The sequence below is a fragment of the Prosopis cineraria genome, unplaced genomic scaffold, assembly GCF_029017545.1.
Source record: "Prosopis cineraria cultivar Desert tree isolate PC_DT_omini unplaced genomic scaffold, ASM2901754v1 PC7, whole genome shotgun sequence".
NCBI lineage: Eukaryota > Viridiplantae > Streptophyta > Magnoliopsida > Fabales > Fabaceae > Prosopis > Prosopis cineraria.
Window position 1 is genome coordinate 23537229 of NW_026555338.1, and position 144179 is coordinate 23681407.

Consider the following 144179-nt stretch of genomic DNA (forward strand, 5'->3'; position numbering starts at 1 on the left):
CAAACCACGGCTTCTCCCATTCTTAAATCTCTGAGGTGTCTCATACCTTAGACTATTCTCCTTATTGAACTGGTAGAGAAAGCTAGGTTCTAGTCCCTCGACAAACTATAGGACAATCCCTCGATAAATTGTGGGACAAGGCTATACCCCCGTGCACCGGAGGGCATCCTAAATACCATATGAATTTTTCTCTACTCCTAATCCCTAGGCAAACTCCTACTCACTGATCATGTCATAAACATACTCACTTATCTCCACATTTTCATTTACATAAAATCAATCAATACGTTAGGCTCACGATCGTATGCTACCCAAGTGAGCAAAAATTCTCATTTTCCATTATAACATATCGTCTTTAACATATTCATCATCAATCACTCATTCACAATACATTGGAAAGATAAATGCTTTTCGAACACCACATTTATCCCTTCAAAACTCATTTAGAAACCACTTTCACATGTTTAATACATATCACACAATTACCAGAATACCAAATTTCAATGCATGTAACTCAATTTCACAAATCATAATTTTCATAATAAACACACAATTCACATTACAATTAACATATAATTACCCAAAATAAGGTTCCCCTGGTTACTTTAAACCTTTGAGAGGTCAAAAGTTTACCCCTTAATATAAGAGCTTCCAAACTTGAATTCCAAGCCAAATAGGTGACCAAAAGCCAAAAACTACAATCAACCAAGTTGAATTTCATCAACATTACCATCTCAAGCATTAAACCCTCAATCCTCTACTTTTAAATTGCCTAATGTTCGCTCTACATGAGTTTGAGCCTATCCATTGGGTTTATTATCCTTCTTTAGTCCCTAATAATATTAATGAACTACTAAATTCTCATTAATGGTATCACACTCTTCCAACCACCTATATAAATGCAATTTCAAATATTAATGGAGCTCATCTTTCAACCACTACCAAAATCATTAATACTAGATTTATATACTCTAAACAACTCCCATTTACTCCATTTAAGTCAATAGGTTTGAACCTATACCCCATATGGACCAAAAATCTACTTCTACTATCAAACCCTAACTTAAATCCTTGAGAAAATTGAAGAGAAAAGGAGAAGAATAGTTTAAGGATCTTACCTTAGATGATTTGGAGCTTCAAACCTTTTCAAATCCTCTCCTCAGTCGTGTCCTAGCAAGAAAATGTGCGTTTCCTTCATTTTCCTTTTCTTCCCTTTTGTTTTTCACATCAGATCATGCATTATTTTTGCAGAATTCACATTGTACGCTGCGGCACCTGCCCCCAAGTGCCGCGGCATGTGTTATAGAGAAGGCGATTCTTATTTCATGGCCCTGTGTACCGCGGTGCACCTCGCACGTGTCGTGGCATGTGATGTAGAGGTTTTTTAGCTTGTTTTTCTCCATTTTTTGGTCTTTTGGTGACCCAATTTCACTTTGAACCTATATTATATCTAAAATTTCAACTAAAAATACTTATTTTGACCATACACTACATCAACTTACTTAATTATCCTTAATTAAGCTTAGAAATCAAGAAATTAAAAACCAGGATGTTACAACTGGTTGACTCAATGGTAGCAAATTAGCCTCAACTTTCTTAAGGTGGTAAAGGTTGGGGGTTTGAGTTCGGAAAGGTTCTAAAAGACTTTTTTGGTGGGATGAGGAATAACCCAAGTACCATTTTAGGGAAAGTTGGCCTTCGCTGCAGTGATGTGAGTAGGCTCAGTCCAAGAGACCCCTAGTGGGGTAAGGTGAGGACTATTACATATTGACTAAGTAAACAATCTTCTCTTGTTCATTATTACATATACAGTAGTCTCACATTAAGGGTCTTTGGTTACTGTTTTTAAAAATAGTTTTTGGTTTTTAAAAAAGAAAAAATTTAAAAACTCAATTGAATAAATGTTTTGGATTTAATTATTTTTAAAACTACTTTCATTTTTGGTTTTTGAAAAAAAAATGAAAACATCTTAAAGTTATTTTCATTTTATTTTTCTTATTTTTCAAAACACACTACATCTTATTATTGAAAAATATAATTAGCTTAACCAATTTCTATCATAAACCGCACCATTATTTTCCTACAACTATCACTGTTATCTTATTTTTTTAATTTTAAAGCTATTTTTAAAATTAATATAATCAAATGAATTTTTATTTTAGTTTGTTTTGAAAAACAACTATAAAAACTGTATTACGAAACAATTTTTAAGAATCAAAAATAAAAATAGAAACCTAACAGGCCTTAAGTGATTAGTGAATTGATCACAATTATACAAGTGTATGGTGAGTCCTTCCAAAAAAAAAAACAACTTGAGCTTCAGTGTAGTGACAAGTTTTAGTTTGTGATTAATGTAAAAAAATTCCAATATTCATGTTCATTTAGCATTTACCTCATTGGTTTCTCGAGTGATGATTATATGGTTTTTGTGTTTTTGTTTTTTTTTTAGATTAGAGTCAGAAGTGATTGACAAAATTGTTGACGAAACAATGAGCAAATTGGGGCATAGATTCTCAAGTTTTGATGGTGATCTTATTGGGATGCAATCCCAAGTGGAAGCTTTAGAAAAACTTCTAAATTTAGAATCTAATGAAGTTCGAGTAGTAGGCATTTGGGGAATGCCAGGAATAGGGAAGACTACTCTAGCTGCAGTTTTGTACAAGATCTCTCATCAATTTGATGCTTCTAGTTTCCTCCTTGATGTAGGAGGAGTTGCAAAACGCTTCGGTATGTTCCACCTACATCGACAAGTCATTTATCAAATAATGTCGGAAAAGAATTGAGAGGTACTAGACAGTTATGAGGGTATGAATATCCTAAGATAGTGGCTTTCTTGCCATAAAGCTCTTGTTGTTGATAATGTTGAGCATGGACATCAATTGGAGTACTTGTGTAGAGATTTTCTCCCGTTTGCCGAAGGAAATAGAATCATCATAACATCTAAAGATGAGCATATACTACTAGAATCCTGTGATGTAGGTGAAATCTACAAGGTTGAACTCTTGAAGGATCATGAAGCTCTACTACTTTTTTGTAGAAAAGCCTTCAACCATGATGCCCTTGGTTGAACACCCCTGTCTCTACCGCCTTTCCCCAAAAACAAGTACTAATGATATTAATTGATTGCATTTTGTTTGATTAGAAATTAGTACTACAAGTGCATGAGTCGAGTAAATAATATAGTGACAATAAATAAGGGATATTGTCCCATGAGGAATCCTATAAATTGATAAAAGAATGATTGAAACTTCATAAATGATGATTTAAATTAACAAGCATAAACATGAATGTGAAGATTAGTAGTAATTCAATGTAAAAATGGCTTTGATCTCATACATCAAAGAAGTATAAACCATAGTGGAAGTACACGAAAAGGAAAGAGACAGATGCAAAAGAAAGAGATGAAAATATACAGACAATATTCATTGCTGGGTTGTTTCAATTATTCCGAGCTCTCAAACAATGTTCAATTTTGGACAGCGAATGATATTTAAATCTTCCAGAGAGGGAAGACTAAACATGTCTTTGGGGATCTGAGCAAGATTAATGCAGTTTCTCAAATTTAAGAAGTTGAGCTTTGAAAGTTTGGCAATTGATGGATGAAGTTGCAACAATCCAATGCATCCTTCAAGGTCTAGTCTCTCCAGATTTGGAACTCCTCCAAAATCTGGTGTCCCAATCAAAGCTTTGGAGCCATGGAAGTTCATATTTCTCAAATTTGGAAACACCTGTGAATGAGAATAAGCATGACAGTCAAGAACATGAGTTATAAATACACTCCCTCCAGTCTCCTATTATAAGGTGCTTTCAACTAAATGTTAGTTAACTCATTAAATATATCTTAAAATAATTTTTCTCAACTTTATCCTTATAAAAAATAGAAAGAGAAAAGTACAAGGTATATGAATAGCCATAAAATTAAATTTATGGTAGGGGCAAAATTGAAAATTGTAATAAATGACCAGTCATGTAGATTAAATAATTTTTCTAAAAGTAGCCTTATAGGGACCAAGGGAGTATGTAAAAAGATGGACCAAGGGGATTATGTAAAAAGATGGGATAAAGAGTACTTACAATAGTACTTCAAAAATATAGCAAGTTAAAGATATCTATATCCATTCAGGTTTTGATTGAATTACTAAACTCTGTTTTCATTTTTATTTTTTGCATTAATTACAGAAAATAGATAAAAGGAAGTTAATATACCTTTTTGCCTTCCCATATTTCTGTGACATTGCTGTAAGGCATGATCAATTCAACAAGTGAAAAAGACTCGAAATTTGATGGCAAACACGTACAAGGGTATTGATGCCATGAAACATATCTCAGCTTGTTGGAAAGGCTGGTGAGAGTTCCAGCAAAATTTACATTCTCAAGCACGAGGACTCTGAGGTTAGTCATTTGTGCTAAAGCTTCAATCTTCAAAGTAGTCCCTTCTGAATCTTCCAAGTTCAACACTATAGCTTCAACCTTCTCTGAAGCCTGGGGATAAAATCATTAACATAGCAATAATAAAAAGTTAGATTAGTTTATTTTTGTATATTCATAATGTTAAATTCTGAAAAAGAGTTCAAAAGCAATTTCACCCTCAAATCAAGTTCAAAAGCGTCTAGGTAACTCATTTTTTACGCAATATTTCCCTTTTAACTTTAAAAATGGTGCAATGCTATTCTTATTATTAACAAAAATTAATTTTAACTGTTAATTGATTAAACAATTATAGAAAAGAACTCAAAATTACAAACAATGATCCAAAAAATTATAAAAAATGATCAAGAAAATTTTCTTGGTCATTTTCTCTAATTTTTGAAGTCATTTTTTTTTATATTTTTTTAGTCAACTAATGATTAAAGTTAATATTTGTTAATTAAAGGGGCAATATTGCACCATTGTTAATAGTTGGAGGGAAGCATTGCATCACAAATAATTTTAAGATCCCAAATGCTTCTAATTCCATAGTTTAAGGGCAAACTTACCATTTCGCACCCAAAAAAAAAAAAGAATGACAAGCTAAACTCACTGTGTTTTCTTGCATAACATGATTTATATCATCAAAAAGCCACAACCGACTTCGTTCTCCTGGCTCAAGAGGAGATTCCTGTTGAACAATTTCTTTTCCCATTTCTAGCAACATATCATGCATTCTAATTCTCTCATTTGAAATGGTCATAAATGATTTCTCAATCAAAACTTCAATTCCAATATCTACTGAAAAACCACAATGCTGCAAAATTTCCTTCACATGATTAATGTCCTTTCCTGCAAAGAAACATGCAATGTCCAAGAAGATTTCCTTAGTCCTGTCATCTAAATCATCAAAACTTATCTTAAGCACGTCCATTATTATCTGCTGGTTATCAGGAATTCTCGGTAGCCGATTCAAGGCACTCCTCCATTTTGTAACACTTTTTTTATGTAAGAATGAACCCAAAATTACAACAGCCAAGGGATGGCAATTGGTATGTTCAAGTAATCTGTTGGTCAGATCTTCATAACCACTTACAGGATAATCACGTCTGAAAGCTGTTTTACAAAAGAGTTGAAGAGCTTGTTCCTTTGTCAACAATCTAACTTGGTAAATACCATCTCCTTCATATGACTTAATAACTCCTCCCATTTTTTTCTTAACATCTGTGGTGATATCATCAATAACTTTCGAGTATGATGACCCTGGGCTGGGGGGAAAAAAAAACAAATTAATCGAATTTGCGTCCTACATAACAGTGAATGTGTAACCAAGATTGAATTACTCATTTTGAAACTTGAAAGTGTATTCTGCTAACTGATCAACAATTACTCAAATACATATATGTACAATTTTGCTTGCCGAGACTTAATAGGCCAACATGACCATGGTCAAACTCGACAGTAAAATTACTCAAAATTTGTTTTCCCCCCAAAGTGAGTGAACCCTAATTAATTTACTCATTTTTAAAGTGTATTCTGCTAATTGATTCTGCGCTGAAGAAAGTACAAACAGAAATCCCAAATTAATCAAATTCGTGTCCTCCCTAGATGTAAGTAGGAAAGCTGAACCTGAGAGATACATTGATTTATCCATTTTAACAGTGTATTCTGTTAATTGATGAACAGTTACTCGAATAAAAGTAACCATTGGCGTGTTGATGAGCAAAATTACTTACTCATATGGTACATGCCAACCGCACAGATTGGCTACTTGAGTCATAGCGTTCCTCCACCTGTTTATCTGGTCTAAATCTGCTGGGAACCTTTCTTCATGTTCAGCAAAGGCTTGTTTGTAGGCATTCTTCTGTTTTCGTACCTCAGATGGATCCACATCATAGAAAATTGGTATAATAGTGTGTCGCCGATCATTGATACGAGCAGCAATCTCTGAAAGCTCCTGCAAGGACCATACAGAAGAAGCAAAGGTTTTGGAGAAGACCACAACGGAGATGCAGGATTGTTGAATTGCTCGGAGATGATGAGGCGGAATGTCAGAATTCGCTGTTTCGAGCTTCTTGTCGTCCCAGAAAGCACTCAAGCCGTCGATTTCGAGAGCACTCTTGAGAGCAGCAAAAAGGGGATAGATGAATTTACAGGCGTCGAAGTCGTCAACTCCTCTAAAACTGATATAGAGATCGATCGGCCTTGATGATGGACTGTGGTCGAAATCATCCATGGCCAATAATCTGGGATCAATGGAATCAGATTCTGCTCAGTGACCTTCGGAATCAAATTTCCAACCCAAGTCATCATAAATAATTGTGTCTATTCGTTGGGTCTTTCTCCGCAATTTCTCAACACGCTTTGCCCACGGAATCACTGGAAAGAGGAAATAACCTGACCTCTTCCTCGTTTCTCTTCTTTGATCTCATGACGAACGCGTTTTCGTGTTCCTATTTTATGCTCATCACTACACACAATGATCTTAACCTTTCATTTTATTTTAAAATGATCTTTACCGTTAAATTAACTAAATGCAGCAAATATCATTGTTTGGGGTGAGAAGCACTCGGTGTTCATCAGGGTTACAAGCACCGAACGCGGATGTGGCGTTTTCACTTTTCAGCATAATTTCTCTTGGATTGTAATTTTTTTTGAATAAACATGCAAACTTTTATTAATAACAAACAAGAAAGAACAAGGAGGACCAAGATAATTTAATTTAAAAATTAATAATTTGTTCAAAAACTAATAATTACAGTATGATTAAAATTATAATAATATAAATAGATTCATCATTATTTTTTTAAAAAACTATATTAAACATGTTAATATGATCTTATATGTAAATATATTTTTCATATCTTATCTCATTATTAAAATATTATATATTTAATAAGCTTTTGAATTTAAATATTTTTTTATTTAGTTTAAAGAGTGCAAAATATTAAAAGTATAGATGTAAAGTTGTAAAATTTACATACCTTATTTATAATTTTTCTCAAAATAAAAAAGTGCATTTATCCATCCTCAGCCAAGTGGCTCTGCCATTGAGGACAAGTAATTGAATATATCAAATCGTGTAAATCTAATCAACATTTCATCATCCACCATCTTACTACAATAATTGTCAAATGCTTAAAAAGGAAAATCTAAATCATGAGAAAAGTTAGCTAAAATATATGCATATTCATTTGCCTTCTAAATCCCACCCCTCCCCTCCAACTTGGTTGATGACATCCTGAAAAGTGTGATTTGTAATGTTGCATGCCCTCAAGAATCAGGTTAGATTCAAAGCTTCAATGTAACCGTTGTCCACTTCAACTTGCCTTAAGCGAAAATCCTAATAACATTCCAAACCTTTAGATAACCCTTTAACTAGAGCAATAGTACTTGGAAATGGGTCTAATGGACAATAGAACCCTATAATCCAATTTCCATTTTGATCTCTTACAATCCTACCACAAGCACTCTTCCTTATTCTCCAAAATAGATGCGTCAGTGTTTAACTTAACAAAACCAACCCCAGGGGGAGCCAATTTTGAAGAGTTATTCCTACCACTCAGTTTCAGTAAACAAGAATTAAGCAGTATCATATCCATGGTAGCACGAAAAATGCACATAAGAGAAGAGTTATTGTTGCAACCTCTTCATTACCAAAGATCCTATTGCATCAAAGTCTAAATGTCCCAACACATAAGCCCAAACAAAAGGTTCCGGGGGATATTCTTAGTGAGTATGTTATCTATCTCATGCTTAAGATTCCAGGATAGCTAGTCGCGTTGGTAAATTGCTCCTACTTGTCCTATTGTGTTACAGCTGAAGATTATCTGGACTATAATTTGCAACATAATTAATTAATGTTCCATCTAATTTTATTTTTAAGCCACTTTTATCATATTTTATCAGAATTAATGAGAACCTTAAACCTTATTAATTTCATCTTAAAAGTTAATATGTTAGGAATGTTGAAGCCCAATCCTCTTGAGACATACCCAGATACTTGGCAAGAATTCATCAGGATTTGCACTACTAAAAAACTTTAGTTAGTTGATTTCTAATTGATTTAAATTTTGTTTTAATTTACTTCAATTATAAAATTAAAAATTCAATTTATTAATAGAAAAAATGAGTTAAAGGGAAAGAAATTGCTTGAAAGAATCAATGTCTCCACACAATGTCTTGTGAGGGTTATGCTAGGATTGATGATATGTTAATGGTAGAGAAGTAAAAGAAGAGAGAAGAAGTTAGGTCCAATCCTTTTATAGTCCTTTCTTCACTATCTCTTATCTCTCGAGAGGACAAATGGAGATATTGACACCAATACAAAAAAGGATGTTATACAATCGAGAGGGCACATGGGATTGCTAAGAGGACTATAAGTAATATTATGTTTTCTTATCCCTTTAATTTTATACAATCGTATATATTATTAATTATTATTGTTATTTTTATATTGTAGGATACTCTTAAGGAGCAACTAGCCTAAGGAAGCTTTCACAAATTGCGACCAACCATCCACCATAAACAAATTCAAGATGATTAAGTGAAAGTGGTGGTTGAAGATCCAAAAGTGCCATATGCATTGGTCCTATTCCCTACTAACGAGATAAATATTGTGTCTGAAGTTGAAATATCCACCTTATCTAATCATCATGAAAACCATAAAGCAAGGTAATCAAGAGATTAACTCTTTAAGGAGATTACTAAGCAACTTGTTGCTCTCTATGCCATGTGCCTTGGGTCAAGCACTAATGCGTCGCGGCATGTTACACATTTTTTATAGCAGATTTTGCTATTATTTGATAGCAAAATCGGGCAACTTTCGGCCCCAAATCTTCATCTGACGTTCGAATGACATGATCTAGGTATTTATGAAAAGCTCTTTTCATAAACTAGCTAATAGCATGTGCTTCACTTCCAAAACATATCACACTAGGAAGTTAGACATCCAAACATATTTTTACCGTTTTACACAACTTTCACACATGAAAGGATGTCCAAAACCCATAACAAGTGCCAAAAGCTATTCCTAATATTTAGACTATGTTCATTGGACCTAAGACTACTAATATAACACGTCACATGAACATAAATACTAGTATAACACAAAATCACTCCTCAACCCCTTTAATACTAAAAAGAGAAGGGAGAGGAAATTTCATTGCATTGCATCAAAAATTACTCATATCGTGTCTAAAATAATATTTTTACACTTGCACTTGTATTTTGGCCCTATCACATCTACAACTTATTAGTACCAGCAACTGAGGGCCCAAAATACCAACCATACATTTTAACAATGTTATAGTGCAAGTGCAACCAAGGAAATGTATCTTAGAATTGGCAACAATAATCTATTACACAAAGTAATTAGCTTCAAATAGAGGCGTACAATAGGAATGTGCTAATATCTAAGCCTTCAAGCTTTCTCCCTCTCTGCACCAGAGCTAGAGCCTATAAAATATTAAATGAAAATGGTGAGTTTAGCCACTTAAGAACCAAAGTAAAACTTACCATATGTAGCTATATATCAATTGAAATAAACATAAGAGTATGAGAAATATATTTTCTTGAAACATGAATTATCATATTGTTTCACACATTACGCAACATATCACTTCTCAACTAATTCACTTTCTTTTTAAATCACATGATACATAACCATAAGACACTCAGACATGTAACCATGACCTGATATCAACATGACTTGCCACAAGTCAATCATGTGATATGTCATAAATCTACATAGCCAATGATCAACTCATCATTATACCCTCCTTATTTTTTATGATTGAAATTGTATAACACTGTATAGGGCTTCGTTTGTGTGACTGGACTACCTAAGCTCACCAATTGTAAGGTGTGACCTAGCCAAAGATCACAGTACTCACTCTCGGACCATAATTTTTTCGACTCTTAAATCTTTAGGGTGTCATATACCCTAAGCTAATCTCCTTGATAAACTGGTGGAGATAGCTAGTTCTAGTTCCTTGACAAACTATAGGATAAGGCTATGCCCTTATGCACCAGAGGGCAGCCAAAATACCATATGAATTTTTTTCTTCTCCTATCCCTAAGTGAAGTCCCACCCACTGATCATGCCATGTACGATCCTCACTCATTTTTTACATTTTCATTTATTCATTATCAAAGTTCACACATTGGACTCATGACCGTGCGCTACCCAAGTGAGCATCAGGTCTCATTTTCACATAAATCCATCATTTTCAATCTAAAACATAATCACTCTATGTCACATATTTATCACACTTCCCATTTCAATATAGATGTATATTCATAGTTTTGAAAATTACTTTGAATTTCAAATGCATATCTCAAGGCAACATAAATGTGCACTAAACAATAATTTATTCAATCGTCAAAGTATAAAGCATGCTTTCACAATCATGAATTTAACCATACATATAAACATGCACATTTTATATTAAAACTCAATTAATAAACAAACTACTTAAAGTAGGATTTTCTTGGTTACTTCAAACCTTTGAGAGGTCAAATGAAACATCATTCACAACTAAATGCCATTAACTAATCAAACTCTTAGTAACTAATGGAGTAACCCATTTAGGAGATTACTAAGTTTTTATTTCAAAATCAAGGGATCTCAAGTTTTCATAATAAAAATGAGACTAAATCATTCATAAACTCTTACATCAGAGTATAAATAAGTTATGGAAGTATGGTAAAGGAGTAAAAGAAGTTGAAACCAGTTAAAAAATATCAAGTTTGCTAAAAAAATAGAGCAATGCACCGTGGCTTGTGCATATCATGCCCTGATATGTTGCTCTCTGTGCCATATGCCATGGCTTAGAAGTCAATGTGCCGTCTTGTGTTGAACATTTTTATAGCAAATTTTGCTGTCATTTCTCAACAAAATTGAGCAACTTTCGGTATGTTCCAAATCTCCATCCGACGTCCAAATGACATGATCTAACTCTTTACCGAAAGCTCTTTTCATAAACTAGCTAATGGCATAAGTTTCATTTCCAAAACAAGTTACACCAAATAGTTGAACACCCAAACTCGTTTTGACCACTTTTCATAACTTTTCACAAATAAAAAGTATCCAAAACCCGTGCAGTGGAGAAGTGCAGGGGAACGTTGTGGGAGGTGGCGGAGTCGCCATGGTGGTTAGAGCTGGCAAAAAGGGCCAGACTGGCCCTGTAGGACCGGCCCTTGAAGGGCTCGGGCCTAAAAGGGCTAGCCTTTTTAAGCCTGAGTTTCATTTAGGACCCTGATATTCGAAGCCTGGCCCTTGACATAGCGGGCTTAGGGCCGGCCCTGCGGGCTTTAGGCCCTTTTAACTATTTTTATTTTTTTTAAATTTTTTAATCAAACAAAAAATTACTTCATTCTAATAAAATACTCAATCAAGAAAGGTATAAAAAAAAACTAACTAAATAACATTTAAATGAACTAAAAACACAAATAAAATAATAGCAATGCAATAAGCAATGGATCGGCTAAGCCGACAAACACCCAATCAAAATTAGAAGAGTAAATGTTGAAGTGAATGAATCATTATCATGGATCTAGATGAATTAGGGGATTTAAGGTTGTATTTTTTTTAGAAAATAGCAGCCAAGGATTTCTGTATGAAATTTATATCAATTAAGAATCAATTATTGTCAAAACCTGAATGAAAAACAAGCTATAATGAACTATTGTTAATTTAAAATGAGTTGTTATTAAAACCTAAATGAATACTTATTGATAAAGGCTAACTCAAATTCACAAGTATCTACTCTAATTTTGATAACAAGTGATCCTTGACTGATATAATTTTTGATCAGTGATTCTTCATTGCTATTTTTTCTTTTTTTTTGCCTTCCATCTTCAGTAAATATGGGCTAATATGTGATGTGGAGTAAGATTTAGTTTAATTTTTTTAAATCTAAAAAGAGTGAAAATTATGATAATTAATTAAAAAAATGCATATGCGGGCTTAAACAGGTTAGCCCTTGACCCTACAGGGCCAGCCCTTTTAAGCCCTAAATTAAACGGGCTTAAATGGGCCAGCCCGTTTAAGCCCGATTTATCATTTTAGAGTCTTATTTACAAGCCGGGCCCTACTCTTATACGAGCTTAAACGAGCTAGCCCGACAGGCTCGGCCCGTTTTCCCAACTCTAATGGTGGTGGGAGAGGAGATTGGTGAAACATCCTAATTTTTAGATAAAAAAATTTATGAAATTTAAGTTTTTTTTAAAAAATGATGATAATAATAGGAATTTATATTATTTGAGGTTATTTGAAAATAATAATATGGTTAGGCATTTAATTATGAATTAAAAACTTAAGTTTAAAATTATATAAGAAATATTTTGTTAAGATATAATTTTAAGATTTAAAAAAATTTATTATTAATGTGTGTGTGTGAGTTAAAAGAAAAAAGAAAAGAAAAGAAAGTAAAAAAAAAACAGGGGAGGGGGTTTAGTCCCACATCGGTTAGATGTGGGAATGAAAGGTACCTCCTTATGTATAAAAAAAGGAGGTACATTGTGGAGGAAGCATGAGAAAATTTTTATTATAATTTGTAAAAATTGCAACTAAGGGCCCGAGATGCAATTTGTGAAAATTACAAGTAATGGCCCAAAAGTTTGAATAATTAATTCAAACCTATAGTTTTTTTAATATAATTTTAGGACTACAATCCCATTTTTATATTATTTTTCTCTCTTTCTCTCACGTTGCTCGGCGTTTTCTCGCAATGGGGGATTATTTTCTTTTTCTTCAGGTATGTTCTAACTTTCCTGTTTAGATTAGCATTTAAAAATTTATTTAATTACAAAATTAATTTTATAGTTATTTTCTAAATAATATTAGCTTTCTAGTGATATAATTATTTTGTAGGTTAGAGTAAATATTTTGAGTAGGATTTTTCTATAGGATAGTTAATCTAATGATATGATGGATTAAAAATATAGGTTAAAACTCTTAGAGATATAATAAATATTATATAATATTTTCTTGAGGTTGAAACTCATATTTAAGAATTTTTGAGTTAAAATCTAGATCTATATGGTTAAATTTATGTGGAATCTGAGATGTAGGGATAAACCTATAATTATTAAATATTTATTTAAGTATGAATAGGTATTTTTAAGGTTATAGAAAGGTGATTTGAGGCTTCAGGATAATTCTAAAATTTTTAATTTATTTTTGGACGAATTTTTAAAATATAGAAGGATGAAATTGTGATACTAGAAGTGATTTGAGGATAAAAAAATAGTTTATTAGGGTACGAGAATTTTAGAAAAGAATTTGGAAAGTTAAATGAGGCATAAATCTTAAATTAGTGTTAATATGGATTATAGATCTAAGATTTTCTAACTCTTTAAATTAGAATTATTTATTTTAATGTAAAATTAATATATAGTATTGTGAAATAATTATGTAGATTATATTGACAAAGATAGTGGTGAAAAAGGAGTTGTGAAAGGGAATTTGTTATTCAAGACACAAGGTAACCATTATTAATGTGTTGTGATGGGTGTGTTTGTGAATGGTTATGTGTTGTTATATTGTTTGAAAAAATTATGAATTAATGAAAATAAATACTGTATATATATACTTGTTTGAAATTATTGTCAAGTGGGTCAAAAATTTATTTTTGTTTATCATGATGAGATATTATTGTTCGGATATATTCTTGTTTGGATATTTGAATGATGCATGACTTGTCAAGGTATTTTAGTATATGATGTTAATGGAAATTTCTGTTTGGTTAATTATTACCACGTGGTAAGCCCTCATTGGACCCAATGAGTGGCGTGTCGCTTGGTCCAACTCACCTTTGGCTGGGTGATTTGGCGTCCGAGCATGGCGAAAGGAGGATATAAGGTGCAGTCATGCAAATTAAATACTTGTTCGGTTTGTTTGAAAGTATTGTTCGGTTAAATGTTTTGTGTGCCCACTTAGCAATTGCATGATTAGTTACATCCGCATGCATCATTACATATTAATTTTTGGTTACTGGGACTTTTAAGTCTCATTCCCTGTGATTAATATTTTTACAGGAGCGAGTCCGGCCGAGAAAACACTAGAGGTATAACTATGGTGTATGAGACACCATCTTTTACGTTGCCTCTTGTTTTAGATTATACAATGTACCTTGTGCCAACTTAGGACATATCTTCTTTGTGAAGTATGTAAACTCTAATCCTTTTTATTAAAAATATTTATATGACCAAGAGGATTATGTCTGTCCCTCTTGATTTATGATCTGATTTGAATATCATGACATGAGGATTATGTCTGTCTCTTATGGTTTTAATTGCCTTTTTGGATATTTTAAGACTTGTGTTATGTCTTGGATGTATCATGGTAAGAAAATTTTCTACCATAATAATGGTTTTAATAATTTGCGAAAAATCAGTTTGTAAATTTAAGGGTGTTACAATTGGCAATGGCTATTCTGGCAAGTTTTTTGGGACGTTTGAGCATGAGGTTGAGGTCCATCATGAGTTTTCCTTTTGCGAAGCCTTTACGGAGCATGAAGAAGAAGACATGTATAATGCTCCACGTATGCTCTCTTGGATATTACTGTCAAATTGCTTTCCATGTCTATATATTATTGAATTGCTCTTTGATTTGCCTGTAACTTTATTTTAATTTAGAGAGAGAGAGATTGATGAGAGACACGAAGAGATGAATTGATGTATTTATAATAAACTCCTAACAATTATGACAAGCATAACATATGAATCATATCAATTAAATATTAATTTATTTAGGTTTTTATGATTGAATATTTAAGATATTTTACTTATTAGTTGTGATTTTAAGTTTAATATTTTTACTTATTAGTTAGTGAAAATTTAATCTGAGAGTATTTAATGTGATATAGTGCACTGCACGAGTTAGTCTTAATGATTTGAATGTGGTCAAATTAGTGTTGATGGCTATTGGCTTATGGTATTTGGTTTAAACACTTGATTTGGTGAAAACTGTTGTGTGTAAGTTTTGAAAAGAGTGTCCAATTTTTTTTAGAAAAAATTTGAGTTTGACACTAATGCCATTAGTTAGAGCTGGAAAAGATCTTCCTGTAGACACCTAGTTCGCATCATTCGGACGTCAAACGAAGATTTAGAGCGCGTCAAAAGTTGGCCCTAATGTTATTAAATTGATAGCAGAATTTATTGTCAAAATTTGTACAATTGCACCACGGCACATGGTACCACAAGCCACAGCGCATGCCTCAAAATTTTTTAAAAATTCTCTTGTTTCAAATTCTTAATCAAATGCTTTTACTTATGTAATAATCCCATGCTTTTGCATATTTGTGAACTCTAATTTGTTTAGTTGCAAGACTTGAAAATAATTTTAGTTTTGTAAACTTGGGGTCCCTATTTTGCTAACCATTGAAAACTTTGTATTGTGATAATTACTATAATCCCATTCCCTAATTATTTGGGGTTTGGTCTTAATTATGGAATTAGAAGGAGGAGGATATTACACTTTCTACTACATTGATTAAGCTCCCTAACCAATGTGGATGGTGTCCTGTTAATTGATTTTTTTTAAAAAAAATTTTAATATCTTTTCTACATCAGTTTTAGATCCCATGTAGATACTAGACTATCTATATTAGTTGTACAATTAATGTAAAAAGTCCTGACTTTTAAACCTCTAGAACAACATTATTTTGTGAATTGATATGAAACCATTTTTTAACCTCGTTAAAAAGTCTCTTCCATTATACTATGTGAGGATCATTTCTTTAACAATCTTCCATCTTTTCATTAGGAAAGAAGGGGAATAGGAGAGAAAAGATCACTTGTATTTCGATGTTGTGACCTTTTGGCTGTAATGAATCACTCTCCATTTCAATAATAATAATAATAACAATAACAATAATAATAATGCTGAGTTTCCCTTAGCACTCGTCCGTGAGCCTAATATCCAGACATGGCTGGGAACTGGATCCTCTCATTGTTGCTACTCTCAGCGGCTCACAGAATCTATAAATCTCGGACGTCTATGTAATTAATTGGTCCATAATGCGCCACATTCATGAGGATTTTTAAAAAGGACATTGATAGTAAAGTAAAAAAAAAAGATATTAATAATAGTTTTTTTTTGGGCAAAACTTTCTAATAAATAAATTGTATAAATTGATCCAGACAGTTACAAATAATAATCCTAATTGTAAAATAAGAATTACATTTAAAATTTTAATATCTTATTTCCAATTAAAATATCTGGATTTGCAATTTTTTTAAAAAAAATTATTGCAAACCTAACTATTATTAATTTATTATGAATGACAATAAGTCCTAAAAGAATAAATTAATAAAAGTTAGGTTTTCAGTAAATTCTTCTTTGAAAAATAAATTATAAATATTTATTTAAATAATTATAGATTCATATGTTCTAATTGGAAGTAAAATATTTAAATTTTGAATGCAATTCTCAATTTATAATTATGATTCCTGTTTGTAACTATCTAAAATCAGAACCAATTTTAGTATTCATCATAAAGATGAACATTAAGAGCTAATCACCTCTAAATTATTCAAATCTAATTTTCATGATATAGATTTACAGCTTTTCAATTAGTGTTTTTAAATGAATTTTTTTTTGAAAAATTGACAATTAAGAGTTGGCTGTCATTTTATATTTATATCTATTAAAATAATTTTTTAAAATATAAAAGTAAAATAGTTGTAAATCTATGAGCTCTCATTGGTTCCAACTAAAACCCATCTTTTAAAAAGTTTTGCCAAAAAAAAAAGAAGTTATCTTTAATTTTTTTTTTTTTTACTTTACTGTCATTTTACTATTTAAAATCCTTATGAGGTGGCTCATTACCGACCATTTGATTACTTATGCATTCAGGATTTAGAAGCGACAATAAGAGGATCCGGTTCCGGCTGTTACTGAGCCGAGCCCATTTCAGATGCGGGTCGTTTTTTAAACACGACACGTGAAAGTGATGCTGCATGACGCTCTGGTTTCTGAGCCATGCCGTATAATGACTATTGCATGACCTTTTACAGCTGGAGTAGCCCTTAAACCGTCTACAAGATTCCTTCGTACGTTGGTGCTGTAAATATATAAAAAAAAATTAATTAATTTTTAAATTTTAACTCGATAATAATTTAATTTTAAATTTTAATTTGATATAATTCAGTTTTTATAATTTCAATCACATAAAATTTTGGTTCTTATATTTTTAAAAAGTAACATTATAAATATTAAAATTATTTTATAATTTAGGGATTAATTTTCTAAATGACTACTCCCTCCGTTTAAAAATGTAAGGCATTTTTAACTGAATCTCACCTTTAATAAAGTAATTACTTACTTTTAAATTAACTATTTTTTTTATATTTATCTCTATTAAGCATCCTGCAATAAATATAAAGTCATTATCAATAGGGACACCTTTAAAAAAACAACAATGATTATATCTCGAAAGACTAAAAATACCTTATATTTTTTAACATTTAACTATTCAAAAAATGTCTTGAATGGGGAGAGTAAAACTTTTAAAGATTAAAATATAAGATTAACATTTTAACCAGTTAAAATTATAAAAACTGAGTTACACCGAGTCAAAGTTTAGAAATTAAAATTGAATTAAAATTATAAGAATTTAGTTACAACAAGTCAATATTTAAAAATGGGTTATAACTGAATCAAAATTATAGAAATTAAATGATTAGTTTTTCAAAATATAATTTTAAAGATTTATTAAATTAAGAGTTAATGAGTATCTTAGATCTTAAACTATTGTATGAATAGCATACTGGATACTGAACTCTTAAAGTGTGCAAAAATTTCTCTCAACTTTTAAATTTTGAGCGCTTGAAATCCTATCATTAAGTTGAAGAAGACATGTGTTATTTTTAAGGGTTAAAATGAGTATCACCTCAACGTGTGACCAGGCCCCACAACTATAAAAATAACGGCATTTTCTCAAACTTAATGGCCATGTTTCAAGCATTCAGAATTTAAAAGTTGAAAAAAAATTTTAAATATTTTAAGAGTTTAAAATTTAAGATTCCATTCGCACAATAGTTTAAGGTATAAGATGCTTATTAACCCTTAGCTTCATATAAAAATAAATTTTACAAACATTAATTATTAAAGAACTATTATATTTTTAAATAAAATAGAAAGCAATGTATATTTGTTTGATATTTTTTTTAAAAAATAAATGGGGTCAAATTAAACAAAATTTTTTGTCAATGGCTTATTCTAATGACAATACTACCTTTTCCTTTAAAAAAAGTTTGCCATTTAAACTTAATGTTAACATGTCTCCGTGTGTGTGTGTTCTTTTTTTAAAGGAGAAAGGGTTAAAGCAGGAGTATAATTTGAAAAAAAAAAAACGTAAAATATTTTTTTAGAGGGAACAAGTGAGGTTTTTAAGGACATCGTGTATAATTTTCTTCGCATGGATGATATTAACATTTTGTTAGTGGAAACTCCATTTTTATTTTTTATATACGTAGTCCGTCCTTGGAGCCTTTTCTTTTCGGTTTTTCCTAAGCTTCCCGTTGATAGCGAAAAGAGCAGCAAGCAAGAGACTGAGAGACTGAACCCTTCTTCTTCTTCTGTTTCTCCTTCACCCTCTTCATCTCCAACCTCTGCAATTAATGGTGCGCATCTCTCTGCTTATTTCTTATTTGTAGGTAATTTGCTTCATTCTTATATCTATCTGAGTTTCTGTTAAACCCAGTTAAAAAAAAAAAAAGCTTCATTTTCCATTATCTCTCCCAATCTGGTACCATAAGTAGAGATTTCCCCCCTTTAATGCTCAAATTCCTTGCTTTAGGTTTTCCTTTTGTCCACATTATGCTCTGACAAAACTCTTCAAGTGAGTGAGAGATCAATGTTCTTCATTCCGTCCAAAATTTAAGCAAGAGAGTCAATATGATCATTTTCTTTCTGGTGTTTTTTATGTGAATATGCCAAATCCAAATAATTGGATTAAGGGTTTATTATTAAATTGGTACACGATAAGTTCTTTCTTTTCTTTCTACATATCCTACTTCTTATAGTTTTTTCCCCCTTTGTTCTACATACCCAATTTGGTAACAAGGAACTTACATATGGGTTCGTTGCAGTGAAGATGAAGATGAAACTCTGATTAGCAAATGGCTCCATGGGCTTGTAACATTTAATCATACTTGAGCATCTTTGTTGTGAACTTAGCAAAGGAACTTCTTAATATTGTTGAAATGAATTCCACAAACATCAAAGGGAGCTCATCATCATCATCATCATCATCATCATCATCATCATCATCATCTCGAAGGTTTAAGTATGAAGTGTTTCTGAGTTTTAGAGGTGAAGATACTCGCAGTGGTTTCACTGCTCATCTTTTTTCTGCTCTTCAACGAAGAGGTATATTTCCCTTCAAGGATGACGAAAGGATCCAGAAAGGAGATTCCATTTCAGGAGAACTCATTAAAGCAATTGAGCAGTCCCGAATTTCTATGGTGGTCTTCTCCAAAAACTATGCTGATTCAACATGGTGCTTGGAAGAACTAGCAAAGATCTCTGAGGAAGTTTTAGAATCAGGGCAGATGGTTTTTCCAGTTTTCTATGATGTGGATCCATTAGAGGTACAAAATCAGAGTGGCAATTTCAAAGAAGCCTTTGATAAACATGAGCGAAACTACAGTGATAACATAGAGAAGGTACAAAGATGGAGGATAGCTTTGACTCAAGTTTCTAATCTCTCTGGTTGGGATGTATGGACTAAGTAAGCAACTTCTCTGGTTCATTACTAGATATACCATAGTCCCATATTTAGAATCTTTGATTTCTATTTTCAAAAACAATTTTTTATTTTTAAAAACAAAAAAAAAATTAAAAACTTGTTTAAATAAGTATTTTGAATTTAATTGTTTTTAAAACTATTTCATTTTTTATTTTTAAAAACAAAAAATGGAAACATCTTAAAGTTGTTTTTTTTTTTTGTTTTCAAAACATACTACATTTAATTATTAGAAAATGTAATTAGCTTAACTAATTTCTATCACAAACTGCACTATTAACCAGCTGTAACTATTACCGTCAGTTTATTTTTTAATTCTAAAATTATTTTTAAATTAACATAACTAAATGAATTTTCATTCTATTTTGTTTTGAAAAACACTCCTAATTAACATTTTTAAAAACTTGATAAATGATAAAGTATAAAGACATTGTACAATTCATGTAACCGGCCCTACGTAGTAGGATAAGGCTTCTTCTTGTTTGTTTTGAAAAACCATTCTAAAAACTGTATTACAAAACAATTTTTAAAAATAAAAAATGAGAACAGGAATCAAACACGTCCAAAGTGATTAGAGAATTGATCATAATCATACAAGTGTATATGATGAGTCCTTCCAAAAAAACTTGAACTATTTTAGTGTAGGTGATTAGCGTAAAAAAATTCTAATATTCATGTTTATTAAAAGTTTACCTCAGTGGTTTCTTAAGTGATGATTGGATGGTTATGGTTTTTGTGTTTTGTTTTTTAGATCAGAGTCAGAAGTAATTGATAAAATTGCTGATGAAGCAATAAGCAAATTGGGGCATAGATTCTCAAGTTTTGCTGATGATCTTATTGGGATGCAATCCCGAGTGGAAGCTTTAGAAAAGCTTCTAAATTTAGAATCTGACAAAGTTCGAGTTGTAGGCATTTGGGGAATGCCTGGAATAGGGAAGACTACTCTAGCTGCAGTTTTGTACGACAAGATCTCTCATCAATTTGATGCTTCTAGTTTTCTCCTTGATGTAGGAGGAGTTGCAAAACGCTTCAGTATGTTTCACCTACACCGACAAGTCATTTCTCAAATAATGTCAGAAAAAAATCAGGAGGTACCAGATGGTTATGAGGGTATGAATATCCTGAGACAGTGGCTTTCCTGCCATAAAACTCTTATTGTTGTTGATAATGTTGAGCATGGACATCAATTGGAGTACTTGTCTAGAGATTTTGTGTCGTTTGCCAAAGGAAGTAGAATCATCGTAACATCTAGAGATGAGGATATACTAGAATCCTGTGAAGTGGATGAAATCTACAAGGTTGAACTTTTGAAGGATCATGAAGCTCTTCAACTTTTTTGTAGAAAAGCCTTCAACCGAGATGATCCCTTGAGTGATTTTCAAGAGTTGACCCATAGACTACTTCAATATGCCGGAGCCCTTCCATTAGCAATCAAAGTGCTAGGTTCCCAATTGTTGAGAAAACAAAAGTCAGAGTGGAGTGCTGAGTTAGAAAGATTGAAAGAAATTCCAAACAAAGATGTTATGCAAGTTCTTGAAACAAGTTATAATCAGCTACGGACACTAGAAAAAGAAATGTTTTTAGATATTGCTTGTTTCTTTAATGGATCAGATGTGAACCATGTTCACAATATCTTAGAAAATTGTGGTTGTGGATTATATGATGTGATGGGAAATATTACAATTCTTTGTAATCAATCACTTATAAATATTGTCAACGGAACACTCTGGATGCATGATTTGTTGCTAGAACTGGGACGAAAAATTGTTCGGGAAGAATCTCCTGAACATCCTGCAAAGAGAAGTAGGCTGTGGTCGTATGAAGATCTTCAAGTTCTAAATAAAGTGAGTTGCTGTTTTTGTTATCATTACATGCTGAGGTTTTGTTTCCTAACTTTTTTATGTGTTCATTCTTAGGGAACAAAAAAAGTAAAAGCAATCGTTTTGCACCCAGAAGTTCCTCAAGAGGTCACATTAAAGGCTGAAGTTTTATCACAAATGAGCTGCCTTAGACTCCTTATACTGCCTATTGTGAAGTCTTCAGGGAACCTGGGTTATCTCTCCGATGAATTACAATTTCTTTCATGGAAGAAATATCCTTTTAGCTATTTACCATCAGGTTTTGAGCCAACATGGCTTGTTGAATTGGTCATGCCTAACAGCGACCTAACACAACTATGGGAAGGGAAAAAGGTACATAGTCTCTTTGAACTATATGTTATTGGTATCTAATTCAAGTTTTACAAAAAATGTTAGTTGAAACTTTATTTTCTTGAAAAATGTTTATATCTTTACATTTATACCCTTGAGTTTTCTTAGTAACACGTAATAAAAAAAGCAACGGTAAAAATGGTTTTAAAAAAAAAAGTAAAATTTACCCAATACCCTATATTTTGGATCAAGGGATATTTTTAGAAAGTGACTTATATTGTAGTTTGGAAGGGGTATTAATTTTTTTTCTAGGGCAAACAACTAAAAAGGGTGAATTAAACCAACAGATGAATGATCGTAATAATTTTTTTGGTGTATGGAGCTTTTCATTTGAATAAATTGATTCGGTTTGTAGTTTAGAAAGGTTAGTCGTTGGTAATGGTAGTTAGCTAATTGTCTTTACTCCTACTCTTTACAGGTTTTGCCCAGTTTGAGGAGCATAGGTCTACGTGGTTCTAAAAGTCTAGTAAGGACGCCAGACTTTAGCGGGGTAAGAAATCTTGTGGAACTAAATCTAGAAGGATGTATCGGATTATTGCAAGTTCATCCATCTATTGGGCATCTTAAGCGGCTTCTATCCTTGAATTTGAGAAATTGCACTCATTTAACCAGTATCCCTCATAAATTACTTCTTATGAGTTCTCTTGAGACTCTGAACCTCTCTCATTGTTCAAGTCCACAAAATATTTCAAGCACGAAGGATCTCAATAGGCCTGAACCCGCCTATCATTCAGAACCCCTGCATCTTCAACAAGTATGCTTATGTTAGCCTTTCCAAGTAGATCTATTGTTACTCTCAGTTTCTCACTAGTAGATTAAATCAAGTAAATTCCAAGTACTTAATTCATTTAATGACAACATGATTTGGGATGTAAATATTATGACATTATATATAACCTACCAAAAATAGTCTTTTAGGATTATATCTAACTTTTTATTAGATGCAGCTTCCCATTTTATTTAGTTTTGGGGAGTTTCTACCCAAATTTATTCAATGTTTGTGTTCGTGCTTGTATTCACTGTATGCTATAAGATGAAAGATGACTCTCACATCTATGTATAAGAATAAACCAAATTTTGAAAGAAAACTCACGTGCTCTTCTCTCACACAGACTATGATGGCATCCACGTCAAAAGAGGCTTCTTCTATTGCTGAAACTAATTCCACTAATATCCGAGGCAGCTCATCTTCAATAAGGACCTGGAAATATGAAGTGTTTTTGAGTTTCAAAGGTGATTACACTGATCGCCACAGTTTCACTTCTCATCTCTTTTGTGCTCTTCAACGAAAAGGTATATTTCCCTTTAGGGATGACAAAAGGTTCCAGAAAGGAGATTCTCTTTCCCAAGAGCTCATTAAGGCAATTGAGCAGTCTCGGATTTTCATTGTCGTCTTTTCCAGAAACTATGTTAATTCAACGCAGTGCTTGGAAGAATTGGCAAAGATCTCAGAGAGAATTTTTGATCCAAGATACACTGTTGTACCGGTTTTCTATGATGTGGATCCATATGAGATACAAACTCAGAAAGGGAATTTGAAAGAAGCCTTTGAAAAACATGAGCAAAACTTAAGTGATAATATATCCCATCAGAACTTAATTGATAATCTAAAGAAGCTACAAAGATGGAGACTAGCTTTGACTCGCGTTGCAAATCAACCTGGTTGGGATGTACGGACTGAGTAAGTAATATTCTCTCATTCATTTTTTCTTTAGTTTCTTATATATGGACTTTTATCGATCTGTTCATGCTAGTGAGTCTACCTCCCTGGTCTTTTAGTTGATTATTAGTTTTTTTTTTCCTCCAGATCAGAGTCAGAAGCCATTGATAAGATTGTTGATGAAATAGTGAGCAAATTGGGTTATAGATTTTCAAGTTTGGCTGATGATCTTGTCGGGATGCAATCTCATGTAGAAGCTTTAGAAAACCTTCTGAATTTAGACTCAGATGAAGTTCGAGTTGTAGAGATTTGGGGAATGCCCGGAATAGGGAAGACAAGTCTTGCTGCAGTTATGTATGACAAGATCTCTTACCAATTTGAAGCTTCTTGTTTCCTTCTTGATGTAGGTGGAGTTGCAGAAAGTTTTGGCATGTTCCACCTACATCGACAGGTCATTTCTCAAATAATGCCAGAGAATCAATACGTGCCAGACGGTTATGAGGGTATGAAGATCCTACGACAGTGGCTTTCCCGCCATAAAACCCTTATCGTTGTTGATAATGTTGAGCATGAACATCAAGTGGAGTACTTGTCTAGAGATTTTGTGCCGTTTGCCGAAGGAAGTAGAATAATCATTACATCTAGAGGTGAGCATAAACTAAAATCCCCTGAAGTGGATGAAAGCTACAAGGTTGAACTCTTGAAGGATCATGAAGCTCTTCAACTTTTTTGTAGAAAAGCCTTCAACCGAGATGATCCCTTGAGTGATTTTCAAGAGTTGACCTATAGTCTACTTCAAAATATCAAAGCCCTTCCATTAGAAATCAAAGTGTTAGGCTCCCATTTGCTTGGAAAACAAAGATCAGAGTGGATCAATGAGTTAGAAAGATTGAAAGTTATGGAAGTTCTTGAAACAAGTTATGATCAGCTTAATGCATTGGATAAGAAAATATTTCTAGATATTGCTTGTTTCTTTAATGGAGCAAATGTGAACCATGTTGAAAATATCCTAGACTCTTTATATCGGGAATATGATTTTTATGCCAAAAATACAGTTCTCTATGATCAGTGACTCATAAGCATTGTCAATGGAACACTTTGGATGCATGGTTTGTTGCAAGCACAAGGACAGAGAATTGTTCGAGACGAGTCTCCTGAAAATCCTGCAAAGAGGAGTAGGTTGTGGTCTTATGAAGATCTTCAAGTTCTAGACAAAGTGAGTTTTTTTTTTAATTACATTACAGACTGAGGTTTTGTTTCTTACTTTATGATGTGTTCATTCTTAGGGAACAAAAAAAGTAAAAGCAATCGTTTTGCACCCAGAAGTTCCTCAAGAGGTCACATTAAAGGCTGAAGTTTTATCACAAATGAGCTGCCTTAGACTCCTTATACTGCCTATTGTGAGGTTTTCAGGAAACCTGGGTTATCTCTCCAATTAATTACGATTTCTTTCATGGAAGAAATATCCTTTCAGCTATTTACCGTCAGGTTTTGAGCGAACATGGCTTGTTGAATTGGTCATGCCTAACAGCAACCTAACACAACTATGGGAAGGGAAAAAGGTACTATTTTGTTCTTTTTTCTAGTGAAAACAGTTGAGATAGGTGAGTTGAACCAACAAAGAAATAATTAATAATTATAAATATATATGTTGTGTATGCAGTTTTTCATTTGAATAAACTCAACCATTCTTATATAGTTCAGAAAGGTCAGTTGTTGGTAATGCTAGTTAATTTCCTTTTCTTCCGCTCTTTTTCTCTTTTACAGATTCTGCAATGCTTGAGAAGCATAGATCTACGTGGTTCTAAAAGTCTAGTCAAGGCTCCAGATCTTAGTGGGGTAGAAAATCTTGAGGAACTAAATCTTGAGGGATGTATTGAATTATTGCAAGTTCATCCATCTATTGGAGATCTCAAAGGGCTCATATTCTTAAATTTGAGGAACTGCATTCGTTTAATCAGTATCCCAAATAGCTTATTCCTTATGAGTTTTCTTGAAACCCTGAACCTTTCTCATTGTTCAAGATTGGAAAGTATTTCAACTGTGAAAGATCTCCATACAAATGAAGCCGATGATCACTCAAAATCCCTGCATCTTCATCAAGCATCTTGTTAGCCTTTCCGAGTGGATATCTTGATAATAACAAAATTTTGAAATTATTTGTTTACTAAATAGTTCTTTTCATATCTCGTTGATTATTGCATATGATTTATTGAGATATTATTATCATTTCAATTCAGACCAAGAAAGATTAATATATGGGAAGTGTAAGGTTGAAGCAATGTCTATGTAGTTGGTTTCAGAAAAGGAAATTGATCATTGCGAGTTCGGAGAACATATTAAGAGGATCTTTGTCCAACTGGCTCCTTTAAGCATCTAAACATGGGATGAAATTTCAAGGAGAAAATAAGAAATATATTAAGAAAAAGAAAGAGACAAATAGGATAAATTGAGAGCTCGAAGAAACAGAGATAATTAATTGCTGGGTGGTTTTACTTTAATAATTCTGAGTCCTCAAACAATATTCAATTTCAGACAGCGAGTGATATTTAAATCGTCTAGAGAGGGAATACTAAATATGTCATTTGGAATCCTAGCAAGATTAATGCATTTTCTCATGTTTAACAGGCTTTGAAAGTTACCCAATTGCTGGATGAAGTTGCAATAATCCAATGGGGTTCAAGGTCTAGTCTCTCAAGATTTGGATCATATTTCTCAAATTTGGAAACATCTGTGAATAAGAATAGTATGACAATTAAGACAATAAGTGATAATTGCATGTAAAAGCATGGGATAAAAGAAAATTACAGTTGTACTTAAAAAACATAACATGCAAAAGACATCTAATCATCTAATCTTGTTTTTGGTTGAATAACTAAACTCCGTTCTTTTGTGCATCAATTGCGGAAAATAGATAAACGAATGTTAACTTACCTTTTTGCCTTCACATAACTTTATGACATTGCTACAGGGCATGATCAATTCAACAGACCTATGAGATTCAAAATTTGATGGTAAACACATACTACAGATATCGATGACATGAAACATATCTTGCTGGAAAGGCTGATAAGGGTTCCACACTCTGAAATATTAGGAGTCTTAGGCTGGTCATGTGCGCTAAAGCTTCAATCTTCAAAAGACTACATTTTAAATCTTCCAAATTCAAGACTATAGCTTCAACCTTCTCAGTAGCCTAGGGATAAAAGCATTAATACAGCAATAATGAAAAGTTAGATTAGTTTACTTTTGCATATTGCACTGATCTACTGAAAATTAATTAAAGAAGAGCGAGCTAAACTTACAGTGTATTCTAGCATAACATGATACATATCATAAAAAAGTCACGGTTGACTTTGTTCTCCTGGCTTATCAGGAGATTCTTGTTGAACAACTGCTTTTCCCATTTCTAGCAACATATCAGGCATTTGTATTCTCCTATCTAAAACAGTCATAAATTATTTTTCAATCAGCAGTTCAATTGCAATATTGACAGCAAAACCACAATTGTGCAAAATTTCCTTTACACAACTAATCTCCTCTTCAAAAAAGCATATGCCGTCTAAAAATATTTCCTTATTCATGAATCCAGATCATTAAAACATATTTCGAGCACTTCCATTATTTGATGGTAGGGAATTCTTTCTGGTAGAGTCAAGGCTCTCCTCTACTCTGTAACATTCTTGACGTAAGAATGAACCCAAACTTACAGCTTGTAATGGATAGCAATTGGCATATTCGAGCACTCTGCGTTATTTCTTCACAGCCTGTTACAGGATAAACACTTTCTGATGGCTCTTTTACAAAAGATTTGAAATGATTGTTCCTTCGCCAACAATTTAACTTTGTAAATAGAATCCACTTCATATGATTGAATAGCCCTTCCATGTTTTTCTTAACATCTGTAACGATTTCGTCAATAACTTCTGAGTATGATGATCCTGGGCATAATTAAGAAGGCAAATACCAAATTAATCAATTTCGTTTGCCCCCTAACTGTGAGTGGATTTATTTACTCATTTTGACAGTGTATTTTACTAATTGATCAATTACTCAAATATAATTCTCTACAGTTTTGCCTATTGATACTTGGTGGACAAACATGACCAAGAAAAGAATCCATGGTAATTACTTACTCATACCGTACATCCCAACCTCACAAATTGGTTACGTGTGTCATAGCTTGCCTCCATAGATGAATGTCGTCTAAATCTGCTGTAAACCTTTATTCGTGTTCAGTAAATGCCATTTTGTAGGTATTCCTCTGTTTTCGGACCTCAGATGGATCCACATCGCAGAAAATTGGTATAACGACGTGTCGCGCTGATGATGGATGTGGGCAGCAATCTCCAAGAATTCTTGCAAGCACCATACAGAAGAAGCATAGGTTTCGGAGAAGACAACAATGGAGATGCAGGATTGTTGAATTGCTCAGAGAAGATGAGGCGGGGTGTGAGAATTTCCTGTTTCGAGCTTCTTGTCATATACATATGTATGGAATTATATTGTTAATTCAGTTTGTTTTCTGTCTCTCCTGTATTTTTCTTTTTGTCCCACCAAAAGATCAGAGTCAGAATTGTTGTTGTTGGTAACAACGTCAAGGAAATTAGAAGCAAATTGGGTCACATAATGGACGAGATCTATTGTCCAAGACAGCATAGCATCTCGGATGATCCTGAAATACGATGTGCTTGTGAGTTTCGAAGTACGTACGTTCGTGGACATTCGCAACGACCTCATTTCTCATCTTTTTCAAGCTTTTCAACGAAATGATTCGTTGACCTTCATGGATGATGAAGAAAGGATCCAGAGAGGACATTCAGATTCCATTTCAGAAAAGCTACTTGATTAAAGCAATCGCCGTATCCCGAATTTGTATTATTTTATGTTTTCTCCAAAAACTATGCTGATGCAGATTCCATTTAAAGAAAGCAATCAGCTGAGAGGGAATTTCAAAAAAGCCTTCGATAAACATGAGCAAAGGTTTAGTGACAATATAGAGAAGGTACAAAGATGGAGGCTAGCCACACTCACTCTGGTAACAAATATGTATCCTAGAATTATAATTTAGAGACTGACTAGAAATAAAAAAAATAAATAAACAAACACTCATTATTTTGTATTTTAAAAAATAAAGCTTGAATTAAAAAGGAACAAACATACTTGATAGTAAGTAGTACAAAGACAAAAATACAAAGTCCCTACTGAACGGTGTATGCTCCAAATGCTTTGGTTAGATAGAAAAATATAAAAAAAATATTGCAGCAAAAAAGGTGTCTAACCAATACTTTCTTTAGGCTTTAGAATATAAATAAGAAAAAGGAAAAAATTGGAAGAGTGAAGAAGAAAAGTGAGAGAAAGTTAGAAATAAAGATGACAGAATGAGAATTGTAAGAAAAAAATAAAATAATAAGTAATGGCTAAGTTTTAGAGCCAACTCACTAATTAAATATTATTTTGAAAATGTGAAATGATTTTCAATGGGAGAAAGAATTGAGGCTCTATTTTTTTTATTGTTAGAATTACAACCAACCTCTTCTCAAAAGAATTAATTACAAATAAGGTTTAACAATAAGTTTCATTCGAGAAAAAATAAATCCTGTTCTCATTTTAACAATAATCTATTTCATATTTGTACTTATCTATGATCAATTTTTTTAATAGGAGGCTGACTGTAAATCTTCCTTTTTCATTTGACATTTATTACATAACGATATAAATACATGTATTTAATTTATACATACTAGGAGTAAGGGTATTTAGAGCACTTTTTGGGGGCCCTAGGCAATTGACATATTTATGTGCGTGTGTATAATTTGATTGTATTAAAAAAAAGTCATCTTTTAAATTTTATTTATAAGGAAAAAACTTTAGTTTATTTACTTAAAGTACCCCCTTTAATAATTTGTTAGTAATGTTTTAAAAGGCAGACTGGAATTCAAACGAAAAAGATTACTGGGTCTCGATTTTCATAATCTAACCATATTATGTTTTAATAAATGACAAATTATGTATTCCATTTTATGTCTATTACATGACACCTTTAATTATATTATTAGAACCAAAGAAAATGTGTTAAGTTAGGAATTGGAAGGAGTTGACGAGGTAATCAATCACCACCCAAGTGGGACGTGGATAGTGGAATAAAATATTTGATACATTTCTCAATTGAGAAGTAACCCACAAATTTTGAATCCACCCTCTCTGCTCCCCCGGCCCCTCCTTCCCCCCTTTTCCATTCTCATTATATGGTTCCTCGTGCTCATGTTTTGAAAGTTATGTTCATTTTATTTAATTGATTTTTTTATATATAAAAAAATTTACTCTCTCTCTCTCTACTTTTTTTTTGGTTAATAAGTATTGTAAACCCTAAACTATTACGAGAATAGCATCCTAAACTTTGAACTCTTGAAATATACGAAAACTCCTCTCAATTTATAAATTTCAAGCTTTTGAAATCTCGTTATTAAATTAAAAAAAATAACTGTTATTTTAAAGGTTAAGATGAGTGTTACATTAGCGTGCGACTGGGTCCCATAACTACAACACTAATGGTCGTTTTCTCTAACTTAATGATAGGGTTTCAGGCATTTAAAATTTAAAAGTTAAGAGGAATTCTTGCATATTTTAAAAGTTTATAATTTAGGATGTTATTCGCGCAATAATTAAGGATTTAGGATACTCGTTAACCCTTTATTTTATATATATACACCCACATAGGAGACATCCACAATTACAATAAAAAAGTAAACCTTCGGTAAAATGTGGGAGTCTCCTAATTACATAACCTTTTAAGGCTAAAACAATAAATTGACTCTTAAATTGTAAGATTAAGAGTGTCTGTCACTTTAAATTCGTTTTTGGTGTAAGTTTCTTTTTAATTTTTAAAAATGGTTCAATCTGACTCCTACTGTTAACAAAAATTAACTTTTATTATTAATTGACCAAAAAATAACATCAAAAATTTTCAAGAAAGGACCAAAAAAATTCTAGTAAATGACCTAAAAATTATAGATATGAATTCAAAAATTATAAAAAATGACCGAGAAAATTTATTGGTCATTTTTTGTAATTTTGAGGTCCTTCTTTCTTTAAAAAAATTATTTTATAATTAAATAATAGTTAAAGTTAGCTTTTATTAATAATAGGAGCTAAATTGAACCATTTTTAAAAGTTAAAGGAGAACATTATACTAAAAATTAGTTATACCAAAAATTACTTTAGGGTTCAAGAAGCTCTTGAACTTAATTATAGTTTAGGAGTGAATTTATTTTTTTTACTTTACCCATCTTTAATTATCAATAACAGGAATTTTACGGTAAATTCATTAATGATTTTAAATAGACCGGCGAGTTATGCTCAGCATGCTACTTACTTTCGTAAGACCATATCATTAGTTTTTTATATGGATATCCATTAGTTTAATAGTTAATACAATATTGTTCACAAAATTTAATAATATTTGTAAATATACATATAAAAACTCATTTTTTAAGAAAAAAGTCGCCATTGTCTCTCACATTCAGCTTAAATAATGGTTTTTTTTTTTCATCACCTCTCTTCCCTCCATTGAACTGCATTAATTAATGGATAATTGTGAAAAGTTGTATACAAATTGCATTAATTTTTTAAATTGAAAAAGTTAATCATTTTATCCATTCACTTTGACTCAATTATAACTTAGTTTATAAACTTTAACTCATACAAATTACTTTGACTCAATTATAATTTAATTTTTAAATTTTAATTCAATATAATCTAGTCCTTCCCAATAGATTTTAGCCACTTAAAATAGTAGTCCCTAATGTTTAATAATAAATTTATTCTTTATAATTTTATTTTTTAAAATATGAAGACTAACATTTTAAATAAATTATTCTATAAGGATTGAATTGCAAATTGTAATAGTCAAAATTTAACTATTGGATTGTAATTGAATCAAAATTATAGGGACTGAATTATACCAAATCAAAGTTCAATGACAAAACTTTAACTTGGTCAAAAGTATAGGGAAGGAATTGTTAATTTCCCAAACATAGTGAAAATAATTAATAAAAAATTGGATGGATTACTTTTGTTAGGAATATTTTTTACCTCAAAGTTTGGAATACTTTTAAAATATTACATTTGGAGAATATAAAAACAGAGCAGATAGCGTTCAATTGTCAAATGAGGTAGATATATTTAAAATATCTCAGCTAATAAAAAATTATTATTAATTCTAGTCAAGAGTAATAAGGGTTTGCTTCCGTTTTCTTCAAAAAAATTTGTGCAATTGGTGTTTCAAATTCATTGAAGCTTCCTTATAGATTATTATATTTAGGTTGACTTGATTTTTGGATTGATAGCTGAGATTGATAAAGTAAGTAAACTTACAGAACAAGATATACAGTGCGAAGAAGTTTGGAAACTTAAGCGAAATTATTAATTTCAAAGCATATGCAAAGCCAAATTTTTCCCTATAAATTTCCAATAATGATGAGTCAGTTATAAGATCTTGCTTTTAATGATAGAAATGACAAATAATATATCATATATTCTCAATATATAATCATACTAGTGCTACAATTAAGACCGCGGCAATAATTAATTTCTAAGTGAAAAAATCAACAGGTTTACTATATAAATAATTTTTTTATGAAGTCTGAGGCAGTTGGTTGTCTTAATGGCCTAGAAGTAAACACGGCCAGGTAAGGATACACATCCACACACACATATATATGTGCGTCTATGTAATATAATGTTTTTTTTTTTGGGCCTTTCCACGTCAACATATATGATATGACGTGGACAGTGGCCGGGTTAGTATGATATATTTTAAGGGTTTGCTATTAATATTTTTAAATAAAAGCATAATACAGAAGGATTTTTATAAAGAATATTATGGTAATGTGTTATAAGAAAATAATATAATTATGGGTTAGATGGAAAATTAGCTCTTAAAATATAGGTCCAAGAACATATGAAACTCTAATCTCATTTTTTATATAATATTCTCTTTTAACTTTTAAAAATTATATAATGTTACTCCTACAATCAACAAAGGTTAACAGTTGACTGTTAACAAAAAAAAATACAAAAAAAGATAAAAACATTACAAAAAATGAATAAGAAAATTTTCTACATGTCATATTTTATAATTTTTTAGGTCATTTTTTTTGTAACTTTTTATTTGATTGATGGTTGAAGTTAACATTTGTTAATGACAAGTATAATATATTGATTTTAAAAGTTAAAAAAAATATTGCACAATAAATGAATTTAGGATCATACACACACACGCACATATATGCTTCTGTACTTATAATTTAGAAGCTAGTTGGCCATTTAACCCTATAATTATTTTTATATTTTAAAAATTATATCCAACTTTTCATGTAACTTTGCTTCTTCTTCTTTTTTTCACATCACTATTCTCACATTTAGTATCCAATTGGGTTTTAAATAAGATTTCTTGCAATAGTTTTTAACTTCAATTTTTGGGTTCTGGGGAATGTGGGGAAAAAAAAACTCGCCTCAAGTCAATGTTTATCTTCGTACGTGGCTGGCTGTTGTATTAAGTATTCGATATTAGAAAATAAACATGTCTCTCTCACACGACTACGTATAACCATAACCAAACTTTGGAAGAATAAATGAAATTAAACTCCTACGTTACGTTCTTCTCTCTCTCTCATCACCAACTTTAGAGTAATGAGAACTTGGAAATACGAAGTGTTCATAAGTTTCAGAGGTGACGATACAAGAAAAGGTTTCACTGCTAATCTTTTTTCAGCTCTTGAACGAAAAGGCATTTTTGCCTTTAGAGATGATCGACAGCTTCAGAAAGGAGATTCCATTTCAGGAGAGCTTGTCAAAGCAATAAAGCAATCCAGGATTCATATCGTTGTCTTTTCCAAGCGTTTCGCTGATTCTACGTGGTGCGTGGAAGAATTGGCAAATATCTCTGAACTCATCTTCTTCGAATCTGGATACACTGTTATACCAGTTTTTTATGATGTAGATCCATCTGAGGTACAACATCAAAGTGGGAATTTTAAAGAAGCCTTTGATATACATGAGCAGAACTTTAGTGATAATATAGACAAGGTACAAAGATGGAGGCTAGCTTTGACTCAAGTAGCGACTCTCCCTGGCTGGGATGTACGGAATAAGTAAGTGGTCTTCTCTTGTTCTTGCATTGATTTAATTTTCTTACGGGAAAACACAACTATAATTGGTTCCTACAGTTTGATCATGTTTTGTTATTGGTCTGGACTTTCTTTTTTCCCCGTTTTGTTGGGATCCCTATAGTTTTTCTCATCAGGCTGGTTGTTGTTATTATTGTTGTTGTATAAATGTTAGTTCACCTATTTTTAAATTAATTATGATCAGAGGGATGATGATGTAGCAACGCTAATTATAGTGTTAAATTATCTTATGCGTAAATAGTCATTTCAATGCACGTGAAACAAAGATTAGGTGTTATTTCATTTGTTGTTATAGACTTCAAAAACTCATCTCTTTTCTTCTACTTTGATTTCGTTCGCCACACCAAGATACTTTATTTAATTTTTTCTGATTTTGAAGCTATTGATTGTTATTTTTGTTTAGTGTTGATGTTGGGTATATTTTGTCTTAGTGTAGTCAAGCATAGTCTTCAATTTCTTCTAATTGATTTTCATTACTCTATATTTTATCATTGCTACTCTGTATATTTCTTTCTTATTTTTAACATTTAGCAAAAGATTTAACATCGTTAATTATGCATTGAATAATTTAATATCATTAATGCTAGACTATCATTCCTTTGGGTATATTTAAAAATAGAGGGACTGATATTGCAAACAAGAAAACTAGAGTAAATGTCCATTTTTGCCCTTTAAGTATTTTTTGAGAAGTACCCAATATCCTAAATTATTTGGTATAGCATTTCACCTTAAAGTAATTAAAATGTAGCATTATCCGCCCTAATGTTAAATACTTACAAATGTCAATTAGATAGTTGAACTACCTTCTCTCACATCATAGTAATGGTCAACATTTATTATTTAATGTTAGGGTAGAAAATGCTAAATTTTAATTACTTTAGCGGCATAAATGCTACAGCAAATAGTTTAGAGTATTGGGTGCTCCTCAAATAATACTTCAAAGATAGAAATGCACCTTTATCCAAAAAAAAAACTTTAGGGACATGGAGCAATAAAAACAAAGTACAAGGACTAATAACAAAAATACAATAAAACTAGATCAATAGTCATGTCTTCCCTTTTCTTACATATGGACTTTTAACTTTTGGTTCATATTCCCTATCTCCTTATATATATATATATTGTGCTTGTTGATATATTGTTGAGTCCTACGTCGACAAGGCCTCATAAAAGAAATGGGGTTTATAAGTTCAAGAGATCTCTCACTCAATATATAGGCTAGTTTTTTGCAATAGACTCTCCCTTTAAATTTACGTCTCCTTGTTTTTTTAGGTAACAATCACATTCTTTTTCCAGATCAGAAAAGGAAATCATTGACAACATTGTTAACAAAGCAATTAGCGAATTGGGGCATAGATTCTCAAGTTTGGCTGATGATCTTGTAGGGATGCAATCTCATGTAGAAGCTTTAGAAAACCTTTTAAATTTGGAATCATCAAATGATGTTCGATTCGTAGGAATCACTGGAATCCCTGGAATTGGGAAGACTACTCTTGCTGCAGTTGTGTATGACAGAATCTCCTACCAATTTGATGCTTCTTGTTTCCTTCACAATGTGAGTGAAGCATATATTGTCCATCTACAACAACAGCTTCTTTCTGAAATCCTAAAGACAAATGTACGTGTGAGAAACACTTACGAGGGAAGGAATATCATGAGTTGGAAGCTTTCAAACCTTAAAAGTCTTGTAGTTGTAGATAACATTAATAGTCTATCACAATTGGAGAATTTGGTTGGAAGGCTAGCATGGTTTGGTCAAGGGAGTAGAATCATCATAACAACTAGATATGAACATATTCTATATCATCATACACATCAAGTGTCCAAAGTTTATAGGGTTGAACTATTAAAGGATCATGAAGCTCTTCAGCTTCTTTGTTTAAAAGCTTTCAATTGTGATTATCCCTTGAACGATTTTCGAGAGTTGACCCATGGTGTATTGCAATATGCTAAAGCCCTTCCATTAGCGATCAAAGTGTTTGGTTCCCATTTAATTGGGAAACAAGAATCAGAATGGAGAACTGAGCTAGAGAGATTGAAAGAAATTCCTAACAGAGATGTCATGAAATTTCTTCAAAGAAGTTATGATGAGCTAGATGAATTGAAGAAAGAAATATTTCTTGATATTGCTTGCTTCTTTAATGGAGCAAACGTGAACTATGTTGCAAATATTCTACAATATCATGGGTTTGTACTTGAATATGGAATTAGACTTCTCCATGATAGGTCACTCATAAGCATTGTCAATGGCACACTTTGGATGCATGATTTGTTGCAAGAACTTGGAAGGAAAATTGTTCATGAACAATCTATCAAGCATTCGAAAAAGAGAAGTAGGTTATGGTCCTACCTGGATCTTCGAGACATAAACAGAGTGAGTTGTATTCTTGTTAATTACATTATGTAGTCGATCGAGGTTTTGGGCATTTTTTAATATGTTTCTTGTTTTTATGTTTTTAAAACAATTCTGTAGAGAGTAATTTTTAAAACAAGTTTTGAAAATAAAAAATGAAAAAAAAAATTTGTTTGAATAGTTTTTTTTTGTCTTTTTTCTAGTTTTGCATAACAAAAAGTAACAAAACATTACAAAAATGTTCTGGTTTTTTAGTTTTTTAAAAAAAATTTTAAATTTTTTATTTTTCATAACAAATAACAGAAAACGCATTTTCAAACAAAGTATTTTTGTTTTTCAAAAAGAAATATTTTGAAACCATTTAATCAAAGATGCCCTTTATTTTCTTACATTATATGATGTTTTTATTCTTAATTAGGGAATGGAAAATGTTGAAGCAATCGTTTTGAACCAAGAAGTTGGATCAGAGAGTCCATTAAAGGCTGAAGTTTTATCACAGATGAGCTACCTGAAATTGCTTATACTGCCTCCCATGAAGTTTTCAGGAAACTTGAATGATCTTTCCAACCAATTACGATATCTTTCATGGCCAAGATATCCATTCAACTATTTACCTTCAAGATTTAATCCAAAATATCTTATTGAGTTGATCATGTCAGACAGTGAAATAAGATATTTGTGGGAAGGGAAAAAGGTAAGGCACATAATGTAACAAAGAGCTTACCTTTAAACTATAGGTTCAAGAGCATTTAAGACTTTAAATTCATTTTTAGTGCTATGTTCCTCTTTAAATAAGTTTAGGGTCCCAAACACTCATATACCTATAGTTTAAGAGTAGAATTGTGATTTAACCTTATAATAAATGATGAACAATGATCATTATGATGTGTTTCTGTAGAACAAAATTGAATTTTGATTATTATATATAGTTCAAAAGTTTAACTTGTTACTTGTTAGTAACAATAAAAAAGGTTTGTTTATTTACAGAGCTTGCCATGTTTGAGAAGCATAGATCTTCATGGTTCTAAAAGTCTGGTTGAGACTCCAGATCTTAGTGGGGCAGTAAATCTTAAGAAACTAAATCTTGAAGGATGTATTGGATTATTGCAGGTTCATGCATCAATTGGAGATCTTAACAAGCTATTATTCTTGAATATGAGAAACTGTAGTAATTTAATTTGTATTCCAAGTAGCTTGTTTTTGTTAAGATCTCTTGAAACCTTCAATCTCTGCCATTGTTCAAGACTCCGGGAAATTTTTCAAGTGAAGGATCTCTAGAGAACAAATATCTCCTTTGTCTTTTCCCACACAAGATGCACAGACAATAAGAGACACAATGGGGAGCTTCATTACATGGTCGTGCCACTTTGTTTCAGTGACAAAGGCAAAGGCAGCGAAGTAGCCAAAGCCGAGAGAGGTATGTCAATAAAAAGTATGGTTTGATTAATTGTGTTTAGACTCTTATAATTTAACTCACATATATCTAACTTTTTGTTGCACAGTCAAAGAGAAAGAGCCTCTTAAAAGGTAGGATGTCAAGGAATAACAAAGAGTCAGCCAGGTTTCCATCGAATGGTTGTGTCTCTTAATGTTGGAAACACATTCCCTGCCTCACTTGAGACTTATGCTAAGGTTACTAAGATGGCATGTAATGAATCACTTGGGGATATCATTACTTTTTTAGGATGGGCTATACAACATATAAGGCTCGTTTGATTTTGTCTAGGATGAAATTTTAAATGAAATTTTGAAGCACAATATAATAAGCACTAGTTTGATGAGCTTCTATATCAGGTATTTCTTCAATCATACTTGGTTACTTGAATTATATATCATATATATATATATATATGTGTGTGTGTGTGTGTGTGTGTGTATTTATTACCCTATTTATTTTGACATTCAAGGTACTTTTATAACACATTCATGGTCCCTCGTGGCATTGAATTGATGATGTTCAAGCTAGTTAGTCCCTATGAAGTCTCTCCTCACAATGACATTATTGTTGAAACTCTTGAAGATCAAGCAAGTAAGCTTTCAAATCAATTTAAGGACAAGGCAGTAGGCAAGAATACTTTATTCTTAGCTCCTTACTGTTAAGGGTCGCCACTTTCTATATACTTTTAGTACAAGTATTTTTTTATATTAAGTTGTTTGCTAACACTTGTTATTTCTTATTAGGGGGCACTGGATGTTTATTATAATTAATCATGTGGCTTGAAAAATATGGTATATGGATCTTGTTAAGGGAAGCTGAGCAATAAGAAACAAATAATGGCACTTTTTAATAAGTTAAATTGACACTATATTTTAATTTTCATATATAATTTCTCAGATCAATTTCTTATTTCCTTGTTATAGCTGTGATGATGTAACCATGCTGCAGTCGAAAAGCTCATCCCCAGCCCCTTGAAGGCAAACGACTCTATATACACATGGAATTAAGTAAATGTATCCATTTAATTAGCCAAATTTTTAATCAAGGAACCTCAATTATTATACTATTTCATTGATATTTGGTTTTTACAAAGTGTTCACTATAGCCAGATTAGAGTTAGGATTGCAGCTATTTCCTGATGAAATTCATGAAAGATATCATTGCTCATGTCCCTGAGACAATCCCTGATGAGGTATATATAAATCTTAATTAGCTTAAATTATAAATTATAATTAACTTTAGTTAACTTATATAACTTGATTTTGTTGTTGTTCTTTGTAGTATTTCAAAGACATCTATTGTGTAAGGTATGCAGCTGGTCATATTGAAAGAATCCTTTAAGAATTGGTCATGATGTTCCAGCAATGAATAGTGCGCCAATCACTAAGCCCACTTACTTTAGGAGTTTAGTACATAACTTTGGCCAATTTTGATGTGTTAGGCCACTTAGTTGAGGAATTTTGATTGTTTAGAGATTTTGCAAACGCGTATGGGAATGTTTTTTTTTTTGGTAAGATGTTTAGAAATAATTTTAATGAAAATATAGTATATTGTTGATGCTGTATTGAAATCTAGGCTGTATATGACTTTTTTTAAAAAAAAAAAAACCAAATGTGCATGGGGCTACTTTAAAAACAGCTCTCATTTAAAAAAAAATACCATAATTACTTGATGATTATTTATGATATATTTTTTCAAACTTGGGGTTGATCTTTTACCCAAATTATCTAACATATTGATATATTTGATAGTTATTTTAAAATAATCGTTAAGTATTGTCTTTCAGAACTAAAGAAATGTCAAATGTGAAAATCCTTACTTGAAGGACTTTTCAAAATAACTCTCAAGTTAAGGTCTTTTTATTTAATGATTAATAATAGTCAAATAAGAGGATCTTAAATATATGATGTCATCTTATTTGACAATTAAAAACTATCAAATAAGGTCAAAAATAATGGTCAACTTTAACCTTTTTTTAAGTAATGATAGCATCCACTATACACTTGTCTTGCTTTTAAGTTTAGAATTCATATACCCTCTAGTGTGCAATTAAAAAATAGAAAATATGTCATCAGGAGAATGATCTTTTAGTTGTTGTGAATGAATAGAATGAAATAAATTGATTAAAAAAAATAAAATAATGGACTAAAGTTATAATGATCATTTGTAAATTTTTGTGAGAGGAGAGCAGTGAAGTAGATAGAGAGGCAAGAATCTGCTGGTAGCAACAAAGAAAAATCATACTGAGTCCTGTCCAAACACGTTGTTTTTATAGTTATTTCGCCACAAATATTAAATGTGGTAACTTTTCAAGAGAAAGTGTGGAAAAAATCATTCCTATAAAAAAAAAATTAGGGAGGGAACAACAAAACTTAATGGTGTGTTTGGATTTATAAAAAATTTGGATTTGATCCAAATTTCTCATTTAAATACATAAAAAATTATAAATTTAGATTTAACTCAAATCTAAATGAATTTCTTATAACAATTATTTTGTAATTTTAAATTCTCTCCACATATCCTAATTTTTTGAAATTTCAGTCACTTTAAACACCTCATTTTTCCCTTATTTTTACTATTGATATTTATATAACTCTTGTATCTTTTCTCATATCTCATTCTAGCCTTTTGTTGATTAAGAATTAGAGACAAACTTGTCTTTCTCAATTTTTCATTTTCATTTCAAATATCAACTTTTTTATTTTTTTCATTTAAAATTTTTAAACTACACAATAAAAGATTTTAAATATATCAATTTGAAATGTAAGATTTTAAATATAAAATTTAAATCTAAATTCAAATTCATTAATCTAGACGTTATCTAAGAGTCATTCCACCATACACATTGAATGCAACAATTCTTTAGGATTAAACAAACCATTTCAATAAGAAAAGAGGGTGCAGAACAACAAAAATAATTAGAGGGTAAAAGTGTATTGGAGAATCAGAGCTGGAAGCCTGAAAGCTCAAAGGCAGTGTGTTGGCCTATTTACTATCTCAATTTCACATCTTAATATTATTTATACATTAGGAGCTCCTCTCATTTAAGCATTGTGAGAATTATTCCATGGTATACACACACAAAAATTACAACACATCAATACAAGAATTGACATATATAAGAATATCATTAATATATATTCCCAATATTTAATAAATTAATGATTATTACTTTGGGGTAAACTATTCCAATATCTAGATTTTAGACTCTAGGTGATGCATGGGAGATTTAATTCTTAATTTAAGGGGAATGAAAAGGAGTTGGACCAAAAAGAAAATGAGGGAAATGGAACTGTTTTGTAAATTTAAAAAAAAAAAAACAGAGAGACTGAAATATTTTGGGATAACCTTTCAAGTTATCCTTAGCTATCATATATCCACTTTTTTCCAACCCAATTTGGGGGTCAAGGAATGAATAACTTAATATAAATAATATTGTCATAAAAATTTTCATTTTCTCTTACTTTTTAAAACTGGAAAACCATAAATATAACTAATTTAAATATATTAATTTTATAATATTTTTTAAACAATAATTGCACAAAATCACTGATCCCTCCGATAAACAATTCCAGTTCATTAATGGTCATTCTATTTCATTTCATTTATAGTCTCAAACATTCCAATATAAACATTATTGACATCGATATAAATTAAAACTCTCTAACAAATTCTTTTGTTTTGGAATTTGTTTCCTTCATATTGTATAAATGACTTGTTTTGTTTTAGACTTTGCTACCCATTCATATATATTAAGAATGCAAACAAACTTCCCGTTTCAATCTTATGCAAAATTATTTTAGAATTTGTTGCTTTATGTAAATTAAAAATATAAGGAATAATTCGTTATTTTAAGGTATGTAAACCCCACATAAATTAAATTTTCAACAAGTTTTATTTTAAAATCTCTCATCCTTGTACAATTTAAAAAAGAAAAAGCAAATTATACTTTGTTTTATTTCAGAGTAGATTTTACACCCTTTATAGTTAAAATAAATTAAGAAATAGGAGATATTTGTCCTGATTATAAGATAAAAATAAATAACTACTTATTTAATAAAGTTGTTATATGAATTCATGTAAACAACTTAAATAGCATATTTTATTTTAAAATTGGTCTCAACTGTGCATATTAAAAATTTTAAAAATAAAGATAACTTTAAATTTCCTTGCCTTCATATTTATATTATTCTAAAATTTATTACTTCCATGCATGCATATTTAAATAAAAGTAAGATTTACGAGTACTATTTTTAAAAATAACTTTTTAAAATCCTAAGGAATTGAAGCAAACACAACCTTGATTCCTAAAGATTTTTTTTTTTTAAACCTCAATTCCTAAAGAATTCAAACCAACACAACTTAAAGCTTCGCATTTGTTAATCTGTCTCTGTCTAATACGTCATTGAAACCTTATCTCATAATGATAATTCTAAGATTCCATTGAAGATCTCATCTAATAAGACGCCAAGCTCCTTTAATGATATTCTCGACAATTCAATCACTACAGAAAAAGACAATATTAATAGAAAAGGCTAACACAGCGCTTTATTAAATTTGCAAGGCCTTAACGTGCGGAAAAAGCTTGTATTTTTTTTTTTGTGTTTTTAATATATATATATATATATATATTGCTTCTTTCAAAAAAAAAAAGTAAACCGAAAAAAGGAAATGGATATGCTTCATCGCATTTGTCAAAGCTTTCACATTTAGGGCATTGTGTCATTGGTGAGAAATTTCTTGTATAACCCAAGTGTATCATATTATTTGTATATTTTTTATTAAAAAATATAAGGCATTTTTAATTAAATCTTACTACTCAATAATTAATAAATTATTTAATTATTTTTAAATTAATATCATCTTTTCATATTTACCTTTCATTTAATAGGGTATTTCACTTTAAAATAAATATAAAAAATTTATTTATTAAGAAATTTTTTAAAATATATTAATTACACCTTAAAATGATAATAATATTTTAAATTTTTAACAGATGGAGTATTATTTAGTAAAAAAATGACATGCCATATTCGTTTAATCTTACATGTTATTTCTTGCTTATGTCACTTTCAATTATTCTTGCCTTTCTTCTCTTATCTCATTTATGATGTTGATAGAAAGAGAAAATATGAGAAATGAAAGAGACATTTTATTCTATAAAAATAATTAAAAATAAATATATACTCCTCTCATTTAAAAATGTAGGATATTTTTTGACAAGTTAGATGTTAAAAAATAAAAAATATTTTTAGTCTTTCAAAGCATAATCATTGTATTTTTTAAAAGTGTCCCTAATAAATAAATTACTTTATATTTATTTTAGGATAAAATATCTCATTAAATAGGAGTAAATATAGAAAGATAAGGTTAATTTGAAGAAATTCCCTACGTCCCTATATATAAGATGTTTTTAACTGAATCACATAAATTAATAAAAATTAGTTATCTAATTAAAAGCACGGCAAAAATTTAATTTGTCCTTAATTATTGTAAATAAAAAATAAATATCTTTTTTCAAAATAAATTAATAAGAGTAATTATCTTTTTCTTTTTTTAATTTAATAAAGGTATAATGGCCCATGCATTAAAAAATATACTAATAACCTATTATATTTAGAGACAAAAAAAAATTATAAAAAACCTCTTATACATAGAAACAAAGAGAATAAGTTACTATTTTATTAGAGGTGAGATTCGATTAAAAATGTCTTATATATTTTAACAGAGTAACTAATATTTTATTTAATTGAACTAATAGAACATGGATAAAATAATACGTTAATCCATACAAAAATTTCTCTCATTCATGACATCCCTTCCCCTTTTTTCCTTATTAGTTGTCCCTTTCTTTCCCCAACTTTGTGATAATTGTCCACATAATCAAGAATCATAGGATCATTTTATCCAAAAGAAAAAAAAGAAAAAAAGAATCATAGGATCATAATGCATTGCTTATCCTAATATTATATGTTGGGTGAGGACATTATTCTTTGAAGTTTTCAACATAAATAATAAAGATTCATCTACGAAGGTTGGTCTTATGTTCTTTGCTCACTTTTTTAATTTGTTATCAATGTTTGGCCTGCTTTTCCAATCATATTTATATTAAAAGTTCCCTCAAAGTCAAAAGGGTAAAAAAAAAAAATGACAAATTAAAGTTTTTAATTGGAGACTTGCGCATAACAACTCCTCTTCTTCATATATATATATATATATATATATATATCATCACATGCTCCAAGAAATTTCCACCTTTAACGACTCTCTTTTCCTTCTAATTTTCTTGTCTTCCCCACTTCTCCCTTTTTTTTTAATAACTGGCTTCAATCTTAATTTTTAAATAAAAAAATAACTACATTATACTTCCTTCAGTTAAGATTAATAAATATATTTTTTATTTTTAATTCTAATATTGTTTGTTTTAAATGATTTTTTTAAGCATTATTAATTTAAAAAATTAAACTTAATGTCATAATTTGAGAATATTTTATCAATATTTAAAAAATTTAATATATAAATTTTGTGATAAAACGAATGGTATTGAGTTTAAAGTAGGGGTGAAAATAGATAAGATTGAATTAAGTTTTAGTCAAATAAGCCTACACTTGTGTAGTAAATTAGAGACTAAGCATAGCTTGAAACTTGTATAAGACTTTTCTCATAACTTAAATTTAAGCCTACTTAAAACTTGATGTGAAAGTTTATCTAAAAGCTTACTTAAAAGTAAGCATTCTAAATAGAATCACATTTTTGTTTTAAATGTCCCGGATGTACTTTAAGACTATTAGTATAAATATATAACCTGAATTATTAATTAAAATATATAATAATTAAAAGGATTTACTAACTACAATACAATACAATAGGTAATAACATTAAAATCAATATGAGTCCAATATGATTGAAAGCATAACTACAAATACAAAAGAATATATTGATTAAAAATCAAATGATAAAACTGATGTGTGCATGATATATTATGTAATATGTGTGTGTAAATAGGCTGACCTATTCGGTTCGTATGCTAAGTCTTAAAAAATAAGCTTGGGCTATTTAATTAAATATATCTAATTAAATGCCTAAGCCTATTTAGTAAATAGGCTAGATTTAACTTGTAGTAGACCAGGGTGTAGGTTTTTAATAAGAGCTTGACCTATTCACACCCTAAATCAAAAAATTGAAAAGATATTTTTTAAAATTAAAGATCAAAATAAAATATTATATAAAATTAAAATACTAAATATATATTTTAGCCTTTTTTATGTTTAGGTTTGAATTTTTTTTTCTCAACTATTTCTTCCAAGAGGTTTGGATGGAGTATTATTCTTGAAAGGCATTCAAAACTTGTCCCCCGTGAGGAAAATTAAATGATGAAAATGGCAGTCATTTTTGGCCAATAATAATCAAGTTACTGGGAAAAGCCCTCTTTAGTATATTAAAAAAAAAAGATATAAACACATCTTTCTTAATCTTTATTACGGAAAAAAGCTGGAGCCAAATTTAAATTTTATTTTTCATGTTACTGTTTTTGCTTCAGCTATTACTATTTTTTTTGCCAAAATTTCAACTAGAAATGTCTGAAAAATTATATTAAAATTGTGTTCTTTTTTTTTTTTGGCAATAGAGCGAAGCTAACTATGATAAAACGAGGTAGGGTGTAACTCGTAAGTTCAAATTTTCCTCATGTATTGAAGAAAGTTAAATTTGGTAGGTTAAGCATGGATTAACCTTGGAGGATAGAAAATTAATCTTAAAAATAAAAAGGGAGGTCTATATATAATGTGATTTTTAACCTCTTGAGAAAACTTTCATTTTGAAACCAACTTTAATTATGTTATTATCATATTGCAAATAGAATCATAATCATATCTAATTGCTCTTAACACCATTGAAGCTAGGAATATTGGGCAAACTCACATGTTGCAGGCTAGTGGGTGCAAATTGAAACATAAATGGGGATTTTTCCAATCCAACTTGCTAGTGAGTGTTGACAAGCCGGCTTAAGGTCATCAATCATCATTCCCAACTTTATATTATTATATCATTTTTTTATCTCTCTTTCTTTCTTAATTATTTTTTTATGAATCTTGACCTTATTTTAATCAATCTTATTTATTATAAACTCATTCCATTTGATTCATTTCCAACAACCAAATTGTTCATTATGAAGAGGAGGTTTTGAAGATGGGAGTGGCCGCGCTATTATAATAATAATAATAATAATAATAATAAATTATTTTGGAAGCACTTCTTTTTAACCTACTTCCATTTAGTGATTCCATTTATCATAGATGAGCGTGGTGCCCTAGTGTTGTTTATAGTTATAGATATTCAAGCCCTGTTAAGTTTCTGTTTAAAAAAAAAAGTTTGTTTTTTTAAAAAAAATAAAAAATTTTGTTTAAATAAATATTTTGAATCTTATTATTTTCAAATTATTTTCATTTTATTTTTTAAAATATATTATATTTGACTATTAAAAATTACATTTTCCTTGACTAATGATTATCATAAACCACCATCATTAATTGCTAGTGACTATCACTATTGATTGATTTTTTAATTTTAATTTTATCTTTAAATTAACATAACCAAACATATTTATTTTATTTTATTTTATTTTAAAAAAAATTAAAAAATATTGCAAAACAATCTTTGAAAACAAAAACTAAAAACAGAAGCCAAACTGGCATCAATATCTTATTTATTTATTTTCTGGTGCCAAGTGTGATTGTATTTTGGCCTTGGCTTGATTCATGGAGATGCTTATTGGAGTTTCCTTCTCACAGAAAATTTCACAAGGGTTGGGTTTAGTAATCGTAGTAACTCTTTGAGGCTTTGGGTTAGTGTTTTTATTTGGATTCTTGGAAAAACTACACAGAATAAGTCACGGCCCAATGAAGACCAAATAATGAAACAATGAATTTAAAATCACAGCAAGCCGAAGGCAAGGGCTCATTTGACAACATATTTTAAATATAATTTTCTATTCTCTACAATAACAAAAAAAATCGTTCAGTAAGGTATTTTTATAAAGTATTTTGAAAAATAAAAAAATAAATATTATTATAATAACAGAAAAATAAAAACATTTTTTATGTGTTTTGAGATTATTGTTATGGATAATAAGGAAGAATGTAAAAAACATATATTTTTATTTGTTCTTAAAACATATTTTATAAAACACTTGTTTTTAGAGCAATAAAAAAAAATATTTCAAACAAGCCAAACAAAAACAGCACAATCATTATTAAAGAAAACATAATCAGGGAAATGGGGGAAAGGGGAGGGTCACTGTTAAGTTAAAAAAAATTAAATTAATTACAGTTAGGGTTTTAATAATTTTTTAAAAATAAGTTATAAATATCATTTTTTAAAAATTACAGATTAAGAATCTCAATTGTAAATATGACATTCCAATTAACTTTAATTATTCAGCCAAAAAATTTAACTTTAATTAGCAACTAAAATTTCTTTTTATGACTTTTTGAATCGATACTTATAAGTCTTTTTTGTAATTAAAATTTAATTTTCATTAATTTAATCTCTTGAGATTTATGTCATCATCCAAAAAAAAAAAAACAAATGAACAAGGGCGAATCTAGAACCAAAACCATGAGGGGCCAATATACCAAACTATATTATCATGGGAGCTAAAATTAGTTTTAGTATTCTAACAAATAAAATCAAAGTAATTTTAAAATACTTTTTGTAACTTGCCCCCTTTTAATCCGTCCCAGCAAATGAAATCTCCAAAACCCTCAAACGACCATACAACACATCAAACAATTAGTGCAGCAAAATACAAAACAAGTTAACATATAAAAGCAAGACTATAAAATGTACAAAGGATACAAGCCATAATTATTCAAGCAAATCATAGCTTTGAGCCTCATTTCATCAATTCCAAGCTATTTTCCTCCATCATTTTCATTATTTTCTTGAGAATCAATGCTTGCATAACTAGAACTTATGCAATCGCTATATGATGATGATCGGTCAGAACTGGATCCATGACTCGCTGCAATCGTTTCATGAGCACCCAACATTGGCTTTGGAGGTATTTCAAGGCTTTCAACATCTGCCTCTAGCATCTCTACTACCTTATTCATTGAAGGACGATCAATAGGTTTGAATTGTGTACACCACCATGCAACAATGAGCATCTTTGTTGCCAAGTCCTTATCCTCTTTTGTCATGTCTTCCATTATTCCTATGTCTTTCTCTTGAGTGAAATGATCATATAACCATAATGGAAAGAAATTTTCACTTGAATGCTCAGTAGTGCGTGACTTTGAGTTCCTCCTCCTACTGGCCATTTCCATCAGAAGCATTCCAAAACTATAAATATCAGCCTTGTAGGACACGCTTCCAATGTTTTTATAGAACAACTCAGGAGCCATATATCCTAAGGTCCCTTTTGCGGCGGTCAAAGCAATGCTGCTATCATCTCTAGGATATAATTTTGCAAGTCCAAAATCCGAAACCTTTGGGACATAGTTGTCATCAAGAAGAATGTTATGTGGCTTAATGTCAAAATGTAAAATTTGCATATCACATCCATGATGAAGATAGGCAATCCCTCGAGCCGCCCCAAGAGATATCTGATACATTTTTTCATAACTCAGAGGGGTACTTCCTTCTTCAAGGAAAATAAATTTATCAAGAGAACCATTTAGCATGAATTCATAAACAAGAGCACGCTTCGAACCCTCTACACAAAATCCAATAAGACGAACCACGTTAACATGATGTATCCTTCCAATCGTCGCCACTTCACTAATAAATTCTTGGCCATTAGCTTTATTAGATTACCCAACATCTTAATAGCTACTAGAGGACCACTACGTAGCTTGCCTTTATATACAGTGCCAAAGCCTCCTTGACCCACCTTGTCTTTAAATCCTTTGGTCATATTCTTAATTTCCTTGTAAGAGTACCTTATGGGCATGAGGTCACTATGTTGAAGAAAATGTTCAATTTCTTCATACAAGGATGAGTGTCTCTTTCTCCATTTGAAAATTAACAGCGCAGTTAAAAATATTACTCCAAGTAGAACTCTAAATGCCACCAAGGATACTAGTCCATACCATACATATACAACTGTGTCTGAGAATAGATTTACCTGTGACTCATATAACTCGTATGGATTATTTGTGGTAAATTCTGCTGATGGTGAACGACACGTTACTGCTAAAAAGATCGCTGTAAAATTATTGCAACAAAATTATATGCAAGTAAATAACCTTTTTCTGGCAAAAAAAAAATTAACGTAATTGTAATCAAATAAGGAGAATATTTAAGGGCTCTAAAAAACTATTATTTAAAGTTAAGGATCTCCAAATTTTGAAATTCTAAAAAAGGATCATGATCCTTGAATTAAAAAATTTTCTGACTGAATTTTTTCAGTATTCATCTTTCACATTTTCAGTACTCATCTTTAACATTTTCTATACTCAGTTTTTAATTTTTTAGTAATTATCTTAGATGCAAGTTTTGAATACTTATACTCCATGTTTTTAGTATATCTTCAAAATTTTTCATCAATATTGAAATCATGAAAGATTAATATAGTGAAAACATCTAAGACAACTACTAAAAAATTGAAAAAACTAAGTACTAAAAATGATAATAACAAGTATTAAAAATATGGAAGATAAATATTGAAAATATGGAAAAGCATAGAAAAAATTCAATCAAAAAATTTAAATTCAAGTTAGGAACCATGATCCGTTGTCAAAATTTCATAATTTCAGAGTCCTTAATGGTAATTAATGATTATATTTATTATTACTTTGTATTTCTAATAACTTCTGCTTACTTTGAGAAACATTTTTAAATAAAATTATTTTTCAATTATTGTAACTAAAGACATATAACTTCAACTTCTTATAATTTTTTCAATAATAAGTCACTTTCCTAGGCAATTTAAAAATATTTTTGAACAAAATAAATGAATTTTAAACCCTTGAACTCATGTTTATTAGGCCAAGAGTGCAAGGCTAAAAGTTTGGACAAACCCAAAAAAAAAAAAACCAAAGAAAAATGTTTGGAATAAGTCAAGGCCTTACCAGTGAATATGCCCAACAAAATTGCTGCAAGAGAGAATTTCCAGATTTTGTTAGAATACATCAAATAAGAATGAAAGACGATCGACATAATTTCAAACCCACAATTTAGTAATTTAAAAAAAGAATTTAACTTAAGGTAATACTTACCTTCGAACTTTAGGTGAGAGGAGGGCACTGATGCTAAAAAAAGAAAGCCAAAGAAAGGCAATGTAATTAGATAACAAAGTTATTAAAATAATCAGGAAAAATATCACTCTAGTTTATTTCTTTTACTTTAATCAGAATTTATTTTTTGATCCTTATTGTTTATTTTCATGATTTTCAATCAATTTTGTTTAATCTATTTATAATGTTAATCCTTTTATTTTTAAGAATATTCAGAAGGACCATAATTTACATGGCTCAAACAGCAATAATTTTGTGAAGGTACAATGTTCTTGTACTTCCATATGCTTCTCTCAATCTCATTTGCCATCATTTTAAGGAAGTGAGATTTTTTTTTCTTTTTTTAATAAGACAATTTTTAATAAAAAATTTTATAATTTTTTTGGAATGAAATTTTATAATATTTTTCAGGTCAACATGTTTTTGCCTAGTCATCTAATGAATTTAATGGTGTTGATTAAAAAAAATCTAATGAATTTAATTGTGTTAACTCTACCTTAGCAAAATTAATACCGTTTAGGTCATTTTAAAGTCCTGAGTATTTTTCAAAATACAGGACGAACATCAATATAAATTAGAACGAAAGGATGTAAAATCATAAAAATAAATTATAAGGACTAAAATTAAAATAAACCTGAAGTGATATTTTCCCAAATAATTAAGAATTTCATAGAATTAAAAATTAAAAATACGTAACTTACTTTATAACCCCACAGAATCTCGAATCCAACGGCCTGCAAATTCCGGTGGATGTCAACGTACGGCAGCTTAAGGAACTCATCATAAGGAATCTTCGACGGCGTGACGGCGACAGCGCGGCAGCCGATCTCCAACTCCGCGAACGATATGTTCCCCGGAACTGCGTAAATATGCGAACCCGACAAGCATGGATCGGTGCTGACGTAATACGGATTGTCCCTTATTTCTCTTTCACACTTTATGTATATCACTTCAAAATTAGGGTATCCGAGACTCCAGATGATGCCGGAGCTACTGAGATTCCCGGCGTGAAGGACGTAGCGAGGGAGGGAGGAGCAATTATTGGAGCGATCATCATGGAAGTTTGTATCAACCAGTCGGATGCTGGAGAATGTGTAGTTGATCGACTGCACATAGAATTCGCCGGAGAGAATGGGCAATACGAGGACATCGTTGTCGCCGGAACCGCCGCCGCCGTAGATACACTGTAACTCATAATTCTTGTCTCCGCAACGTTTGGGATCACCTTGCAGGCGAAATGGATGCGATATGTTGGTGATTTTACCGCACGATGAAGAACAAGCTGCGTCGATTTGGGGGAAGAACTCAATAAGAGTGATAATAACGATGATCGAAGCTAACACTTCGGTCCAGTTTCTTCGTCTCGAAACCCAACTTGATTCCATTTTGAAATCCACCTTTGGAGCACATACATCTGTCTTCGCTGTTCAGTTTCGGTTTTTGCTCTGTTTTGACTTTGCCCTCTGAAAGTGCTTTTGATGAATGGAGCATCACTTTCAGGCCAAAAAGTTTAAAAAAAAAAAAAATTACGTTGCACTTGGGTGAGTTGATGATTTAATGACTGGCATGATTACATATCAATGCGGGAGAATGTCAGACAAGGATAACAGGAGAGAATAAATTTCAACAGGATTTAAAAGAAATTTAAAATTTTAATTCAGTTTTTTGACCAACAAAATTTTATTCCAGTTTAAAAAAAGTTAAAAAAATTTTGATAATGGAAAGATTAAAATATCTTATTATACAGAATTATTAATTATTAATTTTTTTATTGTACTTGTTAATTTATAAATATAAATTATAAATTATATGAGTTAACATATCACTAATTATATAAGATTTAATATTAATTTTTCAATCATGTGCAATAACATCATTGTTAAATGGTTAAGTTTACTTTTTAATTTACTAACATTAGTTATGAATTATTGATAAATTTTATAATTTATTAACATTAATTATAAATTACTAACATGTTTTATAATTTATAATTGATGTTAATAAATTAACAAATAAAGTTAGTAAATTAATAATTAATATTATTGATTGTTTGACAAATGAATATAATTTATAATTTATAAGTAATATTAATAAATTAACAAGTGTATTAAAAAAATTAATAATTAATAATTTTATATAATAAGTTAAATATTTTTTTTTCACCAACTAAATTCTGTTAACTTTCTCCTCATAATTAAACTGAAATTTTAAATTGTTTTGCAGTCACCGAAAATTAATTCTCAACTCAACTGAAATTCTCCCCATCAATGCGCCGGAGTGTCATAACTTCGAATATAAGGGTCAAGTTGGACCGCAGTCGGTTTTCTTCCACTGAGGCAAAGGAAAACTATGGACCATCCAAATTAAATACTTTTATCTTTTATTTTAAATTTATATTTTTAAAATAAAATATATACAAATTGTAAAAAAAAATTTAATAATTACATTTATTGACAGTTTAAATTTAATATAAATAATTTAAATTTAATATTAAATTTTTTTAATAAGCTTACTACTTTATTCAAGGTGTATGTGCACTATCTAAAATACATCTAAAAAATTAATTTAAATTTTTTATATTTTATTTAAACCATTTATATTAAATATCAACTATTAATTAATAAATATATTTGTTAAAATTTTTTATATTTTTTATTTTAAAAATATTTAATCTAAATGGTCCAGAGTGAGAGGCTTGAGGAAAGCCGCCTCCAGCTGGACCTACGAGTTTCCGGGTCCAACTATATTTTGTATTTTTTAAATATAGCGAATCGTAAGCTGAGCTCTATTGGATTAGGGGCACTACCATATCTCTTGAAAAATGATCTGGGCGTTGATTCTAGTACAACAACATAGGGTTCTGTTTAAATTTTGAGTTGAATATAATAAATTATAAAAATAATTAATTAAATAATAAATTTTAATCATAATTGATTATGTTATGATACAATCTATTTAGATACTGTTTTTTTAAAATTAATTTTTAGCTATATAAATTACTATATAATTTAATTTTTAAATATCAAATATTAATTTTTAAATATACAAATTTTAAATTTTATTAAGAAAAAAAGAAAGAGAAGATAGTTTAATTTTATTTTATTAAATTATGTGCTTTCTTTGAAATTTTTTTGGACTTATTTTTGTAATTTTTTCCAATATTTTTGAAAAACTTTTATCAGAAAGCTAATCGAAGTAGCTTACAGGAAAACATGCATATGAGTTCAGAATTGATTTTCATCTTTTTCTAATCGTTTGGCTAATTTACTAAAAAAATTGATTTTGGGAGGGAATAATCAATTTTTTTCCCTATCCAAACGCACACATATACACGGAAGTTTTGAATTTGAGTTTGTATAAATATATAAAATATATTTGGAAGAATTATCTTTAATTAAAGTTAATGCTTGAATTTAATTTAATTAGAAAGCCATATAAAAAAGGGCAAGACTTCTCCAGACTATAATGTAGTTATTATTAATTGATTTACGTTTTTCAAAAAGAAGTTGCTTTATTTTAATTTTTTAAAATGTTTCATATTTTTTAATTATGTTTTTGAATGTAATAAATATAAAATTTAATTTATTCAAAACATCTCTATTAATTATTCAATAAATAAGCATATAATTAAAAAATATATAATACCTACCAAATGCTTTATATTTTAGACTAAACAAGTTTTTAAAAAATAATTTATATTGCTGTTTGGAGAGAATATATTCAATATATTTTTATCTAATTAAATCAAAATTAAAAAAGTAAATTTTAATGTGTTGATAATATTAATGACAAAATTTCATTATAGAACAAATTATTATAAATGATACTCATATCTTAATTTATTGGAAACAAACATTGTTAAGTATACAAATTTTTTAATATATATATATATATATATATATCTATTAAAAATAGGAGGTTAAGTTTTAGTTTTTTTTTTTTGGATGAAAAACTGAAGACCTATCATGAAAACATAAACAGAGAGAATGCAAGCCTACAAAACAAAGTAAAAGTCACTTTTTATCATCTTCCATCTCATGCAGTTAACAAAAGTCGGAGAATGATCAAAAATTTCACAAATAGAGCAAGATGTGCACTATTTATAGCTATGGATAGCAATTAACTGTGTGTTTGATTTTTAATTTACATTTAACAAAAATATATTTAAAAGAATTCAATTATTTATTAGATTTAAATGTGTTTTTGACAATTATATAAACGGGCTTTAAGTGTAGGTATATTGGTGGATGTTTGCTTTGGATTTGGGTGTCTGCTGCTCCTGACACCTAAAATTACAACTTTTATTTCAGTTAATGGTTAGAGAACTTTTATCTAATTTTCTTAGAAGAATGGATGAGATTTTAGACATTAAGGGCCTGTTTAGTTTTCTTTCATTTCACATTTAAAAAGTAAAATTTTATTTTAGAAAGTTAAAAATTATTTAGGTAAAATATTTTACAGGAAAATATATTTTAAAAGTACATTTAAACAGTAACTAAAAGTAAATTTTTAAAACGTAACTATTTGAAAATTTTAAAAAGTAAATTTAAAAAATAGGATATTATTTAATCATATTACCCCAAGTTTAATCTCTTTTTTTATTTAAAAAATAATTAATTCATTAAAAATATATTTATTATTTCAATAATTATAATTAGGTATCAATTTTAGCATTATAAATTAAATAATTAATCATGTTACTTTTTAGCATTAATGTATAATAAAATTAAAAATTTTTATCATATTTTCTAAAATTACAAATTAAAAAATACAAATAACTAGCGATCAAATTTTAGCATTATAGATCAAAATTTATATTATTTAAAATTTTTATCACATTTTATAAATATTTTAAATATATTACATTTGTATAATAAAAATTATAAATCATCATAAATCAATGTCTTTTTTAATAATTGTATATTCAAAAGCACATTTTACTATCACAAATCAAATAACTTTTAGTGTATTAAACTGACTTTTAAAAAATATATTCAAACATAAATTTTATTACAATAATTGACTTTTATTAAATTAACTTTTCTCAAATATCATCAAATGAACGTTTGGTAAATTAAAAATCAAATGCACACTAAGAGGGGCAAAAGAGACAATAGCAAACTCTCCAAATTAGTATGTTTCTGTTTCTTAGTTAAAAGGATTAGATTATGAGTAAAATTTAAAACATATTCCCCCTTGCAGGGACTCGGTTTCTCTCCTCCCACCCTAATTAAATTTGTTTCAAATTTAATATTTTTATTTTTTATTTTATAAATTCTAAAATAAAAAATATATCAATTTTAATAAATCTGTCTTTCAGTTGGATAATCTAAATTTAATATAAATAGTCCATATTTAATTCATAAAAATTATAAAAAATTTAATATTGAACCTATACTATTCAAATATATCTGAAAAGTCAATCTATAAAATATTTGATATTAAATATGGACCATTTATATTAAATTTGGATTGTACAAATAGGTAAACAAATTTACTAAAATTAATATATTTAAAAAATAAATTATGAAATATTGATGTTCTCTCCATTCAAAAATGTAAGGCATTTTTAATTAAATTTCACCCCTCAATAAAATATTACCTACTTTCTAACTAACTCTATTTTTTCATATTTACCCCATTAAACTTTTTACAATAAATATAAAATCATTATCAATAGAGCACTTTATAAAAAGGCAATGATTATACCTCGAAAGATTGAAAATATTTTATATTTTTTAACATTTAACTCCTCAAAAAATATCTTACATTTTTTAATGGAGGGAGTATTAAATATGAACTATTTATTTATATTAAATTTGAATTGTACAGATATGAACAAATTTATTATAATTTTTTAAAATTGACATAATCTTTTTATTTTAAAAAATAATAAATTTAAACTGTACAGTTCAATCCTCGACAGGAGGTGTGGAGGAGTGGGGTGGGGAGAAGCAACTCTCATGGGGCAGATTTGGGTTACACATTAGAAAAAGTAAAGAGCGCAGCAAAACGAAAGGATAAGAAAGTAATGATTGTACTTTTTTTAATATTTTAAAAACAACGAAATGCAGCCCACCAAGGTTGACCAACGATACCTTATTGCATAAAAAGCTTTGCACTTGATTATTTTTATTGAGTTCGTAGCTGTCACAAAGAATTCAAGCGATTCCACGTCTAATTTGTATTTCTTTTTTACCTCCATTTTAATTTATTCTTTTCCTTTCTTTACCCATTCTAATAATACTTGATCTGCATATTTATTCCCAAAAAAAAAAAGAAAATATTTTAGTCAAAACCAAAACACAAGCAGTTCAAATATTTCGGTTCACTGAAAAATATAGCTAAATGATCTCCAGTGTGAAGTTGAGGTGCTTGAAAGACACACACAGTTACAATGATAGGATTCTGCAGAAACTTGGAGATTGATGATCTTGGTATTCATTCTGCTTACCCAAAATGGATCGTGTCAGAACCAGTGTGAAGAATTAAAGTGTGGACGTCATGGTCCTGTGGTTCGATTTCCCTTCCGGATCAAAGATAGGCATCCGGTTGATTGTGGCTATCCTGGCTTTGATATCACTTGTTCAGATCACGACCAGCTCCTTCTTGACCTGCCTACACCTTCAGGTCCGGTAAGCCTCTCCGTCAGAAATATCTATTACCGATCTCGGAAAATTGAACTGTATGATCCTCAAAGTTGCCTTCAGAACTTGTTTTATAGACTCCACAACTACTCCAAACCATCAACTTTCAAATTTGAGTCATCAGATTCATTTCTAAACATTGCTTTCCTCTCAATTGTTCTGACAATCAAGACATGTTCTCTTGCCCAATCCATGTTGCTGCATCCACTGACCAATTCCTTGGCTCGAATATACTGTTCTGTACCAAAATGATTGAGATTTCGTCAAATCAACTGTATAACATACAGAAAAATGCTTTGAATCTCAGTTGGTCGAAACCCAATTGTACTAGATGTGAAATTAAGGGACAGATGTGTAAACTGAAGAACAATGGAACCAAAGACGATATTGAATGTCTCGACTATGATCACAAGAAACAAATATCAACTCGTATAGCTGTTGCAGGTGAAGCTCAATCGTTCAGATCTATCTTCTCCTTTTTTTACACATTGAACTACTTTTTTTTTTTAATTATGGAATTTTCAATTTTGTGCAGTAACAACATCAGGTTCTGTCATGATCCTCCTGGTGCTCGTTGGACTCTTTCTATTACATAGACATTTCAAATTGAAAGGAGAGGATAGAGTGAGACTTGAAAAGTTTCTAGAAGATTATCGATCACTTAAACCTACTAGGTTCTCTTATGCTGATCTTCATCGAATGACGAGTGGTTTTAAGGATACGTTAGGTGAAGGTGCTCATGGATCAGTGTTTAAAGGGAAGCTTTCAGAAGAAATTTTGGTTGCTGTGAAGATGCTCAATAACTCAGAGGTGGATCATGGGAAAGAGTTCATAAATGAAGTTGGAGCTATAGGTAAAATCCACCATGTCAACGGTTGTTCGTTTACTTGGCTTTTGTGCTGATGGATTTCATCAAGCTCTTGTTTATGATTTCTTTCCAAATGGTTCCTTACAAAGATATGTTTCTGCTCCAAATGATGAAGACAATACTGTCTTCCTTGGATGGGAAAACTTGCAGCAAATCGCTATTGGTATAGCTAAAGGGATTGAGTATCTTCACGAGGGTTGTGATCCTAGGATTATTCACTTTGATATCAATCCTCATAATGTTCTTTTGAAGAAAACTTCCTTCCGAAAATATCTGATTTTTGTTTGGCTAAACTATACTCTAAAGATATCAATCCTCATAATGTTCTTTTGGAAGAAAACTTCCTTCCGAAAATATCTGATTTTGGTTTGGCTAAACTATACTCTAAAGATAGAAGTGCAGTGTCGATGACCACAGCAAGAGGAACTTTAGGTTACATCGCGCCTGAAGTTTTCTCTAGAAATTTTGGAAATGTAACACATAAAGCTGATATATATAGTTACGGAATGTTGCTGATAGAGATGGTTAGTGGAAGGAAGAATACAAACACTGAAAAAGAAGGTCCTCAAGTTCTATACCCAGAATGGATTCATAATTTAGTGAAAGGAGGAGATGTTCACATTCAAATAGGAAGCAAAGAAGATATTAGAATTGCGAAAAAATTAGCAATTGTGGGACTTTGGTGCATTCAGTGGAACCCAGCAGATCGTCCATCCATCAAAACAGTGTTACAAATGTTGGAAGGAGGAGATGACAACTTAACAGCACCTCAAAATCCTTTGAATTCCCCTTTTATTAATACTAGTGTTGTTATTCCTAGCAGACATATAAATTCAGAGCTAGAAGTAATTCATGAATCGGATTGATTATATGTTTGTTCAACAATTAGGGTGACCAAATACTAACTTCACTTGTATTAAGTAGCATTCTCTAAGAGTTGTTGTACAATTCTATCCTTTTTGAGTGAAATGGGAATTATCATTAACTTAACTGGAAACTGTACAGGCTATGCATCAAAACCAAAGAGAAGAAAACAAACAGACTTTACATCAAAATTCTAAGAGTAGAAAATGATTTTGAAGTATGGTTAACCATGGCTCGAATTTCTGAAAGAACGGCATCAACAGTGAAAATTTCATCAGCAAAGAGACATTGTTTTCTGACATCCCATAACTTCCAAGTGATGCTTACCCCAATCTTCCAAGAGATGTCCAGGCGAGGATTGTGCAGACAAGCATCAGCTGCATAATCATTGTTTCAAAAGTGTTTGTGAAGGAAATAATAACAGCAGAATCAAAAGTCTCACGAAATCAAACCAAAAAGATAGGGGAAAAAAAAAGGAAGAAACGAAGAGGAATTATGCAAGCACAAGCACTTTGTAAGGGGAAAAAATCAGAAGTACTCCATGCTGTTATAGTAAAACATTCAAAGCCATGGAATTTCTAATCTCATATTCAGGCCAAAGTGCTTTTAAAGCCGGACAAGAAATTTCCATTGGTTAACATATTATGTCTTCTTTGGTATATTGACATGTACAGATTAACATTACTTTTCCCATTCATCTGAAATTCAAATTAATGGAGATATGTCTTCCACTTTATATATTAATCGGAGGTTGCATAAAATTAAAAACTATCAAAGCTGCTTCCAGCAATTTCGTAAAACAGGACAATCAGACATTGCTTAACATATTGGTCTGCATAAACCCCATCCTTCCACTTGGGCATGTAATTGAATAAAGATGGTTAACTCAAAGGAGCAATAATCATAAATCTCTGGAACTTTAAACAAACCTATAAATCTCTGGAACTTTAAACAAACCTTGAGATCTTTTCAAGATGACTGCATTTGGGATTTGAATGACTTTATCTTCTTCTCCAAGTCTTTTTAGCCTACCTTCACTATTATTGTCATGTTCCTTAATTGATTCCTCAAGCGTTGAGGCTGTCTCGACTCAGGTTTCATAAATAATTTGCTTTTCCTTGACTGCAGATTTTGCTTCTGCAAGCTCTTGCTCAAATTTCTTCTCTAGTTCCCCCAAGCTACAAAGACAAGAGAAGTACAGAGGAAGCAAAGTGAGAATGATGAATAACATTAACGAGGAAAATTAAAATTTTTATGATGGAGTGAAATTAAGGTAAAATCACAGCCTTTTTATGAATCAATTTTTTGTAAAGAAAATTTTTATAATAAAAAATATATCTATTACAAGTTATTCTTTAAAAGAAAAATTCTTGTAAAAATTCGTTATGAATGATAGATCCACCTATTCAGAAAAAAAAATTGTTGTATATAATTTGTGCATCACACGAGAAATTAATTAGTTGAAAAGAAAGTGATGTATGATAACTAAAAGCTAGCTACTTTTTCCTTAGTATTTTGAAGTTTATCAGTGATATATCTTCACAATGATAGGCATTATGTTCTGTCATTGATAGTTGAAGATCTTTTCCCTTCTATTTAGCCCCCATTCCGCCCCCCTTTTCAGATTTGGATCAAGGACTGAATTTTTATACGGACAAGACCTCAAGGACTTAGCCTAAATGAGTCAAATATGAAAAAATTACTGGCAAAAAAAGAAGACAAAAAAATGACTTTTTTTTTAAAAAATTTTTGATTTAAAAAGGAAATCAAATAGCTCTAAATATATAAATATAAATATTGTGTTCCCAAGGGATTCTCACAACCAACATCCATGAGATTGATTTCTTGAAGAATTTGAGCAAATTAAGGTTTATCCTCTCTTAAGTGATGCTCTCCATACATTCCTTAAGAATCAAACTTTTGAATAATGTTTAAGAGGTCTAAATTTATCATCTGTACCACCTCCACTTGATAGCCCCAAAAATAATTTGATTCCAATGTCGCTTTATCCATAACACTAACAGCACATTGTGTTTTGGGTCACTAGCTCTAAAGTATTTCTAAAGCCTTAAACTACCATATCTCACAACTCGGCCCAAAGCACTATTTTTTTTTCCCTCTCATGCTTTGACGTGGGCCAGAATGAGACCCACAATGCAATTCACAGTTATTGGCCCATTTTTAATATACATCACAAATTTCGGATTTTTTTTTTTAAAAGCACACTTGCATGATTTGAAACCTTCTCCTGGTAAAATAAAATAAAATAAAATAAAATAAAATAAAATTGATTAAAAAAATTAAGATAAAAATAAACTAAATCATTCTTCCCTCCATGTTAAGCATAATAACCAAAAATCTCATGAACTATGATTTCCAACTTATAAACTAAATAACCTCTCTTCTTACGAATGTGCTCACATATCATCTTTGATTATTTATTTTATTTTTTTTTTTAATACATTCATTTCATCTATTCTAATAAGCAAACTGACTTTAATGATTTATTTCCCCAAGTGTTCTTTCCTAGATGCCAAGCAAGGTGGGAGAGTTTCATGGTATTGGTCTTGGATCAATAATGGGAGGGATTTCCCTCTCGGCTCCACACTCAAAATCCTCATTTTGTTTCACCCGAGATGCAGAAGCCAGATTTAAATTTTCTAAGCATCAATAGCAGAGACTTTCACTCAAGTCTATTAATTTTGGCCTAAAGTGGCCTAGGAGCATTCCAAGGCCACTTTTAAATTTCATATAAAGTTCAATAGATCCAAATGACTATTCAAACGTCTCAATTAACTCAACGTCAATCAACCAATTAAATACTAAATTAATTAATTTAACTTTTTGATTAAATTTTCGGACGTTGCACTTCCTCATCAACCTAACAACCTCTGCATAAGAGTATTGATGGGCATTTATTTCCTGAAGTGTTCCTTCTTAGATGCCAAAAGATGGGAAAGCTTCAGGGATTTATTGTCGGGTAGACTTTTTTTTTTTTTTTTTTTGAGAAAATCTAAGCATTTCACCATTTCCTGAACTTTAAAAGGATATAAGATGGGAAAATCTAAGTGTGTCGGTAGAGGTATTTCACCATTTCCTGTAGTTTCACCAAAAAAGTTTCTCAAAAAAGTATCTCTGCGACAGATTGGAAATGGTGAAACTGCAAGAAAAGGAAAGATGATTGGATTCCAACACTCCCTAGTCACTTGTGTCCCTACCACTCATGATCAAAGAGATATTAACTTTAATATCTCAATTTATATAAAATTTAATAATAATAAAATGATATATATAGATGAAAAATTCATAACTAAATAAGACTTCGATTATCTCAAGTATAAGCCGATATACAACCCATTGAACCACCATAATTTGCATAGAGTTTAGAGATAATGAAAAAAGTGAAACTATCATATCTTTGTGGTTATCGATTAATGCTTATATGAAGCAAATCAGTAGCCATTTTAATAAATTAATTAATTAATTATATTCCATAGAGAGGGAATAACTGACAGTCACAAGGTTGTAGGTTGGGCCTCGCCTATTAGATTTACTTGTGTGGCTCACCTATCACGATTCATATAAGATCATAAAGACTAATTTATTTAAGCTCATTAATTAATACAAATTTATAAAAATATTCCAACAAGAGAGTCAATACAATGGTTGTGAGAATAGACAAAGGAGAATGATATATAGGTCCTAAAAAAACTAATTAATTTAAATTAAATTTTAAATGTTAATTTTAAGATTTACAAGTTTGACTTTTAATTTTATAATTTTATTGTAATGAATTTATAATTTATTTTTTTTAATTTAATATAATTAAAAAATAATTTTATTTTTTTATTAAAATTTTAAAATATAAATTATAAATTTATTACAATAAATTATAAATTTAAAAAAAAATTACATATCTTTAAAATTTATTATTTAAAAATTAATTTGAATTAATAGGTGCTTAGATGCTTGTCAGTCATTCCCCCAATAGATAATGGCATCTTGCTGAATTGGAGAGAGAAATTGATTTGACAACACTACAAGCCATGAGGGTGTGCTTATGTGGTGTCCATCTAGAAATAAGAAATGGAATGTATTTTGTCAAAGAGGGAAAATATATACTCCCTTTATTTAAAAATAAAAATATTTTTAATTAAATTTTTTTTTTAATAAATTTATTTATTTTTAAATAATTCTATCTTTTTATATTTATCTTATAAAATATCTTATAATAAATATAAAGTCATTGCACTTTTAGAAAAAGAATAATGATTGCACCTTAAAAAATTAAAAATACCTTACATTTTTTAACATTTAATTTATCATAAAATACTTTACATTTTTAAATATAAGGAGTATTATGAAGCACAATTTTGTAAAAATAAATATTTCTATCTGATCAGTGACGGATCCGAAAATTTTAGTAATGGGGGCAACATTTATGCCAAATATAAATATTAACATTTTTTAAAAAATATAATTCTAAATATTAATTAAAATAATTTAAATAAATTATTAAGAAGTTTAAAATATATCTTAATTTCATTTATATCATAAAATTATTTTTATAATAAATACAAGATAAATAATATTTTTAAATATGTGTGTTTGATAATTTTTAAAATTGTGGGACAATTAATTTTTCAAAGGGGTCAACAATTAATTTTTCAAAGGGGTCAACTGCAATTTTTAAGTCGGGCAAGTGTAATTTTTACAAAAAAATAAAAATAAAAAGTTTTATCTTTTACAAATTTCCTGGGGACAACTGCCCCCACTTTCCATAGCGTGGATACGTCCCTGTATCTGATGGATCATGTCTCTTGCATGTGAAGTATTTTTTTCCCCAAAAATAATATAAAATCAGATTTAGACCTAGAATCTACAATTTTTCTTCCACAATTCGAATTTTAACTTCCATATTATTTGTACTTTTTTAGGAAAAATAAAAATACAGTTAAAAAATTAGTGACATTCAAATATTTAAAATTTATTTTTAAAAAATAAGTTACAATTATTTATTCAGACAATTACAAATTAAAATTTTATTTATAAACAAAAATTTATATTTAGAATTTATTTTTTATATTAAAATACTTAAATTTATAATTATTTAAATCAGTATTTATAATTTATTTTTTTAAAAAAACTATCTAAGATCTACTTGCAATTAATTTTGTTAGACTTAACTGTTACTCTCCTCTTCTTTTCTTCTCTAGTTCTTCTATCAAATCAATTGTTGAATTTTACTTTTTCATGTTTTTTACAAATATTTGCTTCACACACTCAAAATATTGTTTCTATTCAATAAAATATTTATAATATTCATATATAGTCTACGGTACAATAAATTTTTTCCCACCAACGATTTGCGCATAAATAGCCTTTTTTTGAATAACTCGGGAGAATTGCACTGCAGAACCCAAAACCAATATATTTATTTTAAAGACCCATAAAATCTGAAATAATTTTGCATGCCCAAATACCTCTCTTGTAATTAAGTTTCCAGTGAAAAGATATAATTTCCCTTTTGTGAAATAAATGAACCTTTTATTAAAAATAAATAAATTTTGATTGTTATTTATGAACTTTTTGTAGAAAGTTTATTTGGATAACTTGTAAATTTCCTTCTCTCCAACAAATGCAAACCACATGAGCTATATAAAAATAAATAGATATTTTATTTAAATAAATGGACTTTAAATATTATTCACAAAGCTTCTGTTGTAAATTTTATTTAGATAATTTGTAAATATCTTCTTCTTTACTAAATATAAACTATATAGACTATGTAAAATGAATAGACATTTTATCATTGGTAAAGAGACTTTAAATATTAGTTACCGAGTTTTTATTGTAAATATTATTTTGATACCTTGTAAATTTTATTCTTTAAAGTGTAATTCATGTAAACTATGTGAAATAAATTAATGTTTTTGTTGCTAATAAATAAACTTTAAATATTATTTTTGAATATTTTGTCTTGCATTTCACAAAAGGACAATTCCATTTTTAACAAAAAATTAATTGGAAGATAAGCCTTTGGACATGAAGAATTGCTTCAAAGTCTACAGGATTTTTAATACAAATATGTTAATTATGGGAGCATACAGTTCAATTCTCCCAACTATTATTTTAGCATCAAGTATGCGGGTCCATATTTTTAATTATATCAATCAAAATCAAATGTAGAAAACATGTTCTTTGCGTGCTTTATTGGGAACTTACATGTCACCACACGCGTGCATAAAAAAGACTATCAAATATCATTGTATCAGGCATCAACGCAATGTTGTTGAAATTGACCAGATCAGATCCGATTGATCCGACTATCACTCACTAAATAAAACAGTTTGGTTCAATCAGTCAAATTAATTTGACATTTGATCCAGATTGATCTAAATTAACTAGCCAATTTTGAGAGAATTGGTTTTGACCTGAAAACTGAAGCCGAGTCAACCCGGGTCAAAGCCAAAACATTAAAAAAAAGAAATTTAGGTTAAGTTGTTTAGATTCGTAATTTCTCTTCTCTAATCACTAATTTTTTTTTTCTTTTCTTCTTTAATCTCTAATCTCTCTTTTATGGCCCAAGTTCAATCTCTAACTTCTCCTTCAACCTCTGCCTCCAGCTCTAAAGATGTAACCTTTGGCATCGAAATCGAAAGCTTTGTAAGTCATGACATGATTGCGTGCCTCCAGCTCCAACATTTTCTTTCGAGATCACAAGCTTGTACTGACATGCATCTACCTCCAACTTCAACGATCCAAGCATCTAACTTTTAGAACTGAGATCCCAAGCACCATTGACAAATTAATATTTTATTTATATAATTGTGCATATAATATTATTTTTTATTTAATTTTTATATCACCAGTTTGATCGCCGGTCTAACCGGTTATATCATAAAAATCACGACCCATTGCTCTTTTCAATTCGATATCCGATCTGGATTTCAAAACACTACATTGGCACGGTATATTCAACTTCAATATAATTGATTTGATACTCCCTCCTTTAAAAATATAAAACATATTTTAAAAAATTAAATATTTAAACATATAAAATCTTTTAAAATATAATTATTTTTTTTAAATATCTCTATTAAATAAATTACTTTATATTTTTTAAGGTAAAATATTTTATTAAATAAAAATAAATATAAAAAAATAAAATTAATTTAAAAATAAATAATTATTTTATTAAGGTAAAAATACTTCATATTTTAAAAGACATGAGATAATTGAGTTTTGGTCAAAAGTTAAAAAATTAGTCAACACTATTAAATTTCTTGTGGGACCCACCCATGAAGGTCACCGGGGTTTCCAACTTCAAGTCTTTGCAACTGATTATTGGAGTGGTCTTTTGAACTTTTTCCAAGTTCCGTACATAGGCGTGGACTGACCTTGTCAAAAACTAATTAGAGAAAATATTTTTTTTTTTCAAAAAAAAATTTATAAGTTATTTTATTAAATTTTGAACACAAATTTTTTTATTTTTCATTAAATATTAGAGAAAAAAAATTTAAAGTATATATATTTAATAGGATTAAATTTAAAAACTTATTAAATTTTATAATAGAGTTAATGAATTTTAAATTTTTTTTATTCTAATAAAATATGTTAAAAGTGACTTATAAATAATATTAAAGAATTAACTCTAAAGAATACCATTTTATTCAACTTAAATCTCAATAAATTTTTGAATGTAAAGTAAGTTGTTTTGGGTCCTTGGTGATAGTTGATATTTACCTCATAATCATCATTATATTAGTATCTGGAAATTGAAGGTTTAATTTCAAGGTAAACAAAAATGTGTCATTGAGCAATTCGACCCCAAAGTATATATAGATCAGCCTCTAGTAGCATTTGGATCTTAAACTTGTGTTTTGCATAATATTCTTTATTAACTTTTAAAAAACGATACAATGTAGCTTTTATTGTTAATACAAGTTAATTTTAATTATTAGTAGGTAATGAAAAATGACAAAGAAAATTAAAAAATAATCAAAAAAATTGCAAACAAGAACCCAAAAAAATGGAAAAGGACTAAGAAACTCTTTTTTTTTATTGTAATTTTTGAGATTCTATTTTATATTTTTTAGTTAATTAATAATTAAATTTAATTTTTATTAATAATACGAGTTACAATACACCATTTTCAAAAATTGAGAGAGAATACTGTATAAAAAATTTTCAAACGCTCTTGAATTTATAATTTAAAAGCCAAATTTCTATTTAACTCAAAGAAAATTGAAAATTTACTAATAATTAATAAAAATATATAATATTACAGTAACAGAATAAACCTAAAATTATTATAAAAAAGGAATAAACCTAAAATTTAGTGTTCCAAAAATTTAATCTTGTCAAAGTCTCGTGTTCCCATGCTAGTCTTCCTAATCTTTTATGTCCCCACAAATATATCTGGAAATCCAGAGGCGTGGACTGACCTGGACAAAAATTAAAGTTTATGTCCACACAAAAATCTGGAAATTTTGTGATCTTTGTCTTCTTAATTGTGTGTGGACTGTAGATATGACAGGTACATGTGAGGGACCACCTTTTCAAAATCAAAAGCCAAGGGTCGAACCTTGCTTTTTACGTTCATGTTAAAAGTTATTTAAATGAAATATTTTAGAAGAAAGTATATTTGAAGGTAGAGTTGAGAATAAAAATGACTTAAAAGTCCTGTTTAAATTAAAATTTAAGTTTTAAAAATTAAATTTTTTAAAATAATTAGGTTTGAGAGCTTAATCTTGATAAGTCCTGTAAAAAAAACTCGGTCTCAAACGACCATTCAAGTCTTATTATATTATTATTATTATTTTTAAATAGAACACGCATTTGAAACCAATAAGAACTTTCTCCCTTGATCATACATATGTTATATTATTATTAATTTTCATTTATTTTAAAATTAATTTAATATAATTTAATAAATATCAATGTACAATATAAAATTTATATTATTTTTTATTTAGTGTTCCAAAAATTTAATCTTGTCAAAGTCTCGTGTTCCCATGCTAGTCTTTCTAATCTTTTATGTCCCCACAAATATATCTGGAAATCCAGAGGCGTGGACTGACCTGGACAAAAATTAAAGTTTATGTCCACACAAAAATCTGGAAATTTTGTGATCTTTGTCTTCTTAATTGTGTGTGGACTGTAGATATGACAGGTACATGTGAGGGACCACCTTTTCAAAATCAGAAGCCAAGGGTCGAACCTTGCTTTTTACGTTCATGTTAAAAGTTATTTAAATGAAATATTTTAGAAGAAAGTATATTTGAAGGTAGAGTTGAGAATAAAAATGACTTAAAAGTACTGTTTAAATTAAAATTTAAGCTTTAAAAATTAAATTTTTTAAAATAATTAAGTTTGAGAGCTTAATCTTGATAAGTCCTGTAAAAAAAACTCGGTCTCAAATGACCATTCAAGTCTTGTTATATTATTATTATTATTTTTAAATAGAACACGCATTTGAAACCAATAAGAACTTCTCCCTTGATCATACATATGTTATATTATTATTAATTTTCATTTATTTTAAAATTAATTTAATATAATTTAATAAATATCAATGTACAATATAAAATTTATATTATTTTTTATTTTTCTATAATTATTATATTTATGTATTTATAAACATGAACAATTTTTTAATTAAGATTTAAATTTTCTTACTAAACTTTTAAATGTTTGTTGTTTAATTTTTAAAAGACTACGAGAATTTTTATTTTTTAAAAAATTTAATTAATTTATAGTGTTTTATTTTATTTTATTTTTTAAATTTTTTTAAAATAGGGTTTATGAATTCAATCTTATGCCTTTTAAATAAGGATCGAGCCGTAAAAAAGAGGTAAAAAAATGAGAAATTAAACTTAAAAGCTCAAGCTCTTATGAGTCGAGGATAGAGTCCCCCTGTTTTTCCTGCTATATTTGAAGGTATACATAAACAATGGTTGGTGAAAAAAAAAAAAAAAAGCATATCTAAACAGTAAACAATCACGGAGCGCAACTCTATATAGCTCTTCAAATGTACTGCTTCTTCTTTCTTCTTCTCTGTGATTCTTTTGTTTTCAGTCCTTCCTCTACCCCTGAGAAATGGCTCGCATGTGTGATTTTTTTTTCTCTTGGCCAACACTCACGTGTGTGTGATTCTACGTATAAAATATTGGTTCCAACTTCTTGTCATAACTCTTATGATCAAATATAATTACTAATTCCCCCAAAAATAGAATCAATTAATGAAGTAATAAAAAGAGGGAAAAAATACCAGTCATCCCTATAAATGTCATTTAGATTGAACTGGTTTATTATAATTTTATAATGTTAATTTATTATTTTTTCTGTGGAATTGTTGGAGGAAAAATTCCTTAGAGAACAACATGTATTTAGTATTAATGTATATTGAACTATTGATATATATATAGTAGTATATATATTTTCAATATATCAAACTTTATAATTTGTTTATTCTTATTATCAACAAATATAATTTTATGTTATTTAAAATTTTTACACATAGATTTTTCAAACATTTTTTAATATTAGAAATTTGCACAACAAAAAGCACAAACTGTAAAAATAAATGCCCATTTTAGTAATTATACATTCAAAATCTCATTTAACTACATATAATTCAAAAAAAATTTAATTTACTAAACTAACTTTTGAAAAAAAATTATCCAAATACAAATTTTATTACAACAAGTAATTTTTATTAAATTAATTTTTGTTAAATGAACTTTTGATAATTTGACTTTTGTCAAATGAATTTTTGACATGCTGTGATGATATAACTTTTGATAACAAAAATATTAAAATTAAGTCACATTGTTTAAGATTAAAATAGTTATTTTTAGTTAGAGGTTTTATAAAAAGAGATTTTTTTTTTTTAATTTTTCATAGGTATCCTCCCATGAAAAACAATTTCGTTTGAGATACAGTTAGGCACTAAATGTGGATACCTCCTCCAATGGAATTCAACTTGATTTGCCATGTTATAAGGACTAGCTTCTTCTATTAAACCTAATCTCCATTGGTTATAAAAGGTGATTTATTTTGTAAAGATTTAATAAAAAGAATATATAATTTTATTTGTTTACAATAATAAAAAATTAATTATTGTTAATTATTTTAAATTTTATGATATCTTTCTTGCTTCCTGTTTTATAAAATAATTTATTATTTAATTATTTTAAAATTTTATCATATTTTCATACATCTTGTATTTTTAAAGCATTCTCTTTCATCTATTGCATCATATTATTTTCAGAAGCTATTTAAAACAACTTTTTGAAATAATTAGATATCTATTTTTTTCATATTCTGATTATTTTTAAGTTTAAATAAACATCATAAAACCTCACAAATTATTTTTTTTCAAAAAAGATGTGATTTTTTCATAAGAAAGCTGAAACAAATAGGCTCTTAATATTCTCACTCATGCAGTAAAGATGGAATAATTCTTAGATAATATTGCTTAATACAAGTGATACATTATTATTTGGTGGCTCAACAATAAAACATACATATGTTCATTCCAGTTCATGAATCACTTCCAACTCTAAATTCATCTGCCTTCTAGGAAAAACTTTTGATTTAATAGAAGATGATTCCAAAGGATTCAAGGGCAATGTTAATTTCTCACCTTCTCCTTCCAACATTTGCAGCACTGTTTTAATACTTGGACGGTCCATTGGGTTCCACTGAATGCACCAAAGTCCCACAATTGCCAATTTTTTTGCAATTCTAATATCTTCATCACCATCCCCTATTTGAATGGGAACATTTCCTTCCACTAAATCATGAATCCATTCTGGATATAGAACTTGAAAACTTTCTTGAACCATCTTTATATTCTTCCTTCCACTAACTATCTCTATTAGCAACATTCCATAACTATAAATATCTGCTTATGTGACACACTTCCGAAATTTCTAGAGCAAATTTCGGGCGCAATATAACCTAAAGTTCCTCTTGCTTCAGTAATTGACATTGCACTTCTAGTTTTAGAGCATAATTTAGCCAAACCAAAATCAGATATTTTTGGAACAAAGTTGTCATCTAAAAGAACGTTATAGGGATTGATATCAAAGTGAACAATCCTAGGATCACAACCCTCGTGAAGATACTCAATCCCTTTGCTATGCCAATAGCAATTTGCTGCAATTTTCCCATCCCAGGAAGACAATGTCATTTGGAGCAGATATGTACTTTTGCAAGGACCCATTTTGAAAGAAATGATAAACAAGAGCGTGGTGAAATCCATCAGCACAAAAGCCAAGTAAACGAACTATGTTAAAATGGTGGATTTTACCCATAGCTCTGACTTCATTTATGAACTCTTTACCATCCCCCTCTGAGCTATTCAGCAGCATCTTCACAGCAACCAAAACCTCATCTGACAGCTTTCCTTTAAATACTGATCCATGAGCACCTTCACCTAACTTATCTTTAAAACCACTCGTCAATCGATGAAGATCAGCATAAGAGAACCTAGTAGGTTTCAGTGATCGATAATCTTCCAGAAACTTTTCAAGTCTCACTCGATCCTCTCTTTTCAATCTGAAATGTCTGTGTAATAGAAAGAGTCCAATGAGCACTAGAAGCAGCAAAATTGAACCTGATGTTACTCCTGCACAATATTGAATATTCCATAATTCAAAAAACTATAGTTCATCGGGGGAAGAAAATTAAGGAGAAAATCAGAACGATGGAGTTTCACCTGCACCAACTATAAGAGTTGATCTACGTTTCTTGTGATCATAATCAAGACACTCAATATCATCTTCAGTTCCATTGTTCTTCAGTTTACACATCTGTCCCTTCATTTCACATATGCTACAATTTGGTTTCAACCAACTGAGGTTCAAAGAATTTTTCAGCATGTTACGCAATTGATTTGATGAAATCTCTCTCATTTTGGTGCAGGAGAGTAGATTCCATCAAGGAAAGAGGCATTTGATGGATAAACAAAAATGGGGCAAGAGAACGTTAACATGTCTTGATTGATATCATCTTCATAATATGATATCTGTCTGGATAGTCAAATGAAGAACAGTTGAGGAAAGTAATGTTTTGAAATTCATCTGATGGCTCAAATTTGAAGGGTGATGGTTTGGAGTTGTAGAGTTTAGGAAACAGGCTCTGAGGGCAACTTCGGGGATCGTAGAGTTCAATTTTCTGCGATCGGTAATAAATGTTCCTGATGGAGAGGCTTACCGGACCTGAAGTTGTGGGCAGGTCGATAAGGAGCTGGCGATAATGAGAACAAGTGATATCAAAGCCAGGATAGCCACACTCAACCGGATGCCTATCTTTGAGTCGGAAGGGAAATCGAACCACAGGACCATGACGTCCGCACCTTAATTCCTTGCACTGCCTTTGGCACGATCCTTTGGGGCTAAGCAGAATGAATACAAGGATCATCAACCTCCCAGTTATGCAGAATCCTATCATTGTAAGTTTGTGTGCCTTTCAAGAACCTCAACTTCACATGGGAGATCATTCAGCTATATTTTTAGGAGTGAACCGAAACATTTGAACTACGAGCAGAGTCAGTTTTTGTTTAGGTTTGACTAAAATATTTTCATTTATTTTTTTTTTGGAATAAATATGCAGATCAATTATTGTCAGAATAGGTAAAGAAAAGGAAAAGAATAAATTAAAATGGAGGTCAGACAGAAGCACAAATTAGACACGGAATCGCTCGAATTCTTTGTGACAGATACAAACTCAACAAAAACATTCAAGTGCAAAGCTTTTTATGCAGTAAAGGTATATTTTGGTCAACCTTGGTGGGTTGCATTTCAATTTTTTTTCAATATTAAAAAAAGTACAATGATTGCTTTCTTTGCCTTTCGTTCCCCTACACCCTTTAATTTTTCTAATATGTAGACCAAATCTGCTCCTAGCGTATAAAGAAAAGTAAAGAAAAGAAAATATATATATATATATATATGTTTTAAATTTTATTCATAATCTAGCCCTTTCTTACTAAAAAGAAAACTTTTAATTTCACTTGGACGCCTCACACCTTTCTGATATATGTACACACACACATACAGACGTGTTTCTGCTGTTAATTATATTGCTTTGCTTTGAGATTCAGTTATATTTTTACAAGTGAACCGGAATATTTTAACCAAGACAAACGACAGACAAAAGAGAAGAAAACAAAAGAAAAGATCCAGATCCAATATGAAAACGCTAAGAGTCTAGCTTGCCATGTGCTAAGTCTAAGGTATTATTTGGTGGTCAAAATATGCGTGCCATCTTTTCTTCTTCTTGTTTTTTTTTTTTTAGTAAAAGTGAAAAGCATGACAAAATCTATCACTGTAAAGAAAACAAATGGGCTAGGAATTCTAACATGTTATTTTTTAATACTTTTTATAATGTTTTTAACTTTTTAATTTTATTTTTCAATTTTTTAAATAATTGCCTTTTACATAAAACAAGAGATATTTTGATATATTGATGTTTCAAAATGGTAAAGATTTATATTTTTTATGAATTTTAAAGAAAAATATCATAAATACACCCTTTTATTTTTAAAAATAATAAAAAATATAAACCTTCACCATTTTAGGACATCAAGACATCAAAATATCTCTTATTTTATGTAGAAGCTAATAATTCAAAGAAAAATAAAAAAAATTGGAAAGTTGAAGCATTATAGGAGGCATTAGAGAAGGACACATTAGAGGCTCCTAGCACAAAATAAGAATTGGAATTATCAAGAAAAAAAAAAAGAAAAGAAAACTAAGAGCTAGGACATCAAGATTGGTGCCAAAAAAAAATCTAATTAAAGTTTGTTCCATAAAATGAGTATTGATAATTTAATTATATTTTTTTTATTATTGATAAGTATCCTCGCATTGGAGGTAATTAGAAATTAAATGTGGGCATCTTTTTTAGTGAAGATTTAAACTTAATTCGTTATGTTGTGAGGGACTAATCTATTTCGCTAAACTCAACCTTCTTGGTAGTTTAATATAATCCAATTATTTTTTGACATGGTTACATACATGTGTCTCCCTTCTTAACAAAAAAGGCTAGCTAGATTAGGAGGGGGTGATTTTTTTTTAATAGAAAGTAACCATCCATGCATGCATTATTAGTTGGGCCCCAAGAGAAGTGCGTGTATTTTTAAGGCCTGATAAATCTTAAAAGCACGTTCAAACCACATCTTGTGCTTTTGCTAAATTAAAAAAAAAAAAAGTTGAATCTTTCAAATATGTTTTTGTTAAGTTTAAACTAAAAATCAAGCACACATTTCGAATTATGAAGTGAAAATAGTCAAGCAAACACATGTCCAAGTTGGTCCCGCGGAAGCGCGTTTACTCTTAGAATTGTAATTGAGGTCCCAGCTTGATCCTACATTATAAGGTCTCTGACGGCTCGCACATATTGATCTGCAAATCAAGCAATTATATGTTTGCACTGTACTGCTGCAGTGGACATGAACATGGAACCAAGTTTGATTTCGAGACGAAGAAATTGGAGCGAAGTGGTAGCTTCGATCTTTGTTATTATTACTGTTCTTGAGTTCTTCCCCCAAATTGACGCAGTTTGTTCTCCATCGTGCGGCAAAATCACCAACATATCGTATCCTTTTCGTCTTAAAGGTGACCCCAAACATTGCGGCGACAAGAATTTTGAGTTACAGTGTATCTCCGGCAACGGCAGAGACGATGTCCTCGGGTTACGCATTCTCTCCGGCGAATTCTACGTGCTGTCGATCAACTACACAGTCTCCAGCATCCGACTGGTTGATCCAAACTTCTATGATGATCATCGCTCCAACAATTGCTCCTCCCTCCCTCGCTACTTCCTTTACGGCGGGAATTTCAGTGGATCCGACTTCAGTCTCCGTCTCCGAGATTTTAATTATGAAGTAATGTATATGAAGTGTGACAGAGCATTGAGGGACAATCCTTATTATGTCGACACCGATCCGTGCTTCTTGGGTTCGCATATTTACGCAGTTCCGGGAAACATATCGTTGGCGGACTTGAAGATCGGCTGCCACGTCATCGCCGTTACGCCGTCGTCGATTCCTGATGATGAGTTCCTTAAGTTGCGATACGTTGACATCCACCGGAACTTGCAGGTCTTTGGATTTGAGATAAGCTGGGATTCGGTTATTAATAGGTGTCCCCATACTCCATTGAACGCCGACCAATGCGGTGAGAAAACAAAAGGGCCAATCTAATTTCATTGCTGTAAATAAATTTCTTAGTTGCATAACTTGTTATGATCTAATTAATTTCATTTCTTTCAGAAATGGCGATATATTGTCTCGGACAAGCACTAGGTATGTAACACAGTTAAATTTTTCTTTCTTCAAATAATTTTAATTTTTTTAAAAATTGAAATTATGTCTTTCATTCTTATTTTGATGTAATTTAACGAAAATTTGAATTCCTTTGCAGCGACTTTGTGTAGCATATTGAACGGTAAGCCTTGATCTATTCAAGCCATTTTCTTTGTTCAAGGTACGTTGAACTAATTTTTTTTTTTTTATAACAAAGGAAAATAAATTACAAAGTAGTAATAGCGTCCTGCTGCATCACAATAATTAAGTCATAAGAAGAAAAATTCAAATGATGAAACCTAGCTATGCACGATAGGTCCTTTTTCGCAAGGACATCCACTACTTCATTAGCATCTCTAGAAATCCTTTAAATACGTACTTCTTAGGCACGATTCAGTAGGGCTTGTATCTCTAAGACAACACCAGAATCTGGTTGAGTGAGAGAGATTATTTCATTTATTGCTTCATGGCTTCTAGGGAATCTAATTCAAGAATAATTTGTCTATACTCGAGATCCCAAGTAACTTTAAGCCCCCACAAACAAGCCCACAACTCAACATGTAATGGGTCTCCATCACTCATCTTAAACATGAATCCACCTTGGAATTCTCCCTTATGATTGCGAATCAAACCATTACATCCGGAAATATTCTTTGTTACAACATATGCATCATCCACATTCAATTTATTCGATCCATTAGTAGGTGGGTACTAAGTTCCACTAAGGATAGGGCTAGTATGCCTCTGCCACATGGTTCCTACGAGCTTGCTTCGATACTCTTTGAAATTGTTCATAATTGCTAGACTCTGAGCATTGATAGTAGCATTCAGAGTGGTTTTGTCTTGAAAAATATTCTCATTCAATCTCCTCCAAAGGAGCCAACACACAATAGAAAAGAAAGAGCTCCAGGGAGTGCCTCTCTTCTTTCTTTGGGATTGCACATTCCATTTAGTCTACTCATGCAGATCGACACCAAAGAACTTCACTCTGCCCTCATGTGCAATATATTCCATCCAAAGTCTTTTTGTGATTGGGCACTCTCATAAGATGTGGATGAGATCCTCCACAACATCTTGACAGATCTCACACTGGACATCCACAAGCATTCCACGCTGCATTCGACTTGCATTAGCAAGTAACTTGTTATGATATGATAACAAAAAAAAAGACTTATAGTGTTTCGAGACTTGAAGCTTCTAGATTCGCTTCCAAGTGCTATCATAATCAGTTGTATGTTGAGCCACATTTTCATAGGTAGACTTGATCGAGAATTGCCCACTCTTACTCTACCTTCCAACTAGCGTCCTGTCAATCTTCACTGATAACAGTCCCAATTCAGGCAAAATTTGAAGTGGCTTTAATTCCAGACCATATATAAGAACTTGGTCTTTTCTTATTAATAGTCAGAAGGATATCAGAACTACATTTATATTTACTTCTTATAATTTGAACCCAAAGGTCATCACAATGTTTGATAATAGCCCAACCAAGCTTCATTTGAAAGGCTTGATTTTCTTGTTGCGCAAACCTAATTCCAAGTCCACCATGAGTCTTAGGTCTACACACTTTATCCCAAACAACCAGATGCACTTTCCTCTTTTCACTAGTAATACCCTAAAGGAAGTTCCAATTTGCCCTTTCCAGCTCATCACATGTTACAACCTGGATGCTAGCTGTTTGCATGGTGTGAATAGGAATACTAGAAGTAACAGAATTGATCAATGTGGTTCTCCCAGCAAGAGCAAGTGAACTAGCCTTCCAATTGGTCAACGTTTTTCACCTTATTAACAACTTCTTGGTACGTATTCTTGTCCACTCACTTGTGAAGGATCGATACTCCCAAGTACTCGCCAAGGTCTAAGGTGCGAGAGAAACCAAGAGCATTACTCAGCTCCAAGCTTCTATGGTAAGATACATTGAAGGAGAAGAATACCTTGGTCTTTGCCGCATTAACCTTAAGTCCTGAACTTTCACAAAATTGATTTAAGCAATCATTAATCACATCAGCCTTTTCAAGAGAAGCTTATGCAAAAAGAACAATATCATTAGCAAAAAAACAAATGAGAGATAGAAGGGCTATCCTTATATACTTTGACTGGCTTCCATTCACAATCATCCATTTTTTTCTGAATCAAATGGGCAAGTTTCTTCATACAAATCACAAATCATAATGACCTTCTATTAATTATATCAATAATTAGAAATGTTTTAATTGCAAATAAAGCCATAGTCATTTTTTGACATTTCAATATTTTGAGATCTTCAATTGTCTTTACTGTCTTCACAATGTCTCTAATTGTCATTTCCCCTTTTGTTATTTGTTCTTCAATTTCGTCACTGCCCTACTCTATTTATGTTGCCAATTTTAAATTGTCAAGTATTACAAACATTCGATTACACATACATGTTTTGATTGTTTTGGTGAGATAATTGTGCAGGAATCTATTTTGTAATAACACTTCGTTCCCCAGCAATATTTCGTTCAAGAACATCGCGTCTCAATCCTCCATTAAAGGACGCACCAGAATACTACATAGATGAGACAATGTTATATACATGGTATGTGGTAGTATTCTTGCTGGCAGTTAGAGCTCTCTTTGGAGTAACACTTTTAACTGCGCTGTTAATTTTCAAGAGGAGAAAGAGACACTTATCGATGTATGAAGATGTTGAACATTTTCTGCAACATAGTGATCTCATGCCCATCAGATACTCTTACAAGGAAATTAAGAATATGACCAAAGGCTTTAAAGACAAGTTGGGAGAAGGAGGTTTCGGTACTGTATACAAAGGCAAGCTGCGTAGTGGTCCTCTTGTAGCTGTTAAGTTGTTGGGTAAATTCAAAGCCAATGGCCAAGAATTTATTAGCGAAGTAGCTACCATCGGGAGGATACATCATGTTAATGTTGTTCGTCTTATTGGATTTTGTGTAGAGGGTTCAAAACGTGCTCTTGTCTATGAGTTTATGGTTAATGGTTCTCTTGATAAGCTTATTTTCCCTAAAGAAGGAAGTGCTTTTCTAAGTTATGAAAAAATACATCAGATATCTCTTGAAGTGGCTCGTGGGATTTCCTATCTTCATCATGGTTGTGATATGCAAATCTTACATTTTGATATTAAGCCACATAACATTCTCCTTGATGACAACTACATCCCAAAGGTTTCAGATTTCGGACTTGCAAAACTATATCCTAGAGATGATAGCAGTGTTGCTTTGACCGCTGTTAAAGGAACGTTAGGATATATGGCTCCTGAATTGTTTTACAAAAATATTGGAGGAGTGTCCTACAAAGCTGATGTTTATAGCTTTGGAATGCTTTTGATGGAAATGGCAAGTAGAAGAAGGAACACAAAATCACGTACTACCAAGCATTCAAGTGAAAATTACTTTCCATTATGGCTATATGATCATTTTACTCAAGAGAAAGACATAGGAATAATGGAAGACTTGACAAGAGAAGATAAGGACATAATAACAAAGATGTTCATTGTTGCATGGTGGTGTATTCAATTTAAACCAGTTGATCGTCCTTCAATGACCAAAGTTGTGGAGATGCTAGAAGCAAATGTTGAAAGCCTTGAAATACCTCCGAAACCAGTGTGGTATGCTCAGGAAAATATTGTAGCCAGCCATGGATCTAATTCTGATCAAGCATCATGTAGTGATTGCATAAGTTCTAGTTATGCAAGCGATGATTTTTAGAAAAATAATGATAGTAATAGTGGGAAATAATACAGAAACTGATGGAAGGGGCACAAAACTTTTATTTGCTTTAATAATTGTGGGTTGTATATCCTTTGTCTATTTTATAGCACTGCTTGATATGTTGTTACCTTGCTTTGTATTTTGCTTCACTAGTTTTATGGTATGAATATATGACTTTTTACTTTCATTTCGAGAAGAGTTGTAACAACATTTTGGAAAGATAATTAAAATCCATTCTCGTACTTCGAACTGTTTATAAGGTTAGTGGTATGAACTACAAAATAATACAGATAAGTGATAGAAAGGTAACTGATATATTAATGAGCCAACGTTCAGATATCCTGAATTACACAAATCGAGCAAGTTCAGAAATGATAGAAAGGAAATAACAGAAGGAAAAGCACAGAACAAGGAAATGCAGAAAGATGATAGCAGCAATAGAATCATTCATAGAGAAGATTACTCAATCATTGAACACGTTCCCATGTTGCAAATAAGGGTATTGGGTCAGAAATTCCTCAGCATCTTCCCATGTTGATGGAATTCGAGTATCCCGTTGAACCAGTATCTGTTTCTTCCATTGTGCTGCTCGTTGGATTTCAAATAAGCGCTGTCGATCCAAATTACTGGCTCTATTTTAGGATATTCAAGCACAAAGCATCATAAATATAACTCCAACCATTTGTTCAGAGCTTTAGATTGCCAGTCCGATTCCGAATGCCACTACAAAAGAAAGAAGAAGAAGAAGAAGAAGAAGAAGAACAGAGAGACTTTCAACGATGACTTTAACAATTTGCGAAGTCACCGCTGAAAATCTAACACAATGGTTTTCACATACAATGTAATTTGACAATATCGGTCAGGAAAGCATTAGTCGCTTGTTGACTGGAGAAATTGGCTGTTAGCGGAATAAAATTTCCATACTTGGAAAGGTAGTCCACCACTACCAAAATGACACTTATGTATCCTCTTGTTTCAGGTAGGCCCTAATGAAATCCACGGCAATATCTTCTCATATTCATTTTAGAATGGGTAGAGGTTGAAGCAATCCTACAAGGTGTACCTGAGGAATGAAACTCTTCCATAATTTGTCTTATCAAATCAGGCATTTCATGTGGTATAATATTTGCTCTATTTACGAGTAAGAAATTAATCAGCAGTTTCATAAACCATTTACTTAAAAGACCAAATTCATTAACGTCCATACAAATTTAGATTTTTAAAATCATTTAAAACGATCTAAAACGACTATAAATCTAAGCAGCACAAAAACATTACCTGCTCTAATAGATATTATCGTCTTATTGAAAACAAAGATTTGTTGTCATTTCATTTTTTTAGTACAAAGGGGATTAGCTAATTATTTGTTGCCCTTGACTGAAATCTTTTATTAAGGTGGTGTTTGGATTAATGAATTTGGATTTACATTTTAAATTTTGAAACCTTACATTTCAAATCTCACATTTGAAATTCATATATTTAAGACTTGTTTGTTTCTGTTTTTGAAAACTGTTTTTTGTTTTTGAAAACACAAAAGTTTAAAATTTTGTTTGGATAAGTTCTTTTTATTTAACTGTTTTCAAAATTATTTTCGTTTTTTATTTTTAAAAACAAAATACTAGAAAAAACTTTAAGTTGTTTTCATTTCATTTTTCTTATTTTTAAAATACACTAAATTTGATTGTTAAAAATTATAGTTAACTAGACCAATTTATATTATTAATTACCATCATTAATTGTCTATAACTATCACTATCATTTCAATTTTTAATTATAAAATTGTTTTTAATTTATATAACCAAACGGATTTTTATTTTATTTTGTTTTGAAAATAATTTTGTAAATTGTATTATATAACAGTTTTTAGAAATAAAAAATGAGAATAAAAACCAAAGAGGCCCTTAAACTTCTTTGTTTGGGTAGTTAAAAAAGTTTCAAACGAATGAATGTTTGCCGGTAAGTTTTACTGCAAACATATAGGTTGTCACAAGTGTAAAATATTTCAGAGTTATCGTTCCCACGAGGATTTAGATAAATGAAGGTTAAAATTCACTATTAAACTTTAAGATAGATTGGGCAAAATCAAGAGTATGTTTGTATGAAAGTAATAAAAATTTGATTAAAATTGTTTTAAAGCAATTAAAACTTGTTTAAATTTTGACTTTTAGAGGTGAGAATCTAGGATTATCTCTCCCCTTTGTATTTCATAAAACTTAAATTAATTCCTCTCAAATAGATTTTTAATAAAAATAAGTGTTAGTCTAAGATTTCAATTCACTTGAAAAAGCTTTCTCAAGTCAAAATCAAGTATATTTAAAAACACTAAAATTTCACAATCTCTTAAAAATAGTTAGTAAAAATAAATTTTAAGCACCAATCTTAATATGACTATAAAAGGTTAATAAAATATCTCTATTTTACCAACAAAACTATCCATTTATCTTTGTAAATTTCAAGTCCAATACCATTTTATTCAAGTTTTACACCTCAATTAGTTCTCTCAAGCACAACTCAAGTGAACAAAACAATCTAAATAGTTATCAAGCACTTAAAAGTATTAAGCATAGGATAAAATAAATACATATACATCATTAACTGCCAAAAGAAAAGAATATTCAAGTCTTAATCTATACAAAGGTTCAAAATAATCCTAAAATAAAAGAACTAGCTACTCATGTTCAAAAAAGAGCTATGAATGTCATAATATACAACATCCATATAAAAAACAAAGAGAGAAAAGGGAAGAGAAGAAGAAAAATCGAAGAAAATCCACTTAAATCTCTTCAAATCTTCAATCATTGTCCAAATCTCCTCCAAAAACCCTAAACCTAATAGAGAAAGCCTCCAAGAACTTCTGAAAGTCACAGCTCTCTCCTCAAAGTGCAATGTAATGGCTTTGGAATTTAAATTAAATGATTTTCCATTTAATTGATATTTTATTAAATTGTTCAAGTTTTATGATGAATAGGAAGTAGTGGCTTAGTGAAAATTATGTTGGTCTTTACTTAAAGGATTGGGAGTTTGAATCTTACCTATGCCAAAGGTAATTTTATTTTTTTGATGATTAATGAAATTACCAAAATATCCTTGACTTTTGTGTTATTAAAGAAAATATCTTCTGGATCTCTTGTAATTTTCCCAAGCTTTAATATTTTAAAACTCCCTCTGTCGGTCAAAGAAAACAGAGCATAGCAAGAAAGAGTGTAGTGATCCTAAATTTTAAATTAATAATAAAAAAAAATTCTTCAAATTTATATTTTATTTAAATTTATTTTATGGCAAATGGAAAAGGATGAGTTAGTGAAATTTATGTTAATAACTTATTTGATGGTCTAGAGTTTAATTTTTTTTAGAAATATATTAATTTTATTTAGTTTAAAATTGTGAAAAAATTTCCGAAGTGCCCTGTTTTTTTTTGTGTTATTAGAAGAAATATTGGGCCCTTCTTATAATTTTTGCAATTTCCTAAATTTCAAATTTATATCCTCTCTCGGTCAGATACGCACCACCGCCTCTTATTTTTCTTTCTCCTCTTCGAAAATTCCAGAGCCGGAGAGATCGTCCCTTCTCTCCCTCTATTCCTTCGACATTCATCCTTGCCGTCGCTAGTGAGAGTGTGAGCCAGAGAGAAGGTCGAGAATCTTGGTCTTTTGTTCTTCTCCATCCATTTCCTTTCTGCATCCCTGAAGAGTACGAGTGAGGAGCTAGGCCGTTTAGTCCGTTGCTGATGTCGGTGTTCGCTATGAATCTGCTGCTGTCAAGGCTGAAGTCGCGAGTTCGTCCACTCCCCTGCTCCTCCAATGGTCTTCTTTCATGCAATGGTGATGCCTGAACTCCCTCCCCTGTTTTCTTATTGCTGAATCCTTCCTTCCTTCCTCTGTTCGAGATGCTATGATTTAGAGCATCAGGTTCTTACTCCTCTTTCGATTTCTACTTCTCTTCTCTTTGCTTTGTTGGACTGGTCTGATATAGGAAGTTTTTAATCTTCTCCCTTGCGCGATTCATGTGTTTGGTTGTTAAGTTATTGAGTTTACAATTCTCCTTACCTTGTATCGTTTTGTGCTGTGCTGATAAGGAAATGAAAAGTTAAATCAAGTTAAAATTTTAGTGTCAAGAGCATGATAATGAATCGACAGTAAGGGCTGGAATTTTATTTGAATTTAAATTGATTCTTGAAAAGGTATTGAATTCGAGAAACATGGTAAATTTAAATATCAACAATGGGAAATTGTTGGGGGGGGGGAAGGAAGGAATTTAAAGAGTAAAATGACTGTTTTATAGTTTAATTGTTGAATGCCTGCAAGGTGCTTGATAAAATGTGTAAGAGATGGATGTTGGTCTTTGATAGCAAATAGGTGTGATAAATTGATTGTTGTTAGTTAAATTATTATAGGAGACAAATATTTTCTATAATGAAGGATGAAACTAGAATTAGAGAATTTTTGAAAAGGATATTTCGATGATAGTTCAAGGACTAGGTCGGTTTGTTCTTATGCTAGCTTCTGGGATGTTAATAAAGTGTTCAATGATGGAAGTAATGAAATTGGACTTATGTGAAGTGGTACCATTGAAATGTGGCAAGCTATGAAAATTGTTTACACACGCACATTGTAGTGGTAAAAGTTGGGCTATTGTATTGAATCGTGAAGCATATAAACTATGAAGATGATGAGACTTTCTTTCATGTTTGGTGGATTACATTGTATATTGTAAACTTAGTTATATGTGTTATGGAAGAGTTAGAAGGACAAGTTAAAAATATAATCAAAGTGTTGAATAGAAAGGTGGACATATAAAGTATTGGATGGTTAGAGGAATTGAAACATAAATTATAATGATTTGAAAATTTAGTTGATTTTGGTGTTGTCAATGTTGAAAGAGAATTTATCAAACTTGGGTAAAGGATTTTAATTTTATTTTTTATATTGAATAGAGTGTTTAAAAAAACGGAAGACTTGATTGAAGTTTTAAAAAATGAATTTTAGTGCTTGGGAACACTTGAGGTAAGTGGATAGCGTTCCAACTGATATTTCATTAAAATCTCTTTTATTCAAATATTATATTTTTATGCAAATTCTTTTTATGACAACAATGTGACTATGAGATATTTTGTTGATTAAATTATATTATTTCATGAAATTATTTTACCAGAATTGATCATTTTAGTTAATCAGTAAATACAAGTTTAAATTCTAATTGTGGGATTTCAATTTAAAAATTATTGAATTGTTACGGAAAAACGATTCATCCGAGTTCGACATGGAAAAGAAAAATTTGATTGAATGGTGATCAATTTTTCGCATGTTTGAAATTGGTTTGAAAATGAATTTCAAGGGGACTTTATACAGAACACTGGTTGCTAACGGCAGTTTCGTTAGCCCTTGGCGCGCCATGGTACACCTAGCTAGCAGGGTGTTTATAGGAGATGCTAGCCCCGTGCGATAGCCAACGCACGTGGAATAAATGGATGGTTATTCGTGAGCATTGTACTCACATTTGTTTCGTGGCTTCGGCCGCGTTTGGTTACATACCCTCGTGGACTGTGTGTCCACGTTTGTTTCGTAGCTTCGGCTGCGTTTGATTACTTACCCTTGTGGATTGTGTATCCACGTTTGTTTTCGTGGCATAAGTTGCGTTTGGTTATTTACCTTCGTGGACTGTGTGTCCACGTTTGTTAATTGTTCTAATAAGTTTCTATAATTATGAATCCAATTATTTGATGATTTTACATTCCATTGATGTTATTCAGTAATTTGTTTATAACTATTTATTTTATTTATGTGCTTTCTTGGAAGCAAGTCCTATTAATATTTGCCGTGATAGTTCAATGATTTAAAATCTAATTTTAAAATTTTTACAGAGCTATTCTATTTTAAAGTTTATTACATTTTTCTGAAAGCTGTTGTCTCTTTGACTCACAATTATTTTAAACTTTCCTTTTTATTCAAGTTCTATTATTTATTGTTGGGACGTTATTCACTGGAAATTATTATTTTGGTCTCAGATACGTTAGCTGATGTTGTGCCTTCTGCTAATTCTTAAGGGGCGGTAATATTCAGATGAGATGAAAAGTTGAAACTAAACTTCTTTAAAGTAAATTTCTTATGTCAGGTGTTCCACATAAGCTATAGTTAGGGTCCTCATCCTTATGGTTCATACTTTGATATTTGCTGATCGGAAGAGAATTCCTTGCTGCTACTATTGTTTTGTAAAATATTAAATCTTTTGTTCGTATGGTTTGTATTGAGGATGGCTTAATTTATTATCAAAGGTCTTCATGGCTTATAAATTAGAGTTTTCTTGAGTAAAGACTTTTATGATATGAGTATTATCTCTATATTCTGTGCCAAACATGTTCTATTTTTGAGGTGTGACATGCAAGAATTTCACATATGTAACCCTAGCTTCAAGTCTGATTCAAAAACGCACAGTTTCAATAAAAGGCTTTTGGCTGCAACCACTTCTTCCTTGGCTGCGGCCAAAACCTCTTGGTCAGATCTCTGGGCTGCAGCCAAAACTTCTCGATCAGGATCTCTCGGCTGTAGCCAAAACGCATCAGTAGTATGTTGTCCCTAGCTTTCGGCTAAGGCCGAAAGTGCTTGGACTAAAGCTTAATTCTTCACTCTTCATCTTGACTTTTTCTTGATATAATAACTTCATAACTCCTTCTTTACTCCTCAAATAATGCTCCAACAACCTAAGAAGGCAAGAAAGTGTGAATCCAAGATTAATTATACCGAGATAAAGAATTATGCACAATTTACACCAAGATTTTGTCATTTAAACCCAAGTGTGAGATATGCACATTTTCCTATCATGTGTACCAAAAGTATGAACAATTTCATTAAAAAGCATATGAAATTGTCGGAAAATGTGCTGAGATGACATAAATTTCTATAGGTTATCAATGAATGAAATGAATTGAGATTTGAAATGAAAATAAAAAATTATCTAGAAATGACATTTTTAATCCACAAGAAATAAGAAAATATATGGAAGTTATAAAGATATAAACAGTAAAAATGTGAAAAGAAGAATATGTTTGAAATTATTAAAATTTTAAATGATTAGAATGTAAAAAGAATTGAAATTATAAAAAAATTAGAATTTGAAATAGATTTGGATTTAAATCAAATTCAAATTCATAATTTTTTGTGTATCTAAATGAAAAATTTGTTTCAAATTCAAATCCTTATTAATCAAAACACAACCATAAGAGAATTCTTTTGCATCCCACAGGAGGAATATATCCAGAAACTCAACTTTAATATCTAGTTGCAATCAAAACAAAAACCAAAAAAAAAAAAAAAAACCTTCAGCATTTATAGTCGATGAATCAAGCAAGCTAGTAACTCTACAATTAGCTTTTTTAAACGCATCGTTAAAGGCAACAATGTAGTTCCGCATAAGAAGTTACAAATTTCTCTAATCAAGTTATTTAGCAGATGGTTTCCGGATAGATCACTGTAGATGAGTAGAAAGGCTTCCATAGAGTCACTAATCACAGCCATCTTATGGTACACTTGATTCCAATTGACATTGGGCGCCTGTTTCGATTTGAATTGAAGATCAATTATTGTACGGAAAAACCATGTTTTGTCAAAAATTACCCAAATACCTATATTATATGTTAAAATCAATTATGAATCCAAAACTATATTTTCTTAAAGAAGTCCAAACGCCCATATAAATGCTAAAATCAATTATAAATTCAAAATCATGATTTTTTTTAAAAAAAATGTCCAAATACCTCTTATGTCAAAATTAATTATGAACTAAAAAATATGATTTGTAAAATAATTAATATAATTTTTGAATAACTTTTTAGAAATGTATAATTGAAAAATTAAATTAAAAAGTAGATAATAGTAGCTTATGAGATAACTGTGGTTTTGAGTTTATAATTAATTTTGACATGTTTGGGGATGTTTGGATGTTTTTAAGAAAAACATAATTTTGGATTCATAATTAATTTTGGCATGTATAATGGATGTCTGGATTTTTATTTTTTGAAAACATGGTTTTGGATTCATAATTAATTTTAATATGTAGCATAATTGTTTGAATATATTTTTACAAAACCATGATTTTACCTTATTTTCATTAATTTTGCTTTTCAATTCTAATTAAAATTAATCTTATTAATTAATTTTATAAATTAATTATATGCCACATAACACAATTAATTATATTCCAAATCAATCATATTAATTAATTTTTTTATAATTAATTATATCCAGTTGAAATCCAAACACACCCTAAAACCTTCATAAATATAATATTAGTTGTATAGGCGAGACATAACCAAGATTTTTAGCCAAGGTTATCATTTGGAAGAATGAAAGTTAAGTAGTAAATATTGATTCAAATAATAGTAAATTTACAATTTGTAATAATAAATAAGACATTTAATTTTTTTTATAAATATAAGAAGTAAGCTCCATCAATAATAAAAAAATATCTCTTTTGAAATACTGAGAATAATGTGTAAATCTCTCTTAATGAAATTGTTATATATATATATATATATATATAAAGGTTAGGATTTAAACCTCCAATCCCTTATTTAAGTGAATGTCATTTCATTTCAACTCGTGACTACTTCTGAAATTCTTTAGTTACAAGTTTTCAATCGCATGGCTATTTCCCTTGCTCCTTGCCTACACTAGAACCATTTCAATGCGTTAAGTAAAGAAAAAAATTTGAGAAAAATCGATTTTGATAAGTTAGAATATTGTTAAGAAAATTAATTCCAATTAACATTTTTAATTATATAATGACAAGTCTTATTTCACTAGATAAGGTCAATTACATAAATTTTACGATGTCATTGTGTTCTACCATTTACTAAATTTTTAGGAATGTTGTTAAATAAGAGGTCAACAATATCCACAAGTGTTCCTTTTAGCTTTCCTCTACCTCTCTTAAAAAAACTCAAAATTATCTATTTTACTCTCCTTACCAATGCCTTTCGCTGTCTTCTTTGTCTTGTGTTGCTATGATTAGACCTTATGAAGGAGAATTTCCTCCCCTTGAGAGGAAAAAAGATGACAGGACAAAAGTTACTGTCAGACCCACTTTTTCCATCCTTCTCGAATGATCTTCTATCATTTTTTCCTTAATAGATGTTACACCCACTCGTATATATGCTCATTTCATATTTTTATCTTTACATGTATGCCAATACATTCATTTCAACATTGTCATATATGCTATTCCAACTTTATGCTCTTGTTGTCTTGTTAAAGCCTAGCATTCACAACTAAATAATATAGCTAATCTTATAACAGTTCTATAAAACTTTTCTTAAGTTTATTAGATATCTTTCAATCTCAAATAACTCATTTAGCTTTTTTTTTCTAATTAAACCACTTAACTTGTATCATATGCACAACATCCCTATCAATTTCTCTATTATATTAAATAATAGCTCTTGAATATCTAAATTTTTTTACTTGAGATATAATAAGATCTTTTAATTTCACTTCCAAATTAATATTGACTAGCCTCTTATCAAAATTACAATACAAATATTATGTCTTATCCTACTCAGGTGAAAACTTTTTGACTATAACGTCCTCCTCCATAATTCAAGTTTATAATTAATCTGTTCTAGAGTCTTTATAATAAGAACTATATCACCTGCAAAAAACATGCATATGGGAATTTCCTTTTGAATATGCTCAATTGAAACATATAAGATTATGTCAACTAAATAAGGATTTAAAGATGATCCTTGATGTAGTCCAATTCTTAGCTTATAGAAAGTCCTTTATTTCATCGCCAGACATTTCTTATATTAGCTATTACCCCCTCATACATATCTTGTATAGCTCTAATATAGGAAACCTATAATTCTTTCTTTTCCAAGGCTTTCTAAGGTACCTCTCTCAGTACACGGTCATAAGTTTTTTACAAATCAATAAAAATCATGTGTAAATTTTCACATTTACATTGATAATTTTTCATTAATCGCCTTAGTAGATAAAACATTTATATAGTCACCCTACTTGACATGAAGCCAAATTGATTTTTAAAAATACCAGTCTTCAATCTCAACATATGTTCAATAACTTTTTTCCACAATTTTATTATATGACTCATAAGTTTAATCTCCCTGTAGTTTGCACAATTTTAAATATCTTCCTTATTTTTGTAAATAGGACCTAAAGTGCTTCTCCTCCATTTATCATTTTTTTAGACTATAAGATCTTATTAAATAACTTAATTAGCCACCATACCCCCTCTTCACCTAAATATTTTCACACTTCAATAAGAATACAATCAAGTCCATTAGCTCTACTATTTGCCATTTTCTTAAAAGCTTCTTTTACCTCACTATCACGTATCTTTAAATAGAATAACAAATTTTGTTCTCCTTCACAAGTTACTAAATCATCTAAATTACTAAATGAACCCCTCTATCATTGAAAATTTTGAAAAATAAGTATCTCATCTGTCTTTAATATCATCATCTCCATTTGTAATTAAAACTATTCCCTCTTTATCCTTTATGCATTTTTCCTGTTCTAAATCTCTTGATTTTCTTTCCTTACTCTTAGCAATCTTATAAATTTTTTTTGTTCTCCATCCTTTGTCACAAAATTATTGTAAAACTCTTCAAATACTTTAAAACGAATTTCACTCACAGCTTTCTTAATTTTTTTCTTAATCATATGATACCTTTTCCAATTTTCATCATTATTGGACAAATAAATGGCTTTAAAACATTCTCTCATGTTTGATTTTTTCCTGTACATTATCATTTCACCACCAAAACTTTTTATCCCTAGAATCAAAACCTTTTGATTTTTACAAAACTTCTTTAGCAACCTTCCTTATTTTCTTAGTCATATCTTCCCACAAGATACTAACACTTTGCTAAGACTCCCAAATTTCTTCAATCAAAAGATTTCGCTTGAAAATTTCTCGCTTCTCATCTGTTAATTATCACCACTTAATCTTCAGAATTACTGCTTGAACTTGATTTTGAACAGTTTAGATGAAAGCACTAGCAACTATAAAGCATGTATCTCCTAATCTCAATTCCAACCTTAGAAACCAGGGGTGTTCAATTTGTACGTATCTCAATTAGCCCGATTCCATCCGGGTCATACCAAGACTAATCCAATCTTGATCAAAAAATAATCGGGACAGAATTTTAAAAGACGAGACATGAAAGAGATCCTGGGATGAGACATGACATGGGATTGCCCTCGAGACTTCTCTTCTCATCCTAAATATTATATATATATATATATATATATATATGTATGTATATATTACTTTTTATTTTAAAAATACACATTAAACATATTAATTATATTAATATAATTTATACTTATATTAATTATAATTTCAATACGTGCAATTCTTATTTAAAACTAAAATTTTTTTATATTGATAATTTTAATGACACAAGTAACCAGTACAAGATAATATTTTTATAATATATTAATTATATTAATATAATTTATTCTTATATCTATCTATTTAATAAATTTTATTTATATCGTATTTCTTATTTTATTTTCAAAAAAGTAACTAGCTTCACATATCTCAACAAAAGAAGAATAATGACTTGATATTTTGTTTAGCTTGTCTGTTATTGTTGCTCTTATAACTTAAAAGTTACTTATAATTACCATCATAATGTGTTATATACTTATAGTTGTAATTGATGTAATTCAATAATTAATTTTAAACAATTGTAATTTACGTACTCATGTTTTGATTTTAAACTTAATAAATTATATAATTTAAACTTTTAATGAATGTTATTATCTAAATTTTTTTCTCACATTGTCCAATTTATCAAAATGACAGAACATCCCAATCTCATCCCTCTTCTTAACAAAATGAGACAAAATACGAAACAAATTAAACACTAATTTTTTTTTTCAAGATGGGACACCAAGCAAAAATATCACAATCCCGTCCCATGAACACCCTATTAAAAATGGAAGATGCTCCAAGCTGAAGTACATGAACAAACAATATGGCCAAAGTAAAATCACAAATACACTCACATTATTGGACTCAAGATGTAAATCTAGTCTTCACGGACAAATAGGTTGACATTGGAAACCATTATTTGTTTTTGACGAATTCAATCTACAATGTGGAAATTTGTAGACCCAACCGTATCATAAATAGAATTAATTCAAACATGCACGGACAGAATTACATGTTCAGTGTTCATAAGCATAATAGACTTCTTTTCGATATAATTTATACAAATACATCTCTTAAGGATTGAAATACATTCCATTACATCATCAATCAATTCTCTCGAGTCCTAGGTGAACATAACCAAACTCTCAGCAAGAGGTTGAGTCCTAGGTTTGTCTTGTACAAATTTTGTACAGACTCAGCATTCCAATGCATAATAAAATTACACACATACAAACATGTTTGTACTTCCTATGCACAGCTTGAACTTACAGGAGCAATTGAGTGTCTCAATTTTGCTACGCGTGGCCATCTGAACATAAAACAAAAGTATAAAAATATCTAGTTAGTGAGATTATGCATTCATGTACATTATATTTAGTATATAACAGTTAATCTGAATTTTGTAAATTTGAAAAACCTAAGTAGTTCATGTGTTGAGAAATAAAAAATTGAAAATCAGAAAGTACGACTCTAATAAATTGCTCGTCTCTTTCTTTATGTTTGGGCATTTGAATCCAACAAAAACAAATGGGCATGCCCACTCAGAAGAACAAAAGCTATGGCCATAAGATGCAGAATTGAAATAATATATCCACAATCTTAACTCTTAATGCTAGCACAGTGGATGTAGCCCAAGATATCTATAATTAACCATTTATTCTTTTTGTTTCTAAATATAAGAGAAAATAACTCAGTTAGTTAAGTATAATAATTATGTCTAAAAAAAACTGCACTGAATCATTACTATAATTAATTGAACAAATTTATCTAGTAAAAATAAATATTGACTTTATAAGAGACGATTTGGGAAAAATATAATAAATGCTTCTTGAAATTTATAATTTTGATTATAAATAAGAACAAAGAAAAATAAGATAGTGTCTTTTACATTCGAGAACGTAGTATTAAAAATTGGACTAATTTTAACCCTATTCAGTCCATCCAGAGTTCTACAGGATAGTGGATTGGGGGAATAATTCACAGTAGATCGATTGTATAAATTTATGGATTATGGATAACCAATTTAACCGGATTTTCTAAAAGAATGGATAGGTTATAAAATCAGAAGATTAAGACGACTAATAATTTCCTATTCTCAGGCATGGCATTTATCTTTGAAAGATCAAACTAAAACTCAATTGTCCGTGTTATAAGTAAAGACGATTTATAGAAGACAAATCTAGTAACCTGAATATATCACTTGCTCTGCTTAGCTGTAGCCGTTCGCTGAACAGTTGAGACACCATCCACGAATTTTGTCCGGAAAAGAACATTTGCATTATTGAACATGCCTTCCTTCAGTGAAACCACAATAAACTGCAAACCAAACAACATAAACAGACAAGGTTACGTTTCTACATAGGCAAGGAGAGAAAGATGTGTTGCATACAATTAACAAGAATCAACATCTTTCCACTTGAGGCTAGCTTAAATGGTAAGGATCAAGGACCCTCCTAATGTAACCAAAAAAATGAGTGAACAACGTCCACAAATCTGACGATGTATCACTGATTATTCTTCCCCTAAAGATACTCCACTTGAGTTTATAGACATATCTCATCAGTTATCCCACAACCATGTCATTTTGAAGAATCATTATATCAAAATGAAGATATAGCACCACTCAAACTTTTGAATGCCTCGTGGCCCGAATTAAAAGAGGGTGGGGAGGGGGGGAGCTGAAATCTACATGGTCGGTTTGTGCTGTAGTGTTAATTTCTGAAGAATAGACTGATAGGAAATATGGGAGACATTATTCTAGAAAAAAATAAATTCTCTTTATGTTATTTTAATATTTTGTAAGAAGGAAAATATAAAGCCTAACTTTATATGCACAAGGTGTTAAGGTTTCCTTTTGTGTTCTTGTGTAAGAGGAAATCTGAAAGTTAGCTTTATATATAGATGTGATTAAGGCTTCCTTATTTAGGCATTAGAGTTTTGTTAAATAGACTTGATTGCACTTGTAATGGACACACTTGATGAATGAAATATTGTGATTGCATATTCAGAAGCTCTCCCCCTCTCTCTGCGTTCTGTCTCCCTCTCCCTTGCTCCCCCATTGTTCTGTTCTTCATTTCTCCCTCCCTATTTCTAGTTTCTCTCTACTCTATCCCTCTATTCAGATGTATGAGTGTATGTGAGTGTGTGTTACATCATAGACACTGAATCCCTCACAAAAAATTTATAATATCGATTTCAAGGGGAGTTTATTGGAACTACAATGAAAAGTAATTCCATGAAAATAATAATAATAAGTGTCTACAACGATCTTCATACCTGCGAGTGTGGAAAGTGGGCCTTAATCATTCTCCCTATGTTTTGTGTGTGGCTTAAATCAAGTGCCGCATCAACCTGCCACCAGGTCAACAATCCATATAAAAACGCTCTGCTGCACAACCATTGCTTCAAAATTATTTGCCTAGACCTAGTTAACATATGATTGCTTGAGTAATTAACATTCAAAGTCATGGAATTTCTAATCTTATATTCAGACCAAAGTGCTTTTATAGCAGGACAAGAAAATTTCTTTCTTTTTTCCCCTCCCTGTTTAGGTACAAATGAAACACCAAGGGACTCAAGCTTTTGTTAGGAAAAACAAACAAACCACCAATATATTGGTCTCTTAATTACTCAAGCAATCATATGTTAACTAGGTCTAGGTAAATAAAAACTACAAATAAATTCATGTAAAGCATACCTCATCAAGGATGTAAATTGGAGCAGGCTTGAATAGAAGCAGTGCAAGAATCAGAGAAAGTGCAAGTAGTGATCGTTGACCGCCACTTAATTCTGACAGGGACTGTTTCCACACGCTCCCAAATGCAACACGAACTTCAAGACCATCAAGAAAACTGCAACCTTCAGGAGGTTCTAACTTTGCCATTGTCCCTGGAAGCAAAGTAGAAAAGATGGATCCAAAGTCCCTAAATAAACAACAAAAAGCATCAGTCAACCAATTTCATACCAAAGAGGGCAATTAGAAATGGGGAGTGTGAATAGAAACAAGATGAATCTTTTGAGCAGACAATTGCAAAGTAAACTCACTTGTTGACCTTAACCCAGGTAACATTTAGTGTTTCCTTCTTCTTCTCATCTAACTCTTCAATCACCTTCTTGATTTTAGATTTGTCATTCTAAGCAGGACAATAACAGAATGAGAAGATATGCAAGACAGGAATAAGGTAGTTGAAATAGACAGGAAAAAACCTCAATGATGTTTTTCTTGGACATCAAATCATTATACTCATCCTCTGCCTTCTCAAACATCGCCATGACTTTCTTGTTCACCCTTTTCTCAAGCCTTCATAAGGGAGAAAGGGAAAAATTATTTTGTTTCATAGAAGACAGTAGTAAGAAAGAGTGCAGATCAATTCTAATAGCATATAGGATAGATTCGCAAAGACCCATACCCAGACTGCTCAGCTTGTAGTTTCTCAAGTTCTTCCCTTGCTTTACAGGGATCACGAGAAGAAAAATCATAATCAGTCCCACTTTTGCCAAACAACTGTTTTTCAGAAGTAATCCATGCATGCTTCTCTACCAATTTCTCCACCCTGACCGAACAGTCTTTTTGTTCCATCTCCATCCGTTTTACCTTGAAGAGTAGGAAAATTGTTTAGCATATGATTTTTAAAGGTGTAAAAAGAAAAAACAATCTTATAAAAAAGTACCTCATTCTCCATTCTCTTCCTTTCAAGATTATTTTCACTGAGTTTATGTTCAAGTTTTTTATGTTCCTTCATGATACCACTTATTTCCTTGTCACATTCCTTCAATTTTAGACGAATTGAATTTAGCTCTGAATGAACCCGATCATGATCAGTCCTTGCGGCAGCAACCTACAACTTAGAAGAGTAAGGACACATTATTCTGCACAGAACATGAAAAGAAAAAAAAAACACAATACTTGCCTTTAATTTTTGTTCTTCTACTTCTGATTCAAGATTATGAATCTGTATTCTCAAAGAAGCTAATTGATTCTCCAAAGACACACGCTCCTGAATAACAGCTTCCATTTCCATTACAAGTCTCTCCTTATCATTGTCATGTCCCTACCGGCAAACAAAACCATGCAAAGAGACATTACAAAGTCATTAAACAATAAGACAGTGGACAAACCCATCAAGTGATAATTGCTGCAGAGATTATGCCTTCTTTGATATATTAACATAAACAGATTGATATTACGACCCATACATATGAAATTCAAAGTATGAGATACGTTCTTCCATTTCATTATTAATCAGAGGTTGCATAAAGACTATCAAAACTTCTGTAGCAATTTTGCAAAGACAATCAGACATTGCTTAACATATTGGTCTGCATAAACCCCATCCTTCCACTTGGGGAAGTTTTGAACTAGTGACTTCCTAGCTGATGTTCCAAGTGCAACTCTGAGTATCACATTGAAATTGGATGCAGATTTGGGATATAATTGAATAAACATGGTTAACTCACAGAAGTCACAAAGAATATCCATAAAACTTTAAACAAACCTTGAGATCTTTTAAAGATGACTGCATTTGGGATTTGAATGACTTTATCTTCTTCTCCAAGTCTTTTAGCCTACCTTCACGATTATTGTCATGTTCTTTAATTGATTTCTCAAGCAATGAGACAGTCTTGACACAGTTTTCAAAAATAATTTTCTTTTCCTTGACTGCAGATTTTGCTTCTGCAAGCTCTTGCTCAATCTTCTTCACTAGTTCCCCAAGCTATCAAGACAAAAGAAAAGTCGAGAAGCAAAGTGAGAATGATGAATAACAATGAGGCAAATAAAAAATTTTATGATGCAGGGAAATTAAAGTAAAACCACAGCCTTTATGAATCAATTCTTGCAATGATAGAAGAAAGCCAAACCTTATGATGTTCATTTTGCTCAGCTCTGCTTTGAAACAATGAAAGATCATATGACTTCAGTTCCAACTGTGTTTTGAGGTCTTTCCATTTCTTCTCAAGAGGAAGAAGCTTTGCAATCTGTTATTTCAAGATACAATGCCAAGTAAGAAATATCATCAAATTGAATTTATTTATAAGTAAGCACACAAAATAACAAGACTATACAAGATCACCAAAAATAAAGCAATCCACAGAGAACTCATGATAACAATAAAAAATAACTAGGCTTTACAAATTATTAATATAAAATGTAGTGATTATGCTTTCCCAAAAGCATAATAGTCTTTCAAGAAGAAAATCATTACTCCCAGTTGTTAATAACCATGGCAATAAATAAATGGTCTTTAGATAATTAGGCTTTACGAAGATTGAATTGAGTCAGTTTCTCTACTCTCCTTCTCATCTCTATCTATTTATTCTTCTCCTTTTTCCCTCTCTTTTCTTCTTTCTCTATCTCTTCATCTCTTTCTCGCATAACATGCCAATTCACCTTCTAAAGCATATGCATGTAACTCAACTCAATGTGCTAGGAGTATCATGAAAGTAGAAGAGAAGTAGTTATGTTTTTGGTAGTTGTCATGTTTTGTTATAATGAGTTCTAACTTTAGCTAACTAAGCTGTATATTACATCCAGTCTTCAATACAAGTCACACTTAACTACTTCACAAATATTAATAAAAGCTTTTAATGGTTGTTTAACTTCTTATATTTGTCCCAAATTGCAATTATTTTCCAGAATTGCCCCTCATAAATGGTTTACCTTCTAACAAAAATTTAATTATCCTTAATCTCCTCTCTCATATTTTACAATATGACTTGTATTTTGGACCCCGGGAACTCTCCACTATGTGATTTATATGGAGACTGAAGGGAGTAGTTTGTGATCTGACTTGAGAGGAGAGAGGTGAGTTGATGAGGAGGCTCTGAGTTCTAAGTCCATCCCTATTCTCTTTTTCTTTCTAGTTCTATTCATAACGTGTTTGGGAGTACCAAACTCACATTAAACAAAGAAGGATGCTTCTCTGCAAACCATGTTTGCAGGCCTCCAAACACACTCTTTCTTCTCTTAGCATAGTGAATGGAGAGATAGGTTTGCGATATTCAGCATTAAACAGAAGCAGGTGCCAATCAAGCTGTGTACAAATTACAGGAAACAGGGCAGAAATATATAGCAGCTTGTATCATAAAGGGGGATGACTTCAATATGGAGATTCAATGAATTTCAATTCAGAGACAAAGCTAACATTATCAAACACTAACCAGTTAAGATTTTTCCGCCAAGCATCACATACTTGTAATTATATAATTCAATAAATATCACAAGATTATCAGGATCTACTTAAATATACATTAGGCTTATCACCAGTCTTGTTTATTCACTCAGGGCATACCTTTGCCTCAACCTCAGACAACCTTCTTTGATGCATTGAAAGTTTTGACTCAGCCTCTGCTAAATCATGAAGTTGTCTTAAAAGTTGGCCGCCACCCCTGCCACAATAAGCCTATACTGTGAAGCTAAATTACCCAGCTCAAGCAGTATATAAAAAATGATAAACTATATTCAGATGCAAGCATTCAGATGCGGACTGACTAGCCTATACTGTGAAGCTAAATTACCTAGTTACCTAGCAGTGTCTAAATATGATAAAAGATATTCAGATGCAAGCATTCGGATGCTGATTGACTGACTGCCTCGCTTATATTGTGGAAAACAGAATTCATGTAGAAAAAAGTAAAATCTACAAATGTGTCAAATGTTATCTGCTTTTCATTATGAAGCTCTTATTGAAAGTTTAACAAGATACATGTGCAATATCCAGAGATAAATCAATGAAAACAAAGTAGTGTCATACTTTCGGCTTCCACCAGTCAAAAGACCACTTGGCTGAAATATGTCTCCTTCAAGAGTAACACTGGGGGTGCGAATCTCCTGATTAAATGCCACCTAGTTCAAAATCAACAGAGTACAAGAAAAACTGAGCAACTCTATAGGTGGGTTAGAAAAGGTCATAAGGATAATACTGAGCACCTTTATCAAATAATAACCATGAGCAATAATAGAGAAGCGAAGATAGTTGCTCAATGCTTCTTCACAAGAACAAATAATCAAGTCATGAATTCATAATCAGTAATAGTGCACATAGAAGACCCAAGATCATGAATATTTAACATCCAACATGTGTAAGAAATAAATAACAGCCAAGTATTTCAACCAGAATGTAAGCTCACGACAATCACAGTGGCAAAGATGATCATTACCTCCTTAGCAGCATCAGTGCTTTTGCAAACAAAGGTAGAACCAAATACATATTCCATAGCACTCTGTAACAAATGCCAAATTTGAAAAGAACTATAATATTTATTTAATATTAATATAAAGCGGAAAGAATGAATAGCCTATATCTATAAATTATCCATAAAGATTATTTTAACGGGCAATCAAAGGAAACAAAACAAAACTTAATGAAAAGATCCGAAAAAGAACTTGAAATAACAATGAAAATGCTTTCAGTGCCCATGTTCTTACTTGACCAGGATCCTAAATGAATTCAGAAAAGCATACCTTCAATTCTTCTTCATAACCAACCAAACAAAGTGCCAGTTCAGCATTATCTTCACCAACCTGAAATCAAAGTAACAATGATTTCCAGCAAAAAATAGTTAAACAATCATTAAACCAAAATGCACCAGAAGAAAAAGAAATGCTGTCACTAACCAATCTAGCAGCAGCTTGTTGAACTCTAGAGGGAATAGTATGGGTTTGAATTTTGTTTAAAGGTATAATTGTCACTCTTCTTCTTAAATCACCATTCTGCAGTAGTTGTTTTCCAGTATTTTCTGTGTCCACTACAACATTGAACAACTTTCCACCAGCAGTAACCTAAAAAATCCAATAAAAAGGGTCAATATATAATTTTCCACTTAAAACTTGGGCATAAAGAGACCACGTAGTCTAACCTCCAAGGCAGTCATTGCAGCCCTATCCTTTACTTTGATGAGTCTTGCAACCACACCTTTCACCTTCGACCTATCAAAATTCTTGACAGGGTCACGGTATGTAAACTCAACATTTGCTAATTGCGCTGAAAGCTTGCGTATTTCATCCTTCCACTTTTGCACTGACTCCATCTCAGATGTACGCTCCTTAAGTTTGTTTTCCATAATTTTTATTTAAATGAAAATTAGAAAATATTTTTATCGTAAAGAAACTAGATGAAGAGATGCCTGTCTAACCTTATGCAATGATTCCATCTCACCATCTTTATAACTAAGAGATTCCAATTGCTTCTTCACAGTCTCCACATCTTTCGTTCTAGCATTTAGCTCACTTTCTACAGCAGTAGCTTCTTCCTGTTTTGATCTTAATTGATGTGCTTTCTCTTTCAGTTCTGTTTCAGAGTGGCTAATTTTAGTTTTTAGCTGTTTCAGTTCTGTTTCAGCATTCCCAACTGCTATCTTTGCATCAGCTAGCTGATCCTCTAAGCATTTCTCCTCATTTCCACTGCTCTTCCCAGCTAGTACACCCTGCCAATATTCAAGGATGAGGATCAAATTAAGTCCTGAATTGATGTTATGCTCTTACTAGACATCGATGTTATGCTCTTACTAGACATCAAATTGAGCCAATATCTTCTTTTACCTGGTATTCCTTTTCATGATCCTCCAAACTCTTAGAAAGCTCATCGACTCTCCTTTTCAGATCAGCAGCTCCCTCTTCAGCCCTTTTTACAGCTAAGGCCTTCTCTTCAACAGATTGCTTCAAGTCTTCAATATTATTAACAATCTTAAGACATCATGATAACAATTATCAAGTGAGGTCATTGTTACGTTTATCAAATGGCAATATTATAAAAAAAAATACAACATTAGTATTACAATATCTTGAGATTGAGCACAGCAGAAAATGTATCAAATAATTGAATGAATGGAGCCAAATATAACTTACGTTTTCTTCATTGGATTTTTCACCTCCAAGTGTGTCCTCTTTATTATTTAGTATAGATGTTTCCCTCACAAGATTCTGTGAAAGTGCATCTACTTTGTCTGACAAAGATTTCACTTCCCCACCCATGCGTTCTTCCTTTTCTGCTGTCAACCTTGCCATTTTGGTCTCCATTGCCTGTACTTCCACCTTGGTGGTCTTAGTAGAGTCATCAATCTCAGCTATCTTGGCCTTCACTTGGTCCACCTCAAACATTGCATTGTCTCTAATCCTCTCTGCTTGAACATACTCATAGGCAATACAAAACCTTCGCAGCTTATCTAACTCAGCAGTGCCATTAGCCCACTGCATGTACTGCGTCCTTTCTTTCCTTAACTTCTCTAAAGCAGGTAGTATCTCCTGGTCAAGAAGCTTATTAATCTCATCAACCTTACTCTGCTTTTTCTCAAGTGTTTTTAGTGCAGCCTCTTTCTTCGTCTCATACATTCTTGTTCCTGCAGCTTCCTCAAGCATTGACAATATCTCTGGCGGTTTCATATTTAAAACCTTGGTGATGCGTCCTTGCATTATGAGAAAATGTGGGTTATTAACATTTAGCTGCACCGAATGAAAAAGGTTTTGAACTTGACTAGGCTGGGCAAGTTTCCCATTGATCAGATATTTGTTCCTTCCTCCAACCACAATCTGGCATTGTCCCCGAACACACCCATGGCATACAAATGAGAAGTCAAGAAATTGTTAGTTGAATCTGTAATTACAAATCAAAGAACTACCACCATAAATCACGGTTAAAACAATAACTTCTTAGGAAAGAGATGGAAAATCAACCCAAGCCACTTCTGAAAGTAAATCCAAGGATTATGTTTCTTTGTTTTTTTTTAATTCAACTGTGACTGTGATTCTAAGACAGATCCTTTCCAATCCTAGTGGGGACGACTGTAATAACATGTGCCAAAGATATTGGTGAGGTATATTGCATAGACAAGCTAAAATGACACCTTTTACAGCATTGTAAGCAGCTAAACAAAAATCAGCAAACAAAATCAGGAACAAGGCTTAATAAATAAAGGAAGAAACCTGTCTTGTCACTGTAATCTCTGGATGATCTTCATACCCAAGAGGGCTCCGACTCCTATCCGTATTATCAAACACAATTGACACCGTAGCTTTTGTAATCCCTGCCTGTCCTTGCTTATACACGAGCTCCTGAAGGTTAGAAGCCCGAACCTGCTGCAAATTCGTGATGCCAAGTACAAAGCAAATCGAATCAAGTATGTTCGACTTGCCGGAACCGTTCAAACCCGTGATGGCATTGAAATATGGATCGAAACCCGGAACAACAGTTCTGGTAGCATACGATTTGAAACCTTCCAAGCAAATTTCCTTGACGTACATTGCTTGACCTGCAAGTTGTGGCCGGAAAGGGGAAAACTAAAAATTACAGAAAACTGGTGAAAATTTTGTATAGGAGGGAAAGTGCGTAGTCTATAAACTATGGGCTTGAAGGTTCTCAATGAATTATATGGAAGAAACGAAAGGGTTTCGGAGAACGAAACCCTACAAAGGAACGAGCACTTAGCTTTTGTGAGAGTTGCAGCGACTGAAGATGAGCACGATGAATTTTCGATTTTTTGAATTTGATGTGATTGGAGTTCCAAGATGAGACAGAAATGAAAAGAAGGCGGGAAATTTCGGGGCTGCAATACGAAGTCGTTTAACTGGAGCGACCCATCTTCCTTGCGAGGTCAAAGTCAAAGTTTAAAGAAGACAGTACAATAATAGTAAATGCTTGTGCGATTTTTTTTATACGGTAAAGAGAAAAAAAAACCATATTTATAAAACACTTGTTAATTTTTAATAATTTTTTTACATTTTTATCATCATTAAATATTTTAAATAAAAATATCAATAATAAAAATTAATAATGGTATAAATTTTTTAAATTTTAAAATAAAATTAATAAGATTTAAGATTTTTTTATTTTTATAAAATATGTTGAAATTAACTTATAAATAGAACTAGCAATACAATACATACAATAATAATTATAATAATTAGTAGATAAATTTGTTTATAAATTTATATTGTATCGTGTAAAAATGATTTTAAATTTGTTGATTTTGTTCTCAAATCATGATAAATCGTCTCTTGTCTCTTCTGTTCTATTATTTAAATTTTCCTATATTTCTTTCCTTTTTTTCAAAAAAGTTTTCTATATTTCAAAAATTAATTCCTTCTTCATTGGTTTGCAGTTTTTTTATTGTATCATCCGTTGTTATGTATTACTTCTTTGCCGACTAATCTAAATATTCACTGTATATGATCATTATTATTTTTCAATATTACAGATGTACTCCCTCTTATCCTATTTATAAGATAGAGGAAGAAAATTTTTTTAATCCTATTTATAAGTCATATTATTAAATTTTTATTATAATTTTTTTTTACCTTCTATTGAATGTTAAAGAGAGAAAATATATTATTAAAATGTGTATATTTAATAGGGGCAAAGTTAAGAGCTTATAAATTTTATGACAAAATTAATAAGTTTTAAAAATTTTCTTGATACTGATAAAATATATTAGAAATAACTTATAAATAAGATTAAAGAACTATTTTGTTATTTATTTTTCCTGTTCAATGTCCCTATTTTCAAATTATCTCTTAACATATATTTTTCTAATTTATGATTATTGTTTTTATTCTTTCCCTGTTTCAGAATTTTTGTTCATCTCCACTGCACTTTACCTACAAATTCTCTCTTGGAAAACATTTTATAAATATAATTATTATCGGAATACATTCTCTCTCCTTCGTCAAACACATTTCCCCACCATGTTCGTTACAACCAAGGGCCTAATGAAGTATAGTCCATAATGGAAATGGATTCTCCATTTTGCGGCACAAATATACTCCCTCCAGTCCTTTTTAAAAATAATTTTTGATTTAAAATGTAAAACATATTATAATAATTGAACTATTTTTCTTTAATTTTACCCTTTTCTATTAATATGAAGATATTTGATGTAATTATATTATTATTTAAAGTAGAGGGTAAAAATAAAAGTATGTCTCATTTTTTATGATATTAAAAAACAATTAATTTTTTTAATATAAGTGAAGCACTTAAAAATGTTCTACAATGAGGGTCGAAAAGTGTGTGTATATACTTCCTCCATTCAAAAATATAAGAAATTTTTTGAGAAGTTTGATATTTAAAAATGTAAGGCATTTTAGTCTTTTAAAATGTAATTATTGCCTTTTTTTCAAAAGTATCCCTATTGATAATAATTTTATATTTATTATAGCATGTAGAGGTAAATATAAAACGATAGGATTAGTTGAAAAGTAAGTAAATACTTTATTAAGGAGTAAAATTCGATTAAAAATGACTTACATTTTTAAACGAGAGAATATTATATTACAAAAATAAACTTTTTTGTTCCGTTCTTTAGTATACAATTCATTTCACTTTTATGTCATCAAGGGTGAATGATTGATTGGATGTAAAAAAAAAAAGATGAAAATGTGCTTATTAGAAAATAATCAATGCAAATGAATAGTTCTAATAAAGTCGGACGGCAAAGACTCGATGTCTTTTAAGCAAGAATGTGAATTCAAAGTATGAGGATGAAAATAATCACATTGGAATAGGATATTAGATAATTTAATTAAAAAAACAACACTAATTTCCACTTGTCAGTCTTTGAATAACTACTACAGAATATATCTTTAGGAGCGGGTATTTAGGAGCGCTTCTTTAAAAAGCGCTCTAAAATGTAAATAGAAATTTATCGAAGTGCTTTTCTAAATAAGCGCTCCTGTATGTCAAGGCTTCTCAATAAAATAACGCTCCTAATTAATATAAATAAAATATCAAAAATTTAAAAAGACCTTCGGGAGCGCATGTAAGTAAGCGCTCCAGAAGAAGGAGCTCTTCCGGAGTGCTCGTTTGAAGAGCACTTTGGAAGATTGACCTTCGGGAGCGCTCCGAAAGAGTACAATCTTCCGGAGCGCTCTTTAGTCTCACACTTTTTTTTTACATCCCTGTCAGTTTTCTTTTCCTCATACATGAGTTTCTTTCAAAACCTCTCTCTCATTTGCTAAGGCCTCCTATTTCATCCGTCGCTGTTCTTATCCGTTGCGCCTCTCTGTTTCGTCCGTCGCGCTGTCGCTGTCGCTGTTCGTGCCATCGCTGTTCGCTGTTTCTGTGCCGCTGATGCTGTTCGCTGTTAGCATCATCTCTGTTTGCTATTTTTGCACCACCGCCGCCATTCGCCATTCGCACAGTCGCTGTTTTCTGTTTCTACGCCGCCGTCACTATTCATCGTTCCAAAAAGTTGTCTGCCGCTATCGCTGTTCCAGATCTGCACCGCTGCTGTACACCAGAGGAAGCGACGCTGTGAAGACCTCCGTTGCTGCTGCCGTGAAGACCGCCGTTTTCTGCCGTGAAGACTACACTGTGAAGGTATTTTTTTTAATAATTAATTTATAATGCAATATATTGATATATATTTGAGAATAAATTTCATATATATTTTTTTAATAATCAATATTATAGATAATATATGAATTGAAGTTATTTATATTAGATGGAGTATTTGTAGTTAATAATTTAATTAAAGTTGAGGAAACTACTTGAACATTTTTATTTTATTTATGAAATATGCTTCTAATTTTTATTTAGATGAATTGATTTTTTTTAGTTTAAATGTATTGTGTTGTGGAATTTGATTGTTTGATCATTTTGGAGGTTCTTCTTTTAAGGAAGATGCTGTTAAATTTTTTTTATAGAAATCTAAGTCTTTTGTTTATTGAATTTTAATAATCATATTAGTGATATGGATCGTAAGTGGATGTCGGCTAATCGACTATCAAGAGAATATTGGGATGGTGTGGATGAATTCATTGAATTTGCATTTTGTCGTGTTCAAGACCCTCGTGGAGTCATATGTCCTTGTTTGAAATGTTGCTATGAAAAAAGAGTAAAGCCAATAGAATTGAAAGATCATTTAATATGTAATGGGATTGATCCAACTTATACTTATTGAACCATGCATGGGGAGACAAGGAATAATGCAAATGATTAGAGGGATAGTGCGAGCTACTCAACATTTAATCGTGATAGTGGGACATATGATGTTGACCATCTTGATGAAATGATTGATGTAATTGAAGAGGATCTTAGGGACTGTCCTGAGATGTTTGAGAGGTTGAAAAGTGATGCTGATAAACCATTATACCCCGGTTGTAAAAAATTCACAAAACTATCAGTTATTTTGAAGCTATACAACATAAAAGTAGCGAATGGATGGAGGGATAAGAGTTTCACGGATTTGCTTGAACTCTTATATGAAATGTTACCTGAGTACAACAAGTTTTCACCTAATACTTATAAGGCTAAAAAAGTGCTCTGTTCTATTGGGATGAGCTATGAGAAGATACATGCATGTCCAAATGATTGTGTCCTCTTTCAGAAAGAGTATTCAACCTTAGATAAGTGTTCAAAATGTGATGCATCACGGTACAAGAGAAATGGATGTAGCCCAGTGAAGGCATTGTGGTATTTTCCAATCATACCAAGATTTAGACGTTATAGAGCATTGTAGAAGATGCTAAACACTTAACATGGCATGCTGACGAGAGAATTAAGGATGGCAAGCTATGGCACCTTGCAGATTCTCCTCAATAGAAAAAATTTGATCTTATGTACCCTGAGTTTGGGGTTGAAGATAGAAACTTATGCCTTGCACTAGCCATTGACGGAATGAACCCACATGGCATGCAAAGTAGTACCTATAGTACATGGCCGGTTATTTTGATGATCTACAACCTCGCTCCAGCATTGTGCATGAAGCACAAATTTATTATGCTGTCATTGTTGATTTCTGGGCCTTGACAACCAGGAAATGATATAGATGTGTACTTAGCTCCTTTGATTGAAGAGCAGCATATGCTCATAGAAAGTTTCGAGCTACCCTCACAACATATCATCTAAAAGATGCAAATGAAGAATTCAATCCTCATCCTCCTAAAATGTATCTAGAGATCCAGCAAGAGCATTAGGATGAATTTATTAAAATACGCCAGCAGCCTGAATTTCAACAGATCAGCCAGGTCAATCGCTCTAGAGCCACAAGTACTCCTTTTCAATATAGAGCGGGAAGAAAGAGCTATCCAGATATTGAACATGGTTTGGTAAGTTTCAATTAATATCGTCTGTTGATATTATTTATATATATATAAGGAAATATTTTTTAATTATTCTAATATCTTCCTTAAATAGAGGGAAGAAGTTGGACCTAATGCTCCAATTTCTCGAGCTCTTGTTTGGAAGACTGCTCGAGAAGATAAAGAAGGCAAATTACCTGATGAACGCACTCAAAAAGTCTGGGAGGATTGTGTGAGTATTAATATTTTAGTGTATTACTTTATTTACATTATTTACTTAATAATTAGTTTACAATTTGTTCAATAGGAAGCATTATCAAAATCAATATCACAAGATGATGTGGGGGAGCATGTGGATGTCCTTGGTAGGGAATTGGGAGCTCCAGAAGTCTCTAGTCATGTTAGAGGAGTCGGATTTGGCATTTCTCAGGGCACCTACTTTGGACGTCGGTCCAAAATTTTTACTGGAGATGATTTTAATGCAAGGATGGCAGAAATGGAGGTGAGAATGGAAAAAAAATTTCAAGCTCAAATGGAAAAGAGATTTGAGCAAATGATTGGAGTTATAAATGTGCCACAAGGTAGCCCCAGTAATAAAGATAGTTGCTCCTTCCATACTAAAGAAGACTTTCCTAAGGTTATAATTTTTCTTTCTATTATCTTCTCTTTATTCACAAATTATGTTTCACATTTTTTTAAAATATTAATTTTTAATTTTTAGAGCGAGTCTCAATGTCAATTATGGTTAGAATCACCACTTTATCGTGTTGTAGCACTCGAATCTGTGTATAATGACAATAGTGTTACTATACACTCCAACCGTTGCCTGCTGATCACTTAAAGGTGACTATAACTATTCCAATAGAAAATGATGCTGAGTTGCCAGTGTAAATAGAAGATGAGGATATATTTATGATTTTTGATGCCGTTGGAACTTATGTGGCTTGGCCTTCAAAGCTCATTAAGTTACAGGTATAATAATTAATGGTTCTTTAAAATCATTCATATTTTCTTACGACCTTACCAATCCATTTTACATCTTGTAGTCCTCAAAATTTAAAGAAGTTGTAAAGAAGCCAATCAAAGCGAAAGGAAAGCCGTCGAAAGGATCTACCTCTGTGACTAAAGCAGGGAAGACCAGCACAGAATCTACTCAGTTGAAATATCCTCATCAAAATGCACTTGAAGTGATTATGCGGACAACATTTAAAAATGAGATCCGTGAAGTAGAATTTGAAAAGGAGATTTATGGTGAAATAATTAGCGAAAAATTAGCAGCTGAAAATATTAACGAGATTCTGACCAAGGATTGGCTACAAACCACACAAATTAGTTTATACATCAGGTACTTTCTCAATTTTATTACTTATTGTGATATTTATTTAATTTTAGTTGTGAATGATTCTATTTGTTTTTATTTTAGGTACTTATATCATACTTTTGTGGTGCCAGGCTCATTGATAACTAAATTTTCATTTATTAGCCCGTACAACACTAGTACCTACAGTGTTGAGTACCATTCTCAAAAGATTACTAATGCATTCAAAGCCAAAGGCAAAAGAAACATGTTATTTTTAGCTCCTCACAATCCAGGGTAAATTGTTATTATTGTTTATTTTTAACTTTAGTTGATGTTTTAGTTAATGAAATATTTTATTTTTTCAGGCAACATTAGGTGCTTGTTTGTATCAATCCATTCATCCCTGTGATTTATTATCTTGATTCATTAAGAGATAGTGACTTTAAGAACTACAAATCTATGAGGATATTATTTAATCAGTAAGTTTTTAGTTCTATATTCTTTATATATGTTTATTATAACAATTAATTTTTACTTGGTATGCTTAATCATTATATAATAGGGTTGTAGCACGTTATCAAGGAGGTGAAGGTCTCCCTCCAAACACCGAAAGACCTGATCCTGTTGAGTTTTATTCATGAAAAAGAATAAAGGTTTGTATTATTTTTTTAATAAAACAAGTTGGTACATATCTAAATGATTGTTTGATTGATATTTTATGTTTATTATTTTGAATATGTTGTTTTGGATTGATCTAGAATTTTTGAAAAATTCTGGAACTTCCAAGTTATAGGGGAGACTCTGTTTGTAATAGGAAGTTAGATTTCAATGTTAAAAAAATAACAATAGTTTCATTTGTTAGGCTTGTTAGAAATTAAACTAGTTAGTTAGAAAATTAAAATTGTTGTATCAGTTTCAAATTCTTTTCTTGTATGTATAAATTTTTATGTTGATATTATTTTTAAATTAGTTTTTGATATTATGATTTTTCATTGTTAAAGATATGTAAAAGAAGAAATTTGAAAAATTTGATTTAAAAAAAATAAAAAAATATACGAAAGCACTCATTTGAAGAGCGCTCCGGTAAGACGTCAGTATACGGGAGCGCTCCTATAGAGAGCACTCCTGTATGCGGCATACAGGAGCGCTCTTAGAGAGCGCTCCCGTACATGATGTGTCTCTTACAGGAGCGCTTTTTTTAAGCGCTCTTGTACATTTTGGAGCACTCGATACGGGAGCACTTCAAAAGCACTCCCTAAGATAAAAAAAAGCGCTCCTGTAAGCTTATTTTGTAGTAGTGAATCCATCAAATTTTAATAGAATGGGAAAGGGCTTTCATTAGCATGCAGAACGAGTTTAATATATTCATGGAATGAAATTTTGTTTTCGGAGGCTGCTTGTAGATTATTTATTTGACCTAGTCACAAGCTTGGTTTGACTTATTTGCAGATCATTTATTACAAATTATCCAATTTGAAACAAGATAAATATTCTCTGACAAACAATTTAAACAAGAAAATTTTCTGAAAATAACAAGAAATGAGGTAAGAAAGAAAATTACACCAAACAGATCACGATTTGGACATGCAAATGTCAATTCTATATTGTCTTTTCAAGAATATAATCAAGAATACCAACAGACTTTAATTTTTAGTGAAAGAAGCTATGATAGTCTAAATACAAGGTCTCAAATTCAAATTTGTGTGAATATAGATAATATCTTTAGGAGAGCTACCAAAAAAAGAGAATACAATCAAGTATTTACTATCCCTAACATATGGAAAGCTTGAGAAACTTTTTACAGACTTCACACAACTATTTTCTCAACAAAGAACTCAGCAAGCTCTCAACAGAAGCCATGCATGCCACTAAGGTCATTACATCCCTATGCAATAGGAACCCTAAGTCCCAACTAGTTAGATTCTTAACCATGAAAGAAGGGAAGACTTAATAAGACAATAACTATCTTTGTGCATTGGCTTTGATTACTGAACATGCTAGTCATGACATTCAACAGCAAGTAAGAAAGTTAAAGTATTAATATAGAAACAGAGATGGAAGGAGTTGAGAAAGTGAGGAACATAAGAATAAGAAAGAGAAGTACAGCATTTCAGATTCCCCAATACACTTACTTGGACTTTTCTCTACATAACTTCTATCTCTTGTGAAAATGACTGTTAAATAGTTTGTCTTTCATCAAGTTCCTCATCAGAAGGAAAGTTTAGATAATATGAAGTTTTCAGCAACAAATCAAATTTATAATTTCTAAAGAGCTTAGAGAAAATAAGCGACTAGGAATGTTAACAAGATTAATACAATTCTCAAATTCAGAAATTTGAGCTTTGAAAGATCAACAATAGACGGATCCAACTGTGATTATTTGAAATACATACAATAGTAAATAGTGTAACAATTTATTGGACTCCAAATCTTCTATCACTATATTAGTGTTACTGGCATCAGTGAACATGCTAGACATAACATTCAATAGTAAGAACAACTTAATGATACATAGCCGAGACAGAAGAAAAAATTAAGTTATGTTGGCCTACTAGAATATAATAGAATGGAATGGATTGAAAAAATCAAACTAACAATGAATTCAGTCATTCTTTCCCCCATGGTAAGTATGATAAAACTCACTAATATATACCACAAATATGGGAATCACCACCCCATCAAAAATCTCATGAATCGTGATTTCCAACCTCATGAATTAAATTACCCTTTTCTCTCATGAATGTGCTTACCTATGTCGTTTGATCATCTTATTTTTACCTTTATTATTACCTTTGAATTTTCTATGACTGATGACCATACGAATGAGAGGGATGAATAAAATTGGAAGAATTTCAATTAAGACTAGGGATGTACCTTAATTTTTACTCCCAAAAAAAATATGAAACTCATTAATTTTGTTTGAAATGTATAATTATTAGTTATTGATTTTCTTGCTTCATTGGTTAATTTGTTAGACAAGCAACAATATCAGTTATTAATTTGTTAACTTTACTTATTAATTTACTAACATCAATTATAAATTATAAGATCTATCAGTAATTGATAGAGCCGGAAAAACGAGCTGAGCCCGTCGGGCCTACCCATTTAAGCTCGTATAATAGGAGGGCCGGGCTTACAATTAGGACCTCAAAAATGGAAAACGGTCTCAAACGGGCTGGCCCTAACGAGCCAAGGGCCAGCTCATTTAAGCCCTTATAATTTTTTTTTAATATCATAGACTGATGAGTGAAAGATTGGGCTGGACAAAAAATATGTGGGTTGGAGCCCATATTTTCTAAAGGACAAAAGGAGGAAATTAAAAAAAAACCAACCCTAATCTAAATCTTGCTCACTTTGACACTTCTGACTTTCGTGCGCAGTGCATCTCTTTCTGGCTAAGCTGCTGAGTGAGTGAGTGCTGACTAGCTGAAGCTGAGGCTGTGGAGACAATCAACAACAGTAAAGTGAGGCTCTGATCTGATCTCTAAATCTTCTCGGCATCTCGCTCAGTCACTCTCACTTCGCTCTCGTCTAAGTGTGGGGACTGGGACAACGAAGTTGCAATCATCAGTTCATCAGTTCGTCTGAGTGTGGGGATCATCGATGACATCCATTGCTGTAGCCGCCTCTACCATCGATCGTCGTCTGATCTACGTTCCACACTGCTAGCTGTTGTGTTTTTCACACAGCTCGCCGTCGTCTGATTTCCCTCCTCAGCTTGAAATCAACGTTCAAAGGCTGTAGTTTTAACCCCCACCGTGGCGCCGATCTTCAACCGTCTTGCCATTGCCGTCGAGGTCGTGCATTGGTGTATTTCTGCCATCAGTCCGAACACAAGTTCACCAATCATTAAGGCCGAAGACTTCTCCTCTTTTGCTTGCGTGTTCTCTGTTCTCGCAAAATCACAAAGCCGTACTGTGCTGAGTTCTCTATTATCGTGTTCTTTGTTCCTGAGTTCACAAAGTCCTTATTCATTAGTGTTGTGTTGTGCTTGTACTCTTCGACCTTCCCTCATATAACATCCCAATTTAAATTTTAATAGTTAATTTGGGGTTAATAGAAATTTTGGAGAATATTTAGAGGTAAATAAATTAATAGGAGATGATTATTAGATCTAACCTAGGATATAATTCTAAGTTAGGATTTTTAGAAAATTATTATTATTATTAATATTATTAGGAAAGAAGAAAAAGAGATTTATATATAGAAATAAAAAAAATAAAAAAAAATGGGAAGGTGAAACGTACAGTGTAATGTACAAATATATATATATATATATATTAATAAAAAAAAAGAGGAGCAACGGTTCTTTCTTCTGTGATCTACGCACATATATATATTAAAAAAAAGGGAAAGGAAAAGCAAAAAAAGGGTGGGACCCACAGCTTTTTATAAACCCACACACATCCTCTTTTCTCATTTTCCCTTCATTTCCTTTCTCTTTCGTGCGCGGTCAGGGGTGCGTCTGCGAGCATGTTTTCGCCGGTGCTGTGGGATGCGATTTTTTTAAGGTGAAACTTCTTAATAGAATATTTAGGGTGTGATTTCAAGCTTTTCAAGACTAAGTAAGTGTTCTAAAATTTTTTCTTAGCTATCCTTTCTCTTTGGTTTCAGATTTTGTGGTGGTAGAAAATCTAGGGTTTGGAAGAGGGATGAATTTATATTGAATAAATGTGATTGTTGAGGTTGTTAGTAATATAATAAATGTTCTAGAGTATAAATTTGTTGATAAACTTGAAATTTGAGGCTTATAGATCAAACCCTAGGCTAGATTTTTATTAAATCCGAAAATATATGTTGATTTATTGAGGTTTAGATGATTTGGGATGAGAAATAGATTATTATGGCTATAGGATGATGATTCTAAGCTTGAGACTCAATTTCCAATTTTTGGGTATTTTAGGTGCGAATTTATGAAATAAAAAGGAAAATTTTGATAATATAAATTGGTTTAGAGGTTGATCTTAGCTTAATAATATTTATTGATGACTAAAAGAGGAGTTAGAAATTTTACTTAATAGTACTAACTCTAAGTTTGTATTAAGATTGAGATTAAAAATTATGTTATATTCTCTAATTTTATTATTAGAGTTATTTTATTAGTTTCAATAATTGAAACTAATATTTAAAAATAATATGTTATTTGTAGATTGTGTTGTTGGTGAAGATTGTGGTGGGAGAGAAATGGTAAGGAATAATTTATTGAAAAAGCCACAAGGTAACCATGCTTTTAATTTGTTGCTTCATGTTAATTGGGTGATTATTGAGAAAATTATGAAGTATTGTTGAGAAATTACCTTGTTATGTTTATGGAAAAATTGTGAAATTGTGGATATGCATTTTGAAGTATTTTTGCCAAGTGGGATGTTATATTGTAATATTGTTGAAAATGAGAAAATTACAATATTGTATAATTGTACAATATTATTATGAATTTGTTTGATTATTGTGGGAGGTGTTGGGAGACTTGTTGTTGTTGTATTTATGTGCCACGTGGTACGCCCCTATTGGAGCCCAATAGGTGCTTGTAAGGGCTCGGGCTAATCTACCTTTGGCCGGGTAATTTAGCACCGAGTGAGGCTACGGCTCAAGGTTAATGGAGGGAGATAAGGATGGTTGTTTGTTGTGTATTATAATATTTCTTGCATTTTTGTCAGAATTATATGACTGTTATTTCCCCACTTAGCAAGCATACATTTAACTGTTTGTATACACTATCATAAATTGGCATTGGTTATTGGGACTTTTGAGTCTCATTATGTGGTTAATAATTTTCAAGAGAAGAGCCACGAGTGGCGCGTAAAGGAGTCCTTGAGACTTAGTGGCATAGGTCCACTGTCTCCTTTGGGTATTTGATTTATGATTTTTAATGTGTTATATTGCCAATATTAGGGCTCTTGTTTATTGACAATTATATGAATGTAATGATGTAATCATGCCCTTCAAACTATTTCTACTTTTAGTACACTTTAGATGACTGTAACATTGATCTCTGATTTATTTTGGATGGTTTGAAATGGCATGATTATGAGGCCAAATAATTGGCTTGTTTTGGGAATTGATTAAGTTGTTAGTTATTGGTTTATGGTTTGCACTTGTTGGGAGTATAAGGATGGAAAATGTGGTTTTAACCTAATGGTATGTGGGAAGTAAAAATTTATCTGAGATGTGTATTGTGCAAGCTTAAACCAATTATAAAATGTTTTATATTGAATTTATTGATATAAAATGTGTTGGGGGGCTGGAACCCAACTATGGTTGTAAATGTATATTAGTTATATAAAATTGTTTTGTATTATTTAAAAGAGGTTTAATTTTTTCTACCATGGTAGTGTTTTAAATTATAGAATTGTTTCAAAAAAAAAGGATAAGTTGACTTCTGTTTACCATGGTAGACACTTTTCTACCATGGTTGAGTTAAATTGTTTTTGAAAAAAAAAATTTTAGGGTGTTACACCTCATCTGTTGAATCACACACAGTTGCTCGCACAGGTTTGAGCTTTCTCCTCTTTTGCTTGGGTATTTGGGTGTTCTGTTCTAGCTTTAATTGGTGGGTAATTTATTCCTTTTACTTTGATGCAATGCAATAGGTAGACAGTATTTGAAATTTACAATGTCTGCCTCACAATTAAAAAAGAGTAAGAGCAAGGCAACCAATGTCTTTAGCAATGACTTAGCCAAGTGTGATGATGGAACATTGGTTAACAGTGGTATGATCCCTAGTTCAGTTGCTGGCAGTGGCAATGTCATTAGAAAAGATAAAGGGAAAGTACCTGCTAGTGTAGTTCAAGAGGCAGAGGACGTTCAGGTGGATGATGAACTGATAACTAAAAGGTCCAGAGGTAAGTCATGTTCTTTTGTTCAAGAGACTGATGAATCCAAGTCTAAAAAAGCTAGAACTTTAACCTTTGATGTTTGGAAGTATTTTACTAGAATTGAGGTTAATGGGAAACCTAAAGCAAAGTGTAATGGCTGTCAAACTTTACTAGCATCCGGTGGGGCTAATGGTACTTCACATTTAAATAGGCATGCTAGATCTTGTAAAGTTTTGGACAAATTTCATGATATTGGAGTGATGTTATTGGATAAAGAAGGCAATATTAGGTGTCGAAAAATTAATAATATGTGAATTCGGAGGATTATAACTATGGCCATAATTGAACATGATCTTCCTTATTCCTTTGTTGAATACAAGTGGATCAAAGAACTACTTTTGACATTGAATCCTGATGTTAGGCTCTTTACTAGAAAAACTGCTGTTGCTGATATTATGAAATTCTTCCTTTGACAAAAAGAAAATTTGAAACAAAAGTTGAAGAGAGGTAATAGTAAAATTTATTTGACATCTGATTGTTGGACTTCTATGACTTCTGAAAAGTATATTTGTTTGACAACTCATTTTGTGGATGAAAGGTGGAAATTATGTAGTAAAATACTTTCATTTTGTAAAATGGAACCTCCACATTCTGGGATAGAGCTAGCTAGAAAAGTTCATGAATGTTTGATTGATTGGGGGATTGAGAAGAAAATATTCTCCATTACTTTAGACAATGCGTCTGCAAATGATAATATGCAGGACATATTGAAAGAGAGGTTGAGTTTGCAAGATGATTTGAAATTAGTGAGTAATGGAGAATTTTTCCATGTGAGGTGTTGTGCTCATATCTTAAACTTGATAGTTCAAGAGGGTTTGAAAGTTACAAGTTTTGCTTTGCATAAGATTAGAGAAAGTATTAAATTTGTGAAAGCATCAAAGGCAAGGTCAATTCTTTTTAAACAATGTGTTGAGCAAGTCGGTAGCATTGACACCTCGATGGGCTTGCGGCTAGATGTGCCCACTAGATGGAATTCCACTTACACAATGCTTGAAAGTAGAATTAAATATCGTCGTGCTTTTGTACACATGGCTGTCAATGATACAAATTATAAGTTTGGTCTCACAAATGATGAGTGGGCTAGAGCAGATGCAATGTGCAGCTTCTTGAGGCCATTTGAGAAGATTACAAGGTTGATTTCTGGGTCATCATATCCTACATTAAACTCTTATTTTATGCAAATTTCCAAAATTGAGATGTTGCTTGATGCAAATATGAAGAGCCCTGATCCTATGATTCAAGACATGGCTAGAAAAATGAAATAGAAGTTTGACAAGTATTTGAATGAGTATAGTGTCATTCTTGCACTTGCAGTAATTTTTGATCCAAGATGAAAGTTTAATATAATACAATATTGCTATACGAAGATTGACCCTGTCACTTGCCAAGAGAAGGTTGCTAATATTAAGAGCAAGTTAATATTCATGTTTAATGAATATTCAAGTATGGGGACATCTACCAATCTTGGAGTTGATGGGGCTACAAGTGGATCTAGTTATAAAGCTTCAACAGTCACTACTCATCATTCTTCCTTGGCTTTAAGTATTTCAACATCAACCTCTTTTGATGATGCTTTTGATGTAAGTTTTAAATTCCTTGTCTTTTTAAATTCTTTTACCTTTTTCATTAATCTAGTATTTGTTTGTATTTTTTTAATCCTTTATAAATACATGATGCAGGATTATCAAGATATTTATGCAATTATGGACTATTCTTCCTTGGATAAGTCTGAACTTGAAAATTATTTGGAGGAACCAATACTGAAGCCTGATAGTTGGAAAGAATTGGATGTCTTAAACTGGTGGAAGAGTAATCAACATCGATATCCAATTCTTTCAAGGATGGCGGTTGATATTCTTAGCATTCCGATCACTATAGTTGCTAGTGAGTCAGCTTTTAGCATCAGTTCACGCGTCCTAACAAAGTATCGGAGTTCCATTCTTCCAGCTAATGTTCAGGCTATCATTTGCGTTCGTAATTGGTTACATGGTTTTGTGTACAATGGTAATTTTAATTTATATTTATTTTATTTTTTACCGTGCAAATTGCAAACAACATGAGAAATAATAACTATAATTGTGTGAGTATTTTTGTTTATTATTTGTTGCAGATAATGAAGGTGAAGAAGAAGAAGAAAGTCTTGATATTTTTGCCCCTGATGAGCCAACTATAAGTGGATCACAATCGAATTTTGTTGAGCTTGATGATAGTGAAGAAGAAGATAATGATGATGCTACCAATGTTTGAGTTATTAAGTATTTATGTGTATTTATTTAAAGATTTTCATGAGACTATGGTTTTTGGTGGTGGTGGATACTAGATTGATTCAGCTCATCTTGGCTTCATTGCATGCTATCATTTTCATTTAGATTGTGTTTCTAACATCTAGCTCATTTAGATGTTTTGTTTCTTTGGATATTGCTACTTGTTTATTGTGGTTAGTTTGATTGTTTATTACTTATTGTTGTTTAGCTTATGTCATAAAGGAATGATTGAACCAATTTCAATTTGAGAAAAAAATTTAAAAAAAAGGCAAAAGGGCTCGAAGCCCGCAGGGCCGGCCCTAAGCCCGTTATGCTTAGGGCCGAGCTTCAAGATTAAGCCCCTCAAATGAAACTTGGGCTTAAACGGGCTGGCCCTTTTAGGTTCGAGCCATTCAAGGGCCAGCCCTGTAGGGCCAGGCTAGCCCGTTTTCCCAACTCTAGTAATTGACAACTAATATTAGTAAATTAATAAATAAAGTTAGTAAAATAATAATTGATATTGCTATTTATAATTGAAAAACTGATATTCAAGGCTTGTATGATTATTGACAAGTCAAGTTATATAATTTACAACTCATATTGGTAAATTAACAAGTGAAGTAAGAAAATTATTAATTAATAATTCTGCATCTTGAATAAAATTAACACGTGAAGGGTACTTTGTTCTTTTCACTATTAAAATATTTTCACTTCAATTCTCTTGAACTAAACTGAAGTTTCAGCTTTTTTGTGACACCACTAATAAATAATAATTAAGTCACATCCTTGATTCTTAGTTAAAATTCTCCCAATAAAATAAAGGTTAAGGTTCAATTTTTTTTCTGTACTTATTTTTTAAGAGTGCTGGGCACCCTATACTCTTAAGTGGGACAATTTTATCCCTTAACTATTTTTTCGAGGAGCAAAAAATCCCTCTGCTGATGAACCGTTAACTCTATCATTATATGTTGAAGTGACATGTGCATGAGGCCCATGCACAGTAGCAAGTCAGACTTTGTCCATGTCCTTTAGTGCTAATTTGCCCTTGAATTTTTTTCAAAAGTGCTGAATACCTTAAAATATTTTTCTAAGAGCACGGGGTATGTTGAAGTCTTATTAAAATAAAATTTAATAAATATTGCCAAAATATTAAATATTTTCATATTTTATAATTTAAATATTATTATTCATAAATATTCATTCAAAATTTATAAATTACTTTTTAAATATTAACAACTCAAATTATCATTTTATAAATTTATAGATGACTTTTTATTTTTTTATATATCAATATTCGATTTTCTTTTCAAGACATTGCCCAAATCATTACACTTTTTGTGTGTGTAGGAACTTACTTATATTTTTAATATTGGTTAAGTTTCTTAATTTTTTTGGTCAACTAATGATTTTCTTTTAAAATATTATACTACCCAAATTTAATACTCTCTGTACGTTATAGTGTCAGGAGTAAAATCAGAAATATGACAATCAGGACCAACAAAATAACAACAAAAATGTTTATTTGAAAGACATCACTTGTTCTATTAATGTGCTACAAAAAAAATTACTTAACAAGAAAAAAATGAAGATATAGGAAGAAAAAATTCCTTTGTTAATTTGGAAGTTCATTTCCTTTATTTTTAATACAAAATTAAAAAATATTAAAATATCAAATTGGGTGGTGTAATGTTTTAAATAATAATATTTAAATTATTAAATATTAAAATGCCTAATATTTTAACAATATTTATTAAATTTTATTTTAACAACACTTTAGGGTGCTTAGTGTTTTTGAAAAAAGAGTTTAGAAATAAATTAGCACCAAATGATGTGATCAAAATCTTACATGTCAATATGTGTGAGCCCCGCGCACAAGCCACATAAGTATATAATGGCATAGTTAACATTTCATTAACGGATGAGTTTTTCACTTTTTTGCTCCTCAAAAAAATAACTTAGGGGTAAAATTATTTCACATAAGAGTATAGAGTGCCCAGCACTCCTAAAAATAAATATATGGGAAACATTAGACCTTAACCTATAAAATAATCACCAACTGAAAATAGAAAAATTAATTTGCAAGTACTTATAATTTTACTTTTGAATTAAGTTATTATAATTTATTTTTTAATTAATTTTATTAAATATTTTAAATGGGTTAATTATTTTCTTAAAATCCTATATTTTTTTAAAAATAAATTAAATATTTTTATATGTTTATTAAAAAATTATATAATTTTATTACTAATTACACAATTTTTATAACTCAAAAGCTATATAATTTTTTTCGCCTGAAAAATTTATATACTTAACTTATGTCTTCTAAATAAATTTTATACACATAATTTTTTATAAAAATAATAAAAATATAAATAATGTATTAAATAAATTTTTTTACTAAAAGTATTAAACCAAATTTTATAGTGTTTTTATTTAAAGTCAATCATTCGTTAATAATTTAAATTTTCAGGGATTAATATATTTGATTGATAAAATTGTAAAGGCTTGATGTGGGGATTTAATTCAAAGGTGAGAAAAATTAGAGTGACTTATTAGATTAATTTTTCTTTAAAATAAGAAAAATAAAAATTTTATTTTTACTAAAATTAACGCTAATGGTTATTTTCTCATTTCAAAATATTTCAAAATATTGGATACTTTTAGATTTATCGGAATTAAAAAAGTAATTAAATTAAAATGATAAAATATATCAATGCATTTCAAGATTAATTTTAATTAATCTATTTTAAATATTTTCAAATTTTTTATATAATCTCTATCTATATCATAACTATTGAGGTATTTGTGAGAAAGAAATATGTAAAATTGACTTTTTATTTTTTTAATAGTGTACTATAATTTGGATAAATACTACCGGTAAAAGATATTCTATACTTTAGATCCAAAAATTTTTTATGCAATATTTAATAATTAGAAATAAAAAAAAATTTATGTACTAAACACTGGCTCACTTTTTTTTGGGTTAAAACCACAAATACTATTTAATGTCAAAAATATACATTCCTAAAAAATATTTCCACAGTCTTAATATATAATATATTTTTAGACAAAATAACATATATTAATAAAATTCATTGAATATACTGTACAATTTTATTTTTTTTAAAAATAACAATATAAATTTTTAAAAATGCCTTCTATTTATAGTAATATTAAAAAATTATTGTTAATAAAATTTTATGTTATTAAAATATTTTATATTTTAAAAATATTAGAATTTTCTAAAAATATTTTTTAATTTAGGACCCTTGGAGCGTAGAAAGTTTGATAAAACAGATAAAGTGTCTATCCTGTAGCCACCTAAGACTATAATTTGTTGACCTAGATCCCAGCACGAAAGGTTCGTGAGAGGGTTTTGATAAACAGCCAAACGAAATTCAGAAATTGAAGAGGATTTGAAGTGCCCATCGATGAGTGCACCTAAGAATTTCTCTGATTTTAGACCCTTATTTACGTGTATTTGAAGCTCAGTTGGATTTGTTTTTCTTCACATGATGATAAAATAAACCAAAATTGAAGGACAGGATTTTAAACCTAAAGCGTTCAAATCTCTGTTAAAAAAGAAAATGCTCACATTTAACGATCAATTCTGTCTCGAACAGAATTACTTTTAATTAAAAAAATATGACAGTATTAAAAAAAATTAAGAGCGAAGAAAACAGTGGAGAACTACATCCTAGCTATTACATCATGCTATTCTTACTTTGAAGGATAATAGAGTAAACATTTATTGCGCTTCTTCATATATTTTGGTCTTGTAAAAGTGAGTGTTCATGATATGCAATACATTTGGGGAGATATATAGAGAAAACAAAATTGATGAGTTGTGAAAAAAAAAATTAAAAAGTACATTTCCAAAACAAATAATAAGATTATGAATTTTTTAATTTTTTTCATCACTTCTCTTACGTCTTGGGCATCTAAAAACAATTTCTAATCTCTCATGAACAATAAATCCTAACATAGAAACAAATACTAAAGGAGTTGAGAAAGTAAAAGCGAAAATAATAAGTGAGTGGAGAGGCACTAAAAACAAACATGATTCATTGCTAATACAACATTTCTAAATATCATGATTTGTTTCTACATAGTTTTTGTCTTCTTTGAGTACATGATTGCTGAATATTTTCTCCTTTACCGATCTCATCAAAAAAGGGTAATTGGCAAATTGGCAAACTTAGAGCAGCCAGCCAAATTTAGAATTTCTAAAGAGGGTAGAGAAAATAACTTGTTGGGAATACTAACAAGATTAATGCAATTTCTCAAATTTAAGAACTTGAGCTCTAAACAATCAGCAATGGATGCATCAAGCCATGATAATTTAATGCATCCTTTAAAGTCTAGCCTCTCAAGAAATGGAAATTCATAGAAATTTGGCATCTTGGTTAGATCTTTGGAGCCACTAAGATTCATGTTTCTCAAATTCCGGAAAGCCTGTGAATGAAAAGTGTATGAGGTAATTAGCCATACAATATTTGTAAGTTAGAAGGGTACGCACGCACAATTGCATTAGAAACTTCACATAAAAACACTTAGCACATATCTGATATAGATGCATGGCATAAATATAAATATAAAATATAAAATATCAAATATCTTAATACATTTTTATTAAATAGAAATCATATATATATATATATATATATTGATTATTTCTCAAAAACAAGTCGTTTGCATTAACTTGTGCGAATGAATAAAGTCCTTAATTATAGCCAAAAATATCAAAAAGTTAGAAGGGCGAACGTGCACACTAACATTATATTACCTTTCCTTGTCCGCATTGATACCATATACTTGTGATGCAGGTATCAGTCAAATTCAATTCCCTAAGATTACATGGACAATACCTTGACGGTAAAGAAGTGAAAGGATATTGGTGCCATGAAAGATAACGGAGCCGATATGAAAGATTTGTTAGGACTCCAGTAAATTTCATATTACGAAATATGAGCAGTTCAAGATTGCTCATGCGTGATAAAGCTTCAGTATTTAATGTCCTTCCTTGTGAATCTTCCAGATCCAAGACTATAGCTTCAACTTTGGGAACAACCTGAGAATAAATACATTTATATAACACCAATGCAAAGTGAGATTGCATCAATTTTAACACATTGTAATGTTAATGTCTCGAGAGGTGGAAAAAACAATATTAGCAAGACCTACCTTGTAATTTTGCATAACACGATCAATATCATCAAAATTCCACAATCTATTCCACATTTCAGGCCTAGAAGGGGATTGTTGCTGCACAATTTCTCTTCCCATTTTTTGCCATAGACCATGCATTTGTATTTTTTGATCTATAACAGTCATCAGTGATTTGTCAATCAAAATTTGTATATCCACCTTCTTAGATCTAAAACACCATAAAATTCTTTCTACATATTCAATTTCCTTCCCTATGAAAAAACATGAAATGTCTAAAAAAATTTCTTGAGAATTAGATCTCAGTTCGAAGAAACTTTTTCGGAGGGCATTCATCATCACAGAGTTAACAACCTTTTTGAATTCAACAAAGGTACTTATAGTAAGAAGCAGGCAAATTCTACAACTGCTAATGGAAGGCCATTAGCATATTCAAGTATGCCATTTATTTGCTCTTCATAAGCCCTTACAGGAAAATCACTTCTGAAAGCTTTTCTACAGAGTAATTGACGAGCTTCATCCTTAGTCAATGGTTTAACCCTATAAATATGATGCATCTTAAAACTATTCAAGACTCCTTCATCTCTGGTTGTTATGATGATTCTACTCCCTTTGCCTAACCAGTGATCATCTATAGTCTGAATTAGTGGTTCAAGATCGAAAATATCAATATCATCAAGAACTAGGAGAATATTCTTGCCCTGTAGTTGCCTACTGCCCATACAAAATTCAGTTCCCTTGTTTATGAAATGAGAAGCATAAAACATGGGAGAGATCCTATCATACACAACTTTGGCAAGAGTTGTCTTCCCAATCCCAACCATACCACAAATGCCCACAACTTGAACCCCATTATTCACACCCAATTCTAAAAGCTTTATTACTTCTTTGGCTCGAGATTGCATCCCCACCATGTCAACAACATCATGAACTAATTCTCGCATTTTTTTGTTCACTTCTATAACAATGTCATCAATAGTTTGTTGCCAGGGGCTGAAGAAAAAACAAAAAACAAAATTAATTGTTTATTTTCAACACCCTGTTTTACTGATTGATGGGGGAAAAAATTCATGACTAAATAAATTACTCACTTGTGTGGTGTGTACCAACCAGGCCGATGGGCAACTCCTTTCATTGCTAACCTCCAATTGTGGACTGTGCTTAAATCTGTTGTGAATATTTGTTCATGTTTAGCGAAAGCTTTTTCAAAAGAATTAATCTGATTCTGTACATCAGATGGATCTACATCATAAAAAATTGGAAAAACTGTATGTCGCGGTTCATGGATACGTGCAGCAATCTCAGAGAGTTCCTGAAGGAACCATATAGAAGAAGCATAGTTTTTGGAGAAGACAACAATGGAAATGTTGGATTGCTGAATAGCTTTGAGAAAGTGAGGTGGAAGAAAGATGGAATGAATTGGTTCAAGCTTCTTGTCATCCCAAAAGGTATTGAAATCATCGCTTTCAAGAGCAGCCCAAAGCCTATCTGTGAATTCGCAAGTTCTGTCATCTCCTTTGAAACTTTAGATAAACATGGTTTGGCTTCGATGATGATGATCCACTATTGAAACCCTCCATGAGTCAATAGCCTTTCAATAGATATAGAATGGAGCTGTAGCTTTTCACTGAGCTTTCAAAAATCTTTCAATGGCTCGGGGAATGAAGGAGACTGATCAAAAATAGAAACTGGAAAAGAAAAGGAGAGAGAATTGTTGAGGGGGAAATTTCCGGGAGCTTGCCCGGAAAGAGATATGGAGGTGTGGGTGCCTTTGATAAGAATTAAATTAAATTTAGTTTTTTCATTTATCATCTTTTGACTGTTGAAGAATGTTAGGTTACTTTTAATAATCAATGATTGTGAAGCTAGTAAAAGTTGGTATAGAAAAAAGACACAGCAAGCAGCAACATGTTTGGTAATAATTATTGACGATTTTATTTTATTTTATTTTTTTGAAAATTCTTTGTAATAATTCGGACAAGCATTAGTGCTGGAGATATCTTGATTTAGCGTATTTCATCAGAGATTTAGATGGTTTAAATTTTTCTGTTTTATATTTTTAATTCATTATTTTATAATTGATACTCTTTTATTTGAATAAAAAACCACTAATAAAAAAAAGCCTATATATAATGATCATTTTTTAGACTATAAAATGGTTTTAAACCACTATATATCATGATGCTATATATAGTCCACAAGAAATCATATAGCAGTTTTTTTTTTAATAAAAGCTGAAACTACCAATACAAAACCAAAACGAACAACAAAGACTTTAAACTACATTACACAACATATTCTCATAATCCACTAACTCCCTACATAAAGTTGGGGGTATATAGCAGTTTTTAACAGTTATATAATTGTCATCTATACAACAGTTATTTATAAAAAAAAACTGTTATATAGATGTTTCCAGTTTTATTTTCAATGAATCTTTTAGTCAATTATATAACAATTTTTTTTTGAAAATAACTATTACATAGTTTCTAAATATATAACAATAAGTATGCTCAATCTTGATCAATTTTCAAATTTTCCAGGCAAATTATCTAAATAATTCTTAAATTTAAAAGTTATAAAATACTTAGTCTATATAACGGATGTTAGAAGAAAACAACCGCTAGATAGTGGTTGAGACGCTTTATCTATGCTATCAAATTTGCCTCCAATTTTATTTTATTTTATTGATCACAACTATTCTTTTATCGAAGGCAATCACTGTTTGAGATATAGTTAGGTACTATTAATTACATTGAAATAGGTATAAATATTTAAAAGGCATGTGACTTTTTAATATATAAAAAGACTTTCAAAGAATTCTTCCTAAAATTTATTTTTTGCGCATAATAATAAAATAATTTAGAAATTTGAATAAAAATTTTGAAGTATATATTGATCATTTCTATTCACATTCTGAAATTGTAATTTGAAATACATTTTTTTTGGGAGGGGTGGAGGGAGAAAAGATTTGACGGGTCATGAATAATTAAAAAAACTATTTTTCCTTCATTACACCAAACCCCACGTTTTTTAAAATAAATTATTATTATTATTTTTACCAAGATTCATTTTGGAAAATACTCTTATTTTTATATGTGTAATTTAGTAAAATTAAAATATCCAGAACAAAAATATTCTGAATCAAATTAAAATGGACTGAGCTAAATCACATCTATCCTGAATAGATTGAGAAATTATTAGTGTAGGTTCTTTTAAAGGCATTTTTGAATCAATTAGAAATTCTCAGTTATGTAGGTTCTTTTCTTACATGGGTTAAGTAGGGCAACCTAAATAGTTTACAAATATGAAATTCTCAGTTATGAATAATTAGAAAAATCTATGAATCAATTTACAATGAAAATTTTATATTTATAATTATTTGAATGGATATTTGTGACTTATGTTCTTTTTTTTTCAAAAAAAAAATTAGAAATGTAACTATTAAGTTCTAACCCCCCTTTCCTGCCATAAGTCATAACTTATTCAAATCAGCCTCACGTAATGTAAAAAGTAAAATAATAATATAACAAAACATTTTTGTTCTTGTTATGTAAAAGAGTGATGGACTTGGAAATCTTTTAAATGACACTCAGATTTCTCAAGAAATTAATCTCAAAGTTGTTAATTATGGGGACACCTTGAAAAAAAAAAAGTAAAAAAGAAAGAGCAACAGATCAACTTGCATAGAAAGTTAGACTTAGAAACCCTTCTTCGTACTTCTTTCGAGCTTGGAAAGCTCCCAGAAATTTCAACCTTAACAATTAAACACCTCTTCTGTCCAAGAAAATATAAAATTAAACACCTCTTTTCTTGTAGTGGACAAGACCTCAGAAAATAAAAGCTTTCCACACGTTAATTAAGACAGAAGACCGCAGCTTTACATTCTGTTTTGTCACATTTTATAAATTATAAAGTGAAGAGCAAGAGACTTGCATAGAAAGTTAGAAGCCATTCTTCGTGTCTCTTTCAAGGAAAGCTTCCAGAAATTTCAACCTTAACAATTAAGCATCTTTTTTTCCTATAGTGGCACGCCCATATACATAAATCTATAGTTACGACCACAAGACCTCAGACAAGAAAAGCTTTCCACACGTTAATTGTGACAAAATTCAAAAGACCAATAAGCAGCTTCATACTTTGTTTGGTCCTATCTATAAAGTAAAGAAGGATATATATTTTTCTAATGTGTTAAATGATATTTTTATCTTTCAACTACTCGCTCAAAAACATTAGTTGAGAGACAAACACTTAGCACACATATGATATACATGCATAGATGTAAATATAAATATATGATGTCTTAGTGTGTGTATATATATATATCATTGGATGATAAAAATATTTTGATTTTTGCTTACAAATGAGTCATTAGCATATACTGGTGTGAGTGAAGATAGTCATGCATTTGCCAAAAACATCAATAGTAGGTAAGAAGGGCCTGCATCCAATTAACATTACCTTTCTTCCATCACGCTCATCCCATATACTTGTGATGCTGCTATCAGTCAAATTCAATTCCATAAGACAATATGGTGAGAGAAGAAGAAAGAGAGTTTGGCGTAAATTGTAGTAAATTCCAACATAAATTATGCCCATGCTTTTTATCTGAAAAATTAAACGATCTTGAATTTTAAAGATAATAAGGTCATTTCATTTCATTCATTTTAGTCCCTCAAAATTTCAGAATTTTAGGGACTTTGACTGAAATTAAGTTTAGTCAAGTGGTCCTCACTAAATTTTTTTCTATTTTTAAATGTGTAATTTAGCAAAATTAAAAGATCTTGAAGAAAAATATTGAGAACCAAGTTAAAATGGACAGGGAGCTAAACTCTAAGGTATACTAAATTAATGAGCTAAACTCATTAAAAAAAATATTGAGAACCGAGTTAAAGTGGCTTAAAGTGGCTGTTTTCACGACCCCAAGACCATACACTTTTGTCAGTCCGCCTGACATTCCACGCTTCTCCTTGACCCTCTCCTTACATTGGTTATTGCTGGTTTCTGCTTTCTTTCTTTCTTGTGAGAGTGAAGTTAAAGGACCAAATCAATTAGATTAAATTTAAAATAAAGATTAAAAATTTAGAAATTCGAAATAAGTAGAGGTAAGAGAGAGGAGAGGGAGAAAAAACAAACATGATTAATTACAGATACAACATTCTAAGGGTCATTACATTTAAACAGAATCATTTCTACATACTCCCTCCATTTCTATATATAAAGGGAAAAAACTGTATCATACAATTTAAAAAAGTTAGTTAATCATAATAATTATATTTAAAAATAAAAAAATTGGACTAAAATACCCTATATTAATCAATATAAGTATGCATTAATTATTTTTTGCTAATGTAAATTATGATGGGTGATTTAGAAAATGTGTAATAAATGCTTATTAAAATATGTGATTTTGCTTATATAAAAAATTAAGTTAAAAGTAATGGTTTCTCCTATAAATAAAATAGTGTCTATCTTTTTGAGAAAATGATTGCTTAATATTTTCTTCTTCACCAATCTCTTCAAAGGATAAAAGTTAAGGCAATTTAAAAATTTAGAGCAACCAGCCAAATTTAGAATTTCTAAAGTGGGTAGAGAGAAAATAACTCGTGGCGAATACTAACAAAAGATTAATACAATTTCTCAAATTCAAGAACTTGAACTTTGAACGATCAGCAATGAATGCATCAAGCTGTGACAATTAATGCATCCTTCAAAGTCTAGCCTTTCAAGTATTCGAAATCCATTGAAATTGGCATCGTGCATTGGTTAAATCTTTAGAGCCACTAATTTCATGTTTCAAGTGCCAGAAATTTGTGAGGCCCCGTTTGGTATAATTGAATAGTTTTGATGGAATTGGAATTGAAATTGAAATCAGAATTGGAAGAGAATTGAATTATAAAAGTATGTTTGGTATGTCAAAAAAATTAGATGGAATCCTTACATTACTTTTGTTTGGTATGCAAGACATGGAAATGGAATCTACTTATTAAAAAAGACAAAATACCTCTATATAAAAATTAAAATAAAACATAATAAAAACTTAATTGTGTACCAATTTTCTATATTATAACATTTTATATATATATATATATAATACTGTACAAATAAAACATAATATATATATATATATATATAATATCTCAAAATAAAACATAATAAAAACTTAATTGTGTACAAATATTCTATATATAACTATCTTATATATATATATATCTATTATAAATTTTATATATAATGGCAAAAATATCATTCACTCTTTTATACTCCCTTTTTCTTTTTTTTTGCTAGCATATGATAGCATTTTTTGAGGGCAAATTTGTCTTTCTAAAATTTGTATGAGGGTAAAAGTGTCTTAATATTACAATTCTATAGAATTGCTCATGATTCCATAGCTTTAAAGAAGGAATTCAATTCTGCTATTTTCATGGAATCAGGATTCTTAAGAATTGTAATTCATATCTACCAAATATCACTTTATTCAGATTCTTATCTCAATTCCATTTCCATCTTCACTATTTCAACCTACCAAACATGGCCTGAATGAAAACAGTGCGCCACATAATTAGCCACACAATATCTGAGTTAGAAGGGTGCGCACTCATAATTACATTACATTTTCTCATCTCCTAACCAAACACGGTTTTCATAAAAAAACTTCACACCAAACACTTAGCAATATATATGATGTACACATGATTAAATGTAAATATAAATATATGATGTCTTAATGTGTGTATGTGTATCTATTAAATAAGATCATACATATATATCATTCGCTGATAAAAATATTTTGATATTTTCTTACAAATGAGTCATCAGCATTTTGTGTACATAATCTCCTTTAAACTTAGATAGACATTTTTTGGCCTTGATGATGATGATGATCCGCCAATGGAACTCTCCATGTCAATAGCCTTTCAATGGATAGAATGGAGGCGCAATTACTCACTGAGCTTTTAATGATCTTTTAATGGCTCTGCGGATGAAGGAGACCGATAAAACTAGAACCTTGAAATGAAAAGAAGAGAGGCTTGTTGAGGTGGAAATTTCTGAAAGCTTGCCCTGAAAGAGATATGAAGGGATTCTAATTTCTACGCAAGACTGTGTGGGGCTTTGATAAGAATTAAAAATTTTGTTCGTTTCTCAAACTTTTTCTTCTTCTGATGACTGTTAAGTTACATTTTTTTTTAATGTCCTTGATTTGAATTGTTACGTTACTCTATAATAATTAAGTGGCGATTGTGAAGCAGGTAAAAAGTTGATTGTGAAGCAGGTAAAAAGTTGACCAAAAAAAAAAAAAAAGACCCAGCAACCATGCTCCTTTGATAATAATTCTTGACAATTTTTTTTAAGAAATTATTAACGTCTCCAATGGTGAATGTTGCCTTTTCCTCTTCAATGGTGGAAGCTTGCAGTGAGAAATGAAGAAAATCCATAACTTTTGTTTATTACTTTTCCTTCATAAAGTACAAAATTTTTCCACATCAAATCAAGTTGTGGAAAAGTTGCCAAGACAAGATTTAAATTTCCACACGTTATTAATTATGACAGAAGAGACCACTTTTATAAATGAGTCAAAATTACTTCCCTACGTTTTCTCATCAAGAATTTACTTAGGAATTGAGAAATTCTTGCATGGTGTCGCGTATCACGTTTGACTTCCAGGTATTTCACAAGCTGAAGCCAGCAGCATGAAGCATCTCCAAATGGAAAGAGGGACGTAATTGCACAAAATCAATTGACCTTTGATTTAAATGTATGAGATGGGTAATGTGAGCTTGAGAAATTCTTAGGTAGACTAACTACATACGTTACATCATTGTGTTCTTTCCAATAAAAATATGACATTCATGATAATATTAAATATAAATTGATTATTACATTAATAATAGTAGAGATAGAAAAAGTAAGAAATTAAATATACATTCTATTATAATAATAAAATCAATTAAAACAATGTTAGTTAAGATTTTATTTAGATGACTTAAGGTATTTTAATTATGGACAGATTATAAATAATGCACCCAATTTATATAAAAATTTCCCTATCAACTCTTTGTCTTCATCGGCTGAAATTAAAGAATTGCATTATTGCAATGACAATGATGAAGGAACTCCATAAGACCATGACTTTTGTTTACATTTCCTTTGATTAAGGCAAAAGTTGGCGAAGACGTTAAACCCTTTCCACAAGTTAAAGAACATTCTATCAATTTGCTAGCTAGTACTTTTTCGTTGCAAGATGCCTCCTAGAATATACTCCCTTTTTCTCTAATATAAGATATTTTTAATTGAATTATGGAAATTGATAAAAGTTGGTTATCTAATTAAAAATACAGCAACATTTCAATTTTGCCTCTAATTATTGTAAGTAAAAAATGAATCTCTTTTTTCAAAGTAAATTAATGAGAGTACTTATCCTTTTCTTTTTCTAATTTAATAAAAGTATAATAGTCCATTAATTAAAAAATATACTAACAATATCTTATATTTAGAGATAAAAAAATGTTATAAAAAACCTCTTATATATAGGAATGGAGAGAGTAATGCACTAGCTAACTAGGCCAATCAATGCAACATTTACTCGAAAACTGCATGTATTATATCAATTTATAATATAATGTTGCGTTATGAAATTCAAGTATGAGTAAACTTAAGTTGATATGTCAATTTTCATATCAAATATAATTGAGCTTGATAAGCAATATATAAGTTTAAGATACAAGTCTATCTATAAAGAATGTTGCGAGGAGTTACTAGTTTCCTTGACTCAAGATTATATAGTACAATTTTATTCCTAAACTCTAAAAGTGGTACAAAAATTCTACTTTGTAAGGGAGGCTAAATGTTTCTCAACTAAAGGTTGTGGATTCTATATATCTACTATGTAACATGTAAATGGCTCAGGGCAAAAAGATGCTTTCATGTATAAGTGGATTTGAGATAATGTAAAAAACTCCATGCTGAAAGTAAAAATAATGTCATAATTATCACTCAATCAAAAATAATTTTATATAAAAACTATGGATTAAAAATTTTAATCATAATTTATTAAAATTAGTTTCGGCAAAGAAACTCATCCTTTTTCAACGCTTCATGATTAAAAAAAAGTTAAATAACAGATTTATCTCTAAATTATAGGTTAAAAAGTATTTAGGATTCTAAACTTATTTATTATGTAATGTTTTATTTCAACTTTTGAAAATGACGCAATATTGCCCGTATCATTAATAAATAATTTTGACAGTTAGTTAACAAAAAAATACAGAAAATGACTTCAAAACTACATCTACAAAAATGACCCATTTTAAGTCATTTTCTTTAGTTCTGTGTAGGGGAGGAAGATATCATTGAAAATTGGAAAAACTATATGTCGTGGTTCATGGATACGTGCAACAATCTGTGAGAGTTCCTGAAGGCACCATAGAGAAGAAGCATAGTTTTTGGAGAAGACAACAATGCAAATATTTGATTGCTGAATAGCTTTGAGAAAGTGAGGTGGAAGAAAGATGGAATCACATCCCCTTCTAGATTTTTTTTTTCCTCACATGGTTTAAGTAGGCCAACCTAAACAGTTTACAAATATGAAATTCTCAGTTATGAATAACGAGAAAAATCTATGAATCAATTCACAATGAAAATTTTATATTTATAATTATTTGAATGGATATTTGTGACTTATGTTCTTTTTTTTTAAAAAATTCGAAATGTAACTATGAAGTTCTAACCCCCCCTTTTCCCGTCATAAGTCATAACTTATTCAAATTAACATCTTTTTTTTTTTTGGCCAACTATTCCAATCAACAGCACGTAATGTAAAAAGCAAGATAATAATGTAACAAAACATTTTTGTTCTTGTTATGTAAAAGAGAGACAAACTTGCATAGGAAGTTAGACTCAGAAACCCTTCGTACCTCTTTCGCCTGAAATTTCAACCTTAACAATTAAACACCTCTTCTGTCCCAAAAAATAAAAAATAAAATCCAACACCTCTTTCCTTGTGGTGGACAAGACCTCAGACAATAAAAGCTTTACACGCGTTAATCAAGACAGAAGACCGCAGCTTTATATTCTGTTTGGTCATATTTATAAATTATAAAGTAAAGAAGGATAAACTCACCTTAAACTTTTGTTTATTTTTCTGTTGACTAAGGAAAAAGTTGGCGGAGACGGTAATGGCTTTCCACATGTTAATGAGCTTTATATCAATTTGCGAGAGCTAGCACTTCTTGTTGGCTGCAAGATGCCTCTCGTAGAATGCGCAAGCTAGCCAGGCCAATGCAACATTTACTCCAAAAATGTATTATATCAATTTATAATATAATTGTGTTTGAAGTAGAGTAGGTAAGCTCACTTGACTTGGGATCAATTGGAATCTGCTTATTCAAGCTAGTCTAAACATATAGGGGGAAAAAAAGAAGAAGAAGCATGTATCGCCAAGTTTGTATCTAATACCCTTAGGATTGGAGCTTATTGAGCTAGTCTAAATATCCAAATTATTGAATTTTTTATTTAAAAACAAATTTTAATTTAAAATTAATTCCTTTTTATTTTTATAAAAATATAAAATATACTTTTTACATATTTTTTTAAAAAAATTAAAGTTTTATTCAAGTAACCGTGGTTTTTGTGCATATTTTTGTGATTTAGTGTATTTCATAATCAAAGATTTAGATGGTTTAAATTTTATTTTATATTTTCATTAATTCTTTTATAATTGATGCTTTTTTACTTGAATAAATATTAAAACACTCCCTTCATTTCATTATATTAGCCTTTTTAATGTTCTTGCATATAGATAAAGAAATAAAATAAATATGTAAAAATATAACATATTTACCAATTTTGCAGCTAATTTAATTGCATTTGAATAGTTGTAAATATTTAAAAGACATGGGATTTTTTAAGAGTTAAAGGGTAATTTAGTCTTTAAATTATAGATCAAAGAGCGTTTTAAATCCTAAACTTATTTTTGATACAATGTTCATTTTTAATATTTGAAAATAGTGCAAAACTATGACCATTAGTTGATGTTAAAAAATTTTAGAAGTTACAGATAGGGTCTAAGATTAAAATCACTTGCACAGTTAAATATTTTATATATTTTATAAATAAATTGAGAGTACGGTCAGATAATTTTTTTAAAAAATATTAATATTAAATTGCAAAATATTGAAGCTAAAAATAAATATTTTTAATTAGTATATATCAATTAAAAAATAAAGATTAAAATATTGTATAAAATATTAATATATTTTACCTTTTGTAATCATTTTATAAAATTAAGTCTTGCTCAGTGTAAAAAATTATTTTTAAAAATAAATAATTATTCTTCTTTATTGGAATACATAATTATTTTTTATACAGCAATAAAGAAGAAAATATCATATGGAAACCTATACATACCTTTTAGATTCATAGAATGATGCACCCTATATATAAAGTTAAGATTTGGATTCCTTTATAGGAAGTTATCATATCAAGGGAATTAAATCTTATTTTTTAATATATATATTTAGTACTTTCTTATCTAGGGAAAATACTTTCTTTTTTTAAGTTCATAATTTAGATAAATTAAAACATTCTCAAAAAAAATATTCAAAACCAATTAAAGAGTGATTGGTCGTTTGGTCTTCAGTCACCACTCCAAGACAAAATATCAAACATGCCACACCCCTTCCTTTGCTTGGCACTAAAGTTGAATGATATATTTTTCCCCCTATTTTATTTCTTTCCATCCTTCCGTTTTTTTAATATTACTCAACACACACTTTTTTGGTTTTGATGTCTGTATGGTAGGAAAAAATTATTTTTTTTACTCGCTCATTTTTTAAATTAATATTTAAGAATATATGAAAAAATTATCCTAATTTTTTTTCTGTGCATGATAGTTAAATAAAATTAAAGCAAAAGCTGAGTAAATTTTTTTGGGAAAATTATTGCTAGGGACTTGAAAAAATAATATTATTATAAAGGACCATAAAGATTTAAATTAGGCTGAAGGACCAAGATAAATGTAATTAACTATTCTAACCTTAATATAAACCTTATTAATAACACCTTAAAATTAACTATACCGTATAAGTTACAAAAATATTGAAAAATAAAGTCGTGCCGATTTCAATTCCACACAAATAAAAACAAAATACAGTTTTAAATTTTAATCAAATCAATATACCTTAAAAAATAATTCTTTTTTAAATAATTAATTGAATATAATTTTAAAATCATTATTTTTTAAAAAAATTAAATCAATATAATTTAAAAAATTTATTTTTAAAAATTATTACATTTTATTTTTTAATTGGTTCGAAAAGATTTTTTTAGTGTCAACTTATCTTTATAGGGACTTATTTGCAAATCTTTTAAGGTACAAGAAATTTTTCACTTATTATGATTTCTAGCATTATTTGCTTCTTTTACCATTGCCAGTAACGTACTTGCCAAGTTCAATTTGAGACGGGGTTAGAAAAAATATAGGAAATTTGACTAGGGATAATTTTGTATTTAAACTTTATATTTTAATATTTCGTCCTACTCAATTATTACTTTTTTTAACATACCTTATAATAGATATTATTTTTTTCAGGTTTTCCGCAATAAATTTCCCAAAATATTTATTGCGCTTCAAATGTTTTGGACTTGCAGAAGTGAATGTACAAAATAATTCATTACGGGAGGTGTAGAGAATGTAAAAGTACATTTCCTTCAATATAACAAACCCTGCATTTTTTTAATAAGTTGTTATTATTATTTTTACCAAGATTCATCATAACTTTTTACTATTTTGCAAAGAGCAAGAGTTATCTTAGCTTTACAATACACTTTTATTCAATCAAATCAAAACATGCGAATTTTAATATGTTAATAATATTAATAACAAGAATTTATTAGACATTAAAAAGTTTATAAAAAATACATATGTCTTGATTTAATTGAAATCTATGCCTTAAATGTATAAGGCTAAATATATAAGTTTAAACAAAAAACTGGGATGGTGCCTTTCTAATAACTCGTCTCACGTCTTGTCAATCTAAAAACGATTTATAGTTTCTCCTTAACGATAAATCATAAATTTAATCATTTTTAAATGTATAACTTCGCAAAATTATATAAACACTTGAATGTAATTTCAATATAAGTATCAAAATCAAGACAAAATGGAAAATGCAAAGAAAAAGTAAAGTGGACCGAGCTTGGTTCATTGTGCGGTGGAATATAATCAATAAGGGCACTATAAGATATCAAATTTTGAATTATTTGTTGTTAATGTTAATCAACTTTAATCTCTACATTTTTTTACTAGCAACACTCTATGATTAGCTTTGTGCATTGGCATCACAGAGAATGTTCTCGTTGTAACACTCAACGGTAAGAAAGTTAATTATATATGGCATTAATAATAAGCTAAATTATACTTTTAATCTTTTGATTTTATACAAGATTTCAATTTTATCCCTTAATTTTATAAAGTGTATTTTCACTCATTTAATTATAACACCATGAATTTCAAATAATTATTTTTTGTACTAATTATGTTATTTTAAAAGATTTAAACTTAGACAGTGTTAAGGTTAAATGAATGAAAAGATACTTTATAAAAATTAAAAAAAATTGAAACCTTACTTAAAGTTAGAGGACAAAAAATATAATTTAGTCTTAATTATATAGACAAAAATATGGAAGGAGTTGAGAAAGTAAGAGAGAGGATATACATAGGAAAAATAAATATGATTAATTAATGATACAGAATTATATTTCTAATTAACAAATAGTGCACTTAAATAGATTTGTTTTTACATTGCTTCCATCTCTGTTTCGAGAAAATAATTCACGAGTAGTTTTTCTCTCACCATCCTCCTCTTCAAAAGGAGAAAAGTTAAGACAACTAGCAAAGTTGGAACAACCAGCTAAATTTAGCATTTCTAAAGAGGATAGAGAAAATAACTTATTGGGAATACTAACAAGATTAATGCAATTTCTCAAATTTAAGAACTTGAGCTCTGAACGATCAGTAGCAATGGATGCATCAAGTTGTGATAATTTAATGCATCCTTCAAGGTCTAGCCTCTCAAGACTTGGAAATTTAAAGAAACTTGGCATCTCGGTTAGATCTTTGGAGCCATTAAGATTCATGTTTCTCAAACATCGGAAAACCTGTGAATGAAAAATAGTGTATGAGGTAATTAGGCATACAATATCTGCAAGTCAGGAGGGTATGCACGCACAATTGCATTACCTTTTCTATTCTTCGCCGGTGGCGGACAAATTTTTTCATTAGAAACTTCACACAAAAACACATGGCACATATCTAATCTAGATGCATAGCATAAATATAAATATAAAATATAAATATCTTAATACATTTTTAATAAATAGAAATCATATATATATAAAAGTATTTTGATTATTTCTCATAAACAAGTCGTTTGCATTAACTCGTGCAAATGAATAAAGTCCTGAATTATAGCCAAAAATATCAAAAAGTTAGAAGAGCGTACGTGCACACAATTAACATTTTATTACCTTTCTTTCTCGGTATGGATCCAAGTCCCAGCTATCCCATTCATCCCATTCACTCGGGATGCAGCTATCCCCTTCACTCGTGATGCAACTATCCCATATACTTGTGATGCAGCTATCAGTCAAATTCAATTCCCAAAGCTGATATGGGCGATAATTTGACGGCAAACAAGTAAAAGGATATTGGTGCCATGAAAGATAGCAGAGCCGATATGAAAGATCTGTTAGGACTCCAGTAAATTTCACATTATGAAATATGAGCAGTTTAAGGTTGCTCATGAGTGATAAAGCTTCAGCATTTAATGTCCTCCCTTGTGAATCTTCTAGATCCAAGACTATAGCTTTAACTTTGGGAGTAACCTGATAATAAATACATTTATATAACAACAATGCAAAGTGAGATTACATCAATTTTAACACATTATAATATTAATGTTTTGAGGAAAAAAACAAAAAAAAATATTACTAAGACCTACCTTGTCATTTTGTATAACACGATGAACATCATCAAAATCCCACAATCTATCCCACTCTTCTGGCCTAGAAGGGGATTGTTGCCGCACAATTTCTCTTCCCATTTCTTGCATTAGACCATGCATTTGTATTTTTTGATCTATAATAGTCATAAGTGATTTCTCAATCAATAGCTGTATATCCACTCCCCAATATCCACAACACCTTAAAATTCCTTCTACATATTTAATCTCCTTCCCTATGAAAAAACATGAAATGTCTAAAAAAATTTCTTGAGAATCAGAACCCCGTTCGAGAAAACTTGTTTTGAGGGCCTTCATTATCACAGAGTTAACAACCTCTTTGTATTCAACGAAGGCACTAGTGCTCCATTCTGAAGTTCTTCTACTGTGTAAGAAGCAGGCAAATTCTACGATTGCTAAGGGAAGGCCATTAGCATATTCAAGTATGCCATTTATTTGCTCTTCATAAGCCCTTACATGATAATCACTTCTAAAAGCTTTTCTACAGAGTAATTGACGAGCTTCCTCCTTAGTCAATGGTTTAACCCTATAAATATGATGCATCTTAAAACCCTTTAGGATTCCTTCATCTCTGGTTGTTATGATGATTCTACTCCCTTTGCCTAACCTGTTGTCATCTATAGTCTGAATTACTGGTTCAAGATCGTAAATATTAATATCATCAAGAACTAGGAGAATCTTCTCGCCCTGTAGTTGCCGACTGCTCATACAAAATTCATTCCCTTTGTATATGAAATGAGAAGCATCAAAAATGGGAGAGATCCTATCATACACAACTCTGGCGAGAGTTGTCTTCCCAATCCCAGCCATGCCGCAAATGCCCACAACTCGAACCCCATCATTCACACCCAATTCTAAAAGCTTTATTACTTCTTTGGCTCGAGATTGTATCCCCACCATGTCAACATCAACATGAACTAATTCTCGCATTTTTTTTCTTCACTTCTATAACAATGTCATCAATAGTTTGTTGCCATGGGCTGAAGAAAAAACAAAAAACAAAATTAATTGCTTATTTTCAACACCCTATTTTAGTGATTGATGGGGAAAAAATTCATGACTAAATAAATTACTCACTTGTGTGGTGTATACCAACCAGGCCGAATGGCAACTCGTTTCATTGCTAACCTCCAATTGTGGACATCGCTTAAATTTTCAGTGAATCTTTGTTCATGTTCGGCGAAAGCTTTTTCAAAAGAATTACTCTGATCCCGTACATCAGATGGATCTACATCATAAAAAATTGGAAAAACTGTATGTCACGGTTCATGGATACGTGCAGCAATCTCAGAGAGTTCCTGAAGGCACCATATAGAAGAAGCATAGTTTTTGGTGAAGACAATAATGGAAATGTTGGATTGCTGAATAGCTTTGAGAAAGTGAGGTGGAAGAAAGATGGAATCACATGGGTCAAGCTTCTTGTCATCCAAAAACGTATTCAAATCATTACTTTCAAGAGCAGCCCAAAGCCTATCTATGAACTTGTAAGTTATGTACTCTCCTCTAAAACTTAGATAAACATGGTTTGGCTTCGATGATGATGATCCGCTATTGAAACCCTCCATGAGTCAATAGCCTTTCAATGGATATAGAATGAAGCTGTAGTTTTTCACGAAGCTTTCATAAATCTTTTAATGGCTCGGGGAATGAGGGAGACTGATAAACACTAGAACCTTGAAATGAAAAGAAGAGAGGGTTGTTGAGGTTGAAATTTCTGGGAGCTTGCCAGGAAAGAGATATGGAGGTGTGGGTGCCTTTGATAAGAATTAAATTTTAAATTTTGTTTTGTTTCATTTATCATCTTTTGACTGTTGAAGACTGTTAGGTTACTTTTAACAATTAGTGATTGTGAAGCTAGTAAAAAGTTGTTGCAGAAAAAAGACACAGCAAGAAGCAACCATGAACATGATAATCATTCTTGATGATTTTATTTTTTTGCTAATTCTTTGTAATAATTCGGACAAGTAATAGTGCTGGAGATATCTTGATACAGAAGCAGTAACCGGTGGTTTTGGTGCATATTTTTATGATTTAGTGTATTTCATTAGAGATTTCGATGGTTTAAATTTTACTATTTTTGTATTTTTTATTGATTATTTTATAATTGAAACTCTTTTATTTGAACAAAAAAAACACTACTTAAAAAATGCTTATATATAGTGGTTATTTTTTAGACTATATAACAGTTTTTAACAACTATATACCATGACGCTATATATAGTCCAAAAAAACTATATATAACCATTATATAGATGTTTTCAGTTTTGTTTTCAATAAACCTTTTAGTCAACTATATAACAGTTTTTTTTTAAAATAACTATTATATAGTTGCTAAATATATAATGGTAAGTATGCCCAATTTTGATCAATTTTTCAAATTTTCCAAGAAAAATAAATAATTCTTAGATTTATTTCAAACAACTACTATATAGATTTTTGGAAAAAAATTACAAAAAAAATGATAATTTAATAATTTTTTTAAATAGCCGTTACATGTTCTCATGCATCCAATTCCTGCCTCCATATAACAATTTTTTTTTTATAATCATTATATAAAAGGTGTTATATATTGCCTATTTTTTAGTAGTGAAATTAAATTACCCCTCCATTTCACTATATTGGCCTTTTAATGTTCTTACATTTTCATTAAGAAGTGCAATAAATATATAAAAATACAACTTATTTTTACCAAATTTTCTTCTAATATTTTTCTTTGTTGTTTACAACTATTCTCCTGTAGAAGACAATCATTGTTAATTGCATTGGAATAAGTATAAATATTTAAAAGGCATAGGACTTTTTGATATATAAAAATATATAAAAAGACTTTTAAAGAATTCTTCCTAAAATTTCTTTGTTACACATAATAATAAAATAAATTAAATTTGAATAAATATTCACACCCTAAAATTGCAACTTGAGATACATTTTGGGAGGGGGGGGGAGATTCCATGGGTCATGAAAATTTAAAAAAAATATATTTCCTTCATTACACCAAACCCCACGTTTTTTAAAATAAATTTTTAGTATTATTTTTACCAAGATTCATTATGGAAAATACTCTTATTTTTAAATGTGTTATTTAGTAAAATTAAAATATCCTGAACAAAAATATTCTGAACCAAGTTAAAATGGACTGAGCTAAATCACATCTATCCTGAATAGATAGAGAAATTATTAGAGTAGGTTCTCTTAAAGGCACTTGTTTATTTCCTGTATCATTTTTTGTTAAAATTTTGTTCATTTCTTATACTTGTTCACCTTTTGACCTTTTTTGTCCCGGCTTGCCAACTTCATCTTTTGACTGTTAGTTTACTCCCCCCCCCCCCCACCAACACCCTTGAAGGCTGTTACGTTGCCATAATAAGCTGTGATTGTGAAGTAGGTAAAAAGTTGGCACAAAAAAACCTGCAACTATGCCCTTTGATAATAATATTAATTCTTGACAATGTTTTTGTTGTTGGAATAATATAGTTCTTTACAATAATCCGGACAAGCATTAGTGCAGGAGATGAAGATATCATGATACAGAAGCAGTACTTAACCGGTGGTTTTGGTGCATATTTTTATGATTTAGTGTATACCATGAATCCTCAGAGATTACGATGGTTTGAATTTTATTATTTTGTATTTTAATTAATTCTTTTATAGTTGATATACTACTTTATTTGAATAAAAAAATTAAATTATAGCTTAAAATGATAAACTTTGTTTCCAAATAAATTAAATGAAAATGACTGAAATATCCATGCCTTACAATATTAATGCTTGTACTGTAGAGCTAGGATTTGGATTCATTCAATAAACTCTTAAATTAAATATCCATGTGCCACTCATCATATCTAAATCTTTTGTGAAACGGCACATTCGATGGGGAATTTGTCCAATCAATCATCTTCAACGGTGGAAAGTTGCAATGTGAGAATGAAGAAAATCCATAGCTTTTTTGTTTACTTTTCCTTCAAAGTATAATATATGTTCACACGTTACACAAAGAATATGAATATAAAACATCAATTATGAAAAAAGTTGCCGAGACCAGATTTTCCACACGTTATTAATCATGGCAGGAGACTGGTAAGCTTTATAAATGAGTCAAAGATATCACCTCCCCTATGGATGATCTGCATGCACTTTAGAAGAATTTGGACCGCAAAATTAAGTCAACATATTTGTGCTGTTACTTCTTAAGTTGCAAGATAAAAGTTGAATTGAAACTTCTCATCATAAAAGGAGATATCTCTTGAGCTAGCTCCTAGTCACCAAGCACTTTTTTTTTAAGTAGGCTTGAAACCAGGGATTTCTAGTCCATACGAACCTAGCTAGTCTTTATGAGTTTAGATTAAAAACCCAATTGCACACAACTCCTTTCTTTCCATTTTTTTTTATTTTCTTATATTTAAAAAATACATTTTTAACTCTGACGAAAATTTATTTTTGCACTATTGATAGGAAGATATAATCACATCTGGCGTTGGAAATTATGTACTTAGAGGGGTCGTCGTGCCTCGAATCCGATGTAACACGTCCTGGTTCTTCTTCCTATCTATCTTACAGCTATTACGTCCGGTCCTAGCCTCTCATATCCGACCCTGACCTATATTTCCCCATGTTTTCGTAATCACATCGCATATTAAATTAAAAGGTTAACAATTCACGACTCAACCAATAATTAAATTAATGATGTAATAATTAAATTAAAAAATTATATATATAATAATTTAAATATAAAAAATAAATATGAAATTTCTATTTAATTTAACAATAAAATAAAATATTTTAAATTTATGATGATTTAACAAGCCACATGATACAATATAGATTAAAAAATTGATTATTTTCTAAAAAAAATTGATAAAAAAAAGAAAAGGGTATTTTCTTAACTATCTGGTTTTTAGACTATCAATCTAAAGCAGCATAATCCAGCCCAACTCCCCAAATGATTTTTTGGCTTGACTGAATTGTTAGCTTGACTAGCTGATGATTCGATTGGTCAAACCGTCCGATTCGATTCGGTTTTTCAATCATTGGTTTTTCCCTCATTTTGTCCTACTTCCTACTTATACGTTACATAATACTCTATTCTAAGTCCCTTACAAGTAGAGTCGAAAATAAGGGTAGGCCTAATGGATCTCTCATTTGAGCATGTTTTTCTCAAGGTTTGGGCTTGAAAAAATATTATTTTATTTTTTCAAAAATTGTTCATTTAATCATTGTAGTTTCGACTTAATTATAACTTAATCCTTGAACTTTAACTCGTTACAAAGCAATTTTTATAGTTTTAACTTGGTTGTAACTCAATCATTAAATTTTGACTTAGTGCTACCCAATTCCATCAGTTTTAATTATTTAACATATTGATTCTTATATTTAAAAAATAAAATTATATATATTAAAACTATTTTAAAAAATAATAAATTATTATTTTAGAACTAAGGACCTATCCATCTTGAGTACCAAACTGCAGAGATAATGAATTGATTGAATTCTATATTTGGGATGTAACATTGGAAAGGGGGGGGTGACAAGTAAGGACTCTAGAAGAAAGTTAATATTAAGTTAAAATTTTTCTCAACATTAAATTTCTCAAATTTAATACTCCTTCTCCCATATTTTAGTATTGAAATTTCTAGTTTAATATTAACTTTCTTATAACATTTTTACTTGTCATTCTCCCTTAGAAAAAATGTACTTTCAAACATTTCTAAACAAAACAATCAGAGATGTTATAATTATTAACATGTGCGATGATGAATGTCTTTTCCTCATCACTGCCGGAAACTTGCGGTGAGAAATGAAGAAAATCCATAGCTGTTGTTTACTACTTTTCCTTCATAAAGTGTAAAATTTTTCACACGTTAAGTAAGAATATTAATAAGACATCAAATCAAAATGTAGAAAAAGTTGCCAAGACAAGATTTTCCACACGTTATTAATTATTACAGATCTAGAGACCAATAAGCTTTATAAATGAGTCAAAATTTAATTAGGAATTGAGAAATTCTCGCATGGTATTGGTGTATGACGTTTGACTTTCAGGTATTTCACAAGCTTAGGAACCAGCAGGATGAAGCATCTCCAAATGGAAAGAGGGACGAAATTGCAGAAAATCAATTGATCATCGACCTAAACGTCTAAGATGGGTAAATGCCAGCTTTTAGTCTTGATGATATAATGATAGATGACGAAGCTCCATGAGACCATAACTTTCTATCAATTTTCCAGCCAGCAATTGTTGGTTGCAAGATGCCTCATAGAATATAATGCACTAGCTAGCTAGGCCAATTAACGCAACATTTACTCAAAAAATGTATCACATCAATTTATAATATAATGTTGTGTTATGAGGTTGAAGTGACAGTAAACATGGGCTGATATGTCAAGTTTCACATCAAATATAATTGAACTTGATAAGTGATGTACGGTTAAAGTGCAAATCTATCTATAAAGAATTTTGCAAAGAGTTGCTAGTTTCCTTAACTCAAGAATTTATTGGCAAACTCTAAAAACTGGTGCAAAGATTTCCCGTATGTAAGGGAGGTTAAATGTCTCTGAAGTAAGGATTATGGATTCTATATATCAACTATGTCACACGTAAATGGGTCTGGGCAAAAAGATGCTTCTGTATATAAGTGGATTGGAGCTGATGTGAAAAACATTATGCCAAATACAGAAATAATGTTATGGCTATCACTCAATCAAAAATAATTTTTAGAGGTAAGGTATAAATTTACTCTTAAAGTTTCTAGCTAGGCACACCTCATATCCTAAAATATGTTTTGGCACAATTTTGCCTCAACATTTTTCATTTTAGTACAATCTTGCCCTCCGGTTAAGGGTTAGCCAAATTGACTGTTAAATTAAAAATTTTGACCATTAACTGCTTTGATAGCATGCCAAGTTGGCCTCATGTGTACCCTCCTCTGCCACCTCGCTCCTTTCTTCCAAACCCAGATCATAAACACCAAACCCAGATCCGATCCTCTTTGTGAACCCCAAACCTAGATTCTATGGCACTTGACAAATCTCTTGGTTATAAGAAAATTTAAAGAAAAGAATCATTTTTCCTTCTTGTTTCGATCCTATCTTGTTGCCTCATTGAGTGAAATTCACACTTACTATCTACTCATTCTGAAGAATAAGCTGAATGCATCTCTCTGCATCTAACTTGCTCGATCAAGCATCTATTTCAAACAAAACAGAACTTAACCCCGAAACTGTGAAGACGGGCAAGTATGGAACTCAAGTTCGAAGAAACATTCAATTAAAAACCAATAGAATCAGTGACTCGGTGAGCCCTTCCTTCCGAACCACATCTGCAATGAGAGACTGGGGAGTCTCATAGATTAGGGAAATATGAAATGTGAGACTGAGATTAAGAAAGAATGCGAGATAGGGATGTGTAGATTGGGAGAGACGACACTCAGAAGAGACGAACAAACACATTCACCGCTGAATATTGGAAGGTGGAAGTGGAGAATAGGTTTCGCTCTAGGGCGCCGCAAGTCTCATCGTCACCATGGCTCTTTCTTCTTCGACTCAAAACCCAATCCCAGGAGGAGTCCGATCATGATATCTCATTGTTGGCCCCGAAGAATAAGGAAGCACTCTCGTTCTCATCGTCAACGCTACTGAAACACTCATTCTCGTCGTCTGCACAGTGATGGAGCCATATTCGTTTGTTCTTCAATCTAGATCTAGATCTGCTCTTGTGTACTTGTTTGCTCCATAACTC

General features: G+C 30.7%; 11 protein-coding genes, 1 long non-coding RNA gene and 2 pseudogenes across 18 annotated transcripts; 5 read left to right on the forward strand and 9 right to left on the reverse strand.

Annotated features, from left to right (window-relative positions):
- Window positions 1–3284: 3284 nt before the first annotated feature.
- On the reverse strand, window positions 3285–6867 carry LOC129315106 (disease resistance protein RUN1-like). 3 transcript variants are annotated; one of them, XM_054958647.1, is made up of 4 exons: window positions 6144–6862; window positions 5504–5675; window positions 4207–4482; window positions 3285–3728 (listed from the first exon to the last, which is right to left on the reverse strand). In XM_054958647.1, the coding sequence occupies exons 1-4, from the start codon at window positions 6641–6643 to the stop codon at window positions 3456–3458; spliced, it is 1221 nt and encodes a 406-aa protein (XP_054814622.1). In that variant the 5' UTR covers window positions 6644–6862; the 3' UTR covers window positions 3285–3455. The 3 variants fall into 3 exon arrangements, with proteins under 3 accessions (XP_054814622.1, XP_054814619.1, XP_054814620.1); XM_054958644.1 differs by having other exon boundaries at window positions 5021–5675; XM_054958645.1 differs by having other exon boundaries at window positions 3399–3728; window positions 4299–4482; window positions 5021–5675; window positions 6144–6867.
- A 12036-nt stretch (window positions 6868–18903) lies between these two features.
- LOC129315230 (disease resistance protein RPV1-like) lies at window positions 18904–26266 on the forward strand. 4 transcript variants are annotated; one of them, XM_054958803.1, is made up of 9 exons: window positions 18904–19038; window positions 19482–20147; window positions 20914–22006; window positions 22079–22354; window positions 22791–23126; window positions 23485–24053; window positions 24180–25248; window positions 25319–25594; window positions 25800–26266. In XM_054958803.1, the coding sequence occupies exons 2-7, from the start codon at window positions 19621–19623 to the stop codon at window positions 25102–25104; spliced, it is 3726 nt and encodes a 1241-aa protein (XP_054814778.1). In that variant the 5' UTR covers window positions 18904–19038; window positions 19482–19620; the 3' UTR covers window positions 25105–25248; window positions 25319–25594; window positions 25800–26266. The 4 variants fall into 4 exon arrangements, with proteins under 4 accessions (XP_054814778.1, XP_054814777.1, XP_054814779.1 ...); XM_054958802.1 differs by having other exon boundaries at window positions 18935–19038; window positions 19507–20147; XM_054958804.1 differs by having other exon boundaries at window positions 18935–19038; window positions 19507–20147; window positions 25446–25594.
- Window positions 26267–33725: 7459 nt separating this feature from the next.
- Window positions 33726–39515, forward strand: LOC129316599 (disease resistance protein RPV1-like). Its single transcript, XM_054961013.1, has 9 exons — window positions 33726–34186; window positions 35519–36596; window positions 36994–37269; window positions 37563–37992; window positions 38078–38369; window positions 38483–38604; window positions 38937–39026; window positions 39107–39205; window positions 39295–39515. Exons 1-4 carry the CDS (start codon window positions 33726–33728, stop codon window positions 37851–37853), a joined length of 2106 nt encoding a protein of 701 aa, XP_054816988.1. The 3' UTR covers window positions 37854–37992; window positions 38078–38369; window positions 38483–38604; window positions 38937–39026; window positions 39107–39205; window positions 39295–39515.
- An 8291-nt stretch (window positions 39516–47806) lies between these two features.
- LOC129315247 (rust resistance kinase Lr10-like) lies at window positions 47807–50258 on the reverse strand (annotated as a pseudogene).
- A 444-nt stretch (window positions 50259–50702) lies between these two features.
- On the reverse strand, window positions 50703–51718 carry LOC129315246 (uncharacterized). The gene has a single exon (XM_054958830.1). It carries the CDS (start codon window positions 51632–51634, stop codon window positions 50873–50875), a length of 762 nt encoding a protein of 253 aa, XP_054814805.1. The 5' UTR covers window positions 51635–51718; the 3' UTR covers window positions 50703–50872.
- A 4959-nt stretch (window positions 51719–56677) lies between these two features.
- LOC129316600 (putative RING-H2 finger protein ATL21A) lies at window positions 56678–59875 on the forward strand. Its single transcript, XM_054961014.1, has 4 exons — window positions 56678–56934; window positions 57021–57340; window positions 57432–57749; window positions 59757–59875. Exons 1-4 carry the CDS (start codon window positions 56678–56680, stop codon window positions 59873–59875), a joined length of 1014 nt encoding a protein of 337 aa, XP_054816989.1.
- Window positions 59876–70062: 10187 nt separating this feature from the next.
- On the reverse strand, window positions 70063–71551 carry LOC129315503 (rust resistance kinase Lr10-like; annotated as a pseudogene).
- Window positions 71552–71624: 73 nt separating this feature from the next.
- LOC129315504 (RING-H2 finger protein ATL22-like) lies at window positions 71625–72089 on the reverse strand. Its single transcript, XM_054959243.1, has one exon. It carries the CDS (start codon window positions 72087–72089, stop codon window positions 71625–71627), a length of 465 nt encoding a protein of 154 aa, XP_054815218.1.
- A 1843-nt stretch (window positions 72090–73932) lies between these two features.
- Window positions 73933–78840, forward strand: LOC129315502 (rust resistance kinase Lr10-like). Its single transcript, XM_054959242.1, has 4 exons — window positions 73933–74818; window positions 74914–74946; window positions 75065–75088; window positions 77386–78840. Exons 1-4 carry the CDS (start codon window positions 74092–74094, stop codon window positions 78648–78650), a joined length of 2049 nt encoding a protein of 682 aa, XP_054815217.1. The 5' UTR covers window positions 73933–74091; the 3' UTR covers window positions 78651–78840.
- A 3339-nt stretch (window positions 78841–82179) lies between these two features.
- On the forward strand, window positions 82180–84945 carry LOC129316320 (uncharacterized). Of its 2 annotated transcripts, none has more exons than XR_008594735.1 (2): window positions 82180–82561; window positions 84658–84945. It is a non-coding gene; the product is annotated as an uncharacterized LOC129316320 (long non-coding RNA). The 2 variants fall into 2 exon arrangements; XR_008594736.1 differs by having other exon boundaries at window positions 82180–82474.
- A 5903-nt stretch (window positions 84946–90848) lies between these two features.
- LOC129315181 (structural maintenance of chromosomes protein 2-1-like) lies at window positions 90849–101274 on the reverse strand. The gene is made up of 21 exons (XM_054958747.1): window positions 100747–101274; window positions 99673–100353; window positions 99367–99510; window positions 98961–99251; window positions 98685–98870; window positions 98443–98607; window positions 98290–98349; window positions 97986–98048; window positions 97580–97671; window positions 97118–97214; window positions 95688–95804; window positions 95324–95542; window positions 94739–94879; window positions 94499–94666; window positions 94238–94422; window positions 94035–94128; window positions 93873–93961; window positions 93526–93751; window positions 93105–93179; window positions 92016–92144; window positions 90849–91137 (listed from the first exon to the last, which is right to left on the reverse strand). Exons 1-20 carry the CDS (start codon window positions 101062–101064, stop codon window positions 92025–92027), a joined length of 3531 nt encoding a protein of 1176 aa, XP_054814722.1. The 5' UTR covers window positions 101065–101274; the 3' UTR covers window positions 90849–91137; window positions 92016–92024.
- A 19254-nt stretch (window positions 101275–120528) lies between these two features.
- LOC129316601 (TMV resistance protein N-like) lies at window positions 120529–125896 on the reverse strand. Its single transcript, XM_054961015.1, has 5 exons — window positions 125886–125896; window positions 122516–122947; window positions 121443–122417; window positions 121045–121329; window positions 120529–120713 (listed from the first exon to the last, which is right to left on the reverse strand). Exons 1-3 carry the CDS (start codon window positions 125894–125896, stop codon window positions 121802–121804), a joined length of 1059 nt encoding a protein of 352 aa, XP_054816990.1. The 3' UTR covers window positions 120529–120713; window positions 121045–121329; window positions 121443–121801.
- Window positions 125897–135111: 9215 nt separating this feature from the next.
- On the reverse strand, window positions 135112–137881 carry LOC129316387 (disease resistance protein RUN1-like). Its single transcript, XM_054960792.1, has 4 exons — window positions 137522–137881; window positions 136424–137424; window positions 135951–136307; window positions 135112–135581 (listed from the first exon to the last, which is right to left on the reverse strand). Exons 2-4 carry the CDS (start codon window positions 137372–137374, stop codon window positions 135189–135191), a joined length of 1701 nt encoding a protein of 566 aa, XP_054816767.1. The 5' UTR covers window positions 137375–137424; window positions 137522–137881; the 3' UTR covers window positions 135112–135188.
- Window positions 137518–138009, reverse strand: LOC129316602 (TMV resistance protein N-like). Its single transcript, XM_054961016.1, has 2 exons — window positions 137721–138009; window positions 137518–137672 (listed from the first exon to the last, which is right to left on the reverse strand). Exons 1-2 carry the CDS (start codon window positions 138007–138009, stop codon window positions 137518–137520), a joined length of 444 nt encoding a protein of 147 aa, XP_054816991.1.
- Between the last annotated feature and the right edge of the window lie 6170 nt (window positions 138010–144179).

Coding starts and splice junctions, on each gene's coding strand:
- LOC129315106 (XM_054958644.1), bottom strand. CDS start 6,643: ATGGATGATTTCGACCACAGTCCATCATCAAGGCCGATCGATCTCTAT. Junction 4,483..5,020: donor ATGTTATGCAAGAAAACACA/GTGAGTTTAGCT, acceptor TTTTATCCCCAG/GCTTCAGAGAAGGTTGAAGC. Junction 3,729..4,206: donor AAATATGGGAAGGCAAAAAG/GTATATTAACTT, acceptor TCTCATTCACAG/GTGTTTCCAAATTTGAGAAA.
- LOC129315230 (XM_054958803.1), top strand. CDS start 19,621: ATGAATTCCACAAACATCAAAGGGAGCTCATCATCATCATCATCATCA. Junction 22,355..22,790: donor AACTATGGGAAGGGAAAAAG/GTACATAGTCTC, acceptor TACTCTTTACAG/GTTTTGCCCAGTTTGAGGAG. Junction 23,127..23,484: donor AACCCCTGCATCTTCAACAA/GTATGCTTATGT, acceptor TCTCTCACACAG/ACTATGATGGCATCCACGTC.
- LOC129316599 (XM_054961013.1), top strand. CDS start 33,726: ATGAGAACTTGGAAATACGAAGTGTTCATAAGTTTCAGAGGTGACGAT. Junction 36,597..36,993: donor ATCTTCGAGACATAAACAGA/GTGAGTTGTATT, acceptor ATTCTTAATTAG/GGAATGGAAAATGTTGAAGC. Junction 37,270..37,562: donor ATTTGTGGGAAGGGAAAAAG/GTAAGGCACATA, acceptor GTTTATTTACAG/AGCTTGCCATGTTTGAGAAG.
- LOC129315246 (XM_054958830.1), bottom strand. CDS start 51,634: ATGGAATCAAGTTGGGTTTCGAGACGAAGAAACTGGACCGAAGTGTTA.
- LOC129316600 (XM_054961014.1), top strand. CDS start 56,678: ATGATCTTGGTATTCATTCTGCTTACCCAAAATGGATCGTGTCAGAAC. Junction 56,935..57,020: donor CGATCTCGGAAAATTGAACT/GTATGATCCTCA, acceptor TTGAGTCATCAG/ATTCATTTCTAAACATTGCT. Junction 57,750..59,756: donor AAATGAAGTTGGAGCTATAG/GTAAAATCCACC, acceptor CCTTGACTGCAG/ATTTTGCTTCTGCAAGCTCT.
- LOC129315504 (XM_054959243.1), bottom strand. CDS start 72,089: ATGATAGGATTCTGCATAACTGGGAGGTTGATGATCCTTGTATTCATT.
- LOC129315502 (XM_054959242.1), top strand. CDS start 74,092: ATGAACATGGAACCAAGTTTGATTTCGAGACGAAGAAATTGGAGCGAA. Junction 74,819..74,913: donor ATTGAACGCCGACCAATGCG/GTGAGAAAACAA, acceptor CATTTCTTTCAG/AAATGGCGATATATTGTCTC. Junction 74,947..75,064: donor TTGTCTCGGACAAGCACTAG/GTATGTAACACA, acceptor ATTCCTTTGCAG/CGACTTTGTGTAGCATATTG.
- LOC129315181 (XM_054958747.1), bottom strand. CDS start 101,064: ATGTACGTCAAGGAAATTTGCTTGGAAGGTTTCAAATCGTATGCTACC. Junction 94,880..95,323: donor CATCTTTAAAAGATCTCAAG/GTTTGTTTAAAG, acceptor GTTTGCCGGTAG/GGACATGACAATGATAAGGA. Junction 93,962..94,034: donor CCAAGAAAAACATCATTGAG/GTTTTTTCCTGT, acceptor TGTCCTGCTTAG/AATGACAAATCTAAAATCAA.
- LOC129316601 (XM_054961015.1), bottom strand. Junction 122,418..122,515: donor GGTTGGTACACACCACACAA/GTGAGTAATTTA, acceptor TTTTTTCTTCAG/CCCCTGGCAACAAACTATTG.
- LOC129316387 (XM_054960792.1), bottom strand. CDS start 137,374: ATGCGAGAATTAGTTCATGTTGATGTTGACATGGTGGGGATACAATCT. Junction 136,308..136,423: donor GTGTTATACAAAATGACAAG/GTAGGTCTTAGT, acceptor ATTTATTATCAG/GTTACTCCCAAAGTTAAAGC. Junction 135,582..135,950: donor ATCCATACCGAGAAAGAAAG/GTAATAAAATGT, acceptor TTTCATTCACAG/GTTTTCCGATGTTTGAGAAA.
- LOC129316602 (XM_054961016.1), bottom strand. CDS start 138,009: ATGGAGGGTTTCAATAGCGGATCATCATCATCGAAGCCAAACCATGTT. Junction 137,673..137,720: donor ACTCTCTGAGATTGCTGCAC/GTATCCATGAAC, acceptor TTTATGATGTAG/ATCCATCTGATGTACGGGAT.